Below are 144,179 nucleotides of genomic sequence, written 5' to 3'. Positions count from 1 at the left end.
ATAAAAAAATACATATCCTAACCTTAATTACTGGTTTATTAATAATGAATGATGCTCATAGTGAGTAAAAAGTAAACTGACTGCATTTTTTGGACAGAGATTCACTTTTAATGTGTATGTATAATATAACACAGATACATAAAAAACACTCCCGAAACAGAATAAATTATTACAAATAAATTATTACAAAATATTAATAAAAAAAACTATAAAAATGGAGGCAACTTTTCCTGTGGTAGAATGTATACAATGCATGAAAAATCTTTACTGCAGATACTAATTTTACTAATTTAATAATACTAATTTTGTGTTGTAAGATTTATGAGTTTCATGCTTTCATAGTGGTCCTTAGGAGAGCTTGACATTTTATCAGGTGGTCCACACTGTAAAAAGTGTGAGAAACACTGATAAGTGTCTGTGTGCTTTTGGAAAACATTTAAAGCTGCTGTACAGAATCTTTGAAACAAGCTTAAAACATTTGTAGAATATAAACAGAGCATCTGCTTCTCTTTACAGCTCCTCACTCCACCAGGGCTGTTTGGCTCTTTCTGATAGTGTGCAAATGTGATGCACGTACTGCGGCAGTCATACAGACAACTGGACGGTCCAAAAGTTGGCCTACCTATTACTGGCTGAGGTTTTAGTAGAGTTGTGGCTGAACCACATAAAAATATATCATTAATTTTAATCTCCCCAATCAATGATAAAGTTATGTTGGAATTAGGGCTGCTCAATTAATCGAATTTTAATCACGATTACGATCTGGGCTTTCAACGATCATTATAAATGACTGAGCCGATTATTAGCACCTCCCTCGTGCTTTACTCTTGCGCTGCTCCGTGTGGCAAATCGAGCGCACCTCTCTGCATTTCGAACAGGTGTCACAACAATTAAGAGGACCCGAGGGAAGCTCGGAAAGCTAAGCAGAAGTTATTTGGAGAGGAGAGTGACTGCTGTTGGTTGAAAAGAGAGGTAAAAAAACTTCAGTGGTGTGGAAACATTATGGGTTCGCGGAGTCAGACGTGGATCAAGTAGACACAGTGTGTAAACTTTGCTACAGTGTTGTAGCTGCACCACAGAGCAACACTGCAAAGTTCACTAAACATAGATGTTTACATTTTTCATTTATTTCTTATATTGCAAACATTTGCACTGTTATCAGTATTTGCACACTATTTAATATTATTTTTTAAAGTCATTATTCAATACATTGTTTTTGTTAACCCTTTAAAGCCGGTCAGAGCAGCAGGCTCTGTTTTGCATAACTATTTTTAAATCTCTGTAGAACCGGAATCGCGTAAGCTAGCGCAATAATTTTTTTTGCATATGAAACCGGAGGAGTTGTACTTACATCTTGTGCCATCAGCTTGTCCTCGGTCACAGTTTCCTTCCACATAAAGCTTTGCAAAAACTGCATAAAAGGGCTTGCAGGAACAAAAATATAATATTCCAGAAACGCGCTTTGCCGATCTGACCAGCTGTTCGTAACACTTCCCACATTGAAAAAAAACTTCTATCACATGTCCGCCATTTCCTTTCCGGAACCGGAAGTGACGTCATTTTCGCGGAAAATGTAGTTTTTTTTACTTGTAGGCCTTAAAAGCCTATACTGGTGTTTTTATAAGTCATGTTTGACTCTATACTTTTCTGAATAGTTTCTGGGATGCTTAGAACTCGAATTGCACTGCTGGAAATAGTTTATTTTGATGCACATGCTGTTTTCTTTGCAAATTTGCATCACAGGATTGTTTTTCGTTTTTCCTGCAGTATATAAAAATTGCTGTATCTCCAAAATAAAACTATGAAGACACTCAAAATAAATTTCCTGTTGTTGTAAACTATTTTTTGCAATTTTTTGGTATTTAAAGTTTAGAGGGATAAACCTCTTAAATTTCTCCAAGTAGAAATATATGCAAAAAAAACCAAAAACGATTTTCAATTTTTTGTAGTTTATTGCACTTTTTTGCAATTGATGTAGTTACTATGGACTTAATGCATACATATTATTAAAATATGGGCTATAACAGTTGTATTGATGTATAGCAACTTGAAATGCTCCCAAAAATGGCACTACAGCATGTAAAAAAATAATATAAGCTCTGGCGGACTTGGTTCTATGGTAGGTCTTAAAGGGTTAAATAAATATCGTCAAATAATCGAGATCTCAATTTCAGTGAAAATAATCGTGATTATCATTTTTGCCATAATCGAGCAGCCCTAGTTGGAATGTTGTTAAAGAGGGTCAAAAATGTTTCAACCCAGTTTGTTTTGCAGATTCTGTACAGCAGCTTTAATATAGGGAGGACACAACTTCCAGATTGTGAGTAAAATCAGGTTTTTTTCTCTTTGTCAGTTTAACAGTTTCTGCCTGTCACTGTTCCCGGTCTGTTTTCTTACCTGGTTCTTCCTGACCTTGTACTTTCTCCTCACGTTCCCTCTTTCCTCTCTCCCTCTTTGGACTGACAATCATACACAAATAGATTGTATTCAATTAGATGAAAAATTATATTAATATGAAAAAATTCTATTAAGATCACTAACAAAAAGTCCTCTCTCAGTGTCCTTTCAACCAAAAGGCAAATAACCAAACCACATGAACATCTAATAAAAGATAAATATTGAAACACTGATCCAACATTATTCCTGATTCATGGATCATTTGATTTTACACTTTTACCTGAATGTGGCTCCTTTTTTTTTAAAAAACTTTCTTATATGCATTATGAACCTGGCTGTCTCTCTGCACACACACACACACACACACACACACACACACACACACACAACAGGAGTTATAAGGTTAATGGGCATTCAGTCAGTTAGTATCCATTTCAAACAGGACAGTGGTAACAACAGCAGGCTACGGACAATTTTAAGTTTTAGATTTTAAATAGGCTGTATACATTTCAATGGGAGCAACAGGACAATGAAAGGTTGCTGATTTTACTACAGAGCAGGACGGATTGTAGGGTAGCAAACATTGTCGGAAAACACGTTTTCAACACTGCAGGTTACCTGGTGTAATGTTTTTCAGCTAAAAAGAAACATGGTCTGACTCCTACCAACTATATAAACAGTAACTGAAGGTTAAATGCAGCTAATATGTCCTGTTTTAAGCCAGGCACTTCCACCTCCGCTCAGCTGCGTCTCAGCCACCATGCTCTGGCAGAAAGGAAATTTTTAGTAGTGTGTCACACAAACAGTAAATATTGTCAAAAAAAAGTCAAAAAAGTAAGAAATCTTTGGGGGTGCTTTGATTCATTTTGGGGGTGCTTCAGCGATTTTAGCCCAAAAATGGGCTAAAATTGCCCCTGACACCTGGTGAACTCTGTCAATAAATCCTTGTGTTCAGCTGATTCTGGAGTCCTGCGCTTGAGTCCCCCACGTTGAACCTTAACACTTTTGGTCATCTTACTCACCAGCTTGTTTGTTTACTGTTCATTTTATACATATCTCCGTACAATGTTTCAATTTTTCTATACATATTCTGTACATTGTTACCTGTATATATGAACTTCGGTTGCTTATGTTTATAGGACCACCTTATGTCTTCCTTTTATTTTTTATTTCCCCTTGCTGTGAGAGCTCTGTAACACCAAAATTTCTCATCCGTGGGATAATAAAGGTTCATTTTATTCTATTCTATTCTATTCTATTCTAAAAGGAACAGTTCCATGGTCACCAGCAGAACAAAAACTCTCTCAATCCACATGATTGAGGGAAAGATAATAAAACAGATGAAAGTACAAGTGAAGAAAATAGAATAGGTAAGAAAAAAAGCTAAATTAACGAGAAAACGCAGGAGCAACTGTAACAGGCTGGTGTCAGTGTCGGAGCATCTTCCATGGGTGGAATATGCTCACAATTCACTCATCTCTGCATCTACTGCTCTCTCCCCTCAAAGTGACTTCTCACAAACATTGTTCCCTTTGTTATCCACTCAGTTATCACTCCCTCGGCTGTCAAACTCACTCTCCCGGCTTACTTATGAATCCATCCAGTCTTCCACGTCTCGCAGGTCCGACCAATACAATCCAGTCTGTTGTGCCCACCTTCTGACCCACCCTCCGGCTCCCAGGCTCAACGACGGTCACCTGGCTTACACTATCTGGAGGATAGTTCATATTGGAAAGCGCGGTCGGGGGCGTCAATTCCTGGTGGACTGGGGGGGCTACGGCCTCGAGGAGGGTTCATGGGTCCCACGCTCATTTATACTTGATCCCTCTCTTATTTCTGACTTTTTTAGGTCATGTCGCAGGCTGGAGACTGATCGGCCCCCAGGAGGCACCCCTTGAGGGAGGGGTACTGTTATAGTCTGGGTGAGTTGCTGGAATTTCCACCAGGTTCCTGAGCCTCCTTGGGATCTGCCCATGGGCAGGGCCACCACAGCTTCACTCACCTGGAGCTGATTGAGGCAATCAGGCTGGGGAGATTTAAGCTCTACGCTGACGTCTCTTCTCCGCCAGTTTGTCAACTACTCCATGTTAGTAACCAGTTCCCATGTTTCATGGTCTCTTAAGTGCTCTGCTTACATTGTTATCTTGTGCTGTAGTTGCTCCTAGATACTCCACAACACAGAATTAAGACACCTCTTGGATTCTGGTTTCATACCTGCTCTCTGGAAATCCCTCTGTCCCTCACCTGCCTGCCCTCCTGCCATCGCAAGTTTATTTATATAGCACAATTCAACAACAAGGTTGTTGTGTATTTTGGGTTATAACGGGACCCGTAGCGGCCATGCCCAGATGCATTATGGGAAAGAAGCTTTAGGCTGTCGCTCGGGCTAGCTCCATGTTAAGTTATGCCGTTATAATAAATACCTCAAGTTACGTCGTGGTCCGAGTATCATTGTTATACTAGTAACCCGGAGTGAAGATATAACAAAAGTGGCGACGAGGACGTCTGGACCGACGCTGCAGTCCGCTTGGAGTTTTACACTTTTTTTTTCCTGCTGATGCCTCGTGCTGACTTGGTGTTAGACGGCGCCGGAGGGAGGAATGTACAGCGGACAGGACGACGAAGGCAGACTCCGTAAGTGACGTTAACCAAAACATAAACGGGTAAAAGAGACGTTACGAAAAGGAACAGTTGTGAGGGGAAGAGTGCCATTCAACCAGGAGCCGAGTAATGGCTGGAGTTACTGGCCCTATCGGTCCCTTCGACGAAAGCACGGAGCAATGGAGCTCATATACGGAGCGTTTTGGATATTTCGTTGCGGCTAACGACATACAGGATGCTAAACTGGTGCCCATTTTTTTGAGTGTGATAGGCCCAAAGACTTTTACCCTGCTAAGGAGCCTGCTACAGCCAGCAAAGCCAGGCAATAAAAGTTTCACAGAGATCGTGGACACACTGACCAAACACTTCTCGCCCAAGCCCCTCGTGATCGCTGAACGGTTCAGGTTTCACAAGCGAAACCAAGAAGAGGGTGAGTCTGTCACAATGTTCGTTGCATCGTTACGCAAATTAGCTGAACACTGTGAGTTTAAAGATGTTTTAAATGACACATTAAGAGACAGACTCGTGTGTGGTTTGAGAAATGAAGCTGCACAGAAGAAATTGCTCACGGAAAGTGACTTGACTCTTGAGAAGGCAATTACTATCAGTGTGACCATGGAAATGGCATCAAAAGAAGCCCATGCGCTACATGCCACAGACAGAGTACACAACCTAGACAGTGGTAAAGCAAATGCACAGGGACCATGCTTCCGCTGTGGCAAGTTAGGACACCTTGCTAGTGATTGCTGGTGCAAGGAAATGGATTGCAACAACTGTGGAAAAAAAGGTCATGTAGCACGGGCATGCAGGAACAAAAGGTGCAAGGATAAGGACTCAAAGCCTGGAAATAAAAGAGGCACTGCAAGATTCAAAAAAGAAAGACATGTTCACACAGTTAAGCTTCATGAGGATAGAGCAAATGACTCCTCAGATGAAGAAGTGTTGTCTGCAATAAATACTGTGCGAATACTGAAGGTGGATGAAACCTCAGACGGCTTTTGGGTCAAGCCCAAACTGGAGGGACATGTTGTAAAAATGCAGATTGACACTGGGTCAAAAGCATCACTAGTGTCATATCATGTCTATAGGACATGTCTGAAGCACCTTCCACTCAAACCCTCCGACACAGTATTTAAAGGATATACTGGACATCGAGTGCCTATGAAAGGAATGGCAGAGGTGACTGTTCAATACAATGGCCAAACTGCTAAGCTGCCTGTGTATGTTACGCAGAAGAACTGCCCTGCTATAATGGGACGTGTGTGGCTGAAAACAATCAGACTCAACTGGCAAGGAGTGAGAAAGCTGTCGCATGGTTCCTCTCAGCTACAGGCCATACTGGGAAAACACCAGGAGGTTTTTCGTGAGGAACTGGGCAGCATGAAAAAATTACAGTGAAGCTGCATCTCAAGCCTGACTCCAAGCCAGTCTTTATGAAGGCTAGACCTGTGCCGTACGCCATTCGGCCCAAGGTGGAGTCTAATTTAGACGCATTGGTCAAGAATGGTGTTCTGGAGCCGGTTACGACCAGCGAGTGGGCCACGCCCATCGTTCCAGTTCCTAAAAAGGACGGCGGAATCCGGATCTGCGGAGACTTCAAGGTATCCGTGAATCCTGTATTAACAGCAGAGCAGTATCCCCTTCCGCTGATTGATGACTTATTTGCTGGTCTGAGTGGAGGACAAAAGTTCAGCAAAATAGATCTCAACCAAGCTTACCTGCAAATGCACGTTGAAGAGCAGTCACGTGACATGTTGACTATTAACACACATAAGGGACTTTTCAGATTTTGCAGGTTGCCTTTTGGCATCACATCAGCTCCAGCATTGTTTCAACGAGCGATTGATCAAATCCTGAGCGGATTACCTGGTGTGCAATGCTATCTGGATGATATCCTGTGTACAGGAGCAGATGATGAAGAGCATCTGCGCAACTTGGATGCGACCCTTCAGAGGCTGAAGGAATACGGATTGAGAGTCCGTAAGGAGAAATGTGACTTTTTCCAGTCATCTGTGGACTATCTAGGGCACGTGATTGATGCAAATGGACTTCACACTGCACCTTCGAAGATCACAGCAATCGTGGATGCACCCCCACCACGAAATGTCAGTCAGTTAAAGTCTTTCTTAGGGCTGTTGAACTACTACGGACGGTTCATACCCAACTTGGCATCACTCCTGAAACCACTGCACAACCTGCTACGCAAGGAAGAAGCATGGGAGTGGACAGCAAGCTGCCAAGAGGCCTTTCAAAAGGCAAAGGATTCACTGACTGCATCTGAGGTGCTAACCCACTTCAATCCCAAGTTCCCAATTCAGCTTGCTTGTGATGCTTCTCCCTATGGGGTGGGGGCAGTGATTTCCCACATTCTCCCAAATGGCGAAGAAAGGCCAATTGCATTCGCATCAAGGACATTAAACACAGCAGAGTCCAACTATGCTCAGCTGGAACGAGAGGCGCTGAGCATTGTATTCGGTGTTCGGAAATTCCACCAGTACCTGTACGGTAGGAAGTTTACACTGTTTACTGACCATAGGCCTCTCACAACCATCCTGGGACCCTATACAGGGATTCCATCTCTTGCTGCTTCACGTCTCCAGAGGTGGGCGTTGATATTGTCAGGACATTCTTATGACATCAAGTATCGCAAATCGGAGTCTCATTGCAATGCAGATGGGTTGTCCAGGTTACCCCTTCCTGTTAAAAAACCCGTCTCTGACACAGTTGAGATCCTCTACTTCAGGGAGGTAGAGACAGCACCTGTTTCGGCTGTGCAGGTGAAAACGGCATCCAGAAATGACCCTGTGTTGGCAGCAGTGCTGGACTGGATCATTAAGGGTCTGCCTGCAAGTAAGGGTGTAGACCTGAAGGCTTTCCTGGGAAAGCGGGCGGAGCTTTCTGTTCAGGCGGGATGTTTGCTGTGGGGGAGGAGAGTCATCATTCCCATGTCATTGCGACCAAAACTGTTGAAGCAACTGCATGCAGGACATAGTGGAATAGTGAGAATGAAGGAAATAGCGAGAAGCTATTTTTGGTGGCCAAATATGGACAAACAGATTGAGGAGATTGCTAAGAACTGCTCTTCGTGTCAGATGGTCCGGAACAACCCACCACTTGCTCCTCTCCATCCCTGGGAGTTCCCACAGGAGCCATGGCATTGGGTACGCATTGACTTTGCAGGTCCATACGAGGACAAAATGTTTCTTGTAGCTGTTGATGCAGACAGTAAATGGCCTGAAGTGACCATCATGAAATCAGCCACCACTGAAAAGACCATAGAAGCTCTAGGAGAAATGTTCAGTAGGTTTGGATCTCCTACTCAGATAGTCTCTGACAATGGACCTCAACTGGTTTCACAGGAAATGGAGGCTTTCCTACAGGCTAATGGAGTGCAGCACATTACGTCAGCTCCATACCATCCTGCAACGAATGGTCTTGCAGAAAAGTTTGTTCAGACAATGAAACATGCACTGAAAACATCACAAGGCCAAGGAACACTGCATCAGAGACTGCACAAGTTTCTGCTTAACTACCGGAATAGTCCACATGCTACCACAAGGACATCTCCTGCCAACGCAATGTTCAAAAGAGATCTGCGCACTACCTTTGATCTTTTGAAACCCTCAACTGTGAAGGACACTGTACAAAAACAACAAGAGAAACAAATCATGTACAGGGGTCAAAAGGTCAAGGACAGAGTCTTCAGCACCGGCGAGTCAGTGCAGGCCAGGAACTACCGAGGAGTACACAAGTGGGTTCCTGCAACTGTCATTGCTCAAACTGGTCCAGTTTCATATACAGTTCAGGTGGCCGATGGAGTGTGGAGAAGACACGTGGATCAGCTACTCCGGTCCGCACCAGTGTCTGCAGAAGGGTCTTGCGGAGATCTTGGAAATGCACTCATCGACTCGTCAGCCCCTTCACACACACAAGTAGAGAACTCCACCACATCAGGAACAGTGGTTCCACCTGTAAATGAGACTGTAAGAGAGAGTGAGACATCTTCGGTGTCAGGAACAAAGGCTCCACAAGAGAGCACACAGACTGACGTTACCACAGACCGCCGATACCCCAACAGAGAGCGGCGGCCTCCTGTTTGTCTGAGTTATTAGATGGCACCTGACCCAAATGAACGGGGCAGAATAATCCCCATGGGTCATGGGGGAGGTTGAGGTAGTCCACCCTCACTCCCCAAGATAGCAATTAAAAGAGTTGGTGTTGTAACCTTACAGTTAATAAGAGGTGAAATGTTTGTGAGGCTATTACTGTCATGTGCCAGTGAAGACTGAAGTTTGTGAGTAGATCACCTGTTTATTTCGTAGTACATCCTTTGTAAGAGGGGAGGAGATGTTGTGTATTTTGGGTTATAACGGGACCCGTAGCGGCCATGCCCAGATGCATTATGGGAAAGAAGCTTTAGGCTGTCGCTCGGGCTAGCTCCATGTTAAGTTATGCCGTTATAATAAATACCTCAAGTTACGTCGTGGTCCGAGTATCATTGTTATACTAGTAACCCGGAGTGAAGATATAACAAAGGTGATTCAAAGTTTCTGTCTGATTTCTCAGACTTTTTATCTGATTTAGTTCTGAGCTCAGATAAAATAATTATTGTGGGTGATTTTAACATCCATGTAGATGCTAAAAATGACAGCCTCAACATGGCATTTAATCTGTTATTAGACTCAATTGGCTTCTCTCAAAATGTAAAAGAACCCACCCACCACTTTAATCACACTCTAGATCTTGTTTTAACATATGGCATAGAAACTGAACATTTAACAGTGTTTCCTGAAAACCCTCTCCTGTCTGATCATTTCCTGATAACATTTACAATAATTGATTACACAGCAGTGGAGAGTAGACTTTATCAAAGTAGATGTCTTTCTGAAAGCGCTGTAACTAAGTTTAAGAATATAATCCACCCACTGTTATCATCTTCAATGCCCTGTACCAACACAGAGCAGAGCAGCTATCTGAACGCTACCCCAACAGAGATCGATTATCTTGTTAATAATTTCACCTCCTCACTACGTACGACTCTGGATACTGTAGCTCCTGTGAAAACTAAGGTCTCTAATCAGAAGTACCTGACTCCGTGGTATAATTCTCAAACACGTACCCTAAAGCAGATGACTCGTAAGCTGGAGAGGAAATGGCGTGTCACAAATTTAGAGGATCATCATTTAGCCTGGAGAAATAGTTTGCTGCTTTATAAGAAAGCCCTCCACAAAGCCAGAACATCTTACTATTCATCACTGATTGAAGAAAGTAAGAACAACCCCAGGTTTCTCTTCAGCTCTGTAGCCAGGCTGACAAACAGTCAGAGCTCTGTTGAGCCAACCATCCCTTTAACGTTAACTAGTAATGACTTCATGAACTTCTTCACAAATACAGTTTTAATCATTAGAGAAAAAATTACCAATAATCATCCCACAGATGTAATATTATCTACAGCTACTTTTAGTACCATCGATGTTAAGTTAGACTCTTTTTCTCCAATTGATCTTTCTGAGTTAACTTCAATAATTACTTCCTCCAAACCATCAACGTGTCTTTTAGACCCCATTCCTACAAAACTGCTCAAAGAAGTCCTGCCATTAATTAATGCTTCAATCTTAAATATCATCAATCTATCTCTAATAATCAGCTATGTACCACAGGCCTTCAAGCTGGCTGTAGTTAAACCTTTACTCAAAAAGCATCTCTAGACCCAGCAGTCTTAGCTAATTATAGGCCAATCTCCAACCTTCCTTTCATCTCAAACATCCTTGAAAGAGTAGTTGTCAAACAGCTAACAGATCATCTGCAGAGGAAACACAAAAAATGGCAAGAAGCTGTTGTGTTATTAACTGCAATAGCCGGTCACATGACAGCCACGGGAAGCCGATGGGTAAAGAGATCGGTTGTTATCGGATTACGTCGTTGAAGAGAAATTGTTCAAGTCATGTTTCCGAAGTAACAAAGAGGCGACGGATGGCCTGGATTGCAGCCATTCGAAGACCAAATATAACGTCCCAGAACACTCCAGCTCACATGTTAGTCTGCTCCAAACATTCCCACAAAGGTCAGTGTTTTGTTGTAGTTAATACGTCATTTTTCATAACATAATTGGTGATATAGGTTACAAGCAAGTCTGGCGCTGAACAGAAATGGTCGCGCTATGCTCCTTTGTTTATTGTGCATAAATAGTGAATTGTCCTGACACAATATTGCGTTTCGCTTCTGTTATTACCATGGTACATTGACAAAAACATATACTTTTATTCACAGGGTAAAACAGTTGTTTTGTATCACTAATTGCCCAGTACGATTACAGCATTACTACATTTCTGTAATGCGAACCAGAAATTATTTCCACTACTAATTAATTACTGTTGAGCTTAAAGGTCCTATTAATAAACGGTTAATGAATGAGTATTTATGAAGATGATTTGTGAGACTGGTAAACTTACCTTTGTTTGTACGATGGTCTTTCGTTCTACACGGTGCATTTCAAGGTCCTGTACCCATCCGTCGGTAAACTGTACCTGGGCTTGTTGCAGTGACCTGAAGTTACTAAACTTCATGAGTGTATGCACTCACTCCAAGAACCGTATAATTATAAATATGAGCGTGGTGAAAGTTGGGCAGCATGCTAACGTCTTTTGTCCACTCTGTGTGCTCGTCAGGGTCTGACCCTTTCACTCCTTTGATTTTTTCCTCGTATCTTTTCTTTGACTTTTCATCAAGTCTGTCTTTGTACGGTTCGGCATTGTTCTCCTTCGTTTTGTACATACCTTTTTTGGGGGGCAAAGAAAAGCCAAGAAGGTATTGGAACCGGAGAATGAACGTTTTACGGTGCTGCAAATGCTTGCATTTGATGCGGTACTTGGATTGTTTTGCCACGAGTTCCCGGCATGCAATGCGCGAAAGTCACATGGTCTGTCAATCTCTATTGGAAGAGTTTCAGTCAGGTTTCAGAGCTCATCACAGCACAGAAACAGCTTTAGTGAAGGTTACAAATGATCTTCTTATGGCCTCTGACAGTGGACTCATCTCTGTGCTTGTCCTGCTAGACGTCAGTGTAGCGTTCGATACTGTCGACCATAATATCCTATTAGAGCGATTAGAACATGCTGTAGGTGTTACAGGTACTGTGCTGCAGTGGTTTGTATCATATCTATCTAATAGACTCCAGTTTGTGCATGTAAATGGAGAGTCCTCTTCACACACTGAGGTTAATTATGGAGTTCCACAGGGTTCAGTGCTAGGACCAATTCTGTTTACATTATACATGCTTCCCTTAGGCAGCATCATTAGAAGACATAGCATACATTTACACTGCTATACTGATGACACCCAGCTCTATCTGTCCATGAAGCCAGATAACACACACCAATGAGTTAAACTGCAGGAATGTCTTAAAGACATAAAGACCTGGATGGCCGCTAACTTTCTGCTTCTTAATTCAGATCAAACTGAGGTTATTGTACTCGTCCCTGAAAATCTTAGAAATATGGTGTCTAACCAGATTCTTACTCTGGATGGCATTACCTTGGCCTCCAGTAACACTGTGAGGAACCTTGGAGTCATTTTTGACCAGGACATGTCCTTCAATCCACATATTAAACAAATATGTAAGACTGCTTTCTTCCATTTGTGCAACATCTCTAGAAATAGAGATGTTAGAAATATCCTGTCTCAGAGTGACGCTGAAAAACTAGTTCATGCATTTATTACTTCCAGGCTGGACGACTGTAATTCATTATTATCAGGATGTCCAAAAAACTCGCTGAAAAGCCTTCAGTTAATCCAAAATGCTGCAGCAAGAGTCCTGACAGGGACTAGAAAGAGAGAGCAGATTTCTCCTATTTTGGCTTCCCTTCATTGGCTTCCTGTTAAATCCAGAATTCAAAATCCTGCTCCTCACATACAAGGTCTTAAATAATCAGGCCCCATCTTATCTTAATGACCTTGTAGTACCATATCACCCTATTAGAGCACTTCGCTCTCACACTGCAGGCCTACTTGTTGTTCCTAGAGTATTTAAAAGTAGAATGGGAGGCAGAGCCTTCAGTTTTCAGGCCCCTCTTCTGTGGAACCAGCTTCCAGTTTGGATTCAGGAGACAGACACTATCTCTACTTTTAAGATTAGGCTTCAAACTTTCCTTTTTGCTAAAGCATATAGTTAGGGCTGGACCAGGTGACCCTGAATCCTCCCTTAGTTATGCTGCAATAGACGTAGGCTGCCGGGGGATTCCCATGATGCATTGAGTTTTTCCTTTCCAGTCACCTTTCTCACTCACTATGTGTTAATAGACCTCTCTGCATTGAATCATATCTGTTATTAATCTCTGTCTCTCTTCCACAGCATGTCTTTATCCTGTCTTCCTTCTCTCACCCCAACCAATCACAGCAGATGGCCCCGCCCCTCCCTTTTTCCTTCCCACTGTCGCCAAAGTGCTTGCTCATACGGGGTCATATGATTGTTGGGTTTTTCTCTGTACCTATGAAGCGCCCTGATGCGACTTGTTGTGATTTGGCGCTATATAAATAAAATTGAATTGAATTCAAAGTGCTTTACAGAGACATTAAAAAACAAAAACCGATAAAAAGCATGATTTAAAATTGATTTAAAAAAACAAACAAAAAAAAAACAAAACAAAACAAAAAACAGTAGATAAAATCAGTAGTTAAAATGTAAGTTTTGAAATTTAAGCTTAAAAGTGTGGATTTGGTGCTTTATTTAAATGCAGCTGAGAACAGGTGAGTCTTCAACCTGGATTTAAATAAACTGAGTGTTTCAGCTGATCTGAGGCTTTCTGGGAGTTTGTTCCAGATATAAGGAGCATAAAAGCTGAATGCAGCTTCTCCGTGTCGGGTTCTGACTCTGGGAACTGATAAAAAACCGGATCCAGATGACCTGAGGGATCTGGAAGGTTCATACTGGGTCAGGAGGTCACTGATGTATTTTGGTCCTAAACCATTCAGAGCTTTATAGACCAGCATCAGGACTTTAAAGTCTATCCTCTGACGGACAGGCAGCCAGTGTAAAGACCTCAGAGCTGGACTGATGTGGTCCACTTTTTTGGTCTTAGTGAGGACTCGAGCAGCAGAGTTCTGAATGAGCTGTAGTTGTCTGACTGATTTTTTAGGTAGACCTGTAAAGATGCTGTTACACTAATCAAGCCTACTAAAGATGAATGCATGGACTAGTTTTTCCAGGTCCTGTTGAGACATCAGATCTTTTATCCTTGAAATATTCTTGAGGTGATAGTAAGCTGATTTTGTTATTGTCTTAATGTGTTTTTCTAAGTTTAGGTCTGCATCCATCACTACACCCAAATTTCTCTCCTGGTTTGTGGTTTTTAGGTGTATAGATTGAAGTTCTCTGGTGACCTGTAATCGTTTTTCTTTGGCTCCAAAGACTATTATTTCAGTTTGTTTTTGTTTAGCTGGAGAAAATTGTGGCACAACCAGTCATTAGTTTCCTCAACGCATTTACCAAGAGCCTGTACAGGGCCTCGGTCTCCTGGTGACATTGTGATATATATTTGTGTGTCATCTGCACAGCTGTGATAGTTTATTTTGTTGTTCTTTATAATCTGTGCCAGTGGGAGCATGTAAATATTAAACAGAAGGGGTCCCAAGATGGAACCTTGGGGACCTCCACATGTGATACTTGTCTGCTCAGATGTGAAGTTACCTGTTGATACAAAGTATTTCCTGTTTTCTAAGTATGTTTTGAACCAGTTTAGTACAGTTCCTGAGAGACCTGCCCAGTTCTCCAGTCGTTTGAGTAATATGTTGTGGTCGACTGTATCAAATGCTGCACTGAGATCCAGTAAAACTAAGACTGACATTTTTCCACCGTCTGTATTCAGACATATGTCATTAAACACTTTGGTCAGAGCGGTTTCAGTGCTGTGGTTCTGTCTAAAACCTGACTGGAAGGCATCATAGCAGTTATTCTGTTTAAGAAGTAATTGAGCTGGTGAGAAACTGCTTTTTCAATGATCTTACTTAAAAATGGGAGATTTGAGATCGGCCTGTAGTTGTTCATTTGTGTCTTGTCAAGATTGTCCTTTTTCAGTATAGGTTTTATTACAGCAGTTTTTAGTGGTTCTGGAAACACACCTGACATTAAAGAAAAGCTGACGATCTGTAACAGGTCTGACTCCAAAGTCTTTGAGACCTTTTTGAAAAAACGTGTTGGCAGGACATCTAAACAGCAAGAGGAGGAGTTCAGTTGACCTAAGATGTCCTCCAGGTCTTTGCTGTTAACAGGGTGAAACCGTTTGATGGTGTTTAAACAGTTTTTCGGTGGACACAGTACATATCCTGAATATGCCGTTGATGTAATTGTTTGTCTAATCTTTTGGATTTTGTCTGTGAAGAATTTGGCGAAGTCATTGCAGGCCATGGTTGAATGAAGTTCAGCTGCCACTGACACAGGAGGGTTTGTTAGCCTGTCAACTGTAGAAAATAAGACCCGAGCATTATGACTGTTTTTGGTGATGATGTCAGAGAAGCCATGGAAAAAGACTTTCAGACTGCCTCAAAGAGATTCTGGCAAACCGTCAGGCGTCTCAGGAGGGGAAAGCGGTGTTCTACCTGCACTGTGTATAGTGCTGGCGGAGCACTGCTGACGTCGACTGAGAAAATTGTCAGGCGGTGGAAGGAATACTTCGAGGACCTCCTTAATCCCACTGACACGTCTTCTGAGGAGGAAGCAGAGTCTGGGGATGAGGGGAATGACCCGCCAATTTCCGGGGGCGAGGTCACTGAGGCAGTTAAACAACTCCTCGGTGGCAGAGCCCCTGGTGTTGATGAGGTCCGCCCCGAGTTCCTGAAGGCTCTGGACGTTGTAGGGCTGTCCTGGTTGACACGCCTCTGCAATGTTGCGTGGAGATCAGGGGCAGTACCCGTGGACTGGCAGACCGGGGTGGTGGTCCCCATCTTTAAGATGGGGGACCGGAGGGTGTGTTCCAACTACAGGGGGATCACACTCCTCAGCCTCCCTGGGAAAGTCTATGCCAGGGTGCTGGAAAGGAGAGTTCGTCCGCTAGTCGAACCTCGGATACAGGAGGAACAATGCGGTTTTCGCCCTGGTCGCGGAACACTGGACCAGCTCTTTATCCTCTCGAGGATACTTGAGGGTGCATGGGAGTTTGCCCAACCAGTCTACATGTGTTTTGTGGACTTGGAGAAGGCATTCGACCGTGTCCCTCGGGGTGTCCTGTGGGAGGTGTTGCGGGAGTATGGGGTGTCTGGCCCATTGCTACGGGCCATTCGATCCCTATACAACCGTTGCAAGAGCTTGGTTCGCATTGCCGGCAATAACTCGGACTCGTTCCCGGTGGGTGATGGGCTCCGCCAGGGCTGCCCTTTGTCTCCGGTTCTGTTCATAATTTTTATGGACAGGATTTGTAGGCGCAGCCAAGTGGCGGAGGGCTTTCGCTTTGGTGGCCTCAGAATCTCATCTCTGATTTTTGCGGATGATGTGGTTCTGTTGGCTTCATCGGGTGAGGGCCTCCAGCTCGCACTGGAACGGTTCGCAGCCGAGTGTGAAGCAGCGGGAATGAGGATCAGCACCTCCAAATCTGAGGCCATGGTTCTCAGCCGGAAAAGGGTGGAGTGCCCACTCTGGGTCGGGGATGAGTTCCTGCCCCAAGTGGAGGAGTTCAAGTATCTCGGGGTCTTGTTCGCGAGTGATGGGAGAAGGGAGCCGGAGATCGACAGACGGATTTGGGCTGCAGCTGCAGTAATGCAGACGCTGCACCGGTCCGTCGTGGTGAAGAGGGAGCTGAGTGTAAAAGCGAAGCTCTCAATTTACCGGTCGATCTACGTCCCTACCCTCGCCTATGGCCACGAGCTGTGAGTAGTGACCGAAAGAACGAGATCGCGGATACAAGCGGCAGAAATGAGCTTCCTCCGAAGGGTGGCTGGCCTCTCCCTTAGAGATAGGGTGAGAAGTTCGGCCATCCGGGAGGGGCTCAGAGTAGAGTCGCTGCTGCTCCACATCGAAAGGAGCCAGCTGAGGTGGTTCGGGCATCTGACAAGGATGCCCCCTGGGCGCCTCCTGGGTGAGGTGTTCCAGGCATGTCCCACCGGGAGGAGGACCCGGGGCAGACCCAGGACACGCTGGAGAGATTATATCTCTCGGCTGGCCTGGGAACGCCTTGGTGTTCCCCCGGATAAGCTGGAGGAGGTGGCTGGGGAGAGGGAGGTCTGGGCCTCTTTGCTTAGGCTGCTGCCCCCGCGACCCGGCCTCAGATAAAGCGGATGAAGATGGACGGATGGATGTCAGAGAAGTAGGACCTCCTTGCACTCCTCAGTTGTAAATTATAATTGTGAAGTTTCTCTTTATAGATGTCATAATGAACCTGGAGGTTTGTTTTTCTCCATCTGCGCTCAGCTTTCCTACACTCTCTTTTTTCATTTTTCACTAGTGTGGAGTTTCTCCATGGAGACTTCTTCCTTCCAGAGATAACCTTCACCTTAATGGGAGCAATAGTGTCCATTACATTTAACATGTTAGCATTGAAGCTATTGACGAGCTCATTGACTGAACCTCTGGACAGGCCAGGTGTTAAGGGGAAGACCTGGTTAAAGATCTCACTACTGTGTTCAGTTATACACTGTTTTGTGATCACTGCTGTTGATATATTTGTGTGGGCTGAAATTTCACAGTAATGAAAGACATAAAGACAGGCCCACATCAGACACAGTAACCTTTGAAATGCTCAGGCCCTTGGAGATCAGTAGGTCAAGAGTGTGTCCTCTATTATGTGTGGCCTCTGTTACATGCTGAGTCAGCCCAAAGTTGCCCAGAGTGTTACTCAGGGCAACTTTGGGCGTTGACGCGTTGGAAAAACATGGAAAACATAACAGAATAAAACACGAAGGGAAACACGACACAAGAACTCACACCACAATATAAACACAGACACACAGGGCAGAGACACAAGGGAGAATCCAATAAACTGAACCCAACAATAATTACACAGTCGAAATCAACACAGATCAGACAGCAGTTCACTGAGATCATTAACAAAGTCTGTGCAGTATTTGGGAGGCCTGTAAACATTAAGAAACACAACTTTGGATGGGGCCTTCAGCTGTAAAGCCACATATTCAAAAGACTGAAAACTTCCAGGAGATAGCTGCTTACATTGAAATGATTCATTAAATAGTCTCACACCCACAAATTCTCCTGGATTCACGCCGCCTCTCCCTCAACACCTCTTTCACTCCTCCTGTTGGTAAGCTGGGAAAACTGTCATACTCACCATTTCCATTCCCCTCTCTTCCCAGTGTGACCATTACATACCACCCACGCTCCAGCTGCCTTCAGTTGTCCTGTTTCTCTGTTTGCTAACTGCCACGTTCGCCAAGCCACTGTGTATTTTGTCACTGCCATGTGTTACTGTCATGAATCGCTGTGTGCAGGCAGGAGAGGAGGGAGGACCCAAACGCAGACTTCACAGAGGCAAAATGTGAACTCAAAAACACTGCTTTATTGCAGGCTCGGAATTAATACAACAATATCAAAACTAAACTGGGAGAATAATAAATATACGAAGAGACACTGGGAAACACACAGCATGAGGGAGGACGCGGCAGAGGACTGAGGGAGCGCTGACCTAAAAACACAGAGGAATAACAAGGAAGTGAGAACACATGAGGAACACAGCTGACAAGAATAACCATAATAAGACGGGGGAGACTGGACTGAACAGAATAAAAATGAAAACGCGGGACCTTCACAATAAAACAGGAAACATGACGTGGGAGTGGAGGAGAGGCAAATGAGGGATTGAGGGAACACAAGGGAGAGCAGAGACATGACGCGTTGGAAAAACATGGAAAACATAACAGAATAAAACACGAAGGGAAACACGACACAAGAACTCACACCACAATATAAACACAGACACACAGGGCAGAGACACAAGGGAGAATCCAATAAACTGAACCCAACAACCTAGGAACCATAAAAAAAACTAACAAAATACAAGAAACACAAGAAAACTAAGAATGCGGAGTCAAAATGACCCAGGACCAGGTCATCTCCTTTGTGGCCTTTAGGAAGCGACAAAGGAATAAGCAGTATTTGACAGTGCTGGAGAAATATCATATTGCATCTCCTACGCCACATTTGCTTGAGGACCTTGCTGCCACTCGCACAGCTCTAAATACTTTTATGATGCAGAATTCTGAGCATACTCTTAAATTTGCCAAGCACAGGATGTACGAATTTGGTGACAAACCAGGTCGATATCTTGCCAACCTTGTAAAAAGAATGGCCGATTATCTTGTCATTGTTTCTGTTACCAACAAAGATGGAGCTAAATTATTTGATACAAGGGCTATCAATGAGGAGCTTGCGTCATTTTACTCTAATTTATATAAATCTGAGCAGCCTGGTGACGCTTCCAGCCTCATGAAGGATTTCTTTTCTAGGTTGAAGCTCCCTAAGATTACACAGGCCCAAAAAATATTACTTATTACAAGAGAAGAAGCCCTGTTTGCCTTGAACGCCATGCCATCAGGTAAAGCTCCAGGTAGGGATGGATTTAGCTGCGAGTTATACAAACAGTTTCAGACAGTCCTTCTGGATCCACTCTTAGTGATGCTCAATCACTCTTTCCTAAATGGCATCCTGTCCCAGTCCCTCAGGGAGGCCAATATTTCTGTTATTCTTAAAAAAAGGTAAACCCCCTGATAAATGTTCTTCATATAGGCCCTTTGCCTTGCTTAACTCAGACTTGAAGTTACTCTCTAAGATATTAGCCCTGCGACTCGAGAAGGTACTCCCCTATATAATTAATGAGGATCAAACAGGTTTTGTTAAAGGCCGCAAATCCTCTGATAACATGAGGAAACTTCTTAACGTTATTCATCTTTCACAAAATTCTTGTGTTCAATCGCGTTGAATGGTCGTATCTGTTTTTTGCCTTAGAGGAATTTGGATTGGGTGAAATCGTTGTAAATTGGGTGAAAGTTCTCTATAACTCCCCAGTCGCAGCGGTTATAGCTAACGGGATGCGCTCCAGCAGTTTTCCTCTCCACTGTGGAAATAGGCAGGGCGATCCTCTTAGTCCTCTACTCTTTGATATAGCCATAGAACCGCTGGCCCAGGCCGGAAGACAGGATGTTTTAATTTCTGGTATTCGTGTTAAAGAGAAGATACATCAAATCTTTTTAAATGCAGATGATGTGTTGGTGCTCTTATCCCGACCTGAAACTTCCCTCCCTCGTCTTGTTGAAGTAATTTCATCTTTCGGTGTCTGTGAAGGTTCTCAGTCATCCAGGTCATCGTAGTCAAAGGAGCTTGCAAAGAAAAGCGTCTGGACTTCTTTAAGTTACTTGAAGACGTTTCACCTCTCATCCGAGAAGCTTCTTCAGTTCTAAGGTCAAATGGTGGAGAGTCCCAGATATAAACCTAGTGGGAGTATCCCCCCACAGAGGGACAAAAGGACCCCCTGATGATCTTCTAATCGCCTGAGCCAAGGTGTGAAACTGGGTGTGGGTCCCAATCAGCCAGAGTTTCGGGTGTGTTCATTGTGAAACCTGGCCCCACCTTATCATGCGAATTCCTGAGGTCAGATGGCCCAGGATGTGAGTGGGCGTTAAGGCGTCTGGGAAGGGATCTCAAAACTGGATTATAGATGGCAGAGAGTTGGTGTCGTAAACCCCCGCCTCTGTTCAAAGATGGTCGCTCACAGTGGACATAGATGGCTTCTTTCACTCCTCTTTCAAACCATCTGTCCTCTCTGTCCAAAATGTGAACATTGGCATCCTCGAAAGAGTGTCCTTTATCCTTAAGATGCAGATGGACTGCTGAGTCTTGTCCTGTGGAGGTGGCTCTTCTGTGTTGTGCCATGCGCTTGTGAAGTGGCTGTTTGGTCTCTCCAATGTAGAGGTCTGGGCATTTCTCGCTGCACTGTACAGCATACACCACATTGTTAAGTCTGTGTTTTGGCGTTTTGTCTTTCGGGTGAACCAGTTTTTGTCTGAGCGTGTTGCTGGGTCTGAAATGCACCGGGATGTCATGCTTGGAGAAAACTCTCCTAAGTTTTTCTGATACACCGGCTACATAGGGGATGACAATGTTGTTGCGTCTGTCCTTCTTATCCTCCCTCGCTGGTGTCTGGTCTTCTTTTCTGTGCCTCTTTGCTGACTTTAAGAACGCCCATTTAGGATAGCCGCACGTTTTGAGTGCTTCCTTTACATGTGTGTGTTCCTTCTTTTTTCCTTCAGGCTTAGAGGGAACATGTTCTGCCCGGTGGTGTAGGGTCCTAATTACTCCAAGTTTGTGTTCCAAAGGGTGATGGGAGTCAAAGAGGAGGTACTGGTCCGTGTGTGTGGGCTTCCGGTAAACTTCGATGTTGAGTTTGCCGTTCTCTTCAATGTGCACAGCGCAGTCCAGGAAAGGCAAATGTCAAAACACAGACTTAACAATGTGGTGTATGCTGTACAGTGCAGCGAGAAATGCCCAGACCTCTACATTGGAGAGACCAAACAGCCACTTCACAAGCGCATGGCACAACACAGAAGAGCCACCTCCACAGGACAAGACTCAGCAGTCCATCTGCATCTTAAGGATAAAGGACACTCTTTCGAGGATGCCAATGTTCACATTTTGGACAGAGAGGACAGATGGTTTGAAAGAGGAGTGAAAGAAGCCATCTATGTCCACTGTGAGCGACCATCTTTGAACAGAGGCGGGGGTTTACGACACCAACTCTCTGCCATCTATAATCCAGTTTTGAGATCCCTTCCCAGACGCCTTAACGCCCACTCACATCCTGGGCCATCTGACCTCAGGAATTCGCATGATAAGGTGGGGCCAGGTTTCACAATGAACACACCCGAAACTCTGGCTGATTGGGACCCACACCCGCTTTCACACCTTGGCTCAGGCGATTAGAGGATCATCAGGGGGTCCTTTTGTCCCTCTGTGGGGGGATACTCCCACTAGGTTTATATCTGGGACTCTCCACCATTTGACCTTAGAACTGAAGAAGCTTCTCGGATGAGAGGTGAAACGTCTTCAAGTAACTTAAAGAAGTCCAGACGCTTTTCTTTGCAAGCTCCTTTGACTTCATCTTTCGGTGCATTTTCAGGCTATAAGATGAGAGATGAGAGATGAGAGATGAGATAGCCTTTATTTGTCAGTTGCAGGTCTTTTGCCCACAACCGAGATGACAGACCTTGCCGACCGTACATACAATACACAAACATCACATTGGGGAAACAGGTCAGGCTAGGTAGCGAGGAAAAAAACATCGAAATGTGTAACACAAAAGGATAATACAGGAATGCACAGATATCAACACACCATAGCACAATAAACACAGACAAGCAACATGGGAAAGTGTTCCAGTGTGTACATCTGATCTGGGACCGCTGCAATCTTTCGACTGCACCTCCAGCTGACCCGATGTCCACATCAGAGGGGAGGTAAGCGTTGGAGGTGGCGTTGGATCCGGGGTAGGGAGGGTGATGCGTCAGTGAGTGCTTATCAGTATCAGTATATGTATGTGTGTGCGTGTCCATAGTTCAGCTGAGACAGTGTCCTTCGCCCTGCCAGGCTAAGTAAACGGTCTTCCAGCCAACCCAGGTGGCCTTGCATGGAATGGGAAGGAACAGACTCAACACAGTCGTTATCAGGGTGTTTTTGTTCAGCTCCAGCCTTGAGCCCACAGCTGGCGCCGAAGGGGTAGCCGGATTATGATGGTAATTTTTCTTTTGCAACAACTCATGAGAATTTCAAGCTGTTTTTAACACTCCGACACTGGTCTCTCAATCTCCCGTTGGAGAACCGCGAGCTTCCCCATGATGGTATCAAACTTGCGTTCCGTGGTGTTGTCATTCTTTTGCTCAGAGAGATGATTCTGAGAACTCACGACTGCAGTGAGCTGTTCCACGATGTAATCCAACTTCCGCTCAAAGGTGTTATTCTGAGCAGGCCTCTCCTTGATGTAACCCAATATACGCTCAGAGGTGTTATTCTGAGTATTCACGGCAGCTGTAAGCGTCTCCAAGGTCTTAACCATGCTGCTCTCAATGAGCCCGTTCTGAGAAGTTGCGCCTCGTCCCATCGTTTCAATCCCAGCGGGCAGTCTTGGGGGGGTTTGAACAGCCAGTTCCGCTTTCTTAATTCTCTGATAAGCCCGGGCCAAGCCAGCTCCGATCAGCAAGAACCCTGTTATCATGGTTCTGAATAGGTAGATATCTTCAGCGTCCTTGATCGACAGTCCCGCCAGGCACACGACCCTCCATTTCTGCCACCCGTCCATCGTGTATCCGGCAGGGAAAGTCCCTCCAGGGCACTCGGGCTCTCCCGAGCCCAGACTTCTCATTGAGAAAAGGGTGTCAATAGCATTCAGAGACCAGTTGATCAAATCCATAATTCTCTTTAGGTTTTAAATTCAAATTCAAATTCAAATTCAAATTTCAAATTCAAATTCAAATTCAAATTTTTTATTTGTCACACACACACAACCATACACAGTATGACATGGGGGTGAAATGCTTGTAGCTGTACAATGCCCGACCATTAAATGACAGAAAAAAAGTTTTACAATATTTACAATTTACAGGTTACTACAAAATTTACAAATTAACTTAGGAATTTACAGTAAAGAATGTGCAAATAGCAGAAGAGATTATAAAGATTATAAATTATAGGAATTATAGGATTATAGGAAATGTGTGGTGGTGCGTGTGGTGATGTGATGTGTGTGAGAGTCCAGTCTTATAGTGACGTGTGTGGGAGAGTCTAGTCCTACACCTGGTTCAGGGCCCGAATAGCCTGGGGGAAGAAGCTCCTCCTCATTCTCTCTGTTTTGGCCTTAAGGGAGCGGAAGCGCTTCCCAGACCTCAACAGTGAGAAGAGTCCATTGTTGGGATGGGAGAGGTCCATCATAATCTTCCTAGCTTTGGACTTGCACCGCTTGGTGTAGATGGACAGCAGGTCAGGGAGCTCTGATTGAATGATGCGTTCGGCTGAGCGCACCACTCTTTGCAGATCTCGTCTGTCCTGCTTGGTGCTGTTCCCAAACCAGGTGCAGATGTTTGCCGTCAGGACGCTCTCGATGGTGCAGGAGTAAAAGTTCTTGAGCACCTTCAGTGGCAGATGGAAGTCTCTAAGTCTTCTGAGGAAGAAGAGGCGCTGACAGGCTTTCTTAACCAGGGTGTTGATGTGGCAGGACCATGACAGGTCCTGAGTGATGTGGACACCCAGGTATCGGAAACTGTCCACTCTCTCCGCTGGCGTGCCACTGATGATGAGGGGTTTGTAATTCCTTGCCTGCTTTGTAGTGAAGTCCACGATCAGCTCCTTAGTCTTGCTGATGTTTAGGAGGAGGTTATTCTCCTGGCACCAGGTCTCCAGGTTCCTAATCTCCTCCAGGTAGGCCGTCTCGATGTTGTCGGAGATCAGGCCCACAACAGCAGTGTCGTCAGCAAACTTGACAATGGAGGTGGTGTCTGATGTGGCTAAACAGTCATAAGTGTACAGTGAGTACAGCAGGGGGCTTAAAACACAGCCCTGAGGCACTCCAGTGCTGAGTGAGATGGAGGGGGAGACTTGTTTTCCCACCCTCACTGATTGGGGTCTGTCTGTGAGGAAGTTGAGGATCCACTGACACAGTGATGAGCTGAGTCCTAGATCCGTCAACTTGGTGAAAAGCTTAGAGGGAATTATTGTGTTGAATGCTGAACTGTAGTCCACGAACAGCATCCTAATATAATTCCCTCTGCCAGTGTCCAGGTGACTCAGGGATGTGTGGAGCAGGTGAGATATGGCATCGTCTGTGGAACGATTAGTCCGGTAAGCAAACTGAAGCGAGTCGATGGTGGCAGGAAGTGAAGAAGTGATGTGATCTCTCATCAGTCTTTCAAAACACTTCATCACAATTGAAGTCAGTGCTACTGGACGGTAGTCATTGTGGCAAGCGGGCTGTTGTTTCTTTGGAACAGGAACAATAATGGACTGTTTGAAGCACGTGGGAACCACAGCTTGGGCCAGGGAGAGGTTGAAGATCTCCGTGAACACCCGTGCTAGCTGGTCAGCGCAGGCTCTCAGGACCCGGCCAGGGATTGCATCTGGTCCTGCTGCCTTCCTGGTGTTCACCCTCCTGAAGGTGTTCCTCACGGCATGCTCTGTGATGACGAATGCATTTTCTTCACTGGTGCACTCCGAGCGCGCGCAGCCGTTTGTTGTTTTAATTGCTGCGGTGTCGAAGCGAGCATAAAACGTGTTCAGCTCATCAGCCAGTGAAGCATCAGCATTCATCACAGAAGAAGCTGGTCGTTTATAGTCCGTTATAGTCCGCAGTCCTTTCCACAGGCTCCTAGAGTCGCACTGTCGTAGCTGTGACTCTAGTTTTTCCCCGTAGCTCCGCTTTGCCTTTCTGACCGCGCTGCGCACGTTGTAGGACGCAGCCTTGTATAGGTCCATATTACCGGAGACGAGCCCTTCATTGTAGGCAGCGGTGCGTGATCTCAGAGCGTCGCGGATGTTTTTATCCACCCACGGCTTCTGGTTGGGAAACGTTCGGATGACAGATCTTTCTGCTGTGTCGTCCGCTAGTTTCCCGATAAATCCCACAACCACTTCCGTAAACATGTTGATGTCATCAGAGCTGTGCCGAAACATGTCCCAGTCTGCATCACCCAGTGCGTCCTGCAGCGCGGCCACTGAATGGTCCGTCCAGCGAGCGACCTCCCTCCTGATTGGTGGTTGCTGCTTTAGCCTTTGTTTGTAAGCAGGCATGAGGAAGATGGCGGCATGGTCCGATTTTCCAAATGCCGGCAGGGGCTGAGCCTTGTAACAGTTCTTGAACGGGGTGTAGCAGTGGTCTAATGTCCTAGTGCCCCGGGCGGGGCAGTTGATGTGCTGGTGAAGGTTGTGAAATGTCCGTTTGAGATTCACTCTGTTAAAATCTCCCAAAACAATGAGTGCGGCATCTTGGTGAAGTGTTTGTTGATGTGTGAGAGCCTCATGTAGCTCACATAAGGCAGTGTCCGAGTCCGCGTGAGGCGGAATGTAAACAGTGCAGGCAATGACCGCAGTGAATTCCCGAGGGAGATAAGAAAGGGCGACATTTAACGATCAAAAGCTCCAGATTGGGCGAGCAAGAGCGTGTGAGTGGGGAGATGTTTGTGCTGTCGCACCATCTGTTGTTCACCATCAAACACACTCCACCACCTCTTTTCTTCCCCGACTCCATTGTCCTGTCCATGCGGTAAACCGAAAAGAACCCCGTCGGCTGCACGACATATAGACATATATAAACATATATAAATAAAACCACTTTTTTTTACGTTAGTAATTCCTTTTGTGCATAATTTTATATTATTGTTAATAATAAATTAATTAAAGCAACAAAACAACCTGAAGAGCCGGTTCGGAGCCGAAAGAGCCGGCTCTTTTTAGTGAGCCGAACCGAAAGAGCCGGATCTCTAAAAAGAGCCGGAAATCCCATCACTACCCTACAGTGAAGCTCAAACATCCAAATGAAGCAACACGAGGCAAAACAGAGAGAAAAGATAAAGCACACCACCTAGCAACAAAATGGCTTCAGGAGCAACAGTGCACACTCTCTGCCAGTCCATGTTTTCCTTTGTCAGTGATTAAGAACTGATGCTACTGCGTTTCCTATCATTGATAGTGCTGTGTGCACTCTCACGGCTGCTCACACAGAGCAGCTGTTGCTGTGTCATGTTATATGTGCTGCCTTCTACAAGCTTCACTGTATTTTTGGTTGGATGTGTGTTCTGCCAGTGCAGGAAGAAATGACACACACACAGACCAGAGTACACAAAAGACATAAGGTAAGAGTCATCAGGACATCATAGCATCTGCATTTGAGATATTATTGATTACATTCAGGCCACGGTGCAACGTTGCTTCAGCAGGCCCCCTTTTGTGTACATGATGATATTAGTTTGAAATTATAATTTTGCATTTAGGACACAGCGTTCAATGTTGTCACTGCTCCATGCTTTTTTTTCACCCAAAGAATGACTTTTATGTAACTTTAAATGCATAATCAGGATCATTTATTTACAGTTTATTTGGATTTTTAAGAATATATAATCAGCAACCATCGTTTAACAGATGCTGATCTCACTTGAAGGCATTTAAGTGCACCCACTGGGTATTTATACCAGTGTTTAAAATGACTGTTTGGCCGATAGCTGACTTCTTCTTTTGATATGTAGTCTAATCAATTTATTTTGTATATAACCAGTTAGCAACAATACCTGCTTTAAGAAGCTTTATGTTATGAAGTAAAGTCAAAGTACAGATGTGTATATGACATGATTTGAATACTGGGTTAAAGGAGGAAGAGGTTAGGAGGAGGTAAAGTAGAGGAAACAGACTCTGAGGCGGTCTCTCGTGTGTGAATTCCAGTATGCAGGTTTTCCCGTGTGGGAGCCTGATGCTAAAAAGCTGACTCAAAAAGTGCTGTCAAAGGTGCAACATCCTCCACTGCACTGATCATTTATATTGCACCTTACAGCATATATAACTTGTATATAACTGTATATATACCTCTGTATCTTTTATGGTAAAGTCATTTTAATGTAATAATCTACATACTGCTAATCGAGAGACGCCAAACTGTCTTTGTTCTTGTAAGAGTGACAATAAAGATCGACCTACCTATGCCCATGGTATGGAACACGTGCTTGTGTGTCCTCACAGAAGTACAAGTTGTTCTCAACAAACAAACAAACCTACACACACAAAAATCAATTGAAAATGTAAACATCATCCAAAATATCAGCAGGGATTTAATTACCTAACTTTATGAAAATGATTTGCACATTATTTACTGTATACATCACAGCATTCAGGGCCTTTATAGACACAATACAGAAAAAATTAATAAACCTAATCAATTTCAGCTTTGGTTTTTGTTACATTTATTTTCTTAATAACTACATTTTCACACCTGTATCTTTACCAAACATTTGACTACATATAGGTACTGTAGGTGCAGTAAAATTGTGGTTAAATGCACACTCACTGCAATATATTGGACATTCAGTGCCCAGTAGTGATGGGATTTCCAGCTCTTTTTAGAGAACCGGCTCTTTCTGCTCCGAACCGGCTCTTCAGGTTTTTTTGTTGCTTTAATTAATTTATTATTAACAATAATATAAAATTATAATAATAATAATAATAATAATAATAATGGATTGCATTTATATAGCGCTTTTCGAGAACCTCAAAGCGCTGTACATTTCTATTATTCATTCACTCTCACATTCACACACTGATGGAGGTTAGCTACAGCACTGCAGCATTATGCACAAAAGGAATTACTAATGTAAAAAAAAAAGTGTTTTTATTTATATATGTTTATATATAAATATATGCGGTGGCCCCTAGAGACAAAACATGTACAAACTCCAAAAAGCACGTACAAACTCCAAAACACATTTCTAGCTTGAACTGAACTTCCAAAGCAGAGCTACCCAGATCACTTAAATTACACAATTGAAAGCATATGTGTATTGTTCGTGTATTTATGCCCAAGCATTCATATATATTCAAATAATTAAAAAAAAAAAGTTAATTTACTTGTTACTACCACACACCAAATCCGGTCGTTGGTACTTGCTGGCTTGTGTAGCCTCTAGGTAACAAAAGCTCAACACTGCGCCCTAGCATCCTGGAGCACTTCTGTGGTGTTTTGTACGTTTTTTGGAGTTTTTACGTGTTTTGGAGTTTTTACGTGCTTCAGGGTTCGTACGTGTTTTGAAATTTGTATGTGCTTTGTCTGTAGGGGCCACCGTAAATGTATTTTTATTTATCCACTCCACATAAAATGTAATAAATAAATACATAAATAAATACAAATACAAAAAAATACAAAAACCAACTATTCACATTTCAACTTTTAACTATTTAAATTATCAGCTTTTTCCTTTTACAAATTTAAAGTGAAACAACACAAAACACTGCAAACCACAACACAATTGAATATAAATTAAAATATGAAAACAAAAAGAACATGCATATTTATGGCGTTATTTTTGTGCCACTATTCTGAGCACACGTAAAAAAAATTTGAGCGCACGTAAAAAAAAATTGCAGGTGCAAGTGTTGCATTTTGAGGAGAAATTTATTTTGAGCGTACAAAAGCTGAATTTGAGTGAACAAAATTCATTGCTGCGTGCAAAAAACGTATTTCAGTGTTTGCGCTTATCTACACACACAATAGCAGCTCCTCTCGCTCAGTTTTTTCATTTGCGCTTGCTCGCAATGTGTTGCTTGCGCTCACAACATTCTCTGCTTCGTGCGCTCAACTCTCTGTACACCGTTATAAGTGTGCCACAAAACCAGCCAATCACAGACTTGGTTTCAAAAATTCTGATTGGCTCTTACGGTCTCCAATCAGCTCGCTAGCTACTGCATTCCGGAAACACTGAAATGTAGCTAAATCCAGCTAAACTCCAATTTGCGGATAATATGTTTAATTATTTTATTTTAAAATATATTATTTTTTAAGACTATCGTTGGTGTAGAATAATGTAGTTGCATCATACAGCCATGCCAACTGACTCATTTTTCCAAATTATATTTGAGTAGCTCTCTTTTATGTCGTCGAATACTGAACAGCAGCACGAAAACAGCATGTCCCGGCCACATGTAAGTAATATAAAATCATTTTGTACATTATTATTCGCTTGATAACTGACGTTAGCTAATTTGCAAACTATGCAAACTTGAAAAATGATGTACCTCATGTAGTTCGTTTTATGGGTTGTTTATTTTTGTCTGAGATACATCATTTCATTGTATTTTTCTAACTACTTGTCCATTTGCTGCTTTTAACAGCACATACTGAGACAGCAAATGATGCATAGACTCCTCTCTAAACTGAAAGCTGCTTTAAACCAACAACCACTAAATCTGGATTATTTGGAGTTCTTGACTCGTCATGAGCTTGTTCTGTTTGAATCTTTCTCTCAGCAAATAGGCGGTCTGTCAGAGATTACAGAGGCTCTACAAAATGTTCATCATCTGGTTCAGTGTGAAATTAACATCAGCTCTGTGGCCATTATTGAACTGGAAACAGAAGTTGGTCTGGGACCTGGCCACCCCAAAATCGTACTAGAGAGAGAAAACCTCAAGAACTTGTTGGACACTCAGCTGCCAGTCAGCTGCATTGCTAAATGTCTTGGTGTTTCAAGAAGAACAATCTACAGGAGGATGCAAGAATTTGACTTGTCTGTGAGAGGAACATACAGCACAATGAATGACCAAGAGCTGGACAACATCATATCGTCAATCAAAAATCAGATGCCAAATGCTGGCTATGGAATGGTTCAAGGACATTTGGTTTCTACGGGTCTCCGTGTTCAGTGGTGGAGAATGATGGCCTCCATGCATCGAGTTGATGCTGTAGGGATCTTCACACGGATCACAGAACTAGGCTGTGTTGTGCGAAGAAGCTACTCGGTGCGAGGCCCTCTCTCCCTGGTCCACATAGACACAAATCACAAGCTAATAAGGTAAAATACCCACTTATATAGCTCTGACACAAGTTGGGCAGAAAGATGCACGTTATACTTTAAATCTGCTTTAATCAACCTTATCTGATAGGTCTTTCAGTGTATTTATAATATTTTAAAAAGCACTTGATAGAGTAATATTAAGTAAAGGGTTTACAGGATGTGTAACATAACCAGTAATATTGTTAATTGTAAATTTTCTTGAGCAATTATTTACACTTTGTATATCGATATTTTCCATGATAACAAGCCCATCAACACATAATACGGTAAGTGCTCCAGAAAATCATGACAAGAGAACTAAAATATTTAGTCTCATTGAACTTATCCACTTTCACATATAAAAATGCTGGTATTATTTTCAGCACACCTGACAAGTGTCCAGTTTAAATCAGTGGCAAGTGTGCGTATGAAAAATGTATTTTCAATGTCTTACATGTTCTGCAAATCAAGCCTTAGTGAGATTGTTTTCCCTCTGAAACAGGTACAATGTTGTGATCTTTGGTGGAGTGGATGGCTACTCAAGGAAGGTAAAATTGTAACTGTTATGTAGAATATTTGGTAGTTTTGAAATGAGAGCTTTATTAGGTTATTTTTTTATGAACATCAATTATTCAGCAAGCCAACATAGTGGACGATTTGCAATTTTGAAACTGCATTATTAACTGAAAAACTATACATGATCTGAAACCAGATCTTTAATTTTCCATTTGTTTTTACTGCAGGTCCTGTACTTGGATGCAGCAACTAACAACAGGGCAAAAACTGCATTCTCATTTTTCCTGAGATCAGCCCAGCTTCACAGCTTGCCATCAAGATTTTATGCCCTGATTAAATTTCTATGCTAGCAACAAGTTTCATTAAAGAAAACTTTAAAAATTCCTTAAAAATGAATTTTTATCATAGGGTTAGGGCAGATCAAGGAGTAGAAAACCTGGACATTGCACATTTCATGTTTACCACAAGAGGAACAGGGAGAGCGAGTTTCATATCTGGAAAGAGTGTCCACAATCAGAGGTTAGTCTTTTGATGTTTTTTATATTATTATGGACTGCATGGGTAGATTGTTGTAGCAGTTCTGATATTGATTTGAAGCATGAAATACCTGAAATCCAAATTCAAATGTATTTACAGAGTAGAACGACTTTGGCGTGATGTCTGGATTGCAGTCACTAGCAAGTACCATGATATTCTTCACTCACTCGAGGAGGATGGCCTGCTTGACATTTCAGATGTCATTCATCATTGAATATTTTTTTTTTCTACTAAGAGTGTTGAGCTGGAATGTTTTGTTTCATTTGCAAGAGGTCCCAGACAAATGCTAATTCCTTGATAAAGCATTTCAAAGTGATCCATGGACTCTGTTCTGGTAAGACTCTTCGTCTTAAATGTGGTCAGTTTGGTTGTGCTCAAGTTTATGGCACATTTTCTGGGTTCAGAAAGCATCTCAGTAAAGTACATGACCACTGTTCTGATCCTGGTGAAGGCCCATCTACGGCTGAAGGTTCAGTAGGATGCCATTATGATTTGCAATCTAAAAGTCCTGATTCAGTCCTGCTTCAAAAATCTCTTGTGCACAGTTGTGCTACAACAATAGCTGAACTTAAAGTGGCAGGTGTAAGTGAAACAACAATTAACTCTTTGGTCATTTCCATGGAAGAGATTGTTAGTGATATTCAAAATCAAGCAAAAGAATCCGTGAAAAGTATTCTCTCTTTACAAGAACCTGTCAAAAGTGACATTGAGTGCAAAATTGATCAGTGTTTTGAAAAAATGGAAAATCCTTTTACTGCATTAAATTCTGAAAGGAAAAGAAAACAGCATTTTGCAGAGAAGTGGGGACGTGTAGACCCAACTGAATATGTACTGGGTTCAAGATTCGATACCCCGCGCAGTCGAACTACAGGAGGCTATGATCAGGTTGTTGTTACTGATAAATTTGTTTACATCCCGATTTTGAAAACACTACAGTTTATTTACAGTCACCCTAATATAAAGGAGATGATCAGCAAGTCAAATTCAAGAGAAAATCTGCTTAAGGACTTGTCTGATGGAGATTTCTTCAAAAATCATGCTGTATTTTCAAAGGAGAACCATGCTTTTCAGATTCAACTTTTTTATGATGATTTTGAGACTGCGAATCCTCTGGGTTCGAAACGGGGTATACATAAATTAGGAGCAATATATTTCACCTTGAGGAATTTTTCTCCTAAGTACAACTCGCTCTCCATAATATTCATTTGGTCTCTTTATTTCATGCCCAGGACATTAAAATGTATGGCTTCTCTAAGATACTTGATCCACTTGTGAAGGATATAAAAATCCTGGAGAAGGATGGAATTAAGGTTCCCCTCTATGATGACCCAGTGCATGGAACTATTGTCCAAGTTACTGGTGACAACCTTGGTCTCCACTGTCTGTTTGGTTTTGTAGAATCATTTAGTGCCAGATATTGTTGTTGCTTTTGTCTTGCTGAGAAAGAGGACTTTCAAACAGAATTTACAGAAGATTCACCCAGGATAATCATGCGAACTCAAGCACTTCATACTGAACATTGCCAAAAAATGGAGGCAAATCCCAGACTTCCTTATGTGATGGGTGTTAAACAGTCTTGCATTCTAAACTCATTGCAGTACTTCAATACATGTGAAAATTACTCTGTTGATATTATGCGTGACATCTTGGAGGGAGTGGCACAATATGAAATGAAACTGATTATGTTACATGCAATAGATCAGTATACAACATCACAGGAAGTGGACAGGAGAATTAGGAGCTTTAACTATGGCTACATGGAACAAAACAACAAACCACCTGCAGTGAAGTTGGGAGAGGACTCAAATGACTTGGGGTTAAATGCCATCCAGTCCTGGTGTTTACTTCGGAATCTACCACTCATCTTTGGAGACTTATTTTCTCCAAGTGATCAGCACTGGTATTTGCTGCTGCTGTTGCTACAAATAGTGAATATTGTATTTTCACCAGCCTTATCAAAAGGTATCACTATTTTCTTGAAACACTTGATTGCTGAACACCACAGGTTATTTAAACATTTGTTTCCACACAAGAGGCTGCTACCAAAGCATCATTTCATGGTGCATTATCCTACATGTATACTCAAAATAGGACCACTTTTGCATAGCTGGTGTATGCGCTATGAAGTGAAACACAACTTCTTCAAGAAACAATTGAAAAGTTTCAAAAATGTAACTAAAACATTGGCAATAAAACATGAAAATCATATTGCTTTCATTTGGCAGACGTTTGACCCCAAGAGACTGACCACTGGACCAGGTAAAATGCTCTCTTTAAATGCATTGGACTGGGGCTGTAAGATTGCAGAGACTCTTTGGCTACCAATCAACACCAAGGTGTTAAATGTTAGATGGGCAAAACACAATGGAAATATTTACCGTTCAGATTCAGTAGTTTGTTTAAAAGTCCATTGTGAAATGCCAGTTTTTCACAAGATCTGCGATGTTGTTGTGAAGGATGAGAGGTTATTGTTGATTACCTTTGCACTGCAAACAGTGTGTCTGAATGAGCATTTTAATGCTTTTCAAGTTTTGTGTACAAGAGATGGACCTCATGTAATTTGTGTTGAAGAGCTTTTCTGTTGTAAAGCATTTGATTTACAGGTGTCATACAGTGATAGTGATTCCAGTTTTTATATTGTACCATACTGTCTCCTGTGAACAATAAAGGTGGCTGTTAAAATAGAAATAATTTCTGATTTATTTATTGTACCTTGCAGTGAATGATAATACATAGAGGGCGAAATAAAGTCACATATTTTTCTTCTTTTAATTCTATTTAGAGTAAAATTTAGTTGCATGTAAAATTTTAATTCTATTTGGAGTGAAAATGTAGTTCTATTTAAAATAAATTTGAATTCAATTCTGAGTAAAATTCTGCTCTATTTAGAATAAAATACTATGTAGAGTAAAATTCTGTTCTACTCAGAGTAAAATTAGGGTGGAGTTGTTTTTATTTTATACTAAACTGAGTAAATTATCATCATGTGTATTAAAATATTTGCCCTGAATAGAGTAGATTTAACTCTGAAAGTTTAACTCTACCGTAAGAGTAAACTTTACTCCATTTAGACTGGGACCAAATACTGTCTTTTTTAGAGTAAAATTTACTCAGTGAATTTTACTGTGTGGGTCCTCGTCACAAAACATGACATCACTGTTTTGTACATTTTAACAATTTAATCCCACATTTTTTGAAAAGATGTAACAAAACCATCAAATGTGAAAAAGGTTATTTAAATGCTGCTAAAGAAGAATGGATTGGAATTAAAAAAAAACCATATCCTAACCTTAATTACTGCGGGAGAATAATGAATGATGTTCATAGTGAGTAAAAAGTAAACTGAGTGCATTTTTTGGACAGATTCACTTTTAAAGTGTATGTATAATATAATACAGATACATAAAAATACACTCCAAAAATAGAAGAGTCCTTGAAATGTACAAAATATTATTAAAAAATTACAAAAATGGAGACACCTTGGCCTTTGGTACAATGTATGAAAAGATGTTTACTGCAGATACTACTATGGCTCTGCAGATTTTTTCTTTTCTTTTATCCTATGTCGCCGCACCTTGAGGTTGGTAAATCTGTCTATCACATTTTGGTGGTCAAGTCTCTCAAGCATCTCTTTCTCAACTGACATCACAGCCAGGTGCTGGAGTCTGCTTTGACCCATGGTCCTTCTCAGCCAGGTATGGAGCTGACTCAAGACACTAAAAGACCTCTCACAGCTACAGCTGCTAACTGGGTTTGTTAGGGCAACCTGAATAACAGTTTTCAGTGTGGGGAAGATCTGATTATCCAGAAGATTGTACAATGTTAACATATCTGGGATGGCACCAGCCTCACTCTTGAGCTTCAAAAAGTTTTTGGCAACCGTGACTTCCTCTGACTGAAGCTCAATATGGTAATGCAGTGCCAGGGCTGACAACCCAGTTTGTTTTGCAGATTCTGTACAGCAGCTTTAATATAGGGAGAACACAACTTCCAGATTGTGTGAGTAAAATTAGTTGGTTTTTTCTTTGCCAGTTTAACAGTTTGTGTTGTGCCTGTTAGTACTCCCTGTCTGTTTTCCTACCTGGTTCTTCCTGACCTTGTACTTTCTCCTCATGTTCTCCTCTTTCCTCTCTCCCTCTTTGGACTGACAATCATACACAAATAGATTGTATTCAATTAGATTAAAAAATACTATTAAGATCACTAATAAAAAAGTCCTCTCTCAGTTTCCTTTTAACTAAAAGGCAAATAACCAAACCACATGTACATCTAATAAAGGATATAAATATTGAAACACTGATCCAACATTATCCTTTATTGATGGATCGTTTGATTTTACACTTTTACCTGAATGTGGCTCCTTTTTTAAAAAAAAACACTTCCTCATATCCATTATGAACCTGGCTGCCTCTCTGTACACACACACACACACCATATAGTGCTACATAGGGGGTATGCTGAAAATAGAGGGTGATAAACTGGGAAGGTGAAAACTAGTGAGTGAGTGACAATGAAAAGGCAGTTTTCATACCGCTGTAGCTATAGTGCAGCAGACTAACAGCACTAATGTTTCTATTGTTGTCCTCTGTTTCATATTGTGTTGAGTGAGCATGCCGTCAGCCTGACCAATAAGAGCCAAGAGTTGCAGTGATAGGCAGGCTGAACCAGCAAATAGCCAGAAACAACTGGTCAGTGCAGCACCGCCTCAGGTACCACGTACAGATTTTAACTGGCTTCTGACTTTGTGTGGTGTGGAGTATGCTAGATTTTATATAAATATGGATGAGATCAGCTGGGGATGAACAAAATCTCCTTCAGCAACTATTAAATAGCCAGAAGGGGCCAGACAGTCAATATATTAATTCAGCGTTCCTACAGAACAGACCGTAAAGCATTCCCAACACCAAAAGTCAAAGCAATTATTTTAGCAGCTGATTTCTGTACCTTAAAAACCCAAACACACATTTATTATAGCTCTATTATGTAGGAAATGTAGGAGACGCGGACACAAATACACAGAGGGTTAACGAGGGAAGTGGGAGCTCACGGGGAACACAGGTGACACTGATAATCATAACGAGACACGGCAGGAGTAACACAACACTGACGGGAGACTATCAAAGTAAAACAGGAAGCACACAGAGACGCAGACCAGATTGGAAGAGAACACAGACATAGCGGGCTGGGAAAACATGGAATAAAACACAAGGAGGAGAAACGAGGCATGGGGACTGGCAGACACACAGAGGGGACACACAGGGGGTAAAGTCACGAGGGGAAATCAAATAAGCAACATCTTAACAGAACAACCGAGGGACCCTAAAACTGACATCAAACAACAACAATACAAGACACACAAAAAACCAGGTAGAAGTCCCGGGACCATGACACGCAGGTGGTTACATATGGTTAAAATGATTCAAATGCAGTAAGTATGCACGTTTCTCATATCAATATAGTCCATAACTTGATTACTGTCTGTAGCCCACATGATTAAACAATTTACTTACATAAAACATGTGAGTTTAGATTTTATCTACTGTATAGCCTGTATAGTAAATTAATATGTAGCCCAATAAGTATAAAATCCAGAAAGCTACACAACATGGGGCGGTTCATTTACAAACACAGGTCTAACTTGAGTTTCACACAGTTTTTATTAGAAAACAATCAAATTGTTAAATGCTTAAAGTACACAAAATGTCAGAAATCTGCACCGTCATGAACACAAATTTAAAGCTAATTTTTCGTGATTTGTTGATTAACCCTCCGAGGTCTAAATCCCACGTTGTGCACATCGACATCACAGATTTGTACAAATAAAGTTTATAACAAAGACGTGTTAAATATTAAGCTCTGGAAACAGCTTGTTGTTTTGTTGCCATAGCGATGCCTCCAGGGAAAAATTAGGGAGCAGAGCAAGAATGAGACCATATTAGTGGATATATGTTTGATAACTTTGCCTAACAATCATAAAGAAATGTTTTATATTTTGTGTGTGTGTCCTCATTATTGAGCTTTAATCCTGCATGAAGGCCGAGATGAATCTCTTAGAGTAGAACTTTACAGGAACTATTAGAATAAATAAAAATAATAACACATTGACTGCTTTAGTCTTTTAGATTCACTTCTGTCTGTTTTGTTTTGTCTCCATTTAAAAGATATCAAACTCTGAGCAAACAACTTGATGTAAAAAGAATCTCTGCACATTCCGCAGTCTTTGCTGCTAAAGTGACATCACAGCATTTAAGCAGGTTTTGAATGAAAACATCAGCATATGAACACAAAACTGAAGAGACACTGCAACCGTATGAAAGCAGACCACTATTTAGTGACATTTCCACGTTTCCCTGAGGATTAACTGCTCTGTAATTTACCAAGAACTAAAGTAAGCTCAAATTTCAGTTTATAAACTTAAGATCATTTACTTAAATATATAAAGCCGGATTTTCCTGCCTGCCAGGACAGTATTTATGTACTTTACATTGTGCAAGACTAGACTATATTTTCCATCATAGAGAGGATGATGTGGATCTATTATTCAGGAAAACAAATGTACATAAATTAGAAAATGTTCTTAATCATATCTTAGAGTGACAGAAGCTCTTTTTAACACGATTATTTCTGAGATTATTTTGTTCATTTAGGAAAATAGAGAAGACTTAAGTTTTGTTCTCAAACAAACTATTAGAATTTCTGAGAAACTGAGGCTGCGTCCACATGTTTGAAAGCGCAGCTTTGTCTCTGCATTTGGGCCTTTCTTCCACACCTAAACAGCAGATTGAGGCACTGAAAGGTGAGATTTTTGAAAACGACGTTTTTGTGTTTAGGTGTGGACGAGGAAAACGGACATTTACTCAGGCAATGTCAAAAGTGTGCGCCGCTGTTGACGTCACGCTGTGGCCACGTTAGTGTTTACATGAGATCAGTTTCTACAATGGCAGATGTAGACAACATACTGTGTCTGTTAATCTTAGTATCTGCAGTTTTTACACACTTACATATACACACACAGTTACTGTGCCTCCATTTAGAAACACAGAGGCATCAGACGTGGCTTCTACATTCAACACAGACGCTCTCACAACCCAAATCCTGACGTCGGTTTGGAATAAATGTAATTTAAAAAGATTACATTTATGTATGCTGTATGCATTTTGTCCATTCCAAAGTTGTGAATCTGTTCCAGCCAAAAAGCTGTCTTTAGTTATTAACATTTGAAACGATGAAGGCACGTGAAAGTAACACAAAATTAGCTGCTTTTCCAGAAAAAGACAAAAACTTCTCAGAAGTACGTAAGGTTTTGTGAGGTTTTCCCACCCAGGCTTCTAGACTTCTGATTGGCCAACATTTCTACACGGTTAAGATTTGGCGTGTTCTTGACAGCGTTTCACTTTGTTTTTAGCGTTTAGATGTGGAAGGAGATATTTTTTCAAAACTGCACATGTGGACTGGATTTTTTTTTTAAACGAAAAAGGAAAACGTGCGTTTTCAAACATAGCCGTGTACGTTCGGACGCAGCCTAAAGTCATCACAAAAAAAGCAAATTCTCTGAACATTCTTAGTTGAGGTTTACTGATCATTGTTGTTTTGTGTTCCTTGTAGTCAAAATGAGTGGAAGTGGAGATGGACCACAAAATAACCAAAACGGTAAGCACATGTACTCAGTCTTGAAATTGATGAAAAACAGATTTTCAGCAGATAGTTATGGATGTTAATTAAAAGATTTAATGATCTTGCAGGCCAACAGGGTAACCCACAAAGGTTTGCACATGGAGATCAGGAACCTGCTAATGAACCAGTTAATGGAGGCTTCGTGAACAATCTGTATCTCGCTCTCCGTGACATTCGTTGGTTTCTGCATGAGCTAATAGCTTCAGTACTGGAACAATATGATGACCTCTACGGTGACGATGACGACGATTACAATGACGATCACAATGACAACGATGTCAACGCTCAAAATATTAATGTGAGGGACAATAATGCCAATGCTGACAACAATGAACAGCACGAGGATCATAATGCTGTGGTTGTTGTTGGCATTGAAAATGAGGAGGCATTTGAAGACCGTGTGGATGTTCACCAGTACATCCCAGAAGAGGACCCTCAGCCAAGTGTTTCCAGGAGGAGGTCTAGAGAGATGGATGAGGAAGATTTGGAACCCAACAAAAGAATCAGATGGAGCGACGATGACTCTGACTTCTTCTCTGCTTCTGACACTGATAGCGAGGGCTGTCCTCATGTTGATAATATTGCCGATGAGGACATCAGTCAGCAGGTAACAGAAGAAGAACCGCAGCCTGGTGGATCCACGAAAAGGTCCAGAGAGGAAGACGTGGACGAAGAAGAGCGTAGTAGCAAAAAATCCAGGCTTGCAAACTCTGATTCGGGGACCAGCTCAACTGTGTACGACCACTCTGAGAGCAGCAGTGATGGACTTTTTGAAGATGCACAAGAAGAGCTTGACAACCATGAAGCTGGAGGCTCGAGGAAGCGTTCCCGAGAGGACTTTGAGGAAGAAGAGGAATACTTGCCTGTTTGCAAACTTCGGAGGTGTTCAGATGAGTCCAGCAGCAGCAGCGATGAAGACTAAGACTACTTCGACGGGTTTCTTCAGTATCCTTTTAGTAGGCTGATGGCCTACTCAGGTGACCCTGAATCCTCCATGCTGCAATAAGCTGGGCATACACTGTGCGATTTCTTTCAGTCGCGTTATTCAGCTCCTGCTCAAACTGTACGATTGACTCGCAGGGGTGAGAAGTTTGTGCCTCCATCGCTTGTGTCCAGATCACACGCCGCGCCGCCGTTCTACTCCGTCTTTTCGCTCTCATTTCTGCGTTTGCGCGTGCGCGACGCTGCGGTGACACCCTCAGGACGACAGGTTTGATTTTCTTACGATTTCTTACGACCAGCTCCCGATTGATGATCGGGAGCTGGTCGTGAGGTTTTAATCGCTTCTCGTTACCCCGTTACCCTCGTTATGTAGACGACGCACGACACACGATCAAGGCCAAACTCGGGACGATCCCCAAAACGGTCGCACGACTGAAAAATCGGCTCAAAATGGGCCAAAAATCGCACAGTGTATGCCCAGCATTAGGCTGCCGGGGGATTCCCATGATGCACTGGGTGTTTCTTCTTCACCCACTATGTTTAATAGACCTCTCTGCACTGAATGGTACTTGTTATTAACCTCTGTCTCTCTTCCACGTCTTTATACTATTTTCCCTGCCCCTCCCCAACCGGTCGCAGCAGATGGCCGCCCCTCCCTGAGCCTGGTTCTGCTGGAGGTTTCTTCCTGTTAAAAGGGAGTTTTTCCTTCCCACTGTCGCCAAAGTGCTTGCTCATAGGGGGTCATATGATTGTTGGGGTTTTCTTTGTAAGTATATCTTACAATATAAAGCGCCTTCAGCTGACTGTTGCTGTCATTTGGCGCTCTTTAAATAAAATTGAATTGAAAATTGAATAGATGTCACTGTGATGATTTCTTCCCTCCATAGAAAGCTTAGACCCAAATGCAGATTCAATGCACATGGTTAAACTATTTATGAGACTTTGTTTAAAGAGAGGGAATGGAGAACGTGGCTCGAGCTAGGAGTGTCAGCAGAGAGCAGGAACCAGAGGAAAAGCTATCGAGAGACTGAACACCTGGCTCCTGATGGGAACAATCCAACGGGAATTCTGCAACAGAGGGAGAAGAAGTTGCTGGACGGGTAAGGGAGTTTGAGGGTAGGATGAGTATGTTGGCAGAGGAGACCTAAACACAGGGAAAACAAGGTTAAACACAGGGAAGGAGCACGCCAGAACTGGAGCAGAGGGGAAGCCTAGTTACCACTGGAGATGGCAGAACAAACTGGCGAGGAGTAGCAGGCAGCGCTGGTTTAAGAAGCCCTCCTGCTGATTGTTTGCAGATGAGGCCCAGGTGAGATGCTGGAAACTCCACCTCTGAAGTGTGGACACAGTATCCCGATTCCAAGTGGAAAAGCCCCTCAGACACTTCCATGCTGCATGACAAGAAGGATGAGAAAGCATTCATGGTCCGTCCATCCGTCCGTCAGCGTAATGCCTAAAAGTTTATTCAGATGTAAATATATTACATTTTTAAATAAAGATCATCAGTGTTTTTAATGACGCTGCATTTCATTCATGTGTCTCTATTGGACAGTGTTGTAGAAGTCACAGAAGACAGGAATCAGTTCCAGCTTGGCCTGACGTTTGATCACTAGTGATGTGCGATACCACTGATTTCCTTTCCGATCCGATACCAAGTAAAATTCAGGGTGGTATCGACGATACTGATCCGATACTTTGTACAAAACTTTACTCTTTTATTGTATCTCAAATTATAGCGTCATAATCATTACAGGACATCAGATTACTTGTTCTTATCACTTAATAATGCAGAATTCATCATATAGAAATAAAAACCTGAAGTTGTGCGCTATGCGAACACCTTGCCTGCCTGCAGCACTAAAGGACTCCCTGAGAGACGTCTGTCTCACCCTAGCAGCACCCGTCCTTCTCCTCCTCTTCAGTTTGCCTCAACATAAGCTCGTCATATTCTGTGATATGATTTACTCTGAGGTGTTTGACAAGGTTAGTGGTGTTGCCACAACACCTCACTTTCCTGCCACATGTATCGCAAACCACGTCTCGGCTGTTTGTGGATGTAAAATACGTGCGCACATGACTCCAGTTACGCTCAGCCATTGTTGTGAGTGCGCACGCCACAGGCTGCCACACATTTATACAGCCGTATTTCACACATGACTATAAAAGGCGGAAGAGGGAGTAGTTCTTTCCAATGTAGACAATCTGAATGATAGTTTCTTTCCACTGTGTTCCTGTTAATGAAAAACTACAATTTCACCCAAAATGATTAAAATATCGATATTTTAATGTGGAAACCTTCTGTTTCCACATCTGGACTTTCTGTTGCTGCCCACGCGGGTGAAACTTTCTTTGAAGTGGCTCATTCAAGTTGTAATTGATAATCAATTCCCACACAATGTGAGAATCCAATCAATTTGTTTATCAGGGGAAAGGTGTGATTTTTTTAGGACACTGGAGCCTAACATTAACCGGTTTAATCTTAGCTTATTTCCATAAGAAGAAAAACATACTGAGAAAGAGATCACCAAAATATACATGTACGAATGTGAAATGGTCATATGTAGGGTGAAAGAGCTATTTGACATCTTTAAATTCAAAGTAATGTATAAATCCACTTACAGAAAACATGAAAAGGCGGAGCAGCGATGCCCATCTCAGCCAGTGTATGATGGTGGGGCAAGATGGCAGCTTCCACAACATGACGCCAGCTCCTATGTATTTTTAGTAGATAAATGATACGTTTATGTATCAATTTGTTGGAAGATGTAATTACACCTTAATTATGTAATTAGAAGCAAAAATGATTTTTTTTCTTTTCTTTATTCATTTCAGGCACAACAAAATACATATATTGAACATAAAGTGCACAAAACAAAAAACAAAAATTACCTGAAAAGGAGTGGGACGAAGAAAACTTATTAAATCCCACCCCTATACTCACTCATCAACAAAAAACAATAAGCTTCCCACAGCTACGCCCATCGTTACAACCAAACAAACCATCAACAGCCCCGGGCACATGCAAGCATCTCAACGGCAGCTCGCAACAACAATTAGAACCATCATAACTAAATACAGAATATATAATAATTATAAATTGCGTTACCACAGGTAACAGGCAATAATAATTACATAGTGACAAACACACATACATATACATACATATATATCTACACACACATGTACATACATACGCACACACTTTTTTTTTTTTTTTTTTTTTTGAATCCATACCAGCAATGGTAAGAGAACAGACATTACAGAGCACACTAAAACCATCATTGAGTATACTGTGACCAGACCAACTGTTTGTAGAGGAATTTAAATCTATGAATATTTTTGCATTGTTTCAGTTGTAAACTCAGACTGTTCCAGATTTTCACACCACATACAGACACACAAAAACCTTTACGGGTTGTTCGAGTTCTGGGTAATTTGAATTCCCCGAAGCCTCTCACATTATAAACCCTTTCTCGAATTTCAAATATAATTTGTAAATTTGTAGGTAGAAGTTTATTAAAGGCTTTGTATAAGATTATAGATGTATTGTAATTAACCAGATCCTGGAATTTAAGTAACTTTGCCTGAAGAAAGAGTTTGTGAGTATGATCTAGATAACCAGCCTTGTGAATAATACGCAGTGCTCGTTTCTGTACTGTGACTAATGGATTAGTTGTATTTTTATATGTGTTTCCCCACACTTCCACACAATATGTAAGATATGGAAGAACCAGGGTACAGTACAGAGTACGAAGTGCATCTTTATCAAGGTATGGTTTCACTTTGTTCAAAACTGCGAGGCTTCTGGAAATTTTGGTTTTTATGTGTCTGACGTGTGGTTTCCATGAAATTTTGTTATCAATTACGACTCCCAAAAATTTGTCTTCACTCACATTATCAATTGGTACACCTTCAATGATAATTGGTAATTCTATATTATATTTAAAATTACCGAAAAACATTGCTTTAGTTTTATTTATATTTAATGATAATTTATTTATGTCCATCCATTTTTTTATTAATTTTAGCTCCCTGTTTACGGTCATTACAAGATCAGTATAATCATCGCTACTGAAAAATATGTTGGTGTCATCTGCGAACAGTATGAGTTTAAGTACTTGAGAAACATCAAAAATATCATTTATGTATACATTGAAAAGTTTTGGTCCCAACACTGACCCTTGGGGAACACCACATGTAATACCAAGTTTCTCTGAGTGGTAATGCCCTATGCTAACATATTGTTCCCGACCCGTTAGGTAACTTTTTAACCAGTTACCAGCTTTCCCTCGAATACCATATCTTTCCAATTTATCCAATAAAATTGAGTGATTGATTGTGTCGAAGGCCTTTTTGAGATCAACAAAAATACCAACTGCATATTTATTTTTATCCAGTGCATTGGTAATTTCTTCTACTGCCTCAATTATCGCCATTGAAGTGGTTCTTTGCGTTCTGAAACCATACTGACCAACATTTATTATTTGATGTTTTTCAAGGAATTTTTCTAATCTTGAATTAAAAAGTTTTTCTAAAATTTTTGAGAATTGAGGCAGTAGAGAAATAGGCCTATAATTGGTAAAACTGTGTTTGTCATTACTTTTGTATAGTGGTATTACCTTCGCAATTTTCATTTTTTTTGGAAAACAACCGGACTGAAATGATAAATTACAGACATATGTTAAGGGACTAGCAATATTCAGAATAACCTGTTTAACTACAGACATATTTATGTCATGATAATCCATTGAAGACTTACTTTTACATTTTAATGTGATATTTATTACTTCTTGCTCATTTGTAGCTGAGAGGAACAGTGAAGAGGGATTTGATTTTATATTACTGATATTTTCATTTTTTTGACACGGGATGTCCGCTGCTAGTTCAGGGCCAACATTTATAAAAAATTTATTGAACCCATCTACAATGTTACTCATGTTATGATTTTCACCATTTGCATCAATGAAACATTCAGGATATGATGTTCCAGAAGATCCTTGTTTAATTAAGTTATTTAACACATCCCAAGTTCCTTTTATATTGTTTTTATTTTCATATAATCTTCTTCTATAATAAAGTTGTTTACTCGTTCTTATAATATCAGTCAATTTATTTCTATATGCTTTATATCTTTGTTCCACTTCTTTTGTTTTTACTTTGATGAACTGTTTATACAGATTGTTTTTCTTTTTGCAAGCATTGATAATTCCTTTTGTGAACCAAGGACTTTTTATCTTTTTTTTCTTTGTCTTGTGTTCGTTTACAGGACAATGTTTATTGTACAACATAGTGAATATATCTAGGAAATTATCATAAGCCTTGTCCACATCTGACTCTTCATACACCGAACTCCAATCTTGTTGTGCTAAATCGAAATTGAAGGCATGAATTGCTTCTTCATTTATTGTTCGCTTTGCTATCGTAATCTTGGTATCTATTTTTTTTAAATCACAGTCACACAAAGTAAAAACTGGTAAGTGGTCAGTTATGTCACAGACAAGCAGGCCACTATTAATTTGGAAATCCATGACATTAGTAAAAATGTTGTCAATAATAGTGGCGCTATATGATGTTATTCTGCTTGGCTTTGTTATTGTTGGATATAGTGATAAGCTGTACATCGTGTCAGTAAAGTCATCAATGGCTTTTAACCTTGTTGGGTTTAGCAAATCAATATTAAAATCACCACAGATGAATAGTAATTTTTGGTTCACCGAAGCAAACATTTTTTCTATCCATTCATAAAAGGTGTCAATACTTGAACTGGGTGTCCGATATATGCAACTTATTATAACATTTCTCTTTTTTTCATTCATGATCTCAATAGTCAAACATTCCAAAATTCCATCAATAGCCATAGACATAGTTGTTACAACATTATATTTTATAGAGTTATGAACATATATAGCAACCCCGCCGCCCGCCTTATTTAATCTATTCATGTATTTTAAATCATATCCATTCAAACAGAAATCTATTCCTTTATCGACATTGAACCAAGTTTCAGTGATGGCTATAACACTGAAGGGGCGAGAAAATTGTTGCAAGTAGTCCTTAATGAAATCAAAATTAGAGTACATACTTCTGCTGTTAAAGTGAATTAATGAGAGCTTCCCGTCTAGGTTGATTTTTTTTTCATATTGTTCCTGTGTGAAATAATTACAATTTTTAACAAAAGAAGAAAGAAAATTACTTTCAGAATCTATTTCTGGGTCTATTATATTATGCTCCTTATATTCACAATCTAGATCAATTACTTTCTGTTGGAGAATTGATTTCAACGTGTCCATGTCATTTCCTGGTGTAATTAGAGATGTTGGTGTATTTATCATTTGATTGTCATTAGAGTTATATATTGCCTCGATACATTAGTGTCAGTTGTACTTGTCCAGATCCTCCATGTTCCTCACTATCAGTACTTTTGCCTCTTCTGGTGTCCCGTTTAGCTTAATGAAAATCTTGCAGTTTGTTACCCATGTATGTTGTATTTTACCGTTCTTCTTCAGTTGCCTTGCCTTCCTCGCGATGTCTGCGTTTTTTCGTGTCAGATGCTCATTAATGAAAACGTCCGTGCCTTTCAGTTTGCGTCCTTGTTTCAGCAGTGCGACCTTGTTCTTCCGATTGACGAATCTCATAATGACGGCCGGCGGTCTGTCACTCCTCCTGGGCAGTGGGTGACATGCTCCTACGTGCTCCAGGTCCATCTCTATCCCCTTGCTTTGGAGGAAGGAGGCCACCTGTTGCTCCACCGAGCGGGTCTCCTCGTCGCTTTGCTCCCCGACGCTCCCGGCTTGATTTTTATACCGCTAATGACCACATCGTTCGTACGGGTGTACTGCTCCAGCTCATCCACCCGCCGCTCAAGATCCATAATTCGTCTGTCCTTCTCAGCATTTTGGAGGCGTAGCTGTTTTACCTCCTCCAAAAGCCCCAGAAGCAGCTCCTGCTGCGCCCTGACTGCGGCCACGTCTCCGCACAGTGCTCCGAGGGAGGTTTTTATATCCTCGACCTCCTCTGGTGTTGGGCCTTTCTTGGGTGGCATACTGTCTTTAGTTTGTGTTACTCGTGAGACTCCAATAAAATATTTATCTTAACCAGCCATTCCAGTCCAGGGGTCCTTTCTTCTTTTATTTTAACTGGCGAGCTAGCAGCTGCTAGTAGCTAATGCTAATTTTTGCTAAAGCTAATTTCTTGAATATGAAGATTAACTGTCTGTTGTTTCTTAAAGCTGTAAAGCCAGAGTATAATAGTCTGTGGGTTTACTCAGAAGAGCTTCCAGAAAGCAGCAAACTCAGGCCTGCTGGGCGAGGTCAGTTTCTCGGAGAAGTTTGAAAAGTTTGAATATTACCGGCTGAACGGCTCCGAGCTGTGAGCGGCCGTCTTGCTTTGATTACTTTAATCAAATCACCTCAAAAAATTACTGTACTTACTTTCTAAATCATTCTTTACCTCTAAAAGGGGCGGCTGTGGCTCAGGAGGTGGAGCAGGTCATCTACTAATCAGATGGTTTTTGGGTCGATCCCTGGCTGCTCCAGACTGCATGCTAACTGTCCTTGGGCAAGACATTAACCCCAAGTCACTCTCTCAATTAGATTAAAAAATACTATTAAGATCACTAATAAAAAAGTCCTCTCTCAGTTTCCTTTTAACCAAAAGGCAAATAACCAAACCACATGTACATCTAATCAAGGATATAAGTATTGAAACACTGATCCAACATTATCCTTTATTGATGGATCGTTTGATTTTACACTTTTACCTGAATGTGGCTCCTTTTTAAAAAAAAACACTTCCTCATATCCATTATGAACCTGGCTGCCTCTCTGTACACACACACACACACACACACACACCATATAGTGCTACATAGGGGGTATGCTGAAAATAGAGGGTGATAAACTGGGAAGGTGAAAACTAGTGAGTGAGTGACAATGAAAAGGCAGTTTTCATACCGCTGTAGCTATAGTGCAGCAGACTAACAGCACTAATGTTTCTATTGTTGTCCTCTGTTTCATATTGTGTTGAGTGAGCATGCCGTCAGCCTGACCAATAAGAGCCAAGAGTTGCAGTGATAGGCAGGCTGAACCAGCAAATAGCCAGAAACCACTGGTCAGTGCAGCACCGCCTCAGGTACCACGTACAGATTTTAACTGGCTTCTGACTTTGTGTGGTGTGGAGTATGCTAGATTTTATATAAATATGGATGAGATCAGCTGGGGATGAACAAAATCTCCTTCAGCAACTATTAAATAGCCAGAAGGGGCCAGACAGTCAATATATTAATTCAGCGTTCCTACAGAACAGACCGTAAAGCATTCCCAACACCAAAAGTCAAAACAATTATTTTAGCAGCTGATTTCTGTACCTTAAAAACCCAAACACACATTTATTATAGCTCTATTATGTAGGAAATGTAGGAGACGCGGACACAAATACACAGAGGGTTAACGAGGGAAGTGGGAGCTCACGGGGAACACAGGTGACACTGATAATCATAACGAGACACGGCAGGAGTAACACAACACTGACGGGAGACTATCAAAGTAAAACAGGAAGCACACAGAGACGCAGACCAGATTGGAAGAGAACACAGACATAGCGGGCTGGGAAAACATGGAATAAAACACAAGGAGGAGAAACGAGGCATGGGGACTGGCAGACACACAGAGGGGACACACAGGGGGTAAAGTCACGAGGGGAAATCAAATAAGCAACATCTTAACAGAACAACCGAGGGACCCTAAAACTGACATCAAACAACAACAATACAAGACACACAAAAAACCAGGTAGAAGTCCCGGGACCATGACACGCAGGTGGTTACATATGGTTAAAATGATTCAAATGCAGTAAGTATGCACGTTTCTCATATCAATATAGTCCATAACTTGATTACTGTCTGTAGCCCACATGATTAAACAATTTACTTACATAAAACATGTGAGTTTAGATTTTATCTACTGTATAGCCTGTATAGTAAATTAATATGTAGCCCAATAAGTATAAAATCCAGAAAGCTACACAACATGGGGCGGTTCATTTACAAACACAGGTCTAACTTGAGTTTCACACAGTTTTTATTAGAAAACAATCAAATTGTTAAATGCTTAAAGTACACAAAATGTCAGAAATCTGCACCGTCATGAACACAAATTTAAAGCTAATTTTTCGTGATTTGTTGATTAACCCTCCGAGGTCTAAATCCCACGTTGTGCACATCGACATCACAGATTTGTACAAATAAAGTTTATAACAAAGACGTGTTAAATATTAAGCACTGGAAACAGCTTGTTGTTTTGTTGCCATAGCGATGCCTCCAGGGAAAAATTAGGGAGCAGAGCAAGAATGAGACCATATTAGTGGATATATGTTTGATAACTTTGCCTAACAATCATAAAGAAATGTTTTATATTTTGTGTGTGTGTCCTCATTATTGAGCTTTAATCCTGCATGAAGGCCGAGATGAATCTCTTAGAGTAGAACTTTACAGGAACTATTAGAATAAATAAAAATAATAACACATTGACTGCTTTAGTCTTTTAGATTCACTTCTGTCTGTTTTGTTTTGTCTCCATTTAAAAGATATCAAACTCTGAGCAAACAACTTGATGTAAAAAGAATCTCTGCACATTCCGCAGTCTTTGCTGCTAAAGTGACATCACAGCATTTAAGCAGGTTTTGAATGAAAACATCAGCATATGAACACAAAACTGAAGAGACACTGCAACCGTATGAAAGCAGACCACTATTTAGTGACATTTCCACGTTTCCCTGAGGATTAACTGCTCTGTAATTTACCAAGAACTAAAGTAAGCTCAAATTTCAGTTTATAAACTTAAGATCATTTACTTAAATATATAAAGCCTGATTTTCCTGCCTGCCAGGACAGTATTTATGTACTTTACATTGTGCAAGACTAGACTACATTTTCCATCATAGAGAGGATGATGTGGATCTATTATTCAGGAAAACAAATGTACATAAATTAGAAAATGTTCTTAATCATATCTTAGAGTGACAGAAGCTCTTTTTAACACGATTATTTCTGAGATTATTTTGTTCATTTAGGAAAATAGAGAAGACTTAAGTTTTGTTCTCAAACAAACTATTAGAATTTCTGAGAAACTGAGGCTGCGTCCACATGTTTGAAAGCGCAGCTTTGTCTCTGCATTTGGGCCTTTCTTCCACACCTAAACAGCAGATTGAGTCACTGAAAGGTGAGATTTTTGAAAACGACGTTTTTGTGTTTAGGTGTGGACGAGGAAAACGGACATTTACTCAGGCAATGTCAAAAGTGTGCGCCGCTGTTGACGTCACGCTGTGGCCACGTTAGTGTTTACATGAGATCAGTTTCTACAATGGCAGATGTAGACAACATACTGTGTCTGTTAATCTTAGTATCTGCAGTTTTTACACACTTACATATACACACACAGTTACTGTGCCTCCATTTAGAAACACAGAGGCATCAGACGTGGCTTCTACATTCAACACAGACGCTCTCACAACCCAAATCCTGACGTCGGTTTGGAATAAATGTAATTTAAAAAGATTACATTTATGTATGCTGTATGCATTTTGTCCATTCCAAAGTTGTGAATCTGTTCCAGCCAAAAAGCTGTCTTTAGTTATTAACATTTGAAACGATGAAGGCACGTGAAAGTAACACAAAATTAGCTGCTTTTCCAGAAAAAGACAAAAACTTCTCAGAAGTACGTAAGGTTTTGTGAGGTTTTCCCACCCAGGCTTCTAGACTTCTGATTGGCCAACATTTCTACACGGTTAAGATTTGGCGTGTTCTTGACAGCGTTTCACTTTGTTTTTAGCGTTTAGATGTGGAAGGAGATATTTTTTCAAAACTGCACATGTGGACTGGATTTTTTTTTTTTTTTTAAACGAAAAAGGAAAACGTGCGTTTTCAAACATAGCCGTGTACGTTCGGACGCAGCCTAAAGTCATCACAAAAAAAGCAAATTCTCTGAACATTCTTAGTTGAGGTTTACTGATCATTGTTGTTTTGTGTTCCTTGTAGTCAAAATGAGTGGAAGTGGAGATGGACCACAAAATAACCAAAACGGTAAGCACATGTACTCAGTCTTGAAATTGATGAAAAACAGATTTTCAGCAGATAGTTATGGATGTTAATTAAAAGATTTAATGATCTTGCAGGCCAACAGGGTAACCCACAAAGGTTTGCACATGGAGATCAGGAACCTGCTAATGAACCAGTTAATGGAGGCTTCGTGAACAATCTGTATCTCGCTCTCCGTGACATTCGTTGGTTTCTGCATGAGCTAATAGCTTCAGTACTGGAACAATATGATGACCTCTACGGTGACGATGACGACGATTACAATGACGATCACAATGACAACGATGTCAACGCTCAAAATATTAATGTGAGGGACAATAATGCCAATGCTGACAACAATGAACAGCACGAGGATCATAATGCTGTGGTTGTTGTTGGCATTGAAAATGAGGAGGCATTTGAAGACCGTGTGGATGTTCACCAGTACATCCCAGAAGAGGACCCTCAGCCAAGTGTTTCCAGGAGGAGGTCTAGAGAGATGGATGAGGAAGATTTGGAACCCAACAAAAGAATCAGATGGAGCGACGATGACTCTGACTTCTTCTCTGCTTCTGACACTGATAGCGAGGGCTGTCCTCATGTTGATAATATTGCCGATGAGGACATCAGTCAGCAGGTAACAGAAGAAGAACCGCAGCCTGGTGGATCCACGAAAAGGTCCAGAGAGGAAGACGTGGACGAAGAAGAGCGTAATAGCAAAAAATCCAGGCTTGCAAACTCTGATTCGGGGACCAGCTCAACTGTGTACGACCACTCTGAGAGCAGCAGTGATGGACTTTTTGAAGATGCACAAGAAGAACTTGACAACCATGAAGCTGGAGGCTCGAGGAAGCGTTCCCGAGAGGACTTTGAGGAAGAAGAGGAATACTTGCCTGTTTGCAAACTTCGGAGGTGTTCAGATGAGTCCAGCAGCAGCAGCGATGAAGACTAAGACTACTTCGACGGGTTTCTTCAGTATCCTTTTAGTAGGCTGATGGCCTACTCAGGTGACCCTGAATCCTCCATGCTGCAATAAGCTGGGCATACACTGTGCGATTTCTTTCAGTCGCGTTATTCAGCTCCTGCTCAAACTGTACGATTGACTCGCAGGGGTGAGAAGTTTGTGCCTCCATCGCTTGTGTCCAGATCACACGCCGCGCCGCCGTTCTACTCCGTCTTTTCGCTCTCATTTCTGCGTTTGCGCGTGCGCGACGCTGCGGTGACACCCTCAGGACGACAGGTTTGATTTTCTTACGATTTCTTACGACCAGCTCCCGATTGATGATCGGGAGCTGGTCGTGAGGTTTTAATCGCTTCTCGTTACCCCGTTACCCTCGTTATGTAGACGACGCACGACACACGATCAAGGCCAAACTCGGGACGATCCCCAAAACGGTCGCACGACTGAAAAATCGGCTCAAAATGGGCCAAAAATCGCACAGTGTATGCCCAGCATTAGGCTGCCGGGGGATTCCCATGATGCACTGGGTGTTTCTTCTTCACCCACTATGTTTAATAGACCTCTCTGCACTGAATGGTACTTGTTATTAACCTCTGTCTCTCTTCCACGTCTTTATACTATTTTCCCTGCCCCTCCCCAACCGGTCGCAGCAGATGGCCGCCCCTCCCTGAGCCTGGTTCTGCTGGAGGTTTCTTCCTGTTAAAAGGGAGTTTTTCCTTCCCACTGTCGCCAAAGTGCTTGCTCATAGGGGGTCATATGATTGTTGGGGTTTTCTTTGTAAGTATATCTTACAATATAAAGCGCCTTCAGCTGACTGTTGCTGTCATTTGGCGCTCTTTAAATAAAATTGAATTGAAAATTGAATAGATGTCACTGTGATGATTTCTTCCCTCCATAGAAAGCTTAGACCCAAATGCAGATTCAATGCACATGGTTAAACTATTTATGAGACTTTGTTTAAAGAGAGGGAATGGAGAACGTGGCTCGAGCTAGGAGTGTCAGCAGAGAGCAGGAACCAGAGGAAAAGCTATCGAGAGACTGAACACCTGGCTCCTGATGGGAACAATCCAACGGGAATTCTGCAACAGAGGGAGAAGAAGTTGCTGGACGGGTAAGGGAGTTTGAGGGTAGGATGAGTATGTTGGCAGAGGAGACCTAAACACAGGGAAAACAAGGTTAAACACAGGGAAGGAGCACGCCAGAACTGGAGCAGAGGGGAAGCCTAGTTACCACTGGAGATGGCAGAACAAACTGGCGAGGAGTAGCAGGCAGCGCTGGTTTAAGAAGCCCTCCTGCTGATTGTTTGCAGATGAGGCCCAGGTGAGATGCTGGAAACTCCACCTCTGAAGTGTGGACACAGTATCCCGATTCCAAGTGGAAAAGCCCCTCAGACACTTCCATGCTGCATGACAAGAAGGATGAGAAAGCATTCATGGTCCGTCCATCCGTCCGTCAGCGTAATGCCTAAAAGTTTATTCAGATGTAAATATATTACATTTTTAAATAAAGATCATCAGTGTTTTTAATGACGCTGCATTTCATTCATGTGTCTCTATTGGACAGTGTTGTAGAAGTCACAGAAGACAGGAATCAGTTCCAGCTTGGCCTGACGTTTGATCACTAGTGATGTGCGATACCACTGATTTCCTTTCCGATCCGATACCAAGTAAAATTCAGGGTGGTATCGACGATACTGATCCGATACTTTGTACAAAAACTTTACTCTTTTATTGTATCTCAAATTATAGCGTCATAATCATTACAGGACATCAGATTACTTGTTCTTATCACTTAATAATGCAGAATTCATCATATAGAAATAAAAACCTGAAGTTGTGCGCTATGCGAACACCTTGCCTGCCTGCAGCACTAAAGGACTCCCTGAGAGACGTCTGTCTCACCCTAGCAGCACCCGTCCTTCTCCTCCTCTTCAGTTTGCCTCAACATAAGCTCGTCATATTCTGTGATATGATTTACTTTGAGGTGTTTGACAAGGTTAGTGGTGTTGCCACAACACCTCACTTTCCTGCCACATGTATCGCAAACCACGTCTCGGCTGTTTGTGGATGTAAAATACGTGCGCACATGACTCCAGTTACGCTCAGCCATTGTTGTGAGTGCGCACGCCACAGGCTGCCACACATTTATACAGCCGTATTTCACACATGACTATAAAAGGCGGAAGAGGGAGTAGTTCTTTCCAATGTAGACAATCTGAATGATAGTTTCTTTCCACTGTGTTCCTGTTAATGAAAAACTACAATTTCACCCAAAAGGATTAAAATATCGATATTTTAATGTGGAAACCTTCTGTTTCCACATCTGGACTTTCTGTTGCTGCCCACGCGGGTGAAACTTTCTTTGAAGTGGCTCATTGAAGTTGTAATTGATAATCAATTCCCACACAATGTGAGAATCCAATCAATTTGTTTATCAGGGGAAAGGTGTGATTTTTTTAGGACACTGGAGCCTAACATTAACCGGTTTAATCTTAGCTTATTTCCATAAGAAGAAAAACATACTGAGAAAGAGATCACCAAAATATACATGTACAAATGTGAAATGGTCATATGTAGGGTGAAAGAGCTATTTGACATCTTTAAATTCAAAGTAATGTATAAATCCACTTACAGAAAACATGAAAAGGCGGAGCAGCGATGCCCATCTCAGCCAGTGTATGATGGTGGGGCAGGATGGCAGCTTCCACAACATGACGCCAGCTCCTATGTATTTTTAGTAGATAAATGATACGTTTATGTATCAATTTGTTGGAAGATGTAATTACACCTTAATTATGTAATTAGAAGCAAAAATGATTTTTTTTCTTTTCTTTATTCATTTCAGGCACAACAAAATACATATATTGAACATAAAGTGCACAAAACAAAAAACAAAAATTACCTGAAAAGGAGTGGGACGAAGAAAACTTATTAAATCCCACCCCTATACTCACTCATCAACAAAAAACAATAAGCTTCCCACAGCTACGCCCATCGTTACAACCAAACAAACCATCAACAGCCCCGGGCACATGCAAGCATCTCAACGGCAGCTCGCAAACAACAATTAGAACCATCATAACTAAATACAGAATATATAATAATTATAAATTGCGTTACCACAGGTAACAGGCAATAATAATTACATAGTGACAAACACACATACATATATATACATATATATCTACACACACATGTACATACATACGCACACACTTTTTTTTTTTTTTTTGGAATCCATACCAGCAATGGTAAGAGAACAGACATTACAGAGCACACTAAAACCATCATTGAGTATACTGTGACCAGACCAACTGTTTGTAGAGGAATTTAAATCTATTAATATTTTTGCATTGTTTCAGTTGTAAACTCAGACTGTTCCAGATTTTCACACCACATACAGACACACAAAAACCTTTACGGGTTGTTCGAGTTCTGGGTAATTTGAATTCCCCGAAGCCTCTCACATTATAAACCCTTTCTCGAATTTCAAATAGAATTTGTAAATTTGTAGGTAGAAGTTTATTAAAGGCTTTGTATAAGATTATAGATGTATTGTAATTAACCAGATCCTGGAATTTAAGTAACTTTGCCTGAAGAAAGAGTTTGTGAGTATGATCTAGATAACCAGCCTTGTGAATAATACGCAGTGCTCGTTTCTGTACTGTGACTAATGGATTAGTTGTATTTTTATATGTGTTTCCCCACACTTCCACACAATATGTAAGCTATGGAAGAACCAGGGTACAGTACAGAGTACGAAGTGCATCTTTATCAAGGTATGGTTTCACTTTGTTCAAAACTGCGAGGCTTCTGGACATTTTGGTTTTTATGTGTCTGACGTGTGGTTTCCATGAAATTTTGTTATCAATTACGACTCCCAAAAATTTGTCTTCACTCACATTATCAATTGGTACACCTTCAATGATAATTGGTAATTCTATATTATATTTAAAATTACCGAAAAACATTGCTTTAGTTTTATTTATATTTAATGATAATTTATTTATGTCCATCCATTTTTTTATTAATTTTAGCTCCCTGTTTACGGTCATTACAAGATCAGTATAATCATCGCTACTGAAAAATATGTTGGTGTCATCTGCGAACAGTATGAGTTTAAGTACTTGAGAAACATCAAAAATATCATTTATGTATACATTGAAAAGTTTTGGTCCCAACACTGACCCTTGTGGAACACCACATGTAATACCAAGTTTCTCTGAGTGGTAATGCCCTATGCTAACATATTGTTCCCGACCCGTTAGGTAACTTTTTAACCAGTTACCAGCTTTCCCTCGAATACCATATCTTTCCAATTTATCCAATAAAATTGAGTGATTGATTGTGTCGAAGGCCTTTTTGAGATCAACAAAAATACCAACTGCATATTTATTTTTATCCAGTGCATTGGTAATTTCTTCTACTGCCTCAATTATCGCCATTGAAGTGGTTCTTTGCATTCTGAAACCATACTGACCAACATTTATTATTTGATGTTTTTCAAGGAATTTTTCTAATCTTGAATTAAAAAGTTTTTCTAAAATTTTTGAGAATTGAGGCAGTAGAGAAATAGGCCTATAATTGGTAAAACTGTGTTTGTCATTACTTTTGTATAGTGGTATTACCTTCGCAATTTTCATTTTTTTTGGAAAACAACCGGACTGAAATGATAAATTACAGACATATGTTAAGGGACTAGCAATATTCAGAATAACCTGTTTAACTACAGACATATTTATGTCATGATAATCCATTGAAGACTTACTTTTACATTTTAATGTGATATTTATTACTTCTTGCTCATTTGTAGCTGAGAGGAACAGTGAAGAGGGATTTGATTTTATATTACTGATATTTTCATTTTTTTGACACGGGATGTCCGCTGCTAGTTCAGGGCCAACATTTATAAAAAATTTATTGAACCCATCTACAATGTTACTCATGTTATGATTTTCACCATTTGCATCAATGAAACATTCAGGATATGATGTTCCAGAAAATCCTTGTTTAATTAAGTTATTTAACACATCCCAAGTTCCTTTTATATTGTTTTTATTTTCATATAATCTTCTTCTATAATAAAGTTGTTTACTCGTTCTTATAATATCAGTCAATTTATTTCTATATGCTTTATATCTTTGTTCCACTTCTTTTGTTTTTACTTTGATGAACTGTTTATACAGATTGTTTTTCTTTTTGCAAGCATTGATAATTCCTTTTGTGAACCAAGGACTTTTTATCTTTTTTTTCTTTGTCTTGTCTTCATTTACAGGACAATGTTTATTGTACAACATAGTGAATATATCTAGGAAATTATCATAAGCCTTGTCCACATCTGACTCTTCATACACCGAACGCCAATCTTGTTGTGCTAAATCGAAATTGAAGGCATGAATTGCTTCTTCATTTATTGTTCGCTTTGCTATCGTAATCTTGGTATCTATTTTTTTTAAATCACAGTCACACAAAGTAAAAACTGGTAAGTGGTCAGTTATGTCACAGACAAGCAGGCCACTATTAATTTGGAAATCCATGACATTAGTAAAAATGTTGTCAATAATAGTGGCGCTATATGATGTTATTCTGCTTGGCTTTGTTATTGTTGGATATAGTGATAAGCTGTACATCGTGTCAGTAAAGTCATCAATGGCTTTTAACCTTGTTGGGTTTAGCAAATCAATATTAAAATCACCACAGATGAATAGTAATTTTTGGTTCACCGAAGCAAACATTTTTTCTATCCATTCATAAAAGGTGTCAATACTTGAACTGGGTGTCCGATATATGCAACTTATTATAACATTTCTCTTTTTTTCATTCATGATCTCAATAGTCAAACATTCCAAAATTCCATCAATAGCCATAGACATAGTTGTTACAACATTATATTTTATAGAGTTATGAACATATATAGCAACCCCGCCGCCCGCCTTATTTAATCTATTCATGTATTTTAAATCATATCCATTCAAACAGAAATCTATTCCTTTATCGACATTGAACCAAGTTTCAGTGATGGCTATAACACTGAAGGGGCGAGAAAATTGTTGCAAGTAGTCCTTAATGAAATCAAAATTAGAGTACATACTTCTGCTGTTAAAGTGAATTAATGAGAGCTTCCCGTCTAGGTTGATTTTTTTTTCATATTGTTCCTGTGTGAAATAATTACAATTTTTAACAAAAGAAGAAAGAAAATTACTTTCAGAATCTATTTCTGGGTCTATTATATTATGCTCCTTATATTCACAATCTAGATCAATTACTTTCTGTTGGAGAATTGATTTCAACGTGTCCATGTCATTTCCTGGTGTAATTAGAGATGTTGGTGTATTTATCATTTGATTGTCATTAGAGTTATATATTGCCTCGATACATTAGTGTCAGTTGTACTTGTCCAGATCCTCCATGTTCCTCACTATCAGTACTTTTGCCTCTTCTGGTGTCCCGTTTAGCTTAATGAAAATCTTGCAGTTTGTTACCCATGTATGTTGTATTTTACCGTTCTTCTTCAGTTGCCTTGCCTTCCTCGCGATGTCTGCGTTTTTTCGTGTCAGATGCTCATTAATGAAAACGTCCGTGCCTTTCAGTTTGCGTCCTTGTTTCAGCAGTGCGACCTTGTTCTTCCGATTGACGAATCTCATAATGACGGCCGGCGGTCTGTCACTCCTCCTGGGCAGTGGGTGACATGCTTCTACGTGCTCCAGGTCCATCTCTATCCCCTTGCTTTGGAGGAAGGAGGCCACCTGTTGCTCCACCGAGCGGGTCTCCTCGTCACTGGGCTCCCCGACGCTCCCGGCTTGATTTTTATACCGCTAATGACCACGTCGTTCGTACGGGTGTACTGCTCCAGCTCATCCACCCGCCGCTCAAGATCCATAATTCGTCTGTCCTTCTCAACATTTTGGAGGCGTAGCTGTTTTACCTCCTCCAAAAGCCCCAGAAGCAGCTCCTGCTGCGCCCTGACTGCGGCCACGTCTCCGCACAGTGCTCCGAGGGAGGTTTTTATATCCTCGACCTCCTCTGGTGTTGGGCCTTTCTTGGGTGGCATACTGTCTTTAGTTTGTGTTACTCGTGAGACTCCAATAAAATATTTATCTTAACCAGCCATTCCAGTCCAGGGGTCCTTTCTTCTTTTATTTTAACTGGCGAGCTAGCAGCTGCTAGTAGCTAATGCTAATTTTTGCTAAAGCTAATTTCTTGAATATGAAGATTAACTGTCTGTTGTTTCTTAAAGCTGTAAAGCCAGAGTATAATAGTCTGTGGGTTTACTCAGAAGAGCTTCCAGAAAGCAGCAAACTCAGGCCTGCTGGGCGAGGTCTGTTTCTCGGAGAAGTTTGAAAAGTTTGAATATTACCGGCTGAACGGCTCCGAGCTGTGAGCGGCCGTCTTGCTTTGATTACTTTAATCAAATCGCCTCAAAAAATTACTGTACTTACTTTCTAAATCATTCTTTACCTCTAAAAGGGGCGGCTGTGGCTCAGGAGGTGGAGCAGGTCATCTACTAATCAGATGGTTTTTGGGTCGATCCCTGGCTGCTCCAGACTGCATGCTAACTGTCCTTGGGCAAGACATTAACCCCAAGTCACTCTCTCAATTAGATTAAAAAATACTATTAAGATCACTAATAAAAAAGTCCTCTCTCAGTTTCCTTTTAACCAAAACGCAAATAACCAAAACACATGTACATCTAATAAAGGATATAAGTATTGAAACACTGATCCAACATTATCCTTTATTGATGGATCGTTTGATTTTACACTTTTACCTGAATGTGGCTCCTTTTTTTAAAAAAAAAAAAAACACTTCCTCATATCCATTATGAACCTGGCTGCCTCTCTGTACACACACACACACACCATATAGTGCTACATAGGGTGTATGCTGAAAATAGAGGGTGATAAACTGGGAAGGTGAAAACTAGTGAGTGAGTGACAATGAAAAGGCAGTTTTCATACCGCTGTAGCTATAGTGCAGCAGACTAACAGCACTAATGTTTCTATTGTTGTCCTCTGTTTCATATTGTGTTGAGTGAGCATGCCGTCAGCCTGACCAATAAGAGCCAAGAGTTGCAGTGATAGGCAGGCTGAACCAGCAAATAGCCAGAAACAACTGGTCAGTGCAGCACCGCCTCAGGTACCACGTACAGATTTTAACTGGCTTCTGACTTTGTGTGGTGTGGAGTATGCTAGATTTTATATAAATATGGATGAGATCAGCTGGGGATGAACAAAATCTCCTTCAGCAACTATTAAATAGCCAGAAGGGGCCAGACAGTCAATATATTAATTCAGCGTTCCTACAGAACAGACCGTAAAGCATTCCCAACACCAAAAGTCAAAACAATTATTTTAGCAGCTGATTTCTGTACCTTAAAAAACCCAAACACACATTTATTATAGCTCTATTATGTAGGAAATGTAGGAGACGCGGACACAAATACACAGAGGGTTAACGAGGGAAGTGGGAGCTCACGGGGAACACAGGTGACACTGATAATCATAACGAGACACGGCGGCAGGAGTAACACAACACTGACGGGAGACTATCAAAGTAAAACAGGAAGCACACAGAGACGCAGACCAGATTGGAAGAGAACACAGACATAGCGGGCTGGGAAAACATGGAATAAAACACAAGGAGGAGAAACGAGGCATGGGGACTGGCAGACACACAGAGGGGACACACAGGGGGTAAAGTCACGAGGGGAAATCAAATAAGCAACATCTTAACAGAACAACCGAGGGACCCTAAAACTGACATCAAACAACAACAATACAAGACACACAAAAAACCAGGTAGAAGTCCCGGGACCATGACACGCAGGTGGTTACATATGGTTAAAATGATTCAAATGCAGTAAGTATGCACGTTTCTCATATCAATATAGTCCATAACTTGATTACTGTCTGTAGCCCACATGATTAAACAATTTACTTACATAAAACATGTGAGTTTAGATTTTATCTACTGTATAGCCTGTATAGTAAATTAATATGTAGCCCAATAAGTATAAAATCCAGAAAGCTACACAACATGGGGCGGTTCATTTACAAACACAGGTCTAACTTGAGTTTCACACAGTTTTTATTAGAAAACAATCAAATTGTTAAATGCTTAAAGTACACAAAATGTCAGAAATCTGCACCGTCATGAACACAAATTTAAAGCTAATTTTTCGTGATTTGTTGATTAACCCTCCGAGGTCTAAATCCCACGTTGTGCACATCGACATCACAGATTTGTACAAATAAAGTTTATAACAAAGACGTGTTAAATATTAAGCTCTGGAAACAGCTTGTTGTTTTGTTGCCATAGCGATGCCTCCAGGGAAAAATTAGGGAGCAGAGCAAGAATGAGACCATATTAGTGGATATATGTTTGATAACTTTGCCTAACAATCATAAAGAAATGTTTTATATTTTGTGTGTGTGTCCTCATTATTGAGCTTTAATCCTGCATGAAGGCCGAGATGAATCTCTTAGAGTAGAACTTTACAGGAACTATTAGAATAAATAAAAATAATAACACATTGACTGCTTTAGTCTTTTAGATTCACTTCTGTCTGTTTTGTTTTGTCTCCATTTAAAAGATATCAAACTCTGAGCAAACAACTTGATGTAAAAAGAATCTCTGCACATTCCGCAGTCTTTGCTGCTAAAGTGACATCACAGCATTTAAGCAGGTTTTGAATGAAAACATCAGCATATGAACACAAAACTGAAGAGACACTGCAACCGTATGAAAGCAGACCACTATTTAGTGACATTTCCACGTTTCCCTGAGGATTAACTGCTCTGTAATTTACCAAGAACTAAAGTAAGCTCAAATTTCAGTTTATAAACTTAAGATCATTTACTTAAATATATAAAGCCTGATTTTCCTGCCTGCCAGGACAGTATTTATGTACTTTACATTGTGCAAGACTAGACTATATTTTCCATCATAGAGAGGATGATGTGGATCTATTATTCAGGAAAACAAATGTACATAAATTAGAAAATGTTCTTAATCATATCTTAGAGTGACAGAAGCTCTTTTTAACACGATTATTTCTGAGATTATTTTGTTCATTTAGGAAAATAGAGAAGACTTAAGTTTTGTTCTCAAACAAACTATTAGAATTTCTGAGAAACTGAGGCTGCGTCCACATGTTTGAAAGCGCAGCTTTGTCTCTGCATTTGGGCCTTTCTTCCACACCTAAACAGCAGATTGAGTCACTGAAAGGTGAGATTTTTGAAAACGACGTTTTTGTGTTTAGGTGTGGACGAGGAAAACGGACATTTACTCAGGCAATGTCAAAAGTGTGCGCCGCTGTTGACGTCACGCTGTGGCCACGTTAGTGTTTACATGAGATCAGTTTCTACAATGGCGGATGTAGACAACATACTGTGTCTGTTAATCTTAGTATCTGCAGTTTTTACACACTTACATATACACACACAGTTACTGTGCCTCCATTTAGAAACACAGAGGCATCAGACGTGGCTTCTACATTCAACACAGACGCTCTCACAACCCAAATCCTGATGTCGGTTTGGAATAAATGTAATTTAAAAAGATTACATTTATGTATGCTGTATGCATTTTGTCCATTCCAAAGTTGTGAATCTGTTCCAGCCAAAAAGCTGTCTTTAGTTATTAACATTTGAAACGATGAAGGCACGTGAAAGTAACACAAAATTAGCTGCTTTTCCAGAAAAAGACAAAAACTTCTCAGAAGTACGTAAGGTTTTGTGAGGTTTTCCCACCCAGGCTTCTAGACTTCTGATTGGCCAACATTTCTACACGGTTAAGATTTGGCGTGTTCTTGACAGCGTTTCACTTTGTTTTTAGCGTTTAGATGTGGAAGGAGATATTTTTTCAAAACTGCACATGTGGACTGGATTTTTTTTTTTTTTAAACGAAAAAGGAAAACGTGCGTTTTCAAACATAGCCGTGTACGTTCGGACGCAGCCTAAAGTCATCACAAAAAAAGCAAATTCTCTGAACATTCTTAGTTGAGGTTTACTGATCATTGTTGTTTTGTGTTCCTTGTAGTCAAAATGAGTGGAAGTGGAGATGGACCACAAAATAACCAAAACGGTAAGCACATGTACTCAGTCTTGAAATTGATGAAAAACAGATTTTCAGCAGATAGTTATGGATGTTAATTAAAAGATTTAATGATCTTGCAGGCCAACAGGGTAACCCACAAAGGTTTGCACATGGAGATCAGGAACCTGCTAATGAACCAGTTAATGGAGGCTTCGTGAACAATCTGTATCTCGCTCTCCGTGACATTCGTTGGTTTCTGCATGAGCTAATAGCTTCAGTACTGGAACAATATGATGACCTCTACGGTGACGATGACGACGATTACAATGACGATCACAATGACAACAATGTCAACGCTCAAAATATTAATGTGAGGGACAATAATGCCAATGCTGACAACAATGAACAGCACGAGGATCATAATGCTGTGGTTGTTGTTGGCATTGAAAATGAGGAGGCATTTGAAGACCGTGTGGATGTTCTCCAGTACATCCCAGAAGAGGACCCTCAGCCAAGTGTTTCCAGGAGGAGGTCTAGAGAGATGGATGAGGAAGATTTGGAACCCAACAAAAGAATCAGATGGAGCGACGATGACTCTGACTTCTTCTCTGCTTCTGACACTGATAGCGAGGGCTGTCCTCATGTTGGTAATATTGCCGATGAGGACATCAATCAGCAGGTAACAGAAGAAGAACCGCAGCCTGGTGGATCCACGAAAAGGTCCAGAGAGGAAGACGTAGACGAAGAAGAGCGTAATAGCAAAAAATCCAGGCTTGCAAACTCTGATTCGGGGACCAGCTCAACTGTGTACGACCACTCTGAGAGCAGCAGTGATGGACTTTTTGAAGATGCACAAGAAGAGCTTGACAACCATGAAGCTGGAGGCTCGAGGAAGCGTTCCCGAGAGGACTTTGAGGAAGAAGAGGAATACTTGCCTGTTTGCAAACTTCGGAGGTGTTCAGATGAGTCCAGCAGCAGCAGCGATGAAGACTAAGACTACTTCGACGGGTTTCTTCAGTATCCTTTTAGTAGGCTGATGGCCTACTCAGGTGACCCTGAATCCTCCATGCTGCAATAAGCTGGGCATACACTGTGCGATTTCTTTCAGTCGCGTTATTCAGCTCCTGCTCAAACTGTACGATTGACTCGCAGGGGTGAGAAGTTTGTGCCTCCATCGCTTGTGTCCAGATCACACGCCGCGCCGCCGTTCTACTCCGTCTTTTCGCTCTCATTTCTGCGTTTGCGCGTGCGCGGTGTGAGACGCTGCGGTGACACCCTCAGGACGACAGGTTTGATTTTCTTACGATTTCTTACGACCAGCTCCCGATTGATGATCGGGAGCTGGTCGTGAGGTTTTAATCGCTTCTCGTTACCCCGTTACCCTCGTTATGTAGACGACGCACGACACACGATCAAGGCCAAACTCGGGACGATCCCCAAAACGGTCGCACGACTGAAAAATCGGCTCAAAATGGGCCAAAAATCGCACAGTGTATGCCCAGCATTAGGCTGCCGGGGGATTCCCATGATGCACTGGGTGTTTCTTCTTCACCCACTATGTTTAATAGACCTCTCTGCACTGAATGGTACTTGTTATTAACCTCTGTCTCTCTTCCACGTCTTTATACTATTTTCCCTGCCCCTCCCCAACCGGTCGCAGCAGATGGCCGCCCCTCCCTGAGCCTGGTTCTGCTGGAGGTTTCTTCCTGTTAAAAGGGAGTTTTTCCTTCCCACTGTCGCCAAAGTGCTTGCTCATAGGGGGTCATATGATTGTTGGGGTTTTCTTTGTAAGTATATCTTACAATATAAAGCGCCTTCAGCTGACTGTTGCTGTCATTTGGCGCTCTTTAAATAAAATTGAATTGAAAATTGAATAGATGTCGCTGTGATGATTTCTTCCCTCCATAGAAAGCTTAGACCCAAATGCAGATTCAATGCACATGGTTAAACTATTTATGAGACTTTGTTTAAAGAGAGGGAATGGAGAACGTGGCTCGAGCTAGGAGTGTCAGCAGAGAGCAGGAACCAGAGGAAAAGCTATCGAGAGACTGAACACCTGGCTCCTGATGGGAACAATCCAACGGGAATTCTGCAACAGAGGGAGAAGAAGTTGCTGGACGGGTAAGGGAGTTTGAGGGTAGGATGAGTATGTTGGCAGAGGAGACCTAAACACAGGGAAAACAAGGTTAAACACAGGGAAGGAGCACGCCAGAACTGGAGCAGAGGGGAAGCCTAGTTACCACTGGAGATGGCAGAACAAACTGGCGAGGAGTAGCAGGCAGCGCTGGTTTAAGAAGCCCTCCTGCTGATTGTTTGCAGATGAGGCCCAGGTGAGATGCTGGAAACTCCACCTCTGAAGTGTGGACACAGTATCCCGATTCCAAGTGGAAAAGCCCCTCAGACACTTCCATGCTGCATGACAAGAAGGATGAGAAAGCATTCATGGTCCGTCCATCCGTCCGTCAGCGTAATGCCTAAAAGTTTATTCAGATGTAAATATATTACATTTTTAAATAAAGATCATCAGTGTTTTTAATGACGCTGCATTTCATTCATGTGTCTCTATTGGACAGTGTTGTAGAAGTCACAGAAGACAGGAATCAGTTCCAGCTTGGCCTGACGTTTGATCACTAGTGATGTGCGATACCACTGATTTCCTTTCCGATCCGATACCAAGTAAAATTCAGGGTGGTATCGACGATACTGATCCGATACTTTGTACAAAAACTTTACTCTTTTATTGTATCTCAAATTATAGCGTCGTAATCATTACAGGACATCAGATTACTTGTTCTTATCACTTAATAATGCAGAATTCATCATATAGAAATAAAAACCTGAAGTTGTGCGCTATGTGAACACCTTGCCTGCCTGCAGCACTAAAGGACTCCCTGAGAGACGTCTGTCTCACCCTAGCAGCACCCGTCCTTCTCCTCCTCTTCAGTTTGCCTCAACATAAGCTCGTCATATTCTGTGATATGATTTACTTTGAGGTGTTTGACAAGGTTAGTGGTGTTGCCACAACACCTCACTTTCCTGCCACATGTATCGCAAACCACGTCTCGGCTGTTTGTGGATGTAAAATACGTGCGCACATGACTCCAGTTACGCTCAGCCATTGTTGTGAGTGCGCACGCCACAGGCTGCCACACATTTATACAGCCGTATTTCACACATGACTATAAAAGGCGGAAGAGGGAGTAGTTCTTTCCAATGTAGACAATCTGAATGATAGTTTCTTTCCACTGTGTTCCTGTTAATGAAAAACTACAATTTCACCCAAAATGATTAAAATATCGATATTTTAATGTGGAAACCTTCTGTTTCCACATCTGGACTTTCTGTTGCTGCCCACGCGGGTGAAACTTTCTTTGAAGTGGCTCATTGAAGTTGTAATTGATAATCAATTCCCACACAATGTGAGAATCCAATCAATTTGTTTATCAGGGGAAAGGTGTGATTTTTTTAGGACACTGGAGCCTAACATTAACCGGTTTAATCTTAGCTTATTTCCATAAGAAGAAAAACATACTGAGAAAGAGATCACCAAAATATATAGTACGAATGTGAAATGGTCATATGTAGGGTGAAAGAGCCATTTGACATCTTTAAATTCAAAGTAATGTATAAATCCACTTACAGAAAACATGAAAAGGCGGAGCAGCGATGCCCATCTCAGCCAGTGTATGATGGTGGGGCAGGATGGCAGCTTCCACAACATGACGCCAGCTCCTATGTATTTTTAGTAGATAAATGATACGTTTATGTATCAATTTGTTGGAAGATGTAATTACACCTTAATTATGTAATTAGAAGCAAAAATGATTTTTTTTCTTTTCTTTATTCATTTCAGGCACAACAAAATACATATATTGAACATAAAGTGCACAAAACAAAAAACAAAAATTACCTGAAAAGGAGTGGGACGAAGAAAACTTATTAAATCCCACCCCTATACTCACTCATCAACAAAAAACAATAAGCTTCCCACAGCTACGCCCATCGTTACAACCAAACAAACCATCAACAGCCCCGGGCACATGCAAGCATCTCAACGGCAGCTCGCAACAACAATTAGAACCATCATAACTAAATACAGAATATATAATAATTATAAATTGCGTTACCACAGGTAACAGGCAATAATAATTACATAGTGACAAACACACATACATATATATACATATATATCTACACACACATGTACATACATACGCACACACTTTTTTTTTTTTTTTTGGGAATCCTTACCAGCAATGGTAAGAGAACAGACATTACAGAGCACACTAAAACCATCATTGAGTATACTGTGACCAGACCAACTGTTTGTAGAGGAATTTAAATCTATGAATATTTTTGCATTGTTTCAGTTGTAAACTCAGACTGTTCCAGATTTTCACACCACATACAGACACACAAAAACCTTTACGGGTTGTTCGAGTTCTGGGTAATTTGAATTCCCCGAAGCCTCTCACATTATAAACCCTTTCTCGAATTTCAAATAGAATTTGTAAATTTGTAGGTAGAAGTTTATTAAAGGCTTTGTATAAGATTATGGATGTATTGTAATTAACCAGATCCTGGAATTTAAGTAACTTTGCCTGAAGAAAGAGTTTGTGAGTATGATCTAGATAACCAGCCTTGTGAATAATACGCAGTGCTCGTTTCTGTACTGTGACTAATGGATTAGTTGTATTTTTATATGTGTTTCCCCACACTTCCACACAATATGTAAGATATGGAAGAACCAGGGTACAGTACAGAGTACGAAGTGCATCTTTATCAAGGTATGGTTTCACTTTGTTCAAAACTGCGAGGCTTCTGGAAATTTTGGTTTTTATGTGTCTGACGTGGGGTTTCCATGAAATTTTGTTATCAATTACGACTCCCAAAAATTTGTCTTCACTCACATTATCAATTGGTACACCTTCAATGATAATTGGTAATTCTATATTATATTTTAAATTACCGAAAAACATTGCTTTAGTTTTATTTATATTTAATGATAATTTATTTATGTCCATCCATTTTTTTATTAATTTTAGCTCCCTGTTTACGGTCATTACAAGATCAGTATAATCATCGCTACTGAAAAATATGTTTGTGTCATCTGCGAACAGTATGAGTTTAAGTTTTTGAGAAACATCAAAAATATCATTTATGTATACATTGAAAAGTTTTGGTCCCAACACTGACCCTTGGGGAACACCACATGTAATACCAAGTTTCTCTGAGTGGTAATGCCCTATGCTAACATATTGTTCCCGACCCGTTAGGTAACTTTTTAACCAGTTACCAGCTTTCCCTCGAATACCATATCTTTCCAATTTATCCAATAAAATTGAGTGATTGATTGTGTCGAAGGCCTTTTTGAGATCAACAAAAATACCAACTGCATATTTATTTTTATCCAGTGCATTGGTAATTTCTTCTACTGCCTCAATTATCGCCATTGAAGTGGTTCTTTGCGTTCTGAAACCATACTGACCAACATTTATTATTTGATGTTTTTCAAGGAATTTTTCTAATCTTGAATTAAAAAGTTTTTCTAAAATTTTTGAGAATTGAGGCAGTAGAGAAATAGGCCTATAATTGGTAAAACTGTGTTTGTCATTACTTTTGTATAGTGGTATTACCTTCGCAATTTTCATTTTTTTTGGAAAACAACCGGACTGAAATGATAAATTACAGACATATGTTAAGGGACTAGCAATATTCAGAATAACCTGTTTAACTACAGACATATTTATGTCATGATAATCCATTGAAGACTTACTTTTACATTTTAATGTGATATTTATTACTTCTTGCTCATTTGTAGCTGAGAGGAACAGTGAAGAGGGATTTGATTTTATATTACTGATATTTTCATTTTTTTGACACGGGATGTCCGCTGCTAGTTCAGGGCCAACATTTATAAAAAATTTATTGAACCCATCTACAATGTTACTCATGTTATGATTTTCACCATTTGCATCAATGAAACATTCAGGATATGATGTTCCAGAAGATCCTTGTTTAATTAAGTTATTTAACACATCCCAAGTTCCTTTTATATTGTTTTTATTTTCATATAATCTTCTTCTATAATAAAGTTGTTTACTCGTTCTTATAATATCAGTCAATTTATTTCTATATGCTTTATATCTTTGTTCCACTTCTTTTGTTTTTACTTTGATGAACTGTTTATACAGATTGTTTTTCTTTTTGCAAGCATTGATAATTCCTTTTGTGAACCAAGGACTTTTTATCTTTTTTTTCTTTGTCTTGTGTTCATTTACAGGACAATGTTTATTGTACAACATAGTGAATATATCTAGGAAATTATCATAAGCCTTGTCCACATCTGACTCTTCATACACCGAACGCCAATCTTGTTGTGCTAAATCGAAATTGAAGGCATGAATTGCTTCTTCATTTATTGTTCGCTTTGCTATCGTAATCTTGGTATCTATTTTTTTTAAATCACAGTCACACAAAGTAAAAACTGGTAAGTGGTCAGTTATGTCACAGACAAGCAGGCCACTATTAATTTGGAAATCCATGACATTAGTAAAAATGTTGTCAATAATAGTGGCGCTATATGATGTTATTCTGCTTGGCTTTGTTATTGTTGGATATAGTGATAAGCTGTACATCGTGTCAGTAAAGTCATCAATGGCTTTTAACCTTGTTGGGTTTAGCAAATCAATATTAAAATCACCACAGATGAATAGTAATTTTTGGTTCACCGAAGCAAACATTTTTTCTATCCATTCATAAAAGGTGTCAATACTTGAACTGGGTGTCCGATATATGCAACTTATTATAACATTTCTCTTTTTTTCATTCATGATCTCAATAGTCAAACATTCCAAAATTCCATCAATAGCCATAGACATAGTTGTTACAACATTATATTTTATAGAGTTATGAACATATATAGCAACCCCGCCGCCCGCCTTATTTAATCTATTCATGTATTTTAAATCATATCCATTCAAACAGAAATCTATTCCTTTATCGACATTGAACCAAGTTTCAGTGATGGCTATAACACTGAAGGGGCGAGAAAATTGTTGCAAGTAGTCCTTAATGAAATCAAAATTAGAGTACATACTTCTGTTGTTAAAGTGAATTAATGAGAGCTTCCCGTCTACGTTGATTTTTTTTTCATATTGTTCCTGTGTGAAATAATTACAATTTTTAACAAAAGAAGAAAGAAAATTACTTTCAGAATCTATTTCTGGGTCTATTATATTATGCTCCTTATATTCACAATCTAGATCAATTACTTTCTGTTGGAGAATTGATTTCAACGTGTCCATGTCATTTCCTGGTGTAATTAGAGATGTTGGTGTATTTATCATTTGATTGTCATTAGAGTTATATATTGCCTCGATACATTAGTGTCAGTTGTACTTGTCCAGATCCTCCATGTTCCTCACTATCAGTACTTTTGCCTCTTCTGGTGTCCCGTTTAGCTTAATGAAAATCTTGCAGTTTGTTACCCATGTATGTTGTATTTTACCGTTCTTCTTCAGTTGCCTTGCCTTCCTCGCGATGTCTGCGTTTTTTCGTGTCAGATGCTCATTAATGAAAACGTCCGTGCCTTTCAGTTTGCGTCCTTGTTTCAGCAGTGCGACCTTGTTCTTCCGATTGACGAATCTCATAATGACGGCCGGCGGTCTGTCACTCCTCCTGGGCAGTGGGTGACATGCTTCTACGTGCTCCAGGTCCATCTCTATCCCCTTGCTTTGGAGGAAGGAGGCCACCTGTTGCTCCACCGAGCGGGTCTCCTCGTCACTGGGCTCCCCGACGCTCCCGGCTTGATTTTTATACCGCTAATGACCACATCGTTCGTACGGGTGTACTGCTCCAGCTCATCCACCCGCCGCTCAAGATCCATAATTCGTCTGTCCTTCTCAGCATTTTGGAGGCGTAGCTGTTTTACCTCCTCCAAAAGCCCCAGAAGCAGCTCCTGCTGCGCCCTGACTGCGGCCACGTCTCCGCACAGTGCTCCGAGGGAGGTTTTTATATCCTCGACCTCCTCTGGTGTTGGGCCTTTCTTGGGTGGCATACTGTCTTTAGTTTGTGTTACTCGTGAGACTCCAATAAAATATTTATCTTAACCAGCCATTCCAGTCCAGGGGTCCTTTCTTCTTTTATTTTAACTGGCGAGCTAGCAGCTGCTAGTAGCTAATGCTAATTTTTGCTAAAGCTAATTTCTTGAATATGAAGATTAACTGTCTGTTGTTTCTTAAAGCTGTAAAGCCAGAGTATAATAGTCTGTGGGTTTACTCAGAAGAGCTTCCAGAAAGCAGCAAACTCAGGCCTGCTGGCCGAGGTCAGTTTCTCGGAGAAGTTTGAAAAGTTTGAATATTACCGGCTGAACGGCTCCGAGCTGTGAGCGGCCGTCTTGCTTTGATTACTTTAATCAAATCGCCTCAAAAAATTACTGTACTTACTTTCTAAATCATTCTTTACCTCTAAAAGGGGCGGCTGTGGCTCAGGAGGTGGAGCATGTCATCTACTAATCAGATGGTTTTTGGGTCGATCCCTGGCTGCTCCAGACTGCATGCTAACTGTCCTTGGGCAAGACATTAACCCCAAGTCACTCTCTCAATTAGATTAAAAAATACTATTAAGATCACTAATAAAAAAGTCCTCTCTCAGTTTCCTTTTAACCAAAAGGCAAATAACCAAACCACATGTACATCTAATCAAGGATATAAGTATTGAAACACTGATCCAACATTATCCTTTATTGATGGATCGTTTGATTTTACACTTTTACCTGAATGTGGCTCCTTTTTTAAAAAAAAACAAAACACTTCCTCATATCCATTATGAACCTGGCTGCCTCTCTGTACACACACACACACACCATATAGTGCTACATAGGGGGTATGCTGAAAATAGAGGGTGATAAACTGGGAAGGTGAAAACTAGTGAGTGAGTGACAATGAAAAGGCAGTTTTCATACCGCTGTAGCTATAGTGCAGCAGACTAACAGCACTAATGTTTCTATTGTTGTCCTCTGTTTCATATTGTGTTGAGTGAGCATGCCGTCAGCCTGACCAATAAGAGCCAAGAGTTGCAGTGATAGGCAGGCTGAACCAGCAAATAGCCAGAAACCACTGGTCAGTGCAGCACCGCCTCAGGTACCACGTACAGATTTTAACTGGCTTCTGACTTTGTGTGGTGTGGAGTATGCTAGATTTTATATAAATATGGATGAGATCAGCTGGGGATGAACAAAATCTCCTTCAGCAACTATTAAATAGCCAGAAGGGGCCAGACAGTCAATATATTAATTCAGCGTTCCTACAGAACAGACCGTAAAGCATTCCCAACACCAAAAGTCAAAGCAATTATTTTAGCAGCTGATTTCTGTACCTTAAAAACCCAAACACACATTTATTATAGCTCTATTATGTAGGAAATGTAGGAGACGCGGACACAAATACACAGAGGGTTAACGAGGGAAGTGGGAGCTCACGGGGAACACAGGTGACACTGATAATCATAACGAGACACGGCGGCAGGAGTAACACAACACTGACGGGAGACTATCAAAGTAAAACAGGAAGCACACAGAGACGCAGACCAGATTGGAAGAGAACACAGACATAGCGGGCTGGGAAAACATGGAATAAAACACAAGGAGGAGAAACGAGGCATGGGGACTGGCAGACACACAGAGGGGACACACAGGGGGTAAAGTCACGAGGGGAAATCAAATAAGCAACATCTTAACAGAACAACCGAGGGACCCTAAAACTGACATCAAACAACAACAATACAAGACACACAAAAAACCAGGTAGAAGTCCCGGGACCATGACACGCAGGTGGTTACATATGGTTAAAATGATTCAAATGCAGTAAGTATGCACGTTTCTCATATCAATATAGTCCATAACTTGATTACTGTCTGTAGCCCACATGATTAAACAATTTACTTACATAAAACATGTGAGTTTAGATTTTATCTACTGTATAGCCTGTATAGTAAATTAATATGTAGCCCAATAAGTATAAAATCCAGAAAGCTACACAACATGGGGCGGTTCATTTACAAACACAGGTCTAACTTGAGTTTCACACAGTTTTTATTAGAAAACAATCAAATTGTTAAATGCTTAAAGTACACAAAATGTCAGAAATCTGCACCGTCATGAACACAAATTTAAAGCTAATTTTTCGTGATTTGTTGATTAACCCTCCGAGGTCTAAATCCCACGTTGTGCACATCGACATCACAGATTTGTACAAATAAAGTTTATAACAAAGACGTGTTAAATATTAAGCTCTGGAAACAGCTTGTTGTTTTGTTGCCATAGCGATGCCTCCAGGGAAAAATTAGGGAGCAGAGCAAGAATGAGACCATATTAGTGGATATATGTTTGATAACTTTGCCTAACAATCATAAAGAAATGTTTTATATTTTGTGTGTGTGTCCTCATTATTGAGCTTTAATCCTGCATGAAGGCCGAGATGAATCTCTTAGAGTAGAACTTTACAGGAACTATTAGAATAAATAAAAATAATAACACATTGACTGCTTTAGTCTTTTAGATTCACTTCTGTCTGTTTTGTTTTGTCTCCATTTAAAAGATATCAAACTCTGAGCAAACAACTTGATGTAAAAAGAATCTCTGCACATTCCGCAGTCTTTGCTGCTAAAGTGACATCACAGCATTTAAGCAGGTTTTGAATGAAAACATCAGCATATGAACACAAAACTGAAGAGACACTGCAACCGTATGAAAGCAGACCACTATTTAGTGACATTTCCACGTTTCCCTGAGGATTAACTGCTCTGTAATTTACCAAGAACTAAAGTAAGCTCAAATTTCAGTTTATAAACTTAAGATCAATTACTTAAATATATAAAGCCTGATTTTCCTGCCTGCCAGGACAGTATTTATGTACTTTACATTGTGCAAGACTAGACTATATTTTCCATCATAGAGAGGATGATGTGGATCTATTATTCAGGAAAACAAATGTACATAAATTAGAAAATGTTCTTAATCATATCTTAGAGTGACAGAAGCTCTTTTTAACACGATTATTTCTGAGATTATTTTGTTCATTTAGGAAAATAGAGAAGACTTAAGTTTTGTTCTCAAACAAACTATTAGAATTTCTGAGAAACTGAGGCTGCGTCCACATGTTTGAAAGCGCAGCTTTGTCTCTGCATTTGGGCCTTTCTTCCACACCTAAACAGCAGATTGAGTCACTGAAAGGTGAGATTTTTGAAAACGACGTTTTTGTGTTTAGGTGTGGACGAGGAAAACGGACATTTACTCAGGCAATGTCAAAAGTGTGCGCCGCTGTTGACGTCACGCTGTGGCCACGTTAGTGTTTACATGAGATCAGTTTCTACAATGGCAGATGTAGACAACATACTGTGTCTGTTAATCTTAGTATCTGCAGTTTTTACACACTTACATATACACACACAGTTACTGTGCCTCCATTTAGAAACACAGAGGCATCAGACGTGGCTTCTACATTCAACACAGACGCTCTCACAACCCAAATCCTGACGTCGGTTTGGAATAAATGTAATTTAAAAAGATTACATTTATGTATGCTGTATGCATTTTGTCCATTCCAAAGTTGTGAATCTGTTCCAGCCAAAAAGCTGTCTTTAGTTATTAACATTTGAAACGATGAAGGCACGTGAAAATAACACAAAATTAGCTGCTTTTCCAGAAAAAGACAAAAACTTCTCAGAAGTACGTAAGGTTTTGTGAGGTTTTCCCACCCAGGCTTCTAGACTTCTGATTGGCCAACATTTCTACACGGTTAAGATTTGGCGTGTTCTTGACAGCGTTTCACTTTGTTTTTAGCGTTTAGATGTGGAAGGAGATATTTTTTCAAAACTGCACATGTGGACTGGATTTTTTTTTTTTTTTTAAACGAAAAAGGAAAACGTGCGTTTTCAAACATAGCCGTGTACGTTCGGACGCAGCCTAAAGTCATCACAAAAAAAGCAAATTCTCTGAACATTCTTAGTTGAGGTTTACTGATCATTGTTGTTTTGTGTTCCTTGTAGTCAAAATGAGTGGAAGTGGAGATGGACCACAAAATAACCAAAACGGTAAGCACATGTACTCAGTCTTGAAATTGATGAAAAACAGATTTTCAGCAGATAGTTATGGATGTTAATTAAAAGATTTAATGATCTTGCAGGCCAACAGGGTAACCCACAAAGGTTTGCACATGGAGATCAGGAACCTGCTAATGAACCAGTTAATGGAGGCTTCGTGAACAATCTGTATCTCGCTCTCCGTGACATTCGTTGGTTTCTGCATGAGCTAATAGCTTCAGTACTGGAACAATATGATGACCTCTACGGTGACGATGACGACGATTACAATGACGATCACAATGACAACAATGTCAACGCTCAAAATATTAATGTGAGGGACAATAATGCCAATGCTGACAACAATGAACAGCACGAGGATCATAATGCTGTGGTTGTTGTTGGCATTGAAAATGAGGAGGCATTTGAAGACCGTGTGGATGTTCACCAGTACATCCCAGAAGAGGACCCTCAGCCAAGTGTTTCCAGGAGGAGGTCTAGAGAGATGGATGAGGAAGATTTGGAACCCAACAAAAGAATCAGATGGAGCGACGATGACTCTGACTTCTTCTCTGCTTCTGACACTGATAGCGAGGGCTGTCCTCATGTTGATAATATTGCCGATGAGGACATCAGTCAGCAGGTAACAGAAGAAGAACCGCAGCCTGGTGGATCCACGAAAAGGTCCAGAGAGGAAGACGTGGACGAAGAAGAGCGTAATAGCAAAAAATCCAGGCTTGCAAACTCTGATTCGGGGACCAGCTCAACTGTGTACGACCACTCTGAGAGCAGCAGTGATGGACTTTTTGAAGATGCACACGAAGAACTTGACAACCATGAAGCTGGAGGCTCGAGGAAGCGTTCCCGAGAGGACTTTGAGGAAGAAGAGGAATACTTGCCTGTTTGCAAACTTCGGAGGTGTTCAAATGAGTCCAGCAGCAGCAGCGATGAAGACTAAGACTACTTCGACGGGTTTCTTCAGTATCCTTTTAGTAGGCTGATGGCCTACTCAGGTGACCCTGAATCCTCCATGCTGCAATAAGCTGGGCATACACTGTGCGATTTCTTTCAGTCGCGTTATTCAGCTCCTGCTCAAACTGTACGATTGACTCGCAGGGGTGAGAAGTTTGTGCCTCCATCGCTTGTGTCCAGATCACACGCCGCGCCGCCGTTCTACTCCGTCTTTTCGCTCTCATTTCTGCGTTTGCGCGTGCGCGACGCTGCGGTGACACCCTCAGGACGACAGGTTTGATTTTCTTACGATTTCTTACGACCAGCTCCCGATTGATGATCGGGAGCTGGTCGTGAGGTTTTAATCGCTTCTCGTTACCCCGTTACCCTCGTTATGTAGACGACGCACGACACACGATCAAGGCCAAACTCGGGACGATCCCCAAAACGGTCGCACGACTGAAAAATCGGCTCAAAATGGGCCAAAAATCGCACAGTGTATGCCCAGCATTAGGCTGCCGGGGGATTCCCATGGTGCACTGGGTGTTTCTTCTTCACCCACTATGTTTAATAGACCTCTCTGCACTGAATGGTACTTGTTATTAACCTCTGTCTCTCTTCCACGTCTTTATACTATTTTCCCTGCCCCTCCCCAACCGGTCGCAGCAGATGGCCGCCCCTCCCTGAGCCTGGTTCTGCTGGAGGTTTCTTCCTGTTAAAAGGGAGTTTTTCCTTCCCACTGTCGCCAAAGTGCTTGCTCATAGGGGGTCATATGATTGTTGGGGTTTTCTTTGTAAGTATATCTTACAATATAAAGCGCCTTCAGCTGACTGTTGCTGTCATTTGGCGCTCTTTAAATAAAATTGAATTGAAAATTGAATAGATGTCACTGTGATGATTTCTTCCCTCCATAGAAAGCTTAGACCCAAATGCAGATTCAATGCACATGGTTAAACTATTTATGAGACTTTGTTTAAAGAGAGGGAATGGAGAACGTGGCTCGAGCTAGGAGTGTCAGCAGAGAGCAGGAACCAGAGGAAAAGCTATCGAGAGACTGAACACCTGGCTCCTGATGGGAACAATCCAACGGGAATTCTGCAACAGAGGGAGAAGAAGTTGCTGGACGGGTAAGGGAGTTTGAGGGTAGGATGAGTATGTTGGCAGAGGAGACCTAAACACAGGGAAAACAAGGTTAAACACAGGGAAGGAGCACGCCAGAACTGGAGCAGAGGGGAAGCCTAGTTACCACTGGAGATGGCAGAACAAACTGGCGAGGAGTAGCAGGCAGCGCTGGTTTAAGAAGCCCTCCTGCTGATTGTTTGCAGATGAGGCCCAGGTGAGATGCTGGAAACTCCACCTCTGAAGTGTGGACACAGTATCCCGATTCCAAGTGGAAAAGCCCCTCAGACACTTCCATGCTGCATGACAAGAAGGATGAGAAAGCATTCATGGTCCGTCCATCCGTCCGTCAGCGTAATGCCTAAAAGTTTAGGTCTGATTTTTTTAGGACACTGGAGCCTAACATTAACCGGTTTAATCTTAGCTTATTTCCATAAGAAGAAAAACATACTGAGAAAGAGATCACCAAAATATACATGTACGAATGTGAAATGGTCGTATGTAGTGTGAAAGAGCTATTTGACATCTTTAAATTCAAAGTAATGTATAAATCCACTTACAGAAAACATGAAAAGGCGGAGCAGCGATGCCCATCTCAGCCAGTGTATGATGGTGGGGCAAGATGGCAGCTTCCACAACATGACGCCAGCTCCTATGTATTTTTAGTAGATAAATGATACGTTTATGTATCAATTTGTTGGAAGATGTAATTACACCTTAATTATGTAATTAGAAGCAAAAATGATTTTTTTTAATGAAATCACCTCAAAAAATTACTGTACTTACTTTCTAAATCATTCTTTACCTCTAAAAGGGGCGGCTGTGGCTCAGGAGGTGGAGCAGGTCATCTACTAATCAGATGGTTTTTGGGTCGATCCCTGGCTGCTCCAGACTGCATGCTAACTGTCCTTGGGCAAGACATTAACCCCAAGTCACTCTCTCAATTAGATTAAAAAATACTATTAAGATCACTAATAAAAAAGTCCTCTCTCAGTTTCCTTTTAACCAAAAGGCAAATAACCAAAACACATGTACATCTAATCAAGGATATAAGTATTGAAACACTGATCCAACATTATCCTTTATTGATGGATCGTTTGATTTTACACTTTTACCTGAATGTGGCTCCTTTTTAAAAAAACAAACAAACAAAAAAAAAAAACACTTCCTCATATCCATTATGAACCTGGCTGCCTCTCTGTACACACACACACACACCATATACACTGTAAAAAAAAAAAAAAAAAAAAAAAACTGTCAAATTTACGGTAAAATACCGGCAGCTGTGGTTGCCAGGAATATACCGTGAAAAAAATGTGGAATCTGTAAAAGACAATACGGTATACTGGTTTTGTAACCCTAAATTTTAAGGTAGACAGCGTATTATTTAATTATATCATTTATCATGATAGAAAAAAAACAAATATATTTGTCAATTATATAGAAATTTAATGTAAAAAATGCAACTTTCCATAGCTTTTTACGGATATTTGCAGTTAAAAAAAAAAAAAGTTATAATATAATATTTACAGTAATTTGTTGTTAATTTAACAGTAATAGGATAGACCCTATTATTGTAAATAACTGTAAAAATAACAGAAATATGTTAAACCTTATTAAAACCTTTGACAGTAAAAAACACAGTGAAATTGTATAACAAATTACAGCATTTTATTTTGACCAGATACATTTTACGGTAAATTCCTGGCAACCACAGCTGCCGGTTTTTTACCGCTAAAAATACAGTACAATATGAGGAACATAAATGGTTTACCGTACATTTTACGTTTGCAACCGCTAAATATAGAAAAATCTAAAGATGCTCATATATAACCAAGGTAGTGAATATTACTGATAAACAAGGAGAAAATTTGACATACCATTTGAAAACAGACTAAACATATCATTTTCTCTATTCCTACAAAACAGCATAGATCTTGAGAATACAGCATGTGTCCATATATATGGCTGGTAATCCGTGGAGGAATGAATAAACATGAAACAAAATATTACCTGCCCCTGACCTATCAACAGTAATGAGTCACTGGGTCCTGCCTTGGTGAAGGAAAGGACTCAGTGGAGTTTCTAATGCGCGTGGTGTCGAAGATACAAGCTCTGCAGGAGTACTTCAATGTCCATCAGGAGTTCACTTTGGACTGGCAGGATCCCCTCTGCAGCAAAAAATGGACAAAATTTGATCAGTGCTTGAGCAAAATGCACAGAAATGAACAAAACGTGCTGCCAAAAACAGATCTAATGATAAATGATTTCTTAAGTGTAAAATATACAGTTCTTAAAGGATAGCTATTGTCAAAATGCAACCTGGGCTGTTTTTTTTTTTTTTTTTTTTTTACTGTAAACGAGACAAACATATCTAAAAGCATAATTATGACAAACGAGCCGTTTTTGAGATTGACCGTGATTTTGTTTTGTGGTCAATAGCCAGTGAATGGGAATACTAGGGGGCCGGGGCATAAATTTGAGCGCATCAAAATCGGTACAGTAAAAAAAAAAAAAAAAAAACAGCCCAGGTTGCGTTTTGGCAATAGTTATCCTTTAAATCTACTTATGTAAAAGTGATACATAGACAACGCAGCCCTAATCACAATCATAATTTGTTGGAAAATGTATTTAAGTTTCCTATTGATTTATCATAGAACTTGAAGTTAATGGCTGAATGCATGGTGATGAGACCTATCATTCAATCTACATTTTATAGCGTATGAAACTGCTCACCTGGACATGAACCTGAGCTCGGCTGATTAAGATTAGTGTCTCCTGTCCATCTTTCTTTAGCAAAACTTGAATAATACCACTGCTTACCTCTTATTGAATCTTTGGGTGCAGACTTAATTGAAGAGCCTCGCATAAACAGGCAGGGTGTGATGTTTAGGGAAACCAAAGAATACAGGCGCCATCATTTCTGCCAGAAGACTCATGGGGTGCAACGAAGCTTTCATTGTGGACTGGCTAGATACCTTCTGCATTCAGAAAGAAAACAAGAAGGGCATACACCATAAACAATAATAACTGACAAAAATAATGAGACAAGAAATTAAAGTAACAAAATAAGTGCAAATCAAGTTTCCCTGTGTTGCAGTGTAGCTGAATGTTTTTCAACAATTTGATTTACGGTAAAACACATACCAAATATTTACAGCCAAGGTTTGTTTCAATCTTCAGCATGTTTTTGCTGCCATTGTCTTGAAACGGTTTCATCTGTCCCTCTCATTTGATGCGGTTTACAAAAACAAAACAGCAATATTGTAAAGGGAAAAAGGAAAATGAATTTAATGGGGAAAAAAAAGAAAAAAGATTATGACCTGAAATCTCACCATTTCCTGAGAGTCACAGGTCCTTTGAGTATCCTTATGGTTTCTGCTCAAATTCAGTGTCTGAAAAGGACAGGAACAAAACAAACCTTTTTAATCATAATAAAGACAAAATAAGATTTAGAGACAGACAACAAAGAAATGTGTAAAATATCTTCTTGAATCTGTTTACTTTACTTTTTGGACCTTGGCCAAAGCATAATAGAAAAAACAGAAAGCCCTTCATGGCTATTGTGCAATGAAATCATAATACTTACTGGTTTGTTTCCAGGCAGCCAGCAGTTTTCTTGCCTGAACTGGTCTCATGACAGAGTTCAGATCAGTCTCACTGATGAACTGCAGGTCCTGAGATGTCTCCACTCCTAATGATTGTAGTGCCTCCAGTACAATTTCAAGGATTAAGGCAGACAGGTCCGGCAGCACCTTAGTAATGGAACTCCTTATGCTGTCCTTCATTTCCGAGACGTCTGATAAAAGAATGTGAATAAAGGTCAATTTACACCAAGTGGTACCTTTGGTCTTAAAATATGAAGCTGATCTTGCTTGATACTACACTTTTATACAGTGTTTCGTAAGTACCAAACTAACAGCACCATTATTGTGGCAGCACACTGTGTTTCAATGGAAACATTTGGTACCCATACTTCATGTAAGATGTTAATGGATAGAAATCAATTAAGTCAATGATGTTCACACACTGCATCTTTTCTTTTTCCTTTCTCACTGAGTGCAGATGATACTGAGAATGGTATTCTGTCACGTGCACCGACACCAGAAAATAAACACTGTCATTCTTAATCAAAATGAGAACTACTTCACCAAACTGTGAGAAGGAAGTGTCCTTTCTTGTACTGTGTTCCCTTGTACATCATTTCTACTGTGACCTTTGTATTGGTTTCAGTAAAGTCAAACATTTGAACTGCTTCTTGAATGGCTTTACTGTACAGCAGTGAGTAAAATGGAGAACCATCTTTGACTTTCAAGACAGACTGACACAATGACCCTGCTGCAAGATGGGCTTGAAACATCTGATGTCTTTCAGAGTGTATGGCAGAGGTTTTTGAAATTTTTCAGATTTCTGGCACACCTCTTGAAATAACTGTGCTTACTTTCAAAGCGCATTGTCCATAATCTTATCAGTGGGCCAAATTTCAGAATCAGTGCTGGGTAATGGCGTAGAAAATGGTGTTTTGGTCTCAGGTTGCATTCTGGGAACAGAGCTTTTCTTGACTCTAAATATCCTTGAATAAGAATATCAAGATATGCTACCTGAGCCACTGAAATTTTCTGAGCACACACCATGTCTACAATATCTTTCAGCTGCAGAGTTAAGTTCCACACATCATCTGTGGGGTCTGTCACTATGTCACCAACTATGAGAGGCAGCAATCGGAGGAAGTTCCAGTTCTGTACAGCCTGTCCTGAGAGTTTAGCTGCTTGAGGACTGACCTCAGATGGCTTTGTAGAAGCATCAGAGGCATGATAACTAAACTGTTTGACGCGTCGGTTCAGAGTGGAGTAAGTGAACCATGCTTTTTTCTTTATGAAGTATTTCAGATACAGTGCCACATCATAAGCCAAAACTCCCTCAAAGATATCATGACCTAGACATGGTGGCAAGCCTGGCATACAAACGTTGAAGTATTTCAGTGAATTGAACACTGACCTGAACTTCACTCCTTCGACGTCTGGTGTATTGTCAATCTGGAGGCGATCAACAGCAGAGTTGTAGTTCTCTTTGGTACGTTCTGGTCCACACAGATTTGGGTCAGCACCCTGAAATTCAGATTTCGTTATCAGGCAGTACCTGCAGAAGTACTTTGAAGAACTAAAGTTTTCAGTGAAGCCACCAATACAGTGAGAACCCAGATTATCACCAGCAATGCAAAACAAAGTTCCTTTGACTCTAGTTTCATCTGATGCAACAATCCCACTGTCCTCCAATTCTTTCAAGTCTGCCAGTAATTCAGAGAAGACATTAGCATGACCAAACTCTTTAAAATCTTTCTCCCTGCACAGTAAGACAAGAGACATGTGATCTGTGTCTGAGCGCACATGAAGTGGCAAGTTTGCCACTGATGCATATACAGCTAATACCTTGTGTTTTGTCCTTGCAGAGCCTAAAGGGTTAACGACTTCAAAGGCATCCTGGTAGAGTACTAGCTTGAGACATGATGGGTTTTGACCAAAAAAAACCATTTGATTTAAACAGCTTACTATCACTTATGCCACACAGAACATCAGCAGGAGGCTCAGTAGAGGGCTCTTCTGATTTCTGCCACAGATCAGACTCTAGCAGACATCTCAAAGTCTCTCTTAAAGGCACATAATAGGCAAACCTATCTTTTCTGTTTTCATCTCTCCCTAAAAATATTTTCTTTGGTTCCACATAGTTGAAGGCTTTTTTAAAGGTCTGAGCTCTGGAGTGCACTGTCCTCAATGGCCCGGTATGACATGCAGAAAAAAGATCATAGCTTTTGACAGACTCGCAGACTTTGTTGATGTCCTCCTCTGATAATGATGTGTCATCTTTTAACAGTGATGCAAGTTTACCCAAACTGTATGTCTGTCCCAACTCATGCATGTTCTGCATTTCCTCCACAATGTTCTGTATGGTTGAAGCAGGCAGTAGAAACTGACCCTGCAATTTTAAGTAGAATAGTGAAACGTTTCTCAGAAAAAGATCACAGAATTCAGGGGGCATTTCCATGTTATCTTCATCTGTAATAGACTGTGCAGCAGGCTCGGAAATCAAGGGTACAAAGTCATCTGATGTGGTTGGAACAGATGATGATTGACATGCAGACTCTCTATATAAATCACCAATGCTGCTGTCTGAAAACTCTGTGTTTACGTGACATGTGAGCAGTGAAAGATGATTTAACTCTAAAGGTATTTGTGCATCCTCTTACTGGACAAGTGACCACGTGTCCTTCTACAATATGGCTCTTCAGATGAGCTATTAACTCTTTAGAGTTCTGACACTGACGTTCACACATCGCCATTGCACATGTAAACGAAGAAACCACCGCCACACCAGTGACATGGGTGGGGTAAAAATGAGCCTTAAACGCGCCATACCTGGTGTATGTCTGCTTGCAGCCTGCTTCAATACACCGAAAGAAACAACGTGGCTCATTCCGATGCAGTTTACAATGAAGCACGTAGCCCCCTGATGACTGAACTACCTTACCACAGAAATTACAGGTTAACATAACTCCATGTACTTTGGTAATTCCTCCCTAGCGAATTAAGCACGCCAAACACAGAAACTAATCCAGAGCAATGCTTACCTACAGTAATGCTAACTCAACTCACAAATGCTAACTAAATTCACAACCTCACTCATAAAAAACGAACTGCTAAAATTATCTATAAACGCTGGGCTGGTGGATTTTTATAACAGAGATAACTTGAAGTTGCATGTACTCACCTCACCTCGAACTAATTGTAAGCTGCCAGGATGTCTACCAATTCCGAAGATGCTGTGGTCCAAGCAGCAATAAATGGCGCTAATATACGAGTTCAAAACTGTGTCCGTTAGCGAAGCCAACTTGAGTCTCCTGCATGAAAAAAAGAGCGGTTGGCACACAGCTCAGCAGCGTGCCGCGCTATTGGTCATTTTCAGGTGACGTCATCCCGCAATGCAATGTGGCTCTTCGTTTCTTTAGGAGGAGGTTCGAATCTGATCAGAAGTCACGTCTGCAGACCGCTGCAGCCACGTCTTGCCTTGCTTCCCCTTTTTTTGGTGAAATGGTTCGCTCATACTGCACAATGTTGCTACCAGATTTTTTTTTTCTTTGCAATTCGAACGTAAAACGTCTGTACACAGTTTACCAGCAGTTTAGCTACCAATCAACAGCGATCACACAAACTCAAAATTTAAGGCGGACCCACTTAAGGTGGTCTGATAATATGGCGTGAAACACAACAACATAAAGTTGTTTTAAAATAATAATTAAAAAAGATTATTGAAATCAATTTTATTCACAACCATGAACTTTATTTTTAACATCTTCTTTTGCTGTTGATTTTTTTTTTTTATCAGAAGGTTAACAATGATATACTGCAGGCCTAACTTTTAATCTGTATATCAGTATTGGAATTTTAAAATAAAAAAAATACTATCAATTTTATTGTCTTTCACTGCTGATATTTGCTTTTTTTTTTAAATGGTATTTACTGGTTGTATTATTACGGTGGACCCTATTTTTTAACATCTTGCTTCTGTAAAAATGAATGTTTTTGTTTGCTTAAAAATCTACAGCTTTATACTGTGAATTCCAATGTGCACAACCCCAAAAGATGTAGTTTTACTCAAATAATACCGTAAAATCTAAGTTTTTCAGACATTTTGAACATTTAATTGTAAAATGTATGCATATTTATTTGTTTTCACAGAAAATATTTATAATTTCAACATTTTATTACAGTAAAAAACAAAGTTTTATCCAGTCTCACAATTAACGGTTATTCAATCTATTTAATACAGTAAAAGGAAGTTTTTGGTTTTACGCTCCATTACCGTTGGAATTTGACGGTGTTTTGCTGTATATTTTACTGACTTTTTTTTACAGTGTAGACACAAATCACAAGCTAATAAGGTAAAATACCCACTTATATAGCTCTGACACAAGTTGGGCAGAAAGATGCACGTTATACTTTAAATCTGCTTTAATCAACCTTATCTGATAGGTCTTTCAGTGTATTTATAATATTTTAAAAAGCACTTGATAGAGTAATATTAAGTAAAGGGATTACAAGATGTGTAACATAACCAGTAATATTGTTAATTGTAAATTTTCTTGAGCAATTATTTACACTTTGTATATCGATATTTTCCATGATAACAAGCCCATCAACACATAATACGGTAAGTGCTCCAGAAAATCATGACAAGAGAACTAAAATATTTAGTCTCATTGAACTTATCCACTTTCACATATAAAAATGCTGGTATTATTTTCAGCACACCTGACAAGTGTCCAGTTTAAATCAGTGGCAAGTGTGCGTATGAAAAATGTATTTTCAATGTCTTACATGTTCTGCAAATCAAGCCTTAGTGAGATTGTTTTCCCTCTGAAACAGGTACAATGTTGTGATCTTTGGTGGAGTGGATGGCTACTCAAGGAAGGTAAAATTGTAACTGTTATGTAGAATATTTGGTAGTTTTGAAATGAGAGCTTTATTAGGTTATTTTTTTATGAACATCAATTATTCAGCAAGCCAACATAGTGGACGATTTGCAATTTTTTTTAAATTTATAATCAGTTCTTTACAAAAAAAAAGGTTCAACTTTTTTTGATAAGTACTACCAATATTGATGTATAGACTACTCAAGCTTTGAATTATGGTTATGAACATAGAACCGTACAATATTCCTTGAACACTTATTATGAAACTGCATTATTAACTGAAAAACTATACATGATCTGAAACCAGATCTTTAATTTTCCATTTGTTTTTACTGCAGGTCCTGTACTTGGATGCAGCAACTAACAACAGGGCAAAAACTGCATTCTCATTTTTCCTGAGATCAGCCCAGCTTCACAGCTTGCCATCAAGATTTTATGCCCTGATTAAATTTATATGCTAGCAACAAGTTTCATTAAAGAACACTTTAAAAATTCCTTAAAAATGTATTTTTATCATAGGGTTAGGGCAGATCAAGGAGTAGAAAACCTGGACATTGCACATTTCATGTTTACCACGAGAGGAACAGGGAGAGCGAGTTTCATATCTGGAAAGAGTGTCCACAATCAGAGGTTAGTCTTTTGATGTTTTTTATATTATTATGGACTGCATGGGTAGATTGTTGTAGCAGTTCTGATATTGATTTGAAGCATGAAATACCTGAAATCCAAATTCAAATGTATTTACAGAGTAGAACGACTTTGGCGTGATGCCTGGATTGCAGTCACTAGCAAGTACCATGATATTCTTCACTCACTCGAGGAGGATGGCCTGCTTGACATTTCAGATGTCATTCATCTCTTTGGTGTCCACTACATCTTTGTCCCTCGACTCCGAGCAGATCTTGTCACCTTTGTTGGAGAATGGAATAATCATCCGCTCAGGACAGAAGGTGGTCTCACTCCTGAACAGCTCTGGTGTATCTACAAGAGCTGGACGAGGGCGAGAGACTTGAGGTACCAGATCATAATCAGATTTTTTTTTGATTTATTTAAATGTTGAATTTCAAAATTTTAGTTAGCAGTTAACTCTGCTCTTCTGAAATTAACAAATTAAACACTTGTAGCACATCTGGGAGATGCTTCTGGTGATTTTATACATTCTTGCTTATCAATTACCACTAATCTAAATTACAGTAAGAAGAACATGAAAACAAAGGCATTCTTTTTAAATTGTTGTATTTAATGGAAAAAACGCTTACACAAAATAACATTCCTCCCAAAAGTACCTATTCTGGAATAATGACCATTATATATGTTTGTGGATTTGAAGGAGCTTCAGGATCCAGGCATTGACTGGGAGAGTGCTGTACTGCAAGAAGAATCTAACAGCACAGTTGTGGTTCCTGAAGTTGAATGCCCACTGGATGAGGAAACCCTGGAGGGACTTCAGAGAACTATTAATCCCTAGGAACATTCTGAGTCACACGGTCGTGACCTGTACATACAATTCCTGCTACAGGTGTCAAACCAACAGTGACACTTAACATAGACGTGAAAGTCAACGCTCTTTTAAGTTCTCAAATACTGGATTTCTTTGCTAAAACATTCAGATTACAAGTAGACAAGCAAACAAAGCACTTGCTTATTATCTATCAACGTAGGACCCTACACAAAGTTTTGAAGTCTTGTCATTTTCATGAAACGGCTACGAACATCTTAACAGCTAATGTTTAGAAACATTTTTACTCATTTAGTTTCCAAATTAAAACAATGTGTTAAACTCTGTGGAATCCACCACCATATTTAACTGCTGCACTCATTATGGTTTTAAACACTGTGTAAGTGTCCAGATGCTGCACTGGAAAAGTCACAGTACAAGTGCATGCACTCACAACTGGGTAACAAATGGAGTGATCTCCCAGCCGCTCCTTACATTCGTGGTCAAACTTGCATGTTATTTTGAAATGTCTCTTTTCATCAGGAAGGATGGGAACATGGGACTGGCCGGTCATCCACTGGAGCACATGGTGGACAGCAAGAGACTCTGATTTTTCACCACCTGTGTTTCCATCTGTGATGTTTGAAAATGTTTCTGAAGTCTTTTCTAAATAAAAAGCAATCTGGATTACAATGTTTTAAATTAACAACTAAGAATACTTCCTAGTGCCCTGCATGTTAAAGCAAAAATATTTAACAGATGCATACGGTATATATACAATACTATAGGTATATACAGCTAATACTATATAGTACCTGATACTTCAATCTCCTGCAAGAAATCTTGCAAAAAATGTATGATCTTCCTCTCAGTTCTCTCCCTGGATGTCCCCTTTTCACTGAAATGTGGTTGGCAGCTCATCATAATGAAATCAGCGTCTGGCTCTAAATAAGGAAATAAAGTAGATTATATTATAGATATATTGTTCATTCAAAACTAATAAATAAATACAGGATAACTACAGTACAGATAAGTGGACTGTCTTCGGCTCAGACTGAAGCTGCTATGTTAATACTTACTTTGAGGATTTTCCCAGGAACAAACAAACTGTGGCAAGCTTCAGGATTTACAGCCATCAGGTTCACAAGACCATACAGTTCCATGCCCTCTCTGAGCTGCTGTAGCATTGGAATCAGTCTTGTTGTAGAGTGTAAGACAATGGCACTTAAAAAAAACAAACAAAAAAACCAAAATGAAAAACTAGTTGGGGATGGGTTAATGATCTCTCTGACTTTTTCTCCCTTACCGGATCATGCTTTCCTTACTATCCATCTTTATCTGGTTTGTGTATCCACAGCTGACAATTTCATCAGCCCACATCATCAGAGACTGTATGTCTGCTGCATCTTCAACTTGGAAATGTATAATGTGAAAGAGGAAATACAGAAGGTTAAAAGTGTTTAAAAACACCATACTCATAATATATCATGTGCCAGAGCTAAACCAGGTGCTCACTTTGCGGATGAGCAGGGAAGATTCCACATCTGCAACATCCTCCTTAGACAGACAGCTGAAATCAACCTCTCCTGAGCAGAGGAAATTGTAGCACCATTCTTTGAAAAAGGCAGGAGATGGGCCTCCTTGGGCGAGGCTGACTGCAATTATTTCACCAACAGTTCTGTGTAGACAAATGATTATAATTCATTTTCAGGTAACATTTACAAAAATATCGGATGCGTATTAAATGTAATACACAAAACTCGTATGTAACCAACCTGAAGTTTTCATTATCAAGATCGGTCAGAGAATACTTGGGGTTTTTGCCCTTGTTCTCAGGTCCTTCAAAGAATCTGCTTTCAATACCTGAAATCATGTCTTTCATACAAAAAATATCTGCATTTTTAAGTTATCCATTATTTATTGACAATAGGACAAAACAGGTAATAGGCTACTCACCACTCAAAAACTCTTTCCTAAGTGCTCCTGTATCCACGCCTGCCTCTCCAATGAAAACCACCCTAAGAACACTGGTGGGAGATGCAGATTTTTTTCTCTGCCACTGGAGAATGCCTCTGTCTGGAAGGTCTTCTCTGTCCACACACAACTTAAATTCTGTTGTGGTGTCGACTTGTTGTTCAAGGCAACACAATACATCTTCCACGCTTAACAAAAACAGGGTAGAAAACATCCTAAGTTCTCAAAGAAAAATAATCATCTTTAGATTAAAAGAGGCTACCACATTAAACGTGATTAGAAATTATTGCAGCATGTTCTGTGCAACAACCTTTAACAATAATTTAAAGTAGTGTGATCATAAAATGTTTTATATGAAATTAAGCCCCAGTTATTGTGTAAAAAATCTTACACATAATTTTAACAAATGGTTCTGCATAATAGTGTGTATATGAACTATAATAGAGCAAAAAGTACCTGTCTGTTGTGCATACTGAAGTTTGAGCTGGTGTCCCTGTAGTTTGGTCATTTTCTTCAGGCACCATGCATTGAAAGCTGTTGACAAAACAAAGTTTAAAAAAAAAAAGCATTGACATATATTTTTCCTTCCTATTGTAGCCAGATGGGCTACTCGCCTTTCTTTTTCTCTCTCTCTCTCCTGCGCTCGTTCTCTTCGTTGCGCAACTAGGTTAATTGGGAACCCACCTGCATATTGATTGCAGGGTGGCGTTAGCCCGTATAAAGCTAAGCCGGTGTTTTTGTTGGATCATTCCTCCCGTGCATTCGGCGCAAAGCAGCAGTAAGTGCTGGCACACTGCGACGGACTGATCAGCAAGAGCAGATCATATGACAGCTACAGGTATGCTTTCGCTTAACCTCAGATTCCCTCCGAGTACTGGAATTTGTGTTAATATAGTTTTTGCGGCATGTTGTAACGCGGCAGTTTGTTCTATGCCGACGTTGCGGAGAGAGGTGCTCGTGTTATCCCCACCAGTGAGAGTATAGCGCCTCCGGTCCTGGGGTAAGCCGTTAAAACTACTTTTATTAGCATTCATAGCTATAAGAGTCTAAGGTTACATTTATCTGTTGTTTTAGGGTTTGACTGCTGTATTCACCTCTCCGTGGCAAATCGCCCAACCTAAATCGGAAGAGTGAAACGCCTTCCCAGCCGCTGTTGTGAGGACTCCTCCTCGGTGGAGCCTGCTGTCTTGTCTCGTCTTGTTTTTAGCTGGTCTTATCTTGTTTTTATTAAATAGGCTTACCTTTTTCTGGTTCGCCTGGTTTTATTCTATTTTATTCTGGACTGTTGCTCGTACCCACGCTTCTGTGATCGGGCTGAAGCGACCCTCTGCCCGAGTGTCGTGCTGGGACTTTAAATCGCCTTGGTTGCCGGTCTCAGCCGGTGGGGAGCCAGACCGGCTTGCGATTGAGAATAACTACTACCAGCACGACTGGTAGTTTGACCCGTGGGGTATAAGCCTTCGTGTGTGTGTGTGTGTGATTTCTTTTATTAAAGTGTGTTTTAGTTTTTTATGATCTGTAGCGAGCCTGACGCTCAGTGTCCTTTTATTCTTTTAACATGTCTGTGAAGGTTCTCAGTCATCCAGGTCATCGTAGTCAAAGGAGCTTGCAAAGAAAAGCGTCTGGACTTCTTTAAGTTACTTGAAGACGTTTCACCTCTCATCCGAGAAGCTTCTTCAGTTCTAAGGTCAAATGGTGGAGAGTCCCAGATATAAACCTAGTGGGAGTTTCCCCCCACAGAGGGACAAAAGGACCCCCTGATGATCCTCTAATCGCCTGAGCCAAGGTGTGAAACTGGGTGTGGGTCCCAATCAGCCAGAGTTTCGGGTGTGTTCATTGTGAAACCTGGCCCCACCTTATCATGCGAATTCCTGAGGTCAGATGGCCCAGGATGTGAGTGGGCGTTAAGGCGTCTGGGAAGGGATCTCAAAACTGGATTATAGATGGCAGAGAGTTGGTGTTGTAAACCCCCGCCTCTGTTCAAAGATGGTCGCTCACAGTGGACATAGAGGGCTTCTTTCACTCCTCTTTCAAACCATCTGTCCTCTGTCCAAAATGTGAACATTGGCATCCTCGAAAGAGTGTCCTTTATCCTTAAGATGCAGATGGACTGCTGAGTCTTGTCCTGTGGAGGTGGCTCTTCTGTGTTGTGCCATGCGCTTGTGAAGTGGCTGTTTGGTCTCTCCAATGTAGAGGTCTGGGCATTCCTCGCTGCACTGTACAGCATACACCACATTGTTAAGTCTGTGTTTTGGCGTTTTGTCTTTCGGGTGAACCAGTTTTTGTCTGAGCGTGTTGCTGGGTCTGAAATGCACCGGGATGTCATGCTTGGAGAAAACTCTCCTAAGTTTTTCTGATACACCGGCTACATAGGGGATGACAATGTTGTTGCGTCTGTCCTTCTTATCCTCCCTCGCTGGTGTCTGGTCTTCTTTGAAAGAAGACCAGACTTAGGAGAGGAGACTTAGGAGAGTTTTCTCCAAGCATGACATCCCGGTGCATTTCAGACCTCAGGTGGTGGGTCGTTTTCACACTTTCTTTTGTACAGCACCGGGTGGGCTGCAGTGATTTTCTTTTTGTGTGATTTTCTTTTGGTTCCACGGCTGCTGGTAAGTCCAAGTTCCATGATTGTTCTATTTTCACTTTAGGACACTGTCAACAATGACGCTACATCTTGGTTTTTAATATTTTATTTATTTTTACTATAAATAAAACTGTTTTAATATTGGAGCCAACCTGCCTCAGTGTGCATCCTTGAATCTGTGCGGCCTCCTTTTATCTATTTTTCTTAAATATATTTCCTGGGGGTGAAATTCCCCTAGGTGGCGTTGTCATTTTATTATTTCCTTTTATCTAACCCCGCCGACCACTTGGTCACACTATGATAGCCCGACGGGCAGGACAGAGATACAGGGAGTGCAGAATTATTAGGCAAGTTGCATTTTTGAGGAATAATTTTATTATTGAACAACAACCATGTTCTCAATGAACCCAAAAAACTCATTAATATCAAAGCTGAATGTTTTTGGAAGTAGTTTTTAGTTTGTTTTTAGTTTTAGCTATTTTAGGGGGATATCTGTGTGTGCAGGTGACTATTACTGTGCATAATTATTAGGCAACTTAACAAAAAACAAATATATACCCATTTCAATTATTTATTTTTACCAGTGAAACCAATATAACATCTCCACATTCACAAATATACATTTCTGACATTCAAAAACAAAACAAAAACAAATCAGCGACCAATATAGCCACCTTTCTTTGCAAGGACACTCAAAAGCCTGCCATCCATGGATTCTGTCAGTGTTTTGATCTGTTCACCATCAACATTGCGTGCAGCAGCAACCACAGCCTCCCAGACACTGTTCAGAGAGGTGTACTGTTTTCCCTCCTTGTAAATCTCACATTTGATGATGGACCACAGGTTCTCAATGGGGTTCAGATCAGGTGAACAAGGAGGCCATGTCATTAGTTTTTCTTCTTTTATACCCTTTCTTGCCAGCCACGCTGTGGAGTACTTGGACGCGTGTGATGGAGCATTGTCCTGCATGAAAATCATGTTTTTCTTGAAGGATGCAGACTTCTTCCTGTACCACTGCTTGAAGAAGGTGTCTTCCAGAAACTGGCAGTAGGACTGGGAGTTGAGCTTGACTCCATCCTCAACCTGAAAAGGCCCCACAAGCTCATCTTTGATGATACCAGCCCAAACCAGTACTCCACCTCCACCTTGCTGGCGTCTGAGTCGGACTGGAGCTCTCTGCCCTTTACCAATCCAGCCACGGGCCCATCCATCTGGCCCATCAAGACTCACTCTCATTTCATCAGTCCATAAAACCTTAGAAAAATAAGTCTTGAGATATTTCTTGGCCCAGTCTTGACGTTTCAGCTTGTGTGTCTTGTTCAGTGGTGGTCGTCTTTCAGCCTTTCTTACCTTGGCCATGTCTCTGAGTATTGCACACCTTGTGCTTTTGGGCACTCCAGTGATGTTGCAGCTCTGAAATATGGCCAAACTGGTGGCAAGTGGCATCTTGGCAGCTGCACGCTTGACTTTTCTCAGTTCATGGGCAGTTATTTTGCGCCTTGGTTTTTCCACACGCTTCTTGCGACCCTGTTGACTATTTTGAATGAAACGCTTGATTGTTCGATGATCACGCTTCAGAAGCTTTGCAGTTTTGAGACTGCTGCATCCCTCTGCAAGATATCTCACTATTTTTGACTTTTCTGAGCCTGTCAAGTCCTTCTTTTGACCCATTTTGCCAAAGGAAAGGAAGTTGCCTAATAATTATGCACACCTGATATAGGGTGTTGATGTCATTACACCACACCCCTTCTCATTACAGAGATGCACATCACCTAATATGCTTAATTGGTAGTAGGTTTTAGAGCCTATACAGCTTGGAGTAAGACAACATGCATGAAGAGGATGAAGTGGACAAAATACTCATTTGCCTAATAATTCTGCACTCCCTGTAGATTTTGGTAGCCCGACTGGAAAAATCACTAGCCCCGGGACATCGGGCTAGCGATTTTGCGAGCCCTGCTCTATCTGCAAGAAGTGAGGCTAAGTGGACAGTGTTTCCGGTGTCCGGAAGGCAGTAGCTAGTGAGCTGATTGGAGACCGTAAGAGCCAATCAGAATTTTTGAAACCAAGTCTGTGATTGGTTGGTTTTGTGGCACACTTATAACGGTGTACAGAGAGTTGAGCGCACGAAGCAGAGAATGTTGTGAGCGCAAGCAACACATTGCGAGCAAGCGTGCTTCAGTGCGCATGCGCCAACCAGCGTGCAGCCTGTTACAGTCGCTCCTGCTTTTTCTCTTAGTTTAGCTCTTTTTTTTCTTACGTATTCTTTTTTTTTTTTTTTTTTTTTTTTCTGACTTGTATTTTCATCCGTTTATTATCTTTTACTCAATCATGTGGATTGAGAGAGTTTTTGTTCTTCTGGTGGCCGTGGAACTGTTACTTTTATCAAGGAACGGGACCGCGGCACATCTCCTACACTCACGGACTGTTTACTCCAGAGATCAGCTGATCGCCCTGATGCCGGCCGGCTCGCTGGCCAGGCCCGCAGAAGTACCAGCTGAAATTTGGAGGAAAACACATCGGGGATGCAGAGGTCAAGGACAGAAGAGAAGAAAGAAGGAGACGGTGAGACAGCGGAGGCTCGAAGCGAGGAGGAGGTATAAACCGTTACTTCAACCATGTATCACTGGACAATACACTAACAACATTCAGACAATATGTGGACTGTCCGACCAGGGGAGAAAAAATTCTAGACCTACTGTATGCTAATGTCAAGGATGCATACAACTCCTCCTCCCTCCCCCCACTTGGTAGGTCAGATCATAACCTGATTCACCTCACCCCCCGCTATGTGCCAATTGTGAGGAGGGAACCTGTGACCACGAGGACTGTTAGGAGGTGGTCAGAGGAGGCCTTAGCGGAACTACAGGGCTGTTTCGAGGTGACCGACTGGGAAACACTCTGTGAGCCTCACGCCGAGGACATCAATGGGCTTACTGAGTGTATCACAGACTACATAACTTTCTGCACCGACTCCATTGTTCCAGCTCAGACTGTTCATTGTTACCCAAATAACAAGCCGTGGGTGACTAAGGACATCAAAGCCCTCCTCAACAACAAGAAGAGGGCTTTCAGAGGGGGCAATAAAGAGGAGGTGAGGAAGGTCCAGGTGTTACTAAAGGACAAGATCAGAGAGGCTAAGGACAATTACAGGAGGAAGCTGGAGTGGAAACTCCAGCAGAACAGCATGAGAGAGGTGTGGAGGGGCATGAAGACCATCACTGGATTCAGGCCAACCAACAGCAGGGGAGCTGAGGGAGGTGAGAATAGAGCTAACGAGTTGAATCTGTTTTTCAATAGATTCGACACCACAGTGTCTGCTCCCACCCCCACAACCTCACCTGTAGTCAGCCTGGAACCCAGAGCCACACCACTGTGCCAGCCTCTCTCTTCACATGGCGCTGTTGCCTCCTGTGAGATTCCTGACACCCCTCCCCCACCCATCACCTTCACTCAATACCAGGTTGAGATGCAAATGAGGAGACTTCACTCAGGCAAGTCTGCTGGACCAGACGGAGTGAGTCCCCTCGTCCTCAAGACCTGTGCCCCCCAGCTGTGTGGAGTCTTTCATAAACTGTTTATGCTGAGTCTGAGTCTGCAGAGGGTCCCAGTGATGTGGAAGACATCATGCCTCGTCCCTGTACCAAAGACGCCACGTCCCAGTGGCCCCCAGGATTACAGGCCTGTGGCACTGACCTCCCACATCATGAAGACCCTGGAATGGCTCATCCTGGACCAGCTGCGACCCATAGTAAGACCACATCTGGATCCCCTTCAGTTCGCTTATCAGCCTCGTCTCGGAACAGAGGACGCCATCATCTACCTGCTCAATCGTGTCTACACCCATCTGGACCAGCCGGCAAGCACTGTGAGGGTCATGTTTTTTGACTTTTCTAGTGCTTTCAATACCATCAGGCCGACCCTCCTGGGTGATAAGTTAGCAGCGATGCAGGTGGATGCTTCTCTGGTGTCCTGGATTGTTGATTACCTGACAGGAAGACCACAATATGTACGTCTCCCACAGTGTGTGTCTGACAAGGTGATCAGCAACACAGGGGCACCACAGGGGACTGTCCTCTCCCCCTTCCTCTTCACCCTCTACACCACAGACTTCAGCCACTGCACAGAGACCTGCCATCTTCAGAGGTTTTCTGATGACTCTGCGGTGGTTGGATGCATCAGCAGGGATGATGAGACAGAGTACCGGGCTGTGGTCGACTCCTTTGTCACGTGGTGTGAGCAGAATCATCTGCAGCTCAACGTGGCAAAGACCAAGGAACTGATCGTGGACTTCAGGAAGACCAGGAAACACTTGACCCCTGTTTCAATCCAGGGGGTCAGTGTTGACATTGTGGAGGACTATAAATACCTTGGAGTACACATTGACAATAAACTGGACTGGGCTAAAAACACCACAGCACTTTACAGGAAGGGCCAGAGTCGTCTCTATTTTTTGAGGCGACTGAGGTCCTTCAACATCTGCCAGAAAATGCTCAGGATTTTCTATGAGTCTGTTGTGGCCAGTGCGATCCTCTATGCTGTTGCATGCTGGGGGAGCAGGCTGAGGGTCGCAGATGCCAACAGACTTAATAAACTAATGCGTAAGGCCAGTAATGTTGTGGGGATGGAGCTGGACTCCCTCAAGGTGGTGTCGGAGAGGCGGATGCTGTCCAAGATAAAGACAATGTTGGATAACACCTCCCACCCACTCCATGACATGCTGGTCAGTCACAGGAGCTCGTTCAGTGAGAGACTGAGATTACCGAAAAGCACCACTGAACGACACAGGAAATCTTTCCTGCCTGTGGCTCCCTGTACAACTGATCCACTTAACACACTGGTTACTGCTACAACTACACGTTTCTTTTCCAGCTATTTATTAATGAGTGACTTATGTGTGTGTGTATATACGTATGTATGTATGTGTGTGTGTATATACGTATGTATGTATATGTGTGTGTATATACGTATGTATGTATATGTATGTATGTATATGTGTGTGTGTGTATATGTATGTATGTATATGTGTGTGTGTGTGTGTGTGTGTGTATACGTATGTATATTGTACTATTCTTAGTTAGCGTATTGTCTGTCTTGTTAATGTTGGTTTATGTTGGTTTATAATGGAGCACTGTAACAAAAAAATAATTTCCCCCAGGGATCGATAAAGTATTCTGATTCTGATTCTGATATGGATAAGCGCAAACACTGAAATACATTTTTTTGCATGCAGCAATGAATTTTGTTCACTCAAATTCAGCTTTTGTTCCCGCAAAATAAATTTCTCCTCAAAATGCAACACTTGCACCTGCAATTTTCTTTTACGTGTGCTCAAATTTTTTTTACGTGCGCTCAGAATAGTGGCACAAAAATAACGCCATAAATATTCTCTGTCATATGGGCCTGCATGAATAAACTTTCTGAATCCTTTATCATTTACAACTGAAAATAGTTTTGGATGATTACTGATTACTTTGGATGTTGTCCCTGGCTCTCTCCCTCCCGCTCTGTTCCTGTGCTACTGCAAGTATAACTACCGCCCCCCCATCCCAGCGTAAAGCACAAGGCGGCGTGCGGAGTGAAACGGAAAAAAGTGCGAGAGAGAGGGTGAGAGAAGGAAAAAAAACAAAACCCACGGCTCGCGATAAGGAGCCGGCTCGCGTCGTTCATGTCAAAGATCCGGCTCGAAGAGCCATTTCGTTCACGACCGACACATCACTAGTGCCCAGAAACTGGGATCAGGTGAACATGCTCCATGATGATCATCTATGCCCAGTTGAGAATGAATGTGTACTTTAGTGTAATTAAAACAATTTAACTTATTTGCTCTAACACTGTGTATGTAACAGGGCTTAGTGCTGGTTCAAGTTGCTTCAAGCTTTATTTGTGAAGAACACATTGGTCTACTAAAAATAGTAGCTAGCTAGTACTGCTGGGGTGTAATATTGGTTCCCAAACTTTTTTTGCTGGGCCCCCCTTTGTTTTACAAGAAAAATGTTCACGCGCACGCACGCACACATCCTCCAACAACACACACCCATATTTTGCTCCATTGCGGTTTATTTCACACCTCAAACTTTTAGTAAACAATTAAGCAAATACAAGTAATCTGCAATAAATTACAGGTAGTAAGAAAATAAACTACTAACTCTTTTATGCTACGTCCACACCTACACGGGTATTTTTGAAAATGCAGCTGTTTCGTCCACGTAAACGGCGTTTCGAATCACCGAAAACTGAGATTTTTTTATTTTTGCGTTTACGTGTGGACGAGGAATACAGAGTTCGTCATGCAACGTCAAAGGTATGTGCCCTTTTTCACGTTACGCTGTGCGCCACGTTATTGTTTACATGAGATGAGTTGCAGAATGGCAGATAGAGACAAAATACTGTTAATCTGACTATCTGCAGGTTTTACACGCAGTTACTGTCCCTCCATTTACAAAGGCAGAGTCGTCACGGTGGGATTATTTTACATGTAGTTTTTTTTTCCTGTGTAATAATATTCAACATTGCTATCAATACATTTTTCAAATAATGCCTCTCTGTGCAAAATAGGTTTAAAAACATAAACAGCTGTGGGATCCTGTTTGTCCGTGATTTGAACCGGGGGAGCAAATCGTGGCAGGATCAGCCTGGTATTATTTGTATCCTGCTGTAACTTTACTGTATAAAGTATAGTATAGTATGTATATCTCCAAAATGTCAGGAGTAGTTAGTCATTACAAGAAGTGTTTGTGAACTAAAAATCAAGAATGTGGGATCCTGTTTGTCTGTGATTTAAACAGCCCAGCGCTGCTCCCGACGAAGGGAAAACCAATCCTGCAGGGAGACCTACCTCGGCACTTGTACAGGTGAAACCAAAGGGAAGATTTGCTTCACCATATTTTCTAGTCTTTGGCTTAGAATGAAGTTGGTTTGGAAACATATTCAGCGATGCTTCATCTCCTGCTTTGCGTTTCTATAGGCGCCCTTGCTAGCAGTGTCCAAGCGTTTTGTTTTTTTCCCCCCCTTTTCATCCCGCGCCCCCCCTGCCATGGCTCTGCGCCCCCCCTAGGGGGCGGGCCCCACACTTTGGGAAGGTCTGAGCTAAAACGAGATTAAAGGGAGGGTTGCAGTGATGCTAGCGTTAGCCATGTTAGCACATTACCTTCAACAGGTGGTCAGTCCACAGCCGTGCACTCATTTAACTGTTGAGTATAGTGATGTGTCCGTAGCGAACGAAATGGCTCTTAGAGCCGGCTCCTTATCGCGAGCCGTGGGGTTTTTTTTTTTTCTTTCTCTCACCCTCTCTCTCTCTTTTTTCCGCTTCACTCCACAGCGAGCCTTGTGCTTTACGCTGGGCAGAGGGGGGAGGGGCGGTAGTTACACTCAGTAGCACAGGAACAGAGCGGGAGGGAGAGAGAGAGAAAGAGAGCCAGGGACAACAACGTCACATTAGAAAGGTATAGTAATCATCCACAACTATTTTCAGTTGCAGATGATAAAGGATTCAGAAAGTTTATTCATGCAGGTCCATATGACAGAGAATGTGCATCTTCTTTTTGTTTTTATATGTTAATCTATATTTAATTGTGTTGTGGTTTGCAGTGTTTTGTGTTGTTTCATTTTAAATTTGTTTAAAAGGAAAAAGCTGAAAATTAAAATAGTTAAAAGTTGAACTGTGACTAGTTGGTTTTTGTATTATATGATTTATTTATTACATTTTATGTGGAGTGAATAAATAAAAGTATATTTACGGTGGCCCCTACAGACAAAGCACATACAAACTCCAAAACACGAACGAACTCTGAAGCACGTACAAACTCCAAAACACGTAAAAACTCAGAAGCGCATAAAAACTCCAAAAAATGTACAAAACACAACAGAAGTGCTCCAGGATGCTAGGGCGCAGTGTTGAGCTTTTGTTACCTAGTGGCTACACAAGTCAGCAAGTACCAACGACCGGATTTGGTGTGTGGTGGTAACAGGTAAATGAAATTATTTGAATATATATGAGTGCTTGTGTATAAATACACAAACAATACACATATGCTTTCAATTGTGTAGTTTAAGTGATCTAGGTAGCTCTGTTTTGGAAGTTCAGTTAACGCTAGAAATGTGTTTTGGAGTTTGTACGTGCTTTGTCTCTAGGGGCCACCGTATACATTTATATATAAACATATATAAATAAAACCACTTTTTTTTACATTAGTAATTCCTTTTGTGCATAATTTTATATTATTGTTAATAATAAATTAATTAAAGCAACAAAACAACCTGAAGAGCCGGTTCTGTAAAAAGAGCCGGAAATCCCATCACTAGTTGAGTACCTTCACTGGATGTGACCGCGAACACGCCCCCCTACACTTCTTACGTAGCCAGGCTGCTCCAGTTTATCTGCTGATGGTTTTACTGACGACTCACTAAATTAAGGTAAATACAACCACATCACTATTATTAAAAAGACACACAGTTTATCATCTTATAGTTCTACAATATCTGAAATCACTCTGTTGTTAATTAGTTTTCTAGATTAGCCATTAGCATACACACTGTGTGTTAGAGGCTTGTTTTGCTAGCTAGTTAGCAGTGCCATACACCTGTTACTCTAATAGTCTGTATTTTTGAGTGATGCAGCACTCCTTAGTTGTTTTTTTTATCCTTTTTTAGACAGATATGACATCAGCTGCACACTCCACAGAGGCCCAGAGTTACTGTTAATATCAGAAATGTAATGTTGTCCTTTAGGATTTTAAAATAAGACTGAGGATGATATAAAACTGAAGATTTAAACAGTTTTAGATCCATTACACTTACAGAGCACTCTACAGTCTGCTAACATGGAAACTTTAAATTAAAAACACAGCAGAAGGTTTCATAGAAGTGCAATTTATTCTTTTCATTTAGTAATAGAGTCCACAATATTATCAACAGCTACGTCCACCCTGGGGGGAAACTAGTGTGGGAGACCATCAGGACCAAGCTGGGTTTCCTGGATCCAGAGGTTTGGGGAAACCTCCTCCCTTTCTTTCATCACAGCTGTCCTGTGCCAGATGTTCTGTTGACCCACTGAGAGAGGCATCATTTCAGAAACATCCGGAAGACTGAAGGTCATTAAAAATCATTCAGACCTGAATGTTTGAAACAAACTTATTTTTAAAAAAGCCAGTGCTGAAAAAGTCATCAATGGTTAAATTAAAAATAAATTTCAACTTAAGCTGCCAAACAGCCGTAGTTGGTGTCAGTACATAAATATTGGGCTTTGCTATTTTAGTTCACAGACACACTGTGTAACAAACTGCACTTTCCTATCACGTCTGTGTGTTTGCTTGTGCTTAAATTATGTCAGATGCTAATTTCAAACATGAAATGGTTTTATAAGACATGAAAGAATAAAGAAGTCTTGTCTCAGTTTCAGTTTTCGTATGGGTAGAAGGTTTAAGATGGGACTTGTCTGGATTATAGAGGACTGGCCTGAGGTTCCAGTAATGATAAATGATCATTTAATTGATTTCATCACGTAAATATTATTTGTCACATCTGGAAACCACATTGAATTTAAGAAAATGTTGCTGTTTTTGTTGTGTGTATGAATATGAAATAGTTATTGCTAAATGACACTGAAGTGTCACTTTTTGTTAAGTTCAAATGTAACAAAGTTAAAAATTGTTATACGTGGACGTATGGGAGAAGACTGTAATTATATAGCGGTTCTTTAGTTTTAAAATAAAATGCAAAAGCCCTGGCATCGTCTCAGTGACGACACTGGGTCATAATTAGCAGACATCATGGACTCAATCATGGACACATCAGTTAAGAAAGCAATTCACCCAAATCAAGCAGAAAGAATCTTTTGTTTCTTTTCTCTGCCAGGATCTGTTCTTGAGAACATATATTGCATTTTTTTCAGGTTGCTGCCTTCAGCACATCTGTATAACTGTATAACACATCTATATAACTGTGTTGCATACATATAATTGTTGTAAGTGATGATGATAAATTCAAAGATGTCAGGTGTTGCCGTGTCAGTAATGCTGTATGCCTCTTGCAGACTAACAACACCAACACTTGTAATGATGCTTTATTCAAATTTATTGTCACTCAGCAACAAACAGCTACATGTTACTGATCTATGATATCAATTCCTCTGCAGTCACTTCCAGGATTAGCCTTTGAAGTCATTCTGTTGCATTCAGACTGATGAATATTTACCACACTGTAAAGTTCAGGATAATTTGCTGATATGGGCTGGGAATGATACAGCCGATACCTGCAAACAGTTCAGTATTAGAAATATTCAATAGATGTATCAATAAAGTATGATAAGTTGAATACAACAAGAAATGTTATGGAACATTTTACAGTGAGCTTACCAACTTCGGTTGGTTTGAATTCACTGTTTGTGACATTGGCCAGCAGCTGCCAGTAGGTACGAGCTTCATTATTCCCAGCCACACCATTCACACTCTCCAGATAAGGCCCATAGTTATCATTGTCACTGTAGGTGAATCTGTGAGAAAGAAAAGACCTTGTAAATGATCAACAACAGCAGTCAGGCTCAGTATTTGAGCTCACTTCCTCAGCAAATTTCCTGTTAAGTGGCAGCTGTGTTTGCATTTCTTCTTTCTTGTTCAGACTAATGTGGTTCAGGTGAGGGAACGATCTTGGTTTGGTGTTATGTATGTGTAACTTATACATGATGATGGAAGTCGTCATGTATAAGAGTATAAACAGCCACTTAAAGTTAGAAACGGCCAAAGACAAAACACTGACCATCAGTTTTGAAAACAAACAGCAGCCTTCCTGTCCCAAACATCACCAAGACCTCATCTCAGTGCTGAGTTATGGCTCTGCACCTACATCAGCTCAGTATAATTGGTATGGCTGCTACGGGTCACTCTAACTTCAAAGAAAGTGTATATCAGATTGGTTAATTTGGGTAGACAATTGATGTCCAGATAATCTCAAATACTTACAGCACCGACTATACAGAAGATCCATATGTCACCAAAGTGGTGTTTTTTAAAGCTACATGTTTGGCAATTGGCTATCATAGATTTTCAAAATACAATTAATTTCAAGTCCAGATTAAAAACCTATTTTTATTCCCTGGCTTTTACTGTGTGGGTCACTGACATTTTTATTTCTTTTATTGCTATGTTTGGTTTTTGCTATTTTATTACTATATTTATATTTGTTTTGTAGAGCACTTTGGTCTATAAGGTGTGTTTTTAAAGTACTATATAAATAAACGATGATGATGATGATGATGATGATGAAATTATTCGGTGAGCAGATTGGAGTAGAGGAGAGTAAGGCATGGATCTGACTCAGAAGCTGAAGGCCTTTTCGGGGCATGTAACAGACACACAGGTCCAATGTGTCCATTTCACACTTTTTCTCTCCAGAGTCTGAAATAGATGCACATGCAAAAGCTGAAATACCAGCAGGAGGAGATAATGTATCTAAAGCCATAAAGTGCTAGTGACCGAAGAAGGTATGAAGTCCTTTCCAGGGTGATGTTAGAAACAATTATGCTACGTGGATAATATGTATTTACATGTGTGTTTAAACACTTTCCCATGATTATTTTGGTGTTGGCTTGAAATAAACTATCACCCTCTTCTGGTACTGAAGCTTACTGCAATGTACTGGAGCTACGTGCATGTCTGTGGAGAGGCAAAGCGTGAAATGGACACAGTGGACTGGCGTGTCTGTTACACTCTTTCCTGTGATACTGGGTTGGACTGTCAATTAAATGGCAGCAACACCCTAATGTACACCCTGCCTCATCTGTTGTAGTTTCTATTGGAAAGAGGATGTATTGAAACAGGCTTAAGCTATAAATTGTAAATGTGGATAAATCTGACAACAGGATTAGCAACTGTCATAACAGATACCATTTCATATTTTTTTTAAAACAATGTACTGTATACTAGTATTTTACTGCCTTCTGTGATGATGTGTTCTGTGGAATCTGTAACTAAACTCAGTAATGATGTGACAGTTGATAACAACATACTGACACAAGGAGAGGAGTTAAACAGTTGCAAAGCTGCCACAGACAGTCCTTCAATGCAAAATGAAAAGCTGCAAATTTCATTCAAAATATGGTGAGCGTCATATTGGGATTAAGGCATGGTTCCATGATGTTCTGTGCATATCTTAGTATATTAGATGTATGCACCAGATTTCATAGATGTATGTTAGCCATAGTTGCTCAATGGAGATTACATGTCCTTTAAAACATCCTAGCAGTTATAAGATTATTAAAATTCTTGTGTCAACATAAATTTCTGCATGTAAATTAAAAGACTGAGGTTCCAACTGATGCTGTTATCTCACATGAAGCCTGCATCGGAGTAATTGAGTCTCTTCATCGCACCCAGCAGGATCCCCCCACTAATCACTTCAGTCTTGTAGGTTTGTAGAGGTTTGTTTTGTAAGGTGTTCTTCACCATTATAGCAATGGGAATCATTGGCGGTGCTAAATGAGCCACAGACAAAAGGTTAAAAATAGATATTAAATGATAATGACAGTCATTCTAATAAAAATTACACTTATTGTTATGAAACTTACCTTCAGTCAAAGTCCAAGGAAGCAGTGAGAGCAACAGGGCTGCAGAGAGGAGAGAGGGCATCATTGTCATCATGGCTGTTAGGAGTTCGACTTCACTGATGATGATGCTCACTCCCCATGTTTTATTTCAGTGATCAGTGTTTACATACGGACTTTATTGATCTTGGTTTGAAAAAGCAAACAAAGTTATCCATTGAACCAACTCTAATGTCACCTTGAGTCCTTGTTGTGAAATCATGTTTGAACTGATAACTTTGTAACTGTACAATGAACAATGACGTACCAACATGCTGCATCATGTGCCAACATCAGTGAACTCTCCCATGACCTTTCTGGATTGGGATTTTTGTTTTTTAACATTGCTTAAACTTTGTGCACATCAGCAAGAAATAAAAAGAAAACAACAAAAGTGTAAAAATGACAGTTTTACAGGGTTTTTATTAAATTATTATTTCTGTACCCTTAATATCTTGGATATTTTGTTTTTGTTTCACAATGCCTATCTACATACATGAATGCTGCTTGACACTTCAGTCAACATCAGGAATCTCATTTGTTCTAAGAAACATGAGACAAGGGAAAACAGACAACCTGACAAAAGGAAACAGAGGACTTAAATACACAGAAGGGTAATGATGGAAGTGTAAACACACACTAATGAACATGACACCCATACCCATGCCATTATACTGCTTCTGGTATGTTAGACAAATGATATGGTATATTTTGGATCATGAGCTTCCAGTCATTCTGGAAAAGGAAAGTTGATCCTGGTTTCATCGTCCAACTAGGTTCTTTTGTTTTCAGATTCTCTCCGGATTCTTTTAGATCTTTATCGGCAAACTCAAATCTGGTTTTCCTGATCTTGTTTTATTTTCATTCATGAATATATCTCCTGATCGTAGGCTCTGGCAATGATAGACGTAAGGCCTCAAGTTCTTTTTCTTAAAAAAGGAAGAAATTTAGAATGATCCACTTCAGTATTATTTCATGGTCTTTCAGGTGTTTTGGTGTTGCTGAGCTGCCCAATGCATTCTTTCTTTTTAAGAATGTACCAGATTATTGATTTGTCTACTCCTAAAGTTTTTGCAATCTCTCAGATAGGTTTATTTTGGGTTTTGAAATTATTAATAAAGTTCTCTTAATATCTTTATGTCCAAAAACACACAAAAAAAGTTTAATTATTGCTTTCAGTATGATCTCTACATGTCCTAGTTGGTACCTATAACAATGATAACACTCCTATGAAAATACTGCATCCTTCTGGATGATTCTATATACAGTGTAACATTAAATATTAAATGACAAATTTCATCTTTTATTCTACACAGTCCTTATCCATATACATGAATGCTGCTTGACACTTCAGAACTGCGTGCTTGCAAAGGAAGTTCAATAAGGCTATTGTACTTTGCCTATTATAATTATTTAACCAGGCAAGTTATTAAGAGCACACGGCTATTTACCGTGGTGGCCTGCCAAACAGCCAAGCCTATTGAGAAAATATGGCAAAGGCTAAAAAGAAATATAAAAGGTTCAAAGATCAGCAGCACACATCCGTATGCATCTCAACACATCCTTTTCTACATACAGTCACGCCAAACAAACCATGTGAGAACACATCATTTATGTTAATCATTTAACGAGGCGAGTTATTAAGAGCACACGGTTATTTACCGTGGTGGCCTGCCAAACAGCCAAGCCTATTGAGAAAATATGGCAAAGGCTAAAAAGAAAGATATAAAAGTTCAAAGTTAAGCAGCACACATCCTTAAACATCTCAACACACCCTAATTTACATAAAGTCCCACCAAACAAACCATGTGAAAACACACTTCACGAATAACATCCAATCTAACACAAATACTGTATCAGACAGGCAGATAACACATAATCGAGCAACTCAAGAAGGAACAAAACCAACAGACAATGCAAAAAGTGTGTGGTACAATAGTGAACAGCAGGCAGACTAATATTAGGGATAGCAGTGGGCTTGCAAAGAACTGCATCGGTCATTAAGGATGTACATTAACAGGTTTTAGCTCAGTTGTCTCATTCATTAATTTGCCCAGTTTTAATCTTGTTTTTTTCAGATTTCACCAATCTTTAGTTGCAGCAGCATGAAATGATGACAATAAAAGGGCATTTATAGCAAACTATATGGCAGAGCATTATAGAACATCAAACTGTACATAAAGTGAACTAAATCATCAATATTAATGGGAAAAAAGGCGTTATTGTTTTTCCATCCATGAATGTAATGATAGATCTAACTCCTCAAGATGTTTTGTCTTGTTTTGTTTTTATTTTTTTAACAAGGACGAAAATTTCGAATTATCCACTTCAGTTGTCTTCTATTGTCTTTCAGGTCATTCTGCTTGAATGGAAAAATGAAGGGAAAATGTCTCAGCTAACCATCAATTTGTTTGTTGATCGATTGACTGAATACATCTGAGCTCATAAAATTGTGGGTTTATGTATAAAAATGTCTATAATTCCTGAATAAATGTAATGCTTCAGATTGTTTGTTAAACCATCTGAACTAAACCTAAAGGTCTTCACTTTAATCACATCTTGTTTGTTTGATTTACAATCCACCGTGATGGTGTACAGAGGCAAATTCCAAACATTGTGTCATCGTCCGAATATATTTGTACCAGACTGTATGTATTAGTTTAGCTACCACACTCCACATTACAACACGTGCTTATCACCTTCCTAAACCTCATTCAAAGAGGTTCAAAGAAGTCCCAAGAGTACTTTCATATTCACCATCTGTACCTAATGATACCTGTGCAATGAGATTTGTGGTGCACAGTCTAGTGTTTACGGTGTCATCTGTAATATGTGCGGCTGCAGCAGGTATGTCCTGCAGTGTTGGGGAGTAACAGAATACATGTACCGGCATTATGCATTTAAAATACAAAATATGAGTAACTGTATTCCGTTACAGTTACCATTTAAAAAGGTGGTATTCCGAATACAGTTACTTTGTTGAAATAAGTGGATTACATGGCGGTCTTTTCCTGTTTCATATGTTAGGCTGCCCCCTCTCTATTTTTGTTAATTCCACGCAGTTCTGATAAACCATCCTACTTTGGCAAAACGTCCTACTGTAAGTAGTTTATGCACATTTCTGCTGTCACAGAGTAATTCCAGCACTGCCACTTAACTTTGCCCATCAGAGTATTCTTGTAGCTCATATTCATAAAGCCTGGATGGTTTGCCACTTCATTTTACCCGTTAAAGTACGCTTGTAGGTAACATTCACAAAGGTATGGTTTGGCACTTAATTTCGCAGAAACAACGGGTAGGATGGTTTGTCAGGTAGGATGGATTCCCAGAACACCCGGTGGAAACCCAAACAAAACACGCAATAAGAAGCTCTAATGCCTGTGTCTCAATCTCGCGGCCCATGTCACCACTACTTACGGCCCGTGAGTGAAGAAATATTTTTAAAAATTATTATGCAAAAAATTATTTAATATGAAGGCAATAGGCAGAGTGTTACAGGCATCGCTCTAAAGAATGTAGCCTCATGGGCAGTGTAGTCCGTGCTGCAGGGAGAATGGACTGTCATACCCATTATGTGTCTGTGAGCGAGGGAGGGAGAAAAAGGAAAAGTACGAGCTGTCACTGAGCAGAAACGGGAGCTGGAAGCATGTAAATATAATAATAACCACTGCAGCCAAGAAGAGAGCCCAGCTGTAAGTAAGCTATTAAGACTCGACTGTACGCTGTGTTCGTGTTTTCCTCCGAAACAATAAGTTCCGTTGGAGCAGCCTTTCAACGCCTCTCTCTGTCTCTCGCTAGCAAAGTTGACCCAGACAACAAAGTAAAGCTAGTTTTCTATGGCGTTATTTTTGTGCCACTATTCTGAGTGCACGTAAAAAAAAATGCAGGTACAAGTGTTGTATTTTGAGGAGAAATTTATTTTGAGCGAAGAAAAGCTGAATTTGAGTGAACAAAATTCATTGCTGCGTGCAAAAAATGTATTTCAGTGTTTGCTATTATCCACACACACACAACAGCAGCCCCTCTCGCTCAGTTTTTGCATTTGCGCTCGCTCGCAATGTGTTGCTCGCGCTCTCAACATTTCTGCCCGTGCGCGTTCAACTCTTTCTCTACACCATTATATTTGTGCCACAAAACCAGCCAATCACAGACTTGGATGCAAAAAAATCTGATTGGCTGGTCTCCAATCAGCTCGAAATGACGAAATGCAATATCCCAGAATGAAAAATTGAGCGAGAGGGGCTGCTATTGTGTGTGTGTCTCATTATCATCCTCATCAGTCTGTGTATTTAAGTCCTCTGTCTCCACTCGTTCACTGTTGTGTCATTGATGTTATGTTGTCGTTTCCACCTGCGTTCAGTCAGCCAGCCATTCAGTCAGTCAGTCCTTCATTCATTCAGTCAGTCGTCCAGCCAGCCAGCCATTTCCTACCTCTGTTCTGTTTGTTCACTCCATCGACAATAATCACCAACCTTCACCTACCTACCTGTGAGTCCAGCGTTTGGGTCCTCCTTCTCTCATCCACGACACAAATCCTGACAGAATGACACGACCCCGCGTTGTGGACCCAGCGGACTCGGACCTTTTTGAGCGGCAGGAGGCAGCGCTCTCCTTGTCGGCGGAAAAGCTTAAGGAGAGACAGCGGCTCTTCGCGGAGCGAGCGCACGTCCTCCAGGGTACTCGCTTGGCTCTGGGCGGGCCTCAGAGACGCCGCGTTCACCCACCTGCTAACTCCCATGCACCAGAGCATCTGCCGCGGAGAGTGGGCGTTTTGCGCCGCGCTTCGGCGGCTTCCTCTCTCGCGGGTCCGCTCGTCGCTCACACGCCACCTGCCTCATTCACCGGACCTTCAACCTCGCCACGGCACAGCGGCTCCGCCTCCCACCTCGGCTCAACAGAGGCTCCCGCGCCAGAGGCTCGGATGTGTACCCTGCCCGCTTCCTCTTCCTGGAGAAAGCAGCGCACACGCCGCCATAAAATGGACTATTTCCAGCAATTCCCGGTGGTGAGTTCCAGTGACTGTTTTCCACCCTCATTTGACTCTCCACTTAAAACCAATAATAAACCCATCTCTGATTCATGAGATGTTTCCCTCCTGGAGGATTCTGTGGACTGGGAACATTTGTTCTGCTCTGCTCCCCCAAAGACTGTAAATAGTGGTGGCAGAAGGACCAGCATAATCCCTGAGAAACTTGGCAGAATCACCCACCCAGTCATTATTTCCACCCCTATCAGTAAGCCTACACCCAAACCTGTGCCAGCTCCCAGGACGAGGGCAGCTGTGACCCAGTCTACCTCCACACCCGCTCCTGTTTCTCGGGTGGGGGTGACTGGTGTCCAGCCACCTCCCGTGCCTGTCCCAGCGCCCAGGCTGAGGGCAGCCAGAACCCAGCCTGACCTTCCTAGAGGCTTGGAAGAGCTAACCGGTTCACCTGCTACTTCACCACTTCATCCACCTCCTGACCCAGCCTTTCACGCCCTCGCACTATCCCTATATAGATTAGCTGACCTGTCCCCTGCTCAGGCACCAGCTTTACTAGCCCAAGCTGTAGCTTTATCTCCGTCACTAGCTCAGTCTGTAGCTCAGCCATTAGCCACACCAACCTCAGCTCCGTCGTCAGCCTCGCCTACCTCTGTTCATCCCTTAGCATCTCCACTCCAGTCAGTTCCCTCACCTGCTGTTCAGCTTCCACTCCAGTCAGTTCACTCACCTGCTGTTCAGCTTCCGGCCCAGTCAGTTCACTCACCTGCTGTTCAGCCTTCACTCCAGTCCCCTGTAGTCCAGTCTCCTCCTGCCCTCCAGTCCGCTGTAGTACTCACATGTAGTCACATGACGAATATGGTCCACTTCGGTGTGGAAGTAGATCAAGAGGTCATCTAGATAAGCAAACACCCACCGGCCTAGCATATCACGCAAGACATTGTTGATCAGATGTTGGAAGACAGCAGGGCTGTTGCAGAGACCGAAGGGCATCACGAGGTACTCCCAGTGCCCGTTAGGGGTGATGAAGGCCGTTTTCCATCCTATACCAGTACTTGGTGAACCTTTTGAACGTGTCATTGTGGACTGTATTGGTCCATTGCCCAAGACAAAGAATGGTAATCAGTTTTTACTGACTGCAATGTGTACTTCGACTCGTTTTCCAGAAGCTGTCCCACTCAGAAGAATAACTGCACCTTTGGTGATTAAAGTTTTGACAAAGTTCTTCACTACTTTTGGTCTACCGAAAGTAGTCCAGACAGACCAAGGAACTAACTTTCTGTCTAAACTTTTCAAGCAGGTCATGCAGACTCTTGGGATTAAGCATGTTGTGTCAAGTGCATACCATCCTGAGTCTCAAGGAGCATTAGAGCGCTGGCATCAGACACGCAAGGCAACGTTGCAGAAATACTGCTTGGATACTGGAAAAGAGTGGGATGAGGGAGTAGCCCTGATGGTGTTTGCCATACGCGAAGCTAAGCAAGAATCCCTTGAGTTTAGCCCAAATGAACTAGTGTTTGGTCATTCTGTTCGGGGACCTTTGAAGTTGTTGAAAGAACAGTTCTTGTCAACAGACCATGTTGTGAAAACTAATGTTCTGGATTATGTTTCACAGTTCAGAGAGCGCCTCCATAAGGCCAGGTTGGCAGCTGCAGAAGCCCTCTCCTCTCCTCAGGGGAAGATGAAGAGTTGGTATGATAAGAAAGCCGTTCCTCAATCCAGGACTGAGGTCGAGTTTAGATGAAGATGGGCTCAAACTTTGTGATGCCAGCTACCACAGTGCCAGAATGCTTAATTCTGAGACTTTTCTAAACCGTTCAAGCTTGAAGTGGATGCCAGTGAGGTGGGGGCTGGAGATGTTCTTCTTCAAGATGATGGACAAGGAGTGAGTCATCCTGTCTGCTTCTTTGGCAAGAAGTTCGATGCTCATCAAAGACGGTACTCGACAATTGAAAAAGAGACTCTGGCCATGCTTCTGGCTCTTCAACATTTTGACGTGTATTTGGGATCTACTTCCCAACCTGTAGAGGTCTTCACTGATCACAATCCTCTCGTGTTCCTCTCTCGTATGTATAACAACAATCAACGACCGATGAGGTGGGCTTTAATTTCACAAAACTACAACACTGAAATAAAGCATAAGAGAGGATGTGAAAACATTGTGGCAGATGCCCTTTCAAGAATGTGATGGTGTAAGGTTAACAAACTTATACGTTTGTTTTTCTGGGTGGAGGTGTTACATCCCACAGGAGGATGTTGGTTTTCTTCTCTCAACTAACTCCTTATGTTTTGTCCAGGCTCCACCTCCTCTGTCCTGATTGGATGCTGCTCAGAGTCCAGCTAATTGTTAATCAGCAGAGCACTACTTAAGGCCTGTGGAGCTGTGTTTCTGGGCCCTCTGGCCATTTTGATTGCCATACCTGTACAGGCTTGCATGCCTTTGTGACTTGTATGTGCATTTTTGTGTTCATGTGCAGACTGCCTGTAGGGGAGAGCTGCCTTTTGTTTATACACCCTGTTTTCTCCTGTTTATGTGTTGTTAGGTAGGTTATGGTTATAGGTTGTATATTTTGTTTTCTTTGGAGTTAGGTAAGTTTCTTTTATTTTCATATCAGGGATGTTTTGTTTGTTATGTTGGCCTTGGCTCTCCCTGAAGTTAACTCTCAGTCTGCACCAGAACTTCAACTCTGGCATGAAATAAACCTTTTAAAATTACCATTTTGGCTCCTCCTTCGCTATTTACCTTTATGTTCGTCCTTTCAAACCCCCTAGACTAGCCAGGGGACGTAACAGTCCCCTTCCCTGATGCGCACCAAATTGTAGGCGCTGCATAGGTCCAGTTTGGTGAAGATGCAGGCATGGGAGAGGGAGTCGAGTGCGGTTTACAGCAGGGGAAGAGGATGGCGGTTCTTGATAGTGACTTTATTCAGGCCCCGATAGTCTATACAGGGGCGGAGGCCGCCATCTTTCTTCTTGACAAAAAAGAATCCAGCAGCAGCAGGAGAGGTGGAAGGGCAAATGAAGCCCTGTTGGAGAGCCTGAGCAAAGTACTCCTCCATGGCCTTAGTCTCTTCAGGAGACAGAGAGAATAGGCGACCACGAGTGGGCACCACTCCCGGGAGGAGCTCAATGGCCATGTCGTAGGAACGATGAGGAGGTAACGCCGTTAGTAACGCCGTTACTTGTAACGCCGTTATTCCCATCACTGCATTTAACTTACCAAAAATATTGCGGTGGGGCCTCAGGTCCTTCTGTCCAGTAGTCCAATTTACTGAAGAACAACTCAGGCTGTTACTTTGAAATAGTCGGTAATGTAAACGCTGGACCTCTCAGCATCTGCCATTCCCGAAAGGACACATGCAAGTTTGTCCGTCACCGCAGCCGTGTCATCCGTGTTTTCTACAGTCATTGGTCAGCACTATAATATATGCAAATACATGCAGGTCGGAATCCCCGCCCCTCGAGCGTGCCCCCGGATGCCACAACAGTGCCAACAGATTGAAACTGAAAAAAGTGGTTTGAAAGTGGAAAAAAAAATTGTAAGCGAAAACAAAAAAAATTCCAGTTTCAATTAATTGTTTTTCACTATCATTTTTTTTTTTTCAATTTCAATCCAAGATTTTTCAGTACATTTATTTCAGTTACAATATTTTTTCCAGTTTCATTTCAAGGTGGCATCGTTCTGATCCCATAGGTTCGGAGCCGCGGACCTGTTTTATATACGCACGGAATAGTTTTCTATACGAGATTGCTGCAAAAAGTGCAGCCTTACCTAATGTCCACCCTACTGTTACTCATTTTATACTAAGATTTAAAAATCTAGTTGGTATTGGTATGTTGAGTAGCCTTCAGTAATAGTAATAAGTCACACAGCAATAGTTCATTCATGTTGTAAAAAGCATGATAATATATTAAGTAATCTAAAGTATTCAGAATAGGTTACTCTCATTGAGTAACGTAACGGAATATGTTACAAAATACATTTTGGGGCATGTATTCTGTAATCTGTAGTGGAATACATTTGAGTAACCTTCCCAACACTGTCTGTTAGGTTGTGCTGATTAACAGTTATGCATTCTTTATCTCTGTGCTACATTGCTAACCAAACATGGTTGCTCAATGGCTAAGCATTTTGTCTGATTTTAGTGGTTTTCTGCCATCAGTGCTGTCTAGTCACAGACAACAATGTAAAAACACACAATATATGAGCAACACAATGAACAATATACATAAACCACAATATAAAAACCATCTAAATCCTTATATACAAAAAATACAGGATTACAAAAATAAATACCACAGAGTGTACATAAGGTGCCTGGATCTCGAGAGGTACAGGTCCTGGATGGAGGCACCGATGATCTTTTCTGCTGCCCTTACAGTCCGCTGCAGTCTGCTCCTGTCCTGTTTAGTGGCTGCTCCATACCAGACTGTGATGGAGGAGCACAGGACAGACTCAATGACTGCAGTGTAGAACTGGATCAGCAGCTCTTGTGGAAGACTGTACTTTCCCAGTTGTCATAGGAAGTACATCCTCTGCTGGATCCTTTTGAGGATGGAGGAGATGTTGGTCTTCCACTTCAGGTCCTGGGAGATGGTGGTACCCAGGAACTTGAAGATCTTCACAGTAGACACTGGGCTGTCTGATATAGATTCTTGTCATTGTCCCACAACTTTTGTGCTTTTGTTTATTACTTTTGATTATTGCTGCTGCCAAGCAGCAGCTGCCCGCTTCAAATTGTATATGGTAAATGGACTGGTTCTTATATAGCGCTTTTCTACTCTATCTGAGCACTCAAAGCGCTTTATACAACTAATTCACTCACCCAATCACACACATTCACACAAGCTGTCTAAGCTGTTAAGTGCTCCCTATCTAACATTCCTACACATTCACACTCCGATGGGTGCATCGTAGAGCAACATGGGGTTAGTATCTTGCCCAAGGATATTTGGCATGCAGACTGGAGCAGAATGGGACCACCAACCTTCCGGTTAGTAGCTGACCTGATCTACCACTTGAGCCACCTTCAAGTAACCTCTCCTTCTCTGCTGTTTCTCCACAGGTCCCAGGAACTGCACGAACTCTGGGGCAGTAGTGTTGGATTATTAGTGTGGGGATTGGGGCATGTCCCCAGGGAGTGCCCACAAATTAAATACAGGGGGAAAATACATTGAGTAAAGGCTATAGCCTAATGCATCCCTTAATAACCTGTTAGGGCAGTGTGTGGGGATCCGTTCACAATCTTTAGGGGTGTGTAGTGTTAGTACAGCACTCAGCAGTGATGCAGAGTCGTCCGATGCAAATACCAAAATGAATGGCCAGCAGTGGCACCTGGGCCAATCTAAGGGGCCGCCGCGTAGCCAGTGGCAGAAGATAATCAGTTCAGGCAGGTGGCCGCATGGCCAGCGGCAGCGTCGGACTCTATCTGGAGGGCAACCATGTCACTAGAGGTGGCACCCGCGTTGCCCCAAGCCCAAGAGGGAAGCCACGGAGAAGTACATTTGGGAGTTAGTGGCTGCGGGAATCACCCGTTCATCATCCTCCATTGAGGGCGAAGGCTTTTTCTTTGTGGCATAGAAAGACAAATCTCTCCAGCCTTGCATTGATTACAGAGGTCTCAATGACTTTACCATAAAGAACAGATAACCGCTTCCCCTCATCAGTTCTGCCTTTGAACCCTTGCACGGGGCAAACGTTTTCACTAAGTTAGACCTTCGTAACGCAAACCAGCGGTCCACATCAGGGAGGGGGATGTGCTACGGGACTTTCTAAACCGTTTTGTTTGAGGCGGTCGCACTTTCTCCTTCTCCCTCTCTCTTTTCTTTCCTGCTTGGCTTCTCATGTCTTTTGTATAGTCTCGCTTATTCTCTAACCCTAAGAGAGTCTCCTAGACTTGTTCTCTAAAAACCTAAAGAAGAATTATGGATTTGATCAACTGGTCCCTTAGCGAAACTGACAAACTCCTGGGCTTGGGAGAGCCCGTTTGTCCTGCGGAGACGTTTGCTGCCAGATACTTAATGGTCGGTTGCGTCGTGTGTCTGGCGACACTCTCGATGGAGGACAGTGAACGACATCTACCAATTCGGAACCATGATAACAGAGTTCGGGCTGATTGGAGCTGGCTCAGACCTGGCTTATCGAAGAACAAGAAGCGGCTGCAGCTGTTCAAAATCCCACAAGGCTGGGATGATAGACGATGGGCAGGGCTGTGAGTACTCAGACTGTGCTTATTGAACGCAATATGGATAAGATCTTGTAGAAGAAGAACAGGAATTGAAAGACCTGGTGATCAGTGACGGACATTAGACCAACTGTAAAATTGGAAGCAGTTTGTTCGCACTAACCAAAGCAATAGGTAGATATCTTCAGCGTCCTTGATCGACAGTCCCGCCAGGCACACGACCCTCCATGTCTGCCACCCGTCCATCGTGTATCCGGCAGGGAAAGTCCCTCCAGGGAACTCAGGCTCTCCCGAGCCCAGGGTTCTCGTTGAGAAAAGGGTGTCAATAGCATTCAGAGACCAGTTGATCAAATCCATAATTCTCTTTAGGTTTTAGAAACAGACTGTGAGAGAGTGTTCCAGGGAAAGTAATACAAAAAACACGAGACTAGACAAGGACATAAGAACTAAGCAGGGAAGATAAGGGAGAGGAGAGGAGAAAAAGTGTGTCCGCCTCCTCCGAGAGCCAAAAGGAAAGATTAACTTTGCCAAGTCAGAGGCCATGCCCCTGGGGTCATTGTTGACAGTCACGGTTACAACAGTTCCCTTTCCATTTCACTGGTCTCCTACTGGGTTTACTTATTTGGGGTTACAGGTTTTTCCCTCTTACCATCAGCTGTTCAAGCTAAACTTTGTCCCTCTTTTCGATTCTTTAAAGCTGATCTGGAGCACTGGGACCCCCCTCCCCATTTCATGGCTTGGCAGAGTGGCCCTGATCAAAATGAATATTGTGCCCAGACTGCTATATCCTCTGCAAATGATCCCCATCTTGTTATCTAACAAGGTTATTAAGGTTTTGGAGGATTACTTTCATATGGAGCAAAAGGCCCAGACTTAAAATGGCCATACTCCAGATGGAGGTGTTGATTTACCCAATCTGCGACTTTACCAACTTGCTATTCATCTTAGAGTGATCGCAGACTGGCTCAGATGTGACTCTACCTCGATCTGGATTGTTATTGAGTCCTCTCAGTCCAAATGTCCCCTGTTTAATTTGTTATTTGTTAAAGAGATTAGTGAATTGAAAAAAATTCTCCAACAATCCTATTACTCTATGCTCTGTCAAGGCCTGGAGGTCTATCCATGCTTTGGAGGGCCGGGCCCATTTGACATCCTCCGTGGCAGGAAAGAGACCTAGGCCACTCCATAAATGATCCAGTGTCACGGGACCGAGTGGTCTGTACTGAACTGAACTCAGGCGCAGAAACCCAGAGCAGAGACAGCAGATGGTTTAATAATATTTTATTAGGCTTAAGCGCTAGAAACGTATCAAGGACAAAAAACAATAAGACGTAGAGTCTGACGTGGCGTGGCCTGGGAAACGTGGCTAGGGCGAGGGAACGGGGCCTGAGATGCAGAGTGGAGCTGAACAGGGAACAGTCACACTGAAGAGAGAAGATAGCGGAGTTAGGGAGGTAGTGGAGGCAGCGCTGAAGTGGTAAGTAGTAAGTATAGCAATTCTTACTTGCAGTGAGGGACACAGAGTGTTGAGAGGGGAGTGACGAGAATCCAGGGGAGCTGAGTGGCGTGGCAAGGCTGACCTGAGATCTGGGTTCTTCAGATGGAGTGTGATGGCAGGAGGGCAGGCAGGTGAGGCACAGAGTGATTTTTAAAATTATTGCTTGGTATCCTGAGTCCGGAGGTAGAGCGTGAGCCAAGATGAATCCAGTAACTGCAGCACAAGAAAGTCATGTTAACAAGATAAATCACAGAGAGAACTTGAAGCATAAGTGCCTGTTACCAACATGGGTTGATGACGAACTGGCGGTGAATGCACATCAACGTGTGGCTTAAATCCCTCTGGCTTGATTTCCTGCTATTGGCTCCAGGTGTGCAGGAGCTGGAGGAGGTGGCCCTGCCCAGGGGCGGATCCCAGGTAGGTTCAGGAGCCTTACAGAAATTCCAGCCACCCACCGCAGACCATGACATCCAGACTGGCAGGAGATTTGGACTTGTGCCTCTAAGATATCTGTCTGTAATGTAGATGGAAACTCCTCCCCTTATGCTCGAAGTTTAATGCTGAGGACGGTGACTTTATGCATTGTTTTAGGTCATGTGTGAAAATTCAACAGTTCTGGTCTGATGTTGCAAAGGTGCTTTCAGTTATTTTCAACTCTGTTGTTCCTGTGGTCCCTCTGTGTCTTACACTGGGAGTAATGGACAATCTGGTTATCAAAGGCAAGCACAATAGACTGTTCCAGCTGTTATTGTTTGCGGCCAGGAAGAATGTCCTGCTCCTCTGGGGCAGGCCAGCAATCCCAACTAAGAAATCCTGGCATAATATTGTATGGACTGTATTCCCAATGAATATATAACCTGTATGCTCAACTCCACCTTGGACTCTTTCCACAGAACCTGGGACCCATATCTGAAATATGTTGGACCTGTACTGTCATCCTCCTTGTTGCGGGGCTTTCCCAAACTGAATTAATTTGCCTGACTATTGGTCTTACTGTGATTTGTTTTGAGGGGTTGTGGTTTACCTCAGAATCTTGTATTTCCTGAGCTTAGTTCTGTCCTGGTTCTTGTGTTTGTTTTCTTTTGTCATTGTCTGTTTCTATGAAAAAAATCCTAATAAAAATATTTTAAAAAATGACCCAGAACCATGACAGTTACATTGTGTTCGTTAATAAACATTGTTATAAAATGTTCCTTCCTCCTCCAGTCTGGGTTACTGCACTTGGGTTCAGTTCAAGTTACCGGCCTCCGGCCCCTTTTTGACAAAGGGAGTCTGAAGATTGTGATCAGCCTTTGGCCTGAATTCTTGAAAACAGAGACAACCACCTAGTTTGCCAGGCAAGGACACAATGACCTGAATAAGCAGGTAAACCAGTGCAGCCCCACAGTCTCATTGGAGTGAACTCAAGGGGCACAGCCACTGGAGTTTAACTGCCTTGGTGACCTCTCCTTCATCTCCAGACTCTGTCATCTCTGCTAGCTCTGTAGACCCTGTGTTTCTTACACTACCCGATTAGATCCTCATTTGAGGTCAGCAGCACTCCATCCACACCAGACGCGGACAGAAATCCGCCTAGTGTGAGCTGCCTGATGGTTTGGAAGAGGAGAAATCGGGGTGGCACCATCAACTATGAAATAAGATCCTCCCACCACACCCACCATTGTCATCGCTATCACTGCCACTGGACTAGAATAGAGCATCGTGAAAGCATGAACAGGATCTATGATGGAATACAGTGGTGCAGTATTTTTGTTCTTCTTCCCCCCAATATTTTGGACTTGAATACTGTAGCTTATACTCCACAGCATTCATTTACTTATAATTTTACAGATTTAAAACTATAGGTGTACTGCTATATGTTGATGTATTATTGCATCAGTAAGTGTATCAGCAGTTAAAATAATATCTAGCTACAGCATTAAAGTGACTCATGAATCAATCAATAAAATCATGTTTGTGATTCTATATAATGATCTACTAATACTGGGTACTCTATGTGCATTTAAAAACTGAATGATACATTACTTAAATAGGGTTGTAAGTTTTTACTAAATAAATATTTTTTATTACTTTTATGACAGTTAGTACAAAACTATTTTCAGACTCTTGTTGAGTGACATTTTCACATGTTACATCTTTATGAGGGTACAGAGGACACATAACCTTGGAAACTGTGACCAGTGTTTTCTACAAGGATTTAGAGAAAATATTTAATGTATATGTTGTTGTATGAGGAGAATTTGACAGATTACATACATGTGTGGATTTTTACTCTTCCTTCTAAACTTAATTTAGTGTCCAAAGTAACACACAGCAACAATGACTGCTTGCATAGCTTGCTCTTATCAAAAATGAGCTAATCTCTCAGTATTCGCTTCTTTTTAGGGGAAGCCTTAGTCATTTTCCTGGTGCGTCCTTTGTATGACAGTGTTGAAAACAAGTCTTAACTGCAGAGTGTGGAAATGCAACTTCTCACCTGAAATTGACTCAGTAAATAAAGTTTCCATTCACTTTGTAAACACAGGTTTTCAAAATGTCTCTTTGCAAGTCGCCTTTTTTTCTGTTGTGTTTAAATCGCGTCACTGTTGGGAGTGAAGCAACACGTCTGAAGGGCCCCGTCGTCCCTGTTTGACACCAGGTGTGTTCAGGGCATGTCCCAGGTAGAGAGGGATGTGCTGTGAAAGGGTATTTGACACTTTCTTTCTTTCTTTTTGCACATTTGTCACACTCACATTTCAGATCATCAAGCAAATTTTAATATTAGGCAAAGATAACCTGAGTAAATACAAAATGCACTTTTTAGATAATGATTTCATGATTTTAAGAATATCCATTGTTGCTGTACTTGTCACATCTTTGAAGACTCTGAAAAATTCACATCCTTGACTTTCACTCAGTAGATACGGTGGCATCTGCTGTATCTCTACATTATACGTAGGCTGCACAGTTTCCATTGCATCCAGTAGTTGTCCTCTGTGGATGGAGTCTTAGTTAGGGAGAGCGTATCTGAGATTTAAGATTTGGACTTTTGTTGCACCACTTCATGAAGCTTTTTATTAATTAATGGAATAATTTTACTTTCAGTTATTAATTAACTGTAAGCATATAAAGATAATTAGCTAAGTTCAATGGTTTCGGGTCATTAGCAATAGTCAACAAACTAATGGTGGCTACTACTGTTTAGTGTTCAGCAGGACCTGCAAATACCATAAATCATCTTTAAATCATCTCTTTACCTTCCCAATGACTTCACTTTGCACATTGTGAAGCAGGGTTAGTGTAAAATAAGGCTACAGGCTATGGTTTTGGAAATGTGGGTTACAGAAACATAAGCCGGCACCTGTCTCTCATGATAAAGCTTAGAAATGCAGAAATCCACGTTTCTACGAAGTAAAGGAGAATTTTCCTCCCCTGTCAGATCCAGTGTCCCTCCTCCATCAGTTCACCAGGCCCCACCCCGCCCCTCCCAGTCTGCTCTGCCCTGCTCAGCGTGTAGAGATGCTGTAGATGCCGCAGACTGGAAGGTGTTTGGTAGTGGATGCTGCAGCCGGAGAGATAACAACATACTGACAGACACTGAGAAGGACAGTCACCCGACAGCAGTCATTGTAAGCTTTTTGTGTGCCCTCTTCTCTCCGTGTCTTACTTTTTATCTCAAATATCTCATCTTTTCCCTCTGGTGGCTGTTCCTGCTGACAGGCTGCCCCTGTCTTAATCTGAGTTGCACTCTTTATATTAAAGCTTACTTAAAATACTTAAAATGTCTTTTTGAACTGGGTTTGTATTGTGTAACATTTAGCTAGAGCATTGTATTTTGAATGGGCCAAAAATGACAGTTTTATCCTGCTTTATAAAGCTAACCTGTGTCTAACATAATCAATAGCTAACATTAGTGACACTAAGCAGATTTTGTTCTACAACAAAGCCTGTTGCAAAAATTTTAGTATATTTAATGATTTGCATCTACAGACAACAAGCTGACGATACCTGTGTATCAGTGGCATGTCAGGTGATTTCTTTTCATTGAATAACATATTGTGGTTTATTGATGCCTTAATTTAAGCTGCATCAGTTTGTACACTGACTCTGCATTTAGAGTCAAACCTGGTCAGAAACATTTAAAGAAAATCAAAACGTATGAAAACACAGTTTATGTATTTTTATTACTCCTGCTTACAATAATTCCATTTATGCTAACATGTTGCTCAGCAAGGATGTACTAATCAGGGAAGTAATGCAAACTTGGATACAACTTTCAAAATAAGATGTATATTTTGTTCATTGATGTGTTGCAGCTAAAATCATAGATGGAAGCTAAACACTGACTTGTCTGAATCTGCTACTGAAATGCAAGTACAGAAAGAAAAACTGGTGGAAGAATATTTGAAGTCAATCTTAGTGAAATTGCAGCGCTCCTGCAACCCTGAATTGGATAAGTGTAAGATGGATATGGATGGAAAAGCAGCTCAAACATAAACTGTTGGGTAAAAACTGAAGTGAAGCCCTGAAAGAAAACAAGTTTCCTTTGAAGTAAATTGATTAGCTGAATTTACTCACATTACAGGAAGAAAAAAGAAGATTCATATTCATGTTTTCACTCAAATAATTTCAAGTCCCTACATGTAAAAATTATTATAGCTTATCAGCCTCTCTGTGCTGTAACTCTGACTGTAGGAATGTGCACAAGCTTTCATGATTTTTTTTCTCAGCCAAAGCCTTTTCAGTGATTTAGTTCTCATTCTTTCAAAGTCATGGGAGACCAGTAGTATTAACATACTTTCTTGGGTTGGAACTTATCCTTATGGTCACTGTTCTCATGTCATGTAAGAACAGCCTGCTCTACTATAAGCTTTAGCAGAACAATCCGACCATGTTTAAGTTCCAAAGAGAAATCCTGTTTTCCCAGCAGATGTAAGGATCTGTCATTTTTCACAGAGATGCAACACACAGAAAAGCTGTTGTGGCTTTTTTAATAGTACTCTTTCCTTTCTCTTCAACGACTTGTTCATGTGCAATAATGTGAGCTATCCTTACTGTATAGAAAGTGACATTTTTATCCACTAAATTTTTGATATTTTTAATTGCAAGTCTTAAATTTAAAAAAAAGAAAACTCAGATCCTTTAATCAGCCCTGGTAGAAAATATGTCTGCTTGTAGGAGACAGGAGCAATAGTACAAGTACTTTGGCATTTCAACCACAGATGGGTGTTACAAAGCTCGTTGGCTCACAACGGAGAAGTGTAATGCCATGTATTAAAAGCTTTATTTATTTTTAATGGGTTGACCTGCTTGTGTGAGATGTGGATGGATTATGAGGCAAACAGATCCAGTTTTACTGCGGTCATTTCTCCATCATTGTTTGATTCAGTTTGTTGTTGTTTTGATTCTCTTTGTCGTCATTTTCAATTTCTTTATGTTTCGAGTCTGTTTATGTGTTTGCACCACTATTTGGTTTTTTGGGTCTCTCTCTCTGTATGTGTGGTTGTAGTGGTGTTCATGGGTGTTGGAAGTGTTGTGTGCTTAAAAACAACCACACACAATTTTTCATGAGGGGAGTTTTCACATGCAAATGTTAGTCAAGGGATTCCACAAGGTTCTGTGCTGGGACCTGCACTTTTTACATTACTTCTTACTTCCTTAAACATTATTATTACAGAACACACCAAACTTTGTCATTGCTTTGCATTGCTATGCAGGTGATACCCAGTTGTGTTTATCCATGAAGCCCAATGATAAAAATCAGTTAAACCATCTGTCTGTCTGTTTCCTCTCAAGTATGAAAAGTCCGTCTCTGAACCTGCTGTGGCTGCACGTTTCTCACAGTTAAAAGAGTTTTTACTTCTCGCTGTTGCTAAGTCCTTGGTCATCTGATTGTCTCTTTGATATTATAATACAAATTATTTTTAGGCAGTTGTTGGTGTGATTTGTTTCCCCATACATATAAAAAGTCTTTCTCTCCAGTGAGTTTCTCATCGTGTAGGTGTACTTCACCTCGTTCTCAGTGCAGCGGCGCATGAGGCAGTCCTCACCTGCTGAAAGTTCTCATTAGCAGAACAAGGTTCATCAACGCCAACTAGGCAATCCATCATCCCGGGGTTAGAAGGACCAGCACGTGGAGGAAAAACCACTTAGATTTAACCTGCAATCTCAAGGCAACAAAACCAGACTACAGGAGACAAGCTCAAAACAAATTCACTGACACTTATTGGAGTGTTATTAAAGATATGAGTTTTCCTATAAAGAAAAGATACTTGTGTACTTTTCACTTATGTATATCATTGATTAGAGACTTTGATTACTATTTTTTCGTGCTCCACACATGCTTTTGAATGGTGAGTCACAAAATAGTCACCTTGAAGCTATAACAAAGCCAAAGGCTAACAAAGCATGAATAAAGTGGAAAATCCTGAAAGTAGAGTTTTTAGAGAAATTATGTGGTACAGACAGGAGACTCTAGGAAAGGGTTTTGATAATGCATAACTACATGGAAGGTTTTAAGTCTAATCTTAAAAGTAGAGATAGTTTCTGTCTCCTGAATCCAAACTGGAAGCTGGTTCCACAGAAGAGGGGCCTGAAAACTGAAGGCTCTGCCTCCCATTCTACTTTTAAATACTCTAGGAACAACAAGTAGGCCTGCAGTGTGAGAGTTATTTCATCTAACTGTAAGCCTTGGAGTCAGAAAAAAGTGTAACAGCAGTACAGTAGATAATCTAAAGCAGTCTGATCCCAGGTCATGGAGTTCTTTCCTTATCCTCTCTTCCCTCTGTGGACCTTCCCTCTCTCCAGAGCGGTACAGTACCATCCAAGCTGACTCGTGACACGTTGGCATACATAACATGTCTCATTTCTCATTTGTACCCTTTGACACCAAGACCTCTGGCTCCTCTACGTGCGTGGAAGGCAGGAGCAGTCGATTCCCATATGTTACCTCAGTTTGGTGCTTGGTAGTGTGCCTGACTCTGCAGATTTTTTCCCAAGGCAGTAACTACAGCCCCTCCTGCAGATCAAGGAAATAAAAGAAAGTTCATTTTAATCCCCAAGCGGATTAAGAACCCCATGAGTGATTAAATGAGGCTTCTGTCTCAAAAAGGACAAATTACTGTACCACCTCAGACTTGGGAACCACTTTTACAGTGGTCTGTGCAGAACAAAGTAGATTAGACGTATCTCAGTTTCAGTGATCATTAGTCATGTCAGCAGATTGCATATTTCTGCTGCTTAAAGTTCTGCATGGATAGTAGAAGTGGGTTTTGTGTGACGCTGGTCGTGCCTAGGCTGTCTTTTCCCAGGAAATGTACAGATGTACGGAGCGCTTTTGAAAATATGTGGTGTCTTGATAAACTGAGCAGATATTTGAGGTTTACACAGCTACATTCTCGCCTAAAAATATGTTAAACGTTTATTTTGTGACCCAGAAAGAATAATAAGAGTAATATTAAAACTAACTAGCTGCCGCCATTGTTGGAAACTGAGCTGGGCTGCGCTATGAATTCTGGGACACAGCTTCTTCTTCTTCGGGGTTTAACGGCAGCTGGCATCCTTGTACATGCAGTGCTGCCATCTTCTGTTTCAGTCCGTTATTACACTCTTAAATCCTACTACTTATTCCTGCGTCTTTTGGGATCTTACAAAGCTTCAAACGACGCGTCGACTATTAAATCAGTCGTCGACGATTTTGATAGTCAACGTAATCGTGACTAGTCGACTAATCGTGGCAGCCCTACATACAAGCCATGTCTTGTTTTATACTTGGCTTAATGAATGGGAGACAGTCAGAGGCAGCGTTGTACTTCAGGTTTTTGAATGGTGAAATCAAAAACGTTCTGGCTAATGTGAGTACTGGTGTGTTTTAGAATAGCGATGCATTACGTACAAAACTGAACAAAGGCAATATCAGTTGGAAATATGAAGCAGTATTCAGTAAAGCAGCCAACTCGTCTTAGGAGTAACCCAGGACAGTTTTTTCTCACTGATTTCAGAACTTACACCAAGCTATTGTTCGGTGTCCTACTTCTTAGAATACAGTTGTAAGATTAGCATCAATCTTCTTCATCTAATTTCTGGTAATACAGCAGATAATTTAACAAGTGGTGCTACTGTTGGGTTATTTGTAACATGGAATTAAGATCAGGACAGAAAAACAGTGTTAATTACACAGGGATCCCTATCTGTGTTCAAACAGTCAAACTGCAACGCTGCGAGATCGTTTAAAACAAGGCAACATAAGCAACCCTTGATTCTGTCTTTACTGTCAGTGCTTCAGACGGGCTGGGACTTATCACCCAAGTGATCTGAACTTTGACAACTGAGAATAAGGTTATTGCACACAGGAGATCTTTACCTTCTGTCAGAAAGCTTTTCTAGTGCGCTAACCCAGTGATTACCAACCTCTTTTGTCCGACAATATTTTCACAGACCGGCCTTTAAGGTGTCGCAGATAAATACAAACCAGTACCGGTAAAAAAAAGAAGAAGATTTATTCATAACACACGGGAAAAGACCCAGGGAAACCAAGTTAAAGCTAAAAACCGATAAAAATCCTGAAAACCATAGATTTCACACCCAAGCCTCAACTCTCACGGCCCGGCACCAAACGACTGATACTGGTCCGTGGCCCCGGGGTTGGGGACCACTGCGCTAAACCATATGAAGGGGAATTGGATCAACAATCCAATAAAACAAATTTGGTGGTGGAAAAAATGAACGTTACAGTCTTACTGTAATACCTTTCTAGGATAGTGTGGGTATTCCTTGTTGTCCACAGATAACTAATCAAAACTGGGCACTTACTTACTGACGTAGCTCTCCAAGTACATGTACTACAAAGCAAGTTCAGCATACATAAATTTTCTTTTTCTGGATACGGCTTCATTAACATCAGGAATCATGTGGTCACATAAAGGTGTTTATCAACTGGTCACTCAGCCCAGGGTTTCCCAATAAGTTACAATATTCCTAATGTGGTGTTCACATGAAAGGGCGGGTTTTTGGCAGAACCTAATTAACCTAACCCAGTCATAGAAAGGTCTACCAGCAGCCGAGGAGCTGATTTTACAAACTATAATATCAGAAAAATATCGAGAGGTTAAAAACATGATTCAGGCTGAAGTCAACACAACTGCACCAGATAAATAAAACTTAACTGAATGTAGCCAACAGGTAAAAAATAGGAACACGGTTAATTCTAATAATTCTTGGAACTGATTGGTCGATAAATTCATTATGTAGGAAATCAGTAAGTGCTGATTTTGTGGTCTCTCGTCTTCAGCATCACCTCCTTTGGTTACCATGGGGATGAACGCCAGCTCATAAGCACCCATTGTTACCAGTTGTGGGTGGTGTTTTTTTCACCAGTCAGTTGCCATGGTGACACCTACTGTAGCAGGAAGAAACCCTTGTATTAGTTTTGGATACTTTGGGAGTCACTGTTTATCTGCAGCATAGTTTTTAGATACTACAGTGTTTCATGAAATTTCCTCTGTATAGATGACATGAAAATTAAAAGAAATGTTAACACTTGTTGTGATCCAGAACTTGTTGCTGTTACAGATCCTGGGATTATCTTAACTTTAACACAAAGATATAATTCATCATGGGCTGAAATGCATCAAAAGGAAATGATATGATTAATATAAAGCTCACAAACCTGCTCATGAAACTTTGAGGAACAACCAGGATGTAATTTATGTTATAACTGATAGTTGAGAGGAAGTGGAATTACAGGCATTTTATACGTGCTGCAGACTGGATCAACATCACTGCCTGGAAGAGCAAGTATTAAAATAATCACCTGACATTTCTAATTTGCATGAGTGTCAATGTTGAGAAGACAGATTTATATAAACCAAGTGGATGAGACAGACTTTGTTACTAACCATCATTTTTTTTATTATTTCTGTGTGATTCTCGCGTTTGGGGAAATGGACTTTAAAAAAACACAACTCATAGATTAGTTAACTTCAACATTAAAATGGAACATTAATTGCATCACATTACATAGATCAAAAGACTGAAAGTAGTAATAAAATATAAACCTGAGCGATTAATAGATAATACTAATTGTTAGCTGCTACAAATACAAAATTCATACTGATTGCAAACTATCAGTATCCTCTTGCTGAACCTGAAGCATTAATAATATTATTAATAGCATTTTATAACACCGCTCAGGACTAAGGCTTTAATTTCCTTAGAATTAAATTGAATTTCCATGTACTTTACGTAAAATTATAGTATTTACAAAGAAATACTTAGCAATATATAACCTAGCAAGTAACATTTATTTATTAGTGCTTTTCAGAGCAAGAAATCAGCCACTAATTAATACAGCGATCTCAACAAATAAAGAAATAAAGAAATTACTTAATCAAAGCTTGTGCAAGAATGAACACACACACACGCGAACCTGTGAAACAACAAAACTCAAAGCAGAGCCGGAACGCACACACTAACTTTTAGGGACGTTACAGGGTGCAAAAGAGAGGGTGGCGAGCTGTTTCAGAGTTTGGGAGCAAAGTTTTTGGACACACTCTTAGTTTTCAGACGCATGTTTGGGATCAAAAGAACCGTATCTGCAGACCGAGGGCGGGGGTGGATTGATAATATAGGTTAGGGCGTCACCTCGTAAGGCCATGAAAGTAAGAACTAAATGCAAATCCAGAATTGAACACATCAGGATTAACAATAAACTGATGAATATTTTTATTTACACTTTGCTTTCTTTCTGCTTTCTTCTTTATGTTCTGACTTCTGTTTTTTCCCCATGTTTTGATGATGAATGCATGTGAGGAGGAAGAGGAAGACTCCCTGGCCCTGCTCTCTGATGCATATTCAATTTTTTTTAACTCTCTTGTAGATGATATTCCAGGCTCAGTCATAATTATATCTCTATGCCTAATTAAATGTAACCCATTCACATAAAGCAAATCTTTATAAATAATGAACATTATACAACCTCAGATGTTTGGAATGACACCATCAGAAGAATGCTTCCAGTGCTGTGTTTGTGCCATGTTGTGACTTGTGTTGGTGCAGTGGCGTTAGTGGCTGTCACTCCCAGCATGCTCCTTTAACATACAGGTTTATAATGGATTATGACATAAGTCATGATGTAAACCTAACCAGGTACATTTCTGTGGTATAACATCACTGATTTATTTTTTTACCTGAACCTATCCAGGTAGGCCTTGTTGCCTAAGCACCAATAACGTTTCATGAATTGGTCAGCCTATTTTTAGCTGGTTGCTGGCCTCATAATTCACAGCAGTGTGGATGGGAAACTGAAACAGTGTGCAAGCCAGCAGTGAAAAGGGCAAAAACATCGTCTCTGTTCTGAGCAGAGCTGCTCGCTGGCTCAGCTTCTCTGCTGTTCTGTTGTTTCAGTGTTGACAGATAACTTAACTCAAGCACAAAACCTCACCTGTAAAATTAGACAGTTGAACCGTGAATGACCTCCCTTCTCCTTTTTATCTCGTCTCTTTCCTCCCCTCACTCCTCCACCCACAGTCTGTGATCTAATATGGATAATAAGGCACTGGAACTTGACTCTGTTAGCCTCCCTATGGAGGAGGTGGTCATATGTAATGGTGACAGCCAGCCTGCTGCTCAGCCTCAGCTGCAACAGGAGGTATCCATGCTGACCCACCTGAAGAAGGTTGAGAACCAGATCACTGAGGCACAGCGATTCACCCACCTACCCCGACGCTCAGCTGTTGACCTGGAGTTCATCAACATCTCCTACACCATTCGGGAGGGACCGTGCTGGAGGAGGAGAGGTAACAGACTTCTGACCATCCTTTATATACCGTTTTCCACTTTAACCAGTTTCTAACTGAGTAAAGATACTGTGAAAAGGCAAAATCAAGACACGAGACAGTAGATGTGTGGATGGATGAACCCCAAAATAAACCGCATGTATCTAAAAGTGTTCCCAGAGACAGCGAGCTAGCACAATGCTTAAAAAGTCGAGAACAGTTAGATCATTCATTGTTTCTAAGCGGGAGACATCACTGTAGATGGACACGGTAGTACTTCTTCAAACTAATAATAATAAAATGAAATATTAAGAGCTATTTAATGGATGTCAAAAACAAAAATAAACTTGGTCCAACATCAGTATCGGTGGGTGTTCACCCAAGTAAAGTCTGTGTATGGGGAGGGCTTCGGTCGGTGAACGCTCGGCTCATATCGAATCATTCTCTGTTTCTCCATTCAGTCATTCAGCTTTTGTCACCGCGCTGTGTGTTAAATATTTGCTGCCTTCAGGCTTAAAAGGCGCCTCTGACATAAAGTCTTAGGAAATCTCTGGCCTGTGTCTTCTCTGTTTGCTGTGCAGCGCATTCATGCTGCACAGTAAACGGCAGGGTGCACGTTTCACATTTGATACTGGAGATGTGGAAATAACAGTTTTGCAACGCTGACAGAAATAATTAATAAGTGGTTTAAATCTGCACTCAGTCTTTCAGTTTTGGTGGGAAGGTTTCTGAATGTATTGTGTAAGCTTACCAGTCATGCTGCAGAGGCATCTATATTATTTAATATATAGAAAACACATAACTGGATTTGGTTGTGTCATGATGGGCTGCTCAGTTGTCTTGTGCATTGTAGTGATACTCAGGTACACAAATCATTCTCCTTGCCTGTCAGCTTTAAGATGCATGAGGTGCAGTGCAGTCACGGGTATGTCTCCTCACGTTTTTGATGACACTGGCTCAAACACAGCATGAGGTCTACACTCCACATGTTATAAATGACAATGATTTCTGTTAATATTTTGTTACCAGCGGTATAGCCTACAATAACACACATCGTGGGTAAATTATGACTCTACATATTCACATTTAGAAGTGTAGTGGTCTACGCTGTGATAAATAACCCTCTCTTTATTTGGGCTGGACGTTTATCTGCTTTCTGCAGCTGACAAAAAAAAAATCATTTTTCACTAAAATTTCTCTCGTGTGTTTCTTTGTGACTGAATCACCAGAAGATGAAACGGTGACACATTCACTGACAGCAGTCAGTGTGTGCTTCCAGCTGTTGTAACCCTGATCTCTATTGATTTTTCTTATTTCCCCGTCACACAGAGGAGGCGAGGCTGATTGTTTCTGACACGCTGCCCTCCCCACGATCCACCCTGTTCACACCACCGATCAATCCACACCATACATCGCTCATAGAGACTAACACACAGATGCTGTGGCTATTACTGCATGTACTTTAGTCAGTACAAATAAAAAGTTATGTGTATTTGATTTTCTTGCATGCACTGCCTTAACTTTTAGATCTGATACTGAATTTATGATTGAATGCAAGATTCCTGAACCAACGTCACTCAAGAACATTTGCACCACCAGTCTTTAACACTCGTACAAAAGTTTGTTGGTCATTTGTCCAGGCAGGTCGTGTCTTAATGCACATCTTTCTTCCTGTCTTATGTTCTACATTCATCAGCTAAGCGCTATACAAATACAGGCCATTTACCATCAGCTCCTTGAAGCCCTCCTTGTATTTCTAAGCAACCTCTCTTCACGTGTTATTACATTTCCATTTGTATCCTTAATCATCCAAACAAGCTGCACATCTTTTCCAGCCAATGAATACAAGTCCTTCTCTCCTTCTTTGGTGTCCAGCCTTACATATAACTGACAGCAGGCCATTTCCTTTGCCACCTTTGTCTTTGCTGTATGCCTGGCCTCCCTTACTCACCTTACTCACCCCCACCCAGAGTGAGAGAGAGACATTTTCATCCAAAACAAAACAATTCATTTTCTAATCAGTAAGTCAGAGAGTTCATTTTAAGATTGATGATTTTTTAACTTTGAACTCAAACAGACACAAAACACGTGTTGTTTAATTAACTTTACTTCTGGGCAATATAAAGAAAAATGCACTCTTTAGACTTATGACAAGCTTTACAGAACACAGAGATAAGGAATTTTAAGATGACACAGATAACAATAACACTGGGGATGTGCTGCTCAGTGTCCTGTGGATTGCTGAAAAGTCAGGGATCGCAAACTCATAACCAGAAATCTGTCTGAATAACAAGACAACGTCACAGCTTTACTAAGGGAACACGCACTAAAAATGGTGCCGCGGATACTAGAATAAATTAATAAAATTAGAAAGAAACCAAGGTATTATGAAATTCAATTCAATTCCATTTTATTTATACAGCGCCAAATCACAACAACTGTCACCTTAAGACTTGTAAGGTAGACCCTACAACAATACATGCAGAGCAACAATCATATGACCCCCTATGAGCAGCACTTTGGCGACAGTGGGAAGGAAAAACTCCCTTTTAACAGGAAGAAACCTCCGGCAGAACCAGGCTCAGGGAGGGGCGGGGCCATCTGCTGTGATTGGTTGGGGTGAGAGAAGGAAGACAGGATAAAAACATGCTGTGGAGGAGAGACAGAGGTTAATAACAGATATGATTCAATGCAGAGAGGTCTGTTAACACATAGTGAGTGAAAATGGCTCAAAAACTAGTATAGAGACTCAGAAAGCAGAGAGAAACACATATGAAAGCAAAAACACTCAATAATCACTTCAGCCATAAACTAGAAGACATCGAAGAATTTTTTTAAATTATGATAGACTTGTATAAGGAACCATAAACAACCACCCTCACCCACAGCATAGTTGGTGCTCCATGTTGATGCTGGTAAACTTGACATTGACATGTGATTCTGTACAGTGTAATATAACAGCTTACTGTCAAAAGCAAGGGCCACACTGTTAGCCTTTGCAGTAATTTCCATAGCTTAGTACTGCAAAATCAACAGTAAAAAACTCTAAAGGATGTTAGCAGTTTAGTACTGTAATTTGCATGTAATTGTGGGAAAATTCCATGAGATTACATTATTTTTACGGTAACTCACCGTACTCATGGAAACAGCTGTAAAATACAGCAAATGTAACAATTGGTGATGTTACTGAGATTATACTATTACACCATCCAGATTTCTGTTGTTTTCTACTGTAGATCTAAGAGTAATTACTTAAATCTTCATTCAGAGTGTATTACTATAAAATGTGATTCACTGTGAAAGTAGTATAACATATAAACTACAATATACAGCATAATTTTTAACTTAAGGAGTAAGTTGCAGCCACACTAAAATTTAATTCCTTGAACTGAATGGAACCTCATATATTAATAAATGTATTTGTTTATTCAAACAATGTGAAACATTATTAATACTATTAATTAATAGTATACTTGTAAGGTTAGTATTGTGATAGAGTCGAGTATATTTTAATTATACTCTTGTAGACATTATGACATTATGCTAGTACAATTATGGTGAACAAAAAGTACATTTAAAAGTTAATTTCAAGAATACTGTTATGTACTAAAACGGGGGCCAATATAGTCCCAAGAAGCATTATTAGTATACGTACTAGGTAAGGTAATACTTGGGAAATATAATTGAAGTATACTTATTTTTTGTATGCCAGCAACAAAAACTAATGGCTACATTTAGAGTAATGTTTAAAAATGACTTCATTTAGCAGGGTGTTCCTTTTTTCTCTTCTTATTCTATCTTATACTGGACCTTCATTTGTTTTGTATAAGATGGTACTTTTTAAGACACCTCTGCCTAACTACAGTGAACTAACCTAATAATATGCTCTGGTCGTCATTTTACACAAGTTAAGGTGTCACATCTATGAAACCTACACCACTAACCAGCATCAGTCCTACAACTTCACTCTCAAAATTAATAAATTCTGGGACAAGCAGAAACTGTATTTTTAGCGGTGCATTTTGTTGCAGGCCAGACTGCTATTAAATGCACTCTCCTAAACAAATAATTCCTTTCTAGCACCACTTCGTCTTGGTTCAGAAGAGATGTCCTGATATACGTGATAATGTAACACATTATCACAGTTTAGCGCGTTGGGTTGTGTTTTTAAAGCGATTGTTACGTTTTTAAAGCTTTTTAATGCGACAGGTGCGATAGCCGACACCACACCTTCACCTGACGTACAACGTGACGTATGACGCACACGTCGGGTATTCACTTTCTAAACAACAATGGGGATAGAAAATATTGCTCGAGTGGTTAATGCTCCTTTCGCTGGTTGCCAACCACCATTAAATAACAACAAGAAGAAAATATTGATCTGCTTCTCTTAGTTTTGCACGTTTAAGCCGCAATTCAGACTCAAACAAAGCTGCAAAGCAGGAGAACAACATGACCATCAACTATTCTGTGCCACAGATCCAGTTCGCTGCAGCACAGAGTGATGATGAGACCGTTAACATGTGCAACTTGGAAGTAGTCAGAGGTAACTGGATGTTCAATCGGATTAAATGCAAGGTTGATTGGATTATATCTGAAGATCATATGCTATTCGTGATAACTCTGCTAGACTCCAAATTGCTCGTCCATGCGGGAGTATCTCAAAATTAAATGAAACCACTTAACACTTTTTCCCTAAAACGGACTGACATGGGACACATTAAAGTTGGATCGGAACCAGCTAGTCTGAAGGTAAGTGTTTTTTTCACTTATTCGAGAGAAGTCCGAAATGTGTTCTTATTACTGTTTGTTTTGACTTTTAAGCTACCCTACCAGGATATTTTCATTCAAATGCTAAGACAAAATGTCAATATCTATGAATGTGGAGACTCAAAAGACTAGTTGGGTAATAGTTGCCGATGGATTTATGAGACTTGATAGAAACTTGGACGTTTGCAACAGCTGAATCGGTGAACTACCGAGGTTGCGCCCAAATGCTTAAAGCTGTTAGCTGGTCAGTGTTTTCAGGTGTGCTTGTACTACCTGTACGGTGCAGAGTGCTGACTAAGTCATGTTAAACCCATTAAAGCGTCGAGCTCAAATATCTTTTCATTTTTGTGCACTGCTCTCTTGTCGGCACACATTTTCTGTTTATTGAAGCCTTTTGTGAATAATTTTGATCATGTAAAAACTGGGAATTGGTCCCTATTGACAATACTCTTATTTTTTGCATTGCATATGTCATGTAGGAAAGGTAATTGGTCACTGAACTTTTTGCAACTATGTGTATTTCTAAATTTTGTGGCTTCAGTGCACGCAAATTTATATTGTTCAGTTTGCATGTTAAAAGCCTGCCAAGCACCCCAAGGCTGATTATGCTTGGTAAGAAGTCATTTATGAAATAGAGCTGATTAGACCATATTACAATTTCTGTTTGGCACAGGAGCTTTTCGTGGACACAGGTATCCAGTCTCTGTTTTGTTAGCTCAAATTTCTGTAATTTCCTTTATAAACCAAAGTTGTTGGACATGTGTCTCAGTGAATCCAGCAAAGTAACAATATCAAATTTCACATTACATATTACTGATCAATATAGTAGTCTAGCTACACCAACAGCAGAAATACTGAAGTCAATACTGTAAAGTTTAACAGCAGCACAAACTATAAACTCCAAAATAACCATACAGTTGATTCATCTCCGGTAATTTAACTGGGCTGACTCTTTGTTAGGTGTGTTTAATGTGCAGAATAATTCCCAATTATGTACAATTATAATATGTTAAAATGGACTTATGTACATAAGGCCATTAATAATTAACTGTACGTAGCTATTTGCTTAATGACTATCTAGACAGTGTGAAGAAGTGAAGTATTGAAATGATTTTATGTTGCATAATGACAACATGTTGCCCCTATACATTTAAGGACAAAGTTCAATGACCGCCACCTGCTGGATGGTGAGTGCAGAGGGGCGTGTAATTGTTGAGCTGGACAAAGAGAACACCTTTGCTGATGCGATGTCAGTCTTCTTTGGTATTGAACCTGGAATACCAGGAGTCAGCGTGTGCAAGGTTTTTTGTAAGGATAAACCCTGAAGAGGGAACAAAATGTACCTCCAAGGTTGGGACAAGCAGAAGGACGGGGACCACTGTGAAGCGAAAGGTTGTTCACATTAACCCTCATGTCACAACTTTCCTCCAGCGGCTTACTGAATTTGAGTGGAGAACTTCAAATTAGGTAACTGTTTTTGCCATTTTTAGTGAATTTATTGTATAATTTAAGTGACCAATGTGCTGTTACCCATGTCTCCACAGATGATCCATGGCTCATGCTTTCTGGACATTTACGCAAGACGAGCAACAATGAAGACAAGCGCTCTCGCCATCTTGCAAGACGCTGTCTCTGTCCAATAGGTTTTTTGAGTGCAACAGTTTTGATTTTTTTTCCTTCTTTTACCCGTTTGTTAAAAATTATTTCAGCTACTTACACTTTAATTGTCACATGTATTGGCTCACCCTACAAATCAATGAACTCAGTCCACAAAGCAAGATCAGGGTTCAGTGCAGGTCAGTCAAGTTCCTTCACACCACACACGCTCATCCATGTCGTTGTGGACCCTGTTTTGTGCATTGATTTGGTGGTGTGAGCCAGTATTTTGGACAAAGTGTATATAAAGGCAGACGTGTGGGGCTTGATATTATATTCATTACAATTCAGTTTATTTGTATGGTGCCAGCAAAATGAATGCCAAGGCACTTCACATTGTAGGTTTAAGACCCTACAAAATATAACTAAGAACACCCAACACTTGAGCATGTGTTGTCTGCTATGATATGGATATGACATAATATCGTTACTGTTTGTACAACCATCTGAGAAAATAATGGATTACATGGTTTAGTAAAAACAAGTGCTTCCTCAATGAAAATATGTTTTCAGTTCTTTTCAGTTTTTGATTTTGGAAATGTGTATTTCAGCAGGGAAAAATCAGAATTGAAATAAAGTGGTGTGAAGCACATGAATTATATTTTGTGTGTGTGTATCTATCCATCCATCCATCCAATTTTTTTGGAACCCTCCAGTCTCTTACAGTATGTTACTGTTAACTGAAATTACGGTAAATTACGACCTGTTAAACAGTAAATGACCGCCTGTTGGGACACGGTATCCTCTAGCAGAGATGAATATTTTTGGTACTGATGATGCGTGATAATGGTAAGTTACTGGTTAATATATTGCAGTTTATTACCTTGCAGCGGGCTTACAGTGACATACCGTGAATAAACGGTAGTATACCAATTTCTTAATCACAGTATGATGTTACTTTGTTGACGTAATTTACGACATAACGACATAACGGCATCTCACTGGCGACAGTGACGCCAGTGAGATACCGTAAAAAGGGCTACGGTGCGTTACCATAATTTGTCCAAGAGTATTATACCACACCAGCAAAAAACGGTATCATCCTGCAGAACGGTAAGCTACCGTAACACGGCGTCACGGTATGACGCTGGCAACAGTGACGCCAGTATGTTACCGTAAAGTGGCGATGAAAAGTCTAACAGTGCAGTTTTTACTGCTCATTTGTACAACAATCTCAGATTCATTATAACTTGGACCTAAAATTAAGCGCCTTGAGGCAACTGTTACTTTAACTTTTTAACCAGCTTTGAATTAAGAGAGCAATGTGTTTGAGGCTGTCAGATTGTGTAGTGGGAAAAGCATTTATCAACCTCTCAGAAAATGTGACCCTGGTGAATCCAGAGTTGGGAGTGTGGGAAGTTTACTGGGGATCATCAGTCATCACCATCCCAAAGTGCAGAGGACATTCATCCACTTTAACCAACCATATTTGTACTGTAAGTGTTGATGCATCTGCCTGCTGAATTTACTGGTCAGTTTTACTGTCAGACATGTATTAATATTATTCCATATGAGCCACTTCTAGTAGAGAATAATGTGCGACTGTAGCTCTGAAGACATTATGTTATAATCAGTGGAAGGTTGGATATTGAACCTCAAATTCAGGATCTCACCTTGTTGTATTAGCTCAAAACATTTCCCCCTGTGCTTACATTTCTTTTAAAGTTTTAAGCAGTTCCTATATGTGTTAAATGATGAACAGAGCAGCAGAAAAATAGGATATGTTAGCTAACTGAACAGTTTTATTTCTTGTCCCTGCTTGCCCCTGGTGTTTAGGGAAAGCAGAGATCCTCTCATGCCCCAGCTTGTAACACAGTGGGGAACACCTGGCCCCACCAGCTCATATCTCAGTGGAAACCCTTCTATGCATGTTTAATTGAGGACTCAATATTTATGTTACTTAGCCACAGTTGCTGTGCATCTACAAACCACTTTACAACCCACCTCTGCCCCAGGACTGACTTTCATCTGTGTCATATGTGTTCACGGACTCCTGCTCTGTTCGTGATGGGGGCAGTGTTGAGGTCTTTTATTCCAAGTGGCTTTTTTTGGAACTAGTAGCTCCTATTTAACACGAGTATTTGTATTATGCTTACATAAAGTTTGTTCTTGTGGAGTAATATAATATCACTGCTCATTCCCATGAATACCCTGTCACTTATTTGCAGGTTTCAAAGCCTTATTAAAGTGCCTGTCAGGAAGGTTCTGCAGCAGGGAGCTTATAGGGATCATGGGGCCATCGGGGGCAGGGAAGTCCACCCTGATGAACATTCTAGCAGGGTACAGGTGAGCCGACTCTCTGATACAGTTATGATGACATAAATGAGGCCTGTGTGATACAAACATAAGGTGTAGTCAATTAGTAAAGTTTGTCTGGGCAGTGAAATGTTTGGTATCTGTCCTTCGTGCTGCTCAGGGAAACAGGGATGAAGGGTGAGATCCTGGTAAATGGGAAACCCAGGGACCTGAGGACCTTCAGGAAAATGTCCTGCTACATCATGCAGGAAGACATGCTGCTGCCACACCTCACTGCCAGGGAGGCCATGATGGTAAACTTCAACTTAGCCTCGGAGCACATTTTGAAACGTTGCTTTTGCGTAGCATCTGAATCTGGCTTTGTGTGATTACGTTAATGCGATCTATTTTCTCTTTGCTCAGGTTTCAGCCAACTTAAAGCTGGATGAAACTATGGATGTGAAGAAGGAACTGGTGAGAGCAGTTTACCATGCACTGTAAACTGAACCAGCCAGTTTACTCATAATGTCCACAAGCAGTATTTGATTACTCACCATCTATTTTGTTATGTAGCACCACATTCTTATTCCTGCCGAGCATTTTCATGTTTTTTCTCCCTGTTTTGCCCAAACAGGCATTTAGATATAAATATAAAGAAGACATTTTTTATTGGTGCTTTGATAATCAGTGAAATCCGGCACTGTGCCTTTCTCTTTTCTCTGTTCAGGTGAACGAGATTCTGACTGCTTTAGGGCTCCTTGACTGCACCCACACTCGTACCAGCTCACTGTCAGGTGGTCAGTGTAAACGTCTGGCCATCGCCCTCGAACTGGTTAACAATCCTCCAGTCATGTTCTTTGATGAGCCCACCAGGTGAACGGGGAGGAGATGATGTGTTGCCGATTGTGTACCTAAATTATATCTTTTTATTATGTGAGATGTGCTTCCATAAAATCACATGCTGATAGTTGACTGCTGGTTCAAAGACTCAGTGAGTGTCAGAACTGGAATACCTGGTTTTAAATCGCACCTTTCTCTCTCGTCATGTTTCTTTATATCAAATGCAGCTGCTGCTCGAGACATTTTCAAATACAGATGAAATGTCAGTACTTTCCTTCATCTTTGTGTGCAGACCTGAGCTTCCGACAGTTTTACACAATAGCTTACTAGATTCAGCACTTCAAAAGGTTGCTGTTAGCATTCCAGCTGTTAGTACAATTTTCATTTATCCAGTCTTCCAGCCTCTCAACTAACATTACACATGTTTGTGTTTCGGATTCTTAGATTTTTCTCATATAAACTTTTATCCAGAGAACCATTCGGTGCATTTCAGCAGCTTCAATAACTTAGAATTTCAACAATTACAGAAATGTAAGAAAAACACTGATGTTGTAAACAGCAACATGAGCGTTAGCTTTAGTTGTCAAACTATTAGCAGTTAGCTGATAGCAACATGAACCAACATGGTAGCAGCTAGCCGCTATGGCTAGCCATTATAGTAACATTTATGTGGGAGCTTTAAGGTTTATAGACTCATCTAAATTTAACAGATTAACAATTAAAATCATACAGTTATTTTACTTTATGTATTAATTATGTTATTTTTTGCAGTTTTCCAGTTTTTACATAAAGCCACGTTTTCTGGTTGTAGGACGGAGCTTAAACGGTGTACATACTGTATGGTAGTGTATCATTAGTGTGTCCGTTTCCTTTTAAATCTGCAGACAACTGAGAAAACATGTTTCCAAAATTACTAAGCTGATACAATAACGACTGGTTTTTTTAATAGAAAGATATCATCCTCAAGCTTTCTCATGTTTAGCTAAACTCTGTGACAGAGTGAATCTGCAAGTCATTGTGATTCATCTACTCTTCCGTTTCTTTTAGACCGGTATTCATGGATCTTGTCTCTGTGTTTTAAGTGGCTTAGACAGCGTGTCATGCTACCAGGTGGTGTCCCTAATGCGTTCTCTGGCACAGGGCGGGCGTACCATCATCTGCACTATTCACCAGCCCAGTGCCAAACTGTTTGAGATGTTTGACAAGGTGTGTATCTGCCAATGAAGGAGGAAATAATGGACAGAAGCATAGACGCTGTATTTTGAAACCTCAGCGTATTGTTTTGGCTGCCGCCATGTTGGTATTTGGAGCCAAGTGTCTGAGAACCAGTGGGTGATATCATCCATAGCTATCTCCATCTTTTAATATACACCACTGCCATGTAAAGAAAAATAAGTTGCAGTTCTGTAAGCTTCTGTAGAGGCTGCTTTTTGTCAAACCTGAATGTTTTTGCTCCACAGCTTTACATCCTCAGTCAGGGACAGTGCATCTACAAAGGCACCGTCCCTTACCTCATACCCTATCTGAAGACGCTCGGCCTCTACTGTCCTACCTACCACAACCCTGCAGACTTCAGTATGTTCACCTTACAGTACCTGTTATTGCTAGTTCATGTCCCCCAACTTTTCTGCATGATAGCAGCATTTCCAGGGAGTTCATTCTGTTCACGTCTTTCTGCTTTTGCTTGTGATTCAGTCATTGAAGTGGCATCAGGAGAGTATGGAGACCTGAACCCGGTGCTGTTTGAAGCAGTCCAAGGTGGAATGTGTGCTTTAGAGGAGAAGAATCAATCAGTCTGTGCAACAATCTGCCCCGTTGTAAGTAACAGATGCTATTCCACACGTGGGAGAGTGTGCTGCAGAGAAGTTACAGTGACAGCAGTGGCATCGAGCAAGGAAGAGACTTGCTAGGACATATTGCCCTGCCAAGACGACCACTATAGAGTCTCTGTACGCTCTTCTTGTCAATCGTTTTGTTTTATTGATTTATTTTATTACTCACAGTATTATCAGTGAGGGTATTTTGCTGGAGCGGACAGGAAGTGAAGCCAGGAAAGGGACAGAGAGAGAACAGAAGGAGCAGGGGGAACAAAGGTCTAGTCAACAGACATGCTGGGACTCCAACTGCTGCATCTGCATCGAAACACACTCAAACGGGAAAAAAAGGGAGGTACACAAACAAAGGTACAATTCTGAAATTTTGAAACATATGTGAAAATGAGGGTGATAGTGCCAGAGGCGGGCAGGGAGAGACTCAGGATATTTGGGCCCCCCAAGAGTCTGAAGGCACTCTTGGGGGGGCTCCTGAAGGCTGAAAGGCAGCAACAACCAGTGGGGAGCAGCATGGAGGTGCTATAACAATCTAGAAGACAGCTTCCCCCTGCCCAGATCATAAATAAAATTAGCCCGATCTACAAGTCCCTGATCTCTTCCACCCAGTCCTCCACAGCAGAACCACATGCTCCACTAAAGGTTGCTCCATACAACCAGAGAATAAAAGTGCTGCTTGTTCTGGAAGGAGAGGATTATTTGCAACAGAGTAGTGATGGGATTTCCGGCTCTTTTTAGAGAACCGGCTCACTAAAAAGAGCCGGCTCTTTCGGCTCCGAACCGGCTCTTCAGGTTGTTTTGTTGCTTTAATTAATTTATTATTAACAATAATATAAAATTATGCACAAAAGGAATTACTAATGTTAAAAAAAAAGTGGTTTTATTTATATATGTTTATATATAAATATATGCGGTGGCTCATAGAGACAAAACACGTACAAACTCCAAAACACATTTCTAGCATGAACTGAACTTCCAAAGCAGAGCTACTAGATCACTTAAATTACACAATTGAAAGCATGTGTGTATTGTTGTGTATTTATACACAAGCACTCATATATATTCAAATAATTACAAAAATGTACATTTACCTGTTACTACCACACACCAAATCCGGTCGTTGGTACTTCCTGGCTTGTGTAGCTACGAGGTAACAAAGCTCAACACTGCCCCCTAGCATCCTGGAGCACTTCTGTTGTGTTTTGCACGTGTTTTGGAGTTCGTACATGTTTTGTCTGTAGGGGCCACCGTAAATATACTTTTATTTATTCACTCCACATAAAATGTAATAAATAAATCATATAATACAAAAACCAACTATTCACATTTCAACTTTTAACTATTTAAATTTTCAGCTTTTTCCTTTTAAACAAATTTAAAGTGAAACAACAGAAAACACTACAAACCACAACACAGTTAAATATAAATTAACATATGAAAACAAAAAGAAGATGCATATTATCTGTCATATGGACCTGCATGAATAAACTTTCTGAATCCTTTATCATCTGCAACTGAAAATAGTTGTGGATGATTACTATACCTTTCTAATGTGACGTTGTTGTCCCTGGCTCTCTTTCTCTCTCTCTCCCCCTCCCGCTCTGTTCCTGTGCTACTGAGAGTAACTACCACCTCTCCCCCCTCTGCCCAGCGTAAAGCACAAGGCTCGCTGTGGAGTGAAGCAGAAAAAAGGGTGAGCGAGAAAGAAAAAAAAAACCCACAGCTCGCGATAAGGAGCCGGCTCGTGACCGACACATCACTACAACAGAGTTTAAAGAACCATGTTGACCATTATCTCAGTGGGGTGCATTAGGTGCAGTTTGCTCCTGCAGTACCTGTTCCTAGACGAGAAACTCCTGGAGCTTAGTGGTCATGACTGAAACGAGGGTGATTCAGTGCAATAAACACAGGTACTTCTTCTCCAGGATGACCAGAAAACATGCAGCACCAATGCTCAGCAGATCTCTCAGTGTTTGTACTGCTGTTTTAAAATTACATTTAAAATTAAATCAAACTCCTCTGAACCATTGCTGTGCCCTGCCAACCACAAGAATGTGGCCCCGCCCCACTGCATCAAGGCATTCGCCATTTAGTCTTAGATTGATTTACAGTCCTCTCACATTAACAGTTTAGCTTAGCTGTGTCCATTTCTGTTTCTCTGGATGATTGTGTTGCTTCCTAAACTCAGAACCAAAGCAGGAAACAATTACCCAAACTGAGACCTGTCATACTAGAAAAATAAGGGCTGGCAGGAAAATGGTAGATCTTAGCTAACTATAAAAACCAAGAACTACCAAAGCCTGCAGAGACCTCAAAAGTCCCAACAGAAGAACACAGTGTTCAGCTGATGTGGTCCTATGGCCTGTCTGCCATAGGGCAGGAAGCAGGGTACACTCAGCGAGACAGACAACCATTTACGCCTGTGGACAACCTAGAATCACCAGTTTAACCTAATTCCAGCAACTGTACCTGGAGAGAATCCACAGAGACACAAGGAGAACATGCAAACTGCCCACAGGAAGGCCAGACAGTGGATTCAGACTCGGGACCTTCTTGTTGTGAGACGACGGTGCTAATCACCAGGCCACTATGCTAGCTGTGTCAATAAAGACAAACTGACAGCAGGAAGTAGAACCAATATGTTCTGGCAATACCAGAAACCCATAAAAATGGTCTGTTGCTCTATTTTTACCCAGTTGATTCAGCTCTGACTGCAGGATGCTTTGTGTTGAGTTGACGATGATCATTTCTTCCATTTTTCCAGTCTGCCAGGCACATAGAAAGCCACACTTTTGCCACAAGTACGCTAACACAGTTCTGCATCCTCTTCAAGAGAACCTTCATAACTGTATGTCGAGACCAGGTGGGTGGAAGGATCGCTTCAATAATCACAGCTGTCACGAACAGGTCAGATGTGCTCTTACCTGAAACGAGCCTGATCATGGATGTTTTCTTTCTCCGCTGTCGTCCATTCTCAGGTTTTGACCCACCTCAGAGTGATATCCCACATCTGCATAGGTGTGTTAATAGGTTTGCTCTATCTCAACATTGGCAATGATGCCAGCAGGGTGTTTAACAACACTGGATTTCTCTTCTTCTCTATGCTCTTCCTCATGTTTGGAGCACTCATGCCTACTGTGTTGACCTGTGAGTATGATCGAGAGGTTATGGACTTCCTCCCCTGTTGATACTATTATGATAAATCTCATAAATGTATGTAAACATTTTGGGCTTTTGGCAGTTCCTCTGGAGATGTCTGTATTCCTGAGGGAGCATCTGAACTACTGGTACAGCCTGAAAGCCTACTACCTGGCCAAGACCATGGCTGATATTCCCTTCCAGGTGAGCTGGCAGTGCTGTGATTGGATTGGTGGGTTTACTCACTGAGGGCCTGAGTGCTGACAAACAGCAAAATATATCCACTTAGCTTCACAACACTGTGCTCTAGTGTTAGCAGATGGTGCTTGCAGGTTGTAGGAGCAGATTAGTTTGCCAACATTGTTGTTGGGTCTCATCATGTCAAAGAAGTCACCCAAGTGTCTGTTATTGGTTACACTGTAGAGCGGCAGATTCAAACGTTCTCAGATGTAATGCGTGGGCGTTATCATGGATTGAAATGGAAACGAGGTAAATGTCACAGTGATTTGGAAAGCTACTTTTGATCCTGCTGACCATCATTGTCATTGAGTACAACCTTAATTTGTATTAAATCCATCAACATTTATATCTATTAAATAAACCATTGTGCAGTACTCCAGTCATTGTGATTGGCTGGCACGGGAGCTGAGGGCTCTGTGTTTGGATGCGACTGTAGCTGCAGCACACTTTAACATCTGTGACAGGGTGTCCTTGCTGTTCCTCTACTAAACATCAGTTAATGAACGTGTTATTTTAGGTGATCTGCCCCATCATGTACTGCAGCATAGTGTACTGGATGACAGAGCAGCCTCCTGAGGCAAGTCGCTACCTGCTCTTCATAGCCCTGTCCACCTGCACTGCC

The 144,179-nt window shown here is 41.0% G+C and overlaps 9 protein-coding genes across 15 annotated transcripts in view; 6 read left to right on the top strand and 3 right to left on the bottom strand.

Annotated features, from left to right (window-relative positions):
* The first annotated feature begins 29,854 nt into the window (after positions 1-29,854).
* On the top strand, positions 29,855-87,327 carry LOC146374364 (uncharacterized). The gene is made up of 6 exons (XM_084950177.1): positions 29,855-30,522; positions 31,007-31,052; positions 31,248-31,335; positions 31,425-31,539; positions 86,607-86,859; positions 87,190-87,327. Exons 1-6 carry the CDS (start codon positions 29,864-29,866, stop codon positions 87,325-87,327), a joined length of 1,299 nt encoding a protein of 432 aa, XP_084806303.1. The 5' UTR covers positions 29,855-29,863.
* LOC146374369 (uncharacterized) lies at positions 36,795-40,153 on the top strand. 2 transcript variants are annotated; one of them, XM_084951701.1, is made up of 3 exons: positions 36,795-37,945; positions 39,163-39,207; positions 39,300-40,153. In XM_084951701.1, the coding sequence occupies exons 2-3, from the start codon at positions 39,168-39,170 to the stop codon at positions 40,151-40,153; spliced, it is 894 nt and encodes a 297-aa protein (XP_084807827.1). In that variant the 5' UTR covers positions 36,795-37,945; positions 39,163-39,167. The 2 variants fall into 2 exon arrangements, with proteins under 2 accessions (XP_084807827.1, XP_084807828.1); XM_084951702.1 differs by lacking the exon at positions 36,795-37,945 and having other exon boundaries at positions 39,053-39,207.
* Positions 49,415-52,196, top strand: LOC146374368 (uncharacterized). 2 transcript variants are annotated; one of them, XM_084951263.1, is made up of 3 exons: positions 49,415-49,982; positions 51,206-51,250; positions 51,343-52,196. In XM_084951263.1, exons 2-3 carry the CDS (start codon positions 51,211-51,213, stop codon positions 52,194-52,196), a joined length of 894 nt encoding a protein of 297 aa, XP_084807389.1. In that variant the 5' UTR covers positions 49,415-49,982; positions 51,206-51,210. The 2 variants fall into 2 exon arrangements, with proteins under 2 accessions (XP_084807389.1, XP_084807390.1); XM_084951264.1 differs by lacking the exon at positions 49,415-49,982 and having other exon boundaries at positions 51,096-51,250.
* Positions 60,871-65,091, top strand: LOC146374367 (uncharacterized). Of its 2 annotated transcripts, XM_084951742.1 has the most exons (3): positions 60,871-62,023; positions 63,245-63,289; positions 63,382-65,091. In XM_084951742.1, exons 2-3 carry the CDS (start codon positions 63,250-63,252, stop codon positions 64,233-64,235), a joined length of 894 nt encoding a protein of 297 aa, XP_084807868.1. In that variant the 5' UTR covers positions 60,871-62,023; positions 63,245-63,249; the 3' UTR covers positions 64,236-65,091. The 2 variants fall into 2 exon arrangements, with proteins under 2 accessions (XP_084807868.1, XP_084807869.1); XM_084951743.1 differs by lacking the exon at positions 60,871-62,023 and having other exon boundaries at positions 63,135-63,289.
* LOC146374366 (uncharacterized) lies at positions 72,914-76,280 on the top strand. 2 transcript variants are annotated; one of them, XM_084951704.1, is made up of 3 exons: positions 72,914-74,066; positions 75,290-75,334; positions 75,427-76,280. In XM_084951704.1, the coding sequence occupies exons 2-3, from the start codon at positions 75,295-75,297 to the stop codon at positions 76,278-76,280; spliced, it is 894 nt and encodes a 297-aa protein (XP_084807830.1). In that variant the 5' UTR covers positions 72,914-74,066; positions 75,290-75,294. The 2 variants fall into 2 exon arrangements, with proteins under 2 accessions (XP_084807830.1, XP_084807832.1); XM_084951706.1 differs by lacking the exon at positions 72,914-74,066 and having other exon boundaries at positions 75,180-75,334.
* Positions 81,763-83,562, bottom strand: LOC146374365 (uncharacterized). The gene has a single exon (XM_084951531.1). The coding sequence runs from the start codon at positions 82,921-82,923 to the stop codon at positions 81,763-81,765; it is 1,161 nt and encodes a 386-aa protein (XP_084807657.1). The 5' UTR covers positions 82,924-83,562.
* LOC146374363 (uncharacterized) lies at positions 87,065-95,762 on the bottom strand. The gene is made up of 9 exons (XM_084950176.1): positions 94,731-95,762; positions 89,956-90,074; positions 89,254-89,459; positions 89,073-89,172; positions 88,802-88,975; positions 88,604-88,771; positions 88,377-88,521; positions 88,113-88,239; positions 87,065-87,987 (listed from the first exon to the last, which is right to left on the bottom strand). Exons 1-9 carry the CDS (start codon positions 94,854-94,856, stop codon positions 87,635-87,637), a joined length of 1,518 nt encoding a protein of 505 aa, XP_084806302.1. The 5' UTR covers positions 94,857-95,762; the 3' UTR covers positions 87,065-87,634.
* A 6,126-nt stretch (positions 95,763-101,888) lies between these two features.
* LOC146374362 (cobalamin binding intrinsic factor-like) lies at positions 101,889-104,516 on the bottom strand. Its single transcript, XM_084949744.1, has 4 exons — positions 104,418-104,516; positions 104,183-104,324; positions 102,211-102,347; positions 101,889-102,107 (listed from the first exon to the last, which is right to left on the bottom strand). The coding sequence occupies exons 1-4, from the start codon at positions 104,488-104,490 to the stop codon at positions 102,046-102,048; spliced, it is 414 nt and encodes a 137-aa protein (XP_084805870.1). The 5' UTR covers positions 104,491-104,516; the 3' UTR covers positions 101,889-102,045.
* Positions 104,517-128,607: 24,091 nt separating this feature from the next.
* The window catches only part of LOC146374361 (ATP-binding cassette sub-family G member 4-like), an 18,131-nt gene continuing 2,559 nt past the window's right edge, over positions 128,608-144,179 (top strand). Inside the window, exons 1-12 of one of the 3 annotated variants that reach the window (XM_084951441.1) lie at positions 128,608-128,870; positions 137,444-137,561; positions 137,692-137,824; positions 137,934-137,984; positions 138,238-138,383; positions 139,433-139,556; positions 139,811-139,925; positions 140,046-140,167; positions 142,944-143,042; positions 143,158-143,326; positions 143,421-143,521; positions 144,075-144,179. The exon at positions 144,075-144,179 is cut by the window's right edge and continues 54 nt beyond it. In XM_084951441.1, the coding sequence (XP_084807567.1) occupies positions 128,615-128,870; positions 137,444-137,561; positions 137,692-137,824; positions 137,934-137,984; positions 138,238-138,383; positions 139,433-139,556; positions 139,811-139,925; positions 140,046-140,167; positions 142,944-143,042; positions 143,158-143,326; positions 143,421-143,521; positions 144,075-144,179 (1,539 nt within the window). In that variant the 5' untranslated portion in view covers positions 128,608-128,614. Of the gene's footprint in view, positions 128,871-132,975; positions 133,602-137,443; positions 137,562-137,691; positions 137,825-137,933; positions 137,985-138,237; positions 138,384-139,432; positions 139,557-139,810; positions 139,926-140,045; positions 140,203-142,943; positions 143,043-143,157; positions 143,327-143,420; positions 143,522-144,074 lie in introns of those variants that run through there. The other 2 variants (XM_084951442.1, XM_084951440.1) reach the window with 2 other exon arrangements.

Source organism: Perissodus microlepis, chromosome 14, assembly GCF_051167445.1.
Source record: "Perissodus microlepis isolate ML-2025 ecotype Zambia chromosome 14, ASM5116744v1, whole genome shotgun sequence".
Lineage (NCBI taxonomy): Eukaryota > Metazoa > Chordata > Actinopteri > Cichliformes > Cichlidae > Perissodus > Perissodus microlepis.
Note: the sequence above shows the minus strand (reverse complement) of the source record. Positions and strands in the feature narration are given on the sequence as shown.

Excerpts from the sequence above, each read along its gene's own strand:
- LOC146374364 (XM_084950177.1), top strand. The coding sequence starts at position 29,864 with ATGATGCATAGACTCCTCTCTAAACTGAAAGCTGCTTTAAACCAACAA. Across the intron at positions 31,336-31,424 it reads CCAGCTTCACAGCTTGCCAT|ATAGGGTTAGGGCAGATCAA; the intron begins CAAGATTTTATG and ends TGAATTTTTATC. Across the intron at positions 86,860-87,189 it reads TCTACAAGAGCTGGACGAGG|GAGCTTCAGGATCCAGGCAT; the intron begins GCGAGAGACTTG and ends GTGGATTTGAAG.
- LOC146374369 (XM_084951701.1), top strand. The coding sequence starts at position 39,168 with ATGAGTGGAAGTGGAGATGGACCACAAAATAACCAAAACG. Across the intron at positions 39,208-39,299 it reads ACCACAAAATAACCAAAACG|GCCAACAGGGTAACCCACAA; the intron begins GTAAGCACATGT and ends ATGATCTTGCAG.
- LOC146374368 (XM_084951263.1), top strand. The coding sequence starts at position 51,211 with ATGAGTGGAAGTGGAGATGGACCACAAAATAACCAAAACG. Across the intron at positions 51,251-51,342 it reads ACCACAAAATAACCAAAACG|GCCAACAGGGTAACCCACAA; the intron begins GTAAGCACATGT and ends ATGATCTTGCAG.
- LOC146374367 (XM_084951742.1), top strand. The coding sequence starts at position 63,250 with ATGAGTGGAAGTGGAGATGGACCACAAAATAACCAAAACG. Across the intron at positions 63,290-63,381 it reads ACCACAAAATAACCAAAACG|GCCAACAGGGTAACCCACAA; the intron begins GTAAGCACATGT and ends ATGATCTTGCAG.
- LOC146374366 (XM_084951704.1), top strand. The coding sequence starts at position 75,295 with ATGAGTGGAAGTGGAGATGGACCACAAAATAACCAAAACG. Across the intron at positions 75,335-75,426 it reads ACCACAAAATAACCAAAACG|GCCAACAGGGTAACCCACAA; the intron begins GTAAGCACATGT and ends ATGATCTTGCAG.
- LOC146374365 (XM_084951531.1), bottom strand. The coding sequence starts at position 82,923 with ATGGTTTTTTTTGGTCAAAACCCATCATGTCTCAAGCTAGTACTCTAC.
- LOC146374363 (XM_084950176.1), bottom strand. The coding sequence starts at position 94,856 with ATGAACAGTCTGAGCTGGAACAATGGAGTCGGTGCAGAAAGTTATGTA. Across the intron at positions 88,976-89,072 it reads CTTGATAATGAAAACTTCAG|AACTGTTGGTGAAATAATTG; the intron begins GTTGGTTACATA and ends TTGTCTACACAG. Across the intron at positions 88,522-88,603 it reads AGTAAGGAAAGCATGATCCG|TGCCATTGTCTTACACTCTA; the intron begins GTAAGGGAGAAA and ends GTTTTTTTTAAG.
- LOC146374362 (XM_084949744.1), bottom strand. The coding sequence starts at position 104,490 with ATGATGACAATGATGCCCTCTCTCCTCTCTGCAGCCCTGTTGCTCTCA. Across the intron at positions 102,348-104,182 it reads TACTCCGATGCAGGCTTCAT|ATTCACCTACAGTGACAATG; the intron begins GTGAGATAACAG and ends TCTTTCTCACAG. Across the intron at positions 102,108-102,210 it reads ATTCAAACCAACCGAAGTTG|GTATCGGCTGTATCATTCCC; the intron begins GTAAGCTCACTG and ends AACTGTTTGCAG.